General features: G+C 37.2%; 4 protein-coding genes across 5 annotated transcripts in view; 3 read left to right on the top strand and 1 right to left on the bottom strand.

The window, feature by feature from the left end:
* The first annotated feature begins 226 nt into the window (after positions 1-226).
* Positions 227-56,862, top strand: LOC121371595 (ribosomal protein S6 kinase alpha-5-like). Its single transcript, XM_041497600.1, has 16 exons — positions 227-361; positions 33,446-33,514; positions 34,200-34,418; positions 39,735-39,850; positions 41,291-41,401; positions 43,295-43,375; positions 44,361-44,464; positions 45,362-45,506; positions 46,480-46,641; positions 47,436-47,558; positions 48,944-49,020; positions 50,368-50,512; positions 52,026-52,196; positions 53,256-53,459; positions 53,952-54,102; positions 54,663-56,862. Exons 1-16 carry the CDS (start codon positions 295-297, stop codon positions 55,376-55,378), a joined length of 2,661 nt encoding a protein of 886 aa, XP_041353534.1. The 5' UTR covers positions 227-294; the 3' UTR covers positions 55,379-56,862.
* A 12,100-nt stretch (positions 56,863-68,962) lies between these two features.
* LOC121371593 (1,25-dihydroxyvitamin D(3) 24-hydroxylase, mitochondrial-like) lies at positions 68,963-90,631 on the bottom strand. Of its 2 annotated transcripts, XM_041497598.1 has the most exons (9): positions 89,450-90,627; positions 88,357-88,547; positions 86,771-86,974; positions 83,676-83,830; positions 74,536-74,702; positions 73,919-73,997; positions 70,913-71,075; positions 69,750-69,793; positions 68,963-69,126 (listed from the first exon to the last, which is right to left on the bottom strand). In XM_041497598.1, exons 1-9 carry the CDS (start codon positions 89,836-89,838, stop codon positions 69,013-69,015), a joined length of 1,506 nt encoding a protein of 501 aa, XP_041353532.1. In that variant the 5' UTR covers positions 89,839-90,627; the 3' UTR covers positions 68,963-69,012. The 2 variants fall into 2 exon arrangements, with proteins under 2 accessions (XP_041353532.1, XP_041353533.1); XM_041497599.1 differs by lacking the exon at positions 70,913-71,075 and having other exon boundaries at positions 89,450-90,631.
* Positions 90,632-96,189: 5,558 nt separating this feature from the next.
* LOC121371591 (1,25-dihydroxyvitamin D(3) 24-hydroxylase, mitochondrial-like) lies at positions 96,190-112,563 on the top strand. The gene is made up of 9 exons (XM_041497596.1): positions 96,190-96,900; positions 97,659-97,849; positions 103,123-103,326; positions 107,547-107,701; positions 109,086-109,252; positions 110,043-110,121; positions 110,809-110,974; positions 111,856-111,899; positions 112,151-112,563. Exons 1-9 carry the CDS (start codon positions 96,491-96,493, stop codon positions 112,265-112,267), a joined length of 1,533 nt encoding a protein of 510 aa, XP_041353530.1. The 5' UTR covers positions 96,190-96,490; the 3' UTR covers positions 112,268-112,563.
* An 809-nt stretch (positions 112,564-113,372) lies between these two features.
* The window catches only part of LOC121371592 (1,25-dihydroxyvitamin D(3) 24-hydroxylase, mitochondrial-like), a 12,980-nt gene continuing 4,456 nt past the window's right edge, over positions 113,373-121,896 (top strand). Inside the window, exons 1-4 of the mRNA XM_041497597.1 lie at positions 113,373-115,056; positions 118,602-118,792; positions 119,338-119,541; positions 120,917-121,068. Of these exons, the coding sequence (XP_041353531.1) occupies positions 114,647-115,056; positions 118,602-118,792; positions 119,338-119,541; positions 120,917-121,068 (957 nt within the window). The 5' untranslated portion in view covers positions 113,373-114,646. The remainder of the gene's footprint in view (positions 115,057-118,601; positions 118,793-119,337; positions 119,542-120,916; positions 121,069-121,896) is intronic.

Genomic DNA, 121,896 nt, shown 5'->3' with positions numbered 1-121,896 from the left:
CATTCCCGTTGTTGTCCTCTTTCCATTTGCTTTACTATATATACATGCATTCTTGCGTGTGCCTGTGCGTGCGAGTGTGTGTATGCACTATATGGTTCTCAAATAGCAGAGGGGAGAGAGAAATCCAGAATGTAAACACTTACACGTGTTTCGTAACTAAAAATAAATCCCCTCGGCACTTCCGTTAGCAGAGCAACCGTGTGCATCTTGGGAAGGGAGCAAAAGTGACTGCATTAAAGATTTTGGGATCTCAATTTTTGTGCAAAAAGCAGACAATTTGCAGCAGCATCCACGATGGACGCTGCAGTAGCATGCGCGTCGTCGACGGCGCCGGATATCGTCACCCTGGAACTCAAAGATGGTAAGGCAGCCATAGGTTTTTTTTTTAGAACGCTGCGAGGCTGTGTGTTGTTGCGTCCGTAATCAATCTCCGGGGAACTCTATTCAGTAAACAAGGCAGTGCGATTGTAACGTGTGTGTACTGTGATAGACCAAATCTACATGCAGGCCACCTTGTTTAGTTTAATGTCTTTTTGTTTGCGTTTGGATTGATTTACTAATTCTACCTTGCACTTAAAAAAGCGTTGATAAGTTAACACTTTTCGGCGATCTCAGTCAGCTGATTGTGAAACTGTGTCAGTCGTGACACTTGTTAGTGGAGGGAGGGACGGGGTGGGGGGCGCTGGCCTTTGAACTACTTTTTAGTGCATGACACCAAAAGAAATTTTAAACCTATACCAACTCAAGTAACATTTTTTGAAAAAAGAAATCCAGTATAAATAAAAATGTCTCTTTACAAATTACCGTTAAATCGTATGGAGATTAAATCTCGTTTTTAATACAGGAGTGAAGACAAAATGCTAGAACAGCCAAGATCTGCATCTTGACTTGCACTGTCTCTGAAGTAAAATAAATAATGCAGCACAGAGAGAATAAAGGTAGAACTGCTGGTGCTGTTGTATATAATTTATTGATAAAACTAGCCTGGGTGGCAGTCCTCTGTAGCAATGCAAGAGGGATGAAATAAACTTTGTGGCGTACATGGGGGGGGGGGGGGGGGGGGGGGGGGGTTCGACCCCCTGAAATCACTTTTTTTATAATTTAATATATCTGATATTGATATCTGACATTCAGTGTTCTCCATCTTTTATGCGACCAGGTTGGCAGAATTGTCCACAAATAAGTGGACGAAGTCCACGGGGGGGGGGGGGAGTTCGAGAGGGGTTCGCCCCCTCTCGCACCGGAAAATTTTGTAAATCTTAAGTCACAAAAGGTGCTTTTTTTCTGGCATTTAATAGTTGATTTAAATAAAGTTAACCATAATCTATCTCATAATCTGCCGCACCGGCACCGGTCACGCTGAAGTAGTAGGGCCTAGACAGGCGTGCGCTACAACAGCTTGTTCTGAATGTGCACGTAAAACCCTATGACCTGACCTGACCTGACCATATTTCTTGGAAGTTTTGTTTTAAAATTTATTTGCATTACAACTTCCATCAACAACAACCCAGGAGCCTACACTGCAGGAGACCGCATCATGGATCCACCAGTATGTGTGATCATGTGATTGTGGAACAAGGTCAGCCAGCAAATGTTTCGCTAATGTGAAGCGCATAAACCAGTGTAACATACGTTTTTCTGCTTAGTCTGGCTGAACTCGGCCCAATATAATTTTGCTTTATGTTAATTAGGTATCATAGTGCCTTTATAGTCTTCTTGTATTGACTTGCTTAAAATAGTCCGACATAGGCCTACTATCCAAACTGAAAAAAACTAACTGCAACTCAGATGAAAGAGCTGTTACCCCAAATGAAAATTTAATGTCAGATTATACTCCCGTTATATAGCAACAGTACTAACAAATCCTGCATGCATGTGCCATTCAGTTGCATATTTTGTTGTTTAACTTGATCATCAAAATGTCTTGGCAAGGAAAAAACCCAACAAAAAAACCAGGAGCTTAGCTCGACACCAACCAAATGTGTGACCAATACACGCACGCACACACGCACGTACACACACACACACACACACATCACCATACAGAACCCTTTATAGAATTAGATGCCCAATTCATGTTGATAAACGTATGATTACTCCTATTTACATGAACTTTCAATCATAATATCATTTCATGCGCATGTGCAGGGAGGTGGGGTGGGGATTCGGGAGGTGAAACCCCCTTCCCTAATCAAAGGGATTTTTTTTCAATATATTTCCCTTGAGAACATAACTCGACCCCACCCCCGCCACCCTACCCTACCCCTTGAAGATGTGAATAATTTTAATTTTAAAACAATTGGCGATATCGCTCACATACGTGCTCAGCCACGAGTGGGTGGGGTGGTATTTGTGTGTATGTGAATCAAAGGTACCAACTTTAAAAGCATTTGTTATGCTACACTAGACCCATTGTTAGTGGTTGTTGAAAAGTAACTTCCCTTTTAAAAAATATTATAATACAGTCCAACTTCGATCACTCCACCTTCAATCTCTCGAAGACTTCAATCTCTTGATCTGAGGCGACAGTCCCGGCCAAGTTGCTATCCAAACTAGTAATAACAACCTTCGAAAACTCAAACTTCATAAACTCGATCTCTCGACCTAATTTTTTGGTCCGGCCATAAAAATTTAATAAGAGTATGCAGCTCTAAAACTTGATGCTGATAGTATTTTAAAGACAAATCTATTTCAATCATGTCGGTCAAGCGAGGTGCGCCTGTCTTGGGTGACCTTGGCTGTCGAGGATTAAGGTGATAATTACAGAATAATAGATCGCCGACTAAGCGGAACGAAATGATCCTGTATTTGGTAGTCGGTGTTCATCCGTGGTGACGAGCCTTGCTACGTAATACTTAATTACAGACACAGTCTGGTGAACTTCAAAGAGCATTTGTAATAATTGTTAGCGCTGTTTGTTTTTGTTCTCAAAGGCTTGAATCGTGCCAGACTTTAGCTTTTCTATTTATATATCAGTTAATGTTTATTAATTACCAGTCATTTAGTTATGTTAAAAATTTATACATCACAGATCGAGCAATCTGGGGAGGGCCCCGATAACGTGGGGTTTGCCAGATCGGTTTTAAAAAGGTCTGCTTTTTTATCGTCCAAGCAATCTTGCGTTGGGCCCAGAAATGGGGGTTGGTGGCCAGATTGGAGAAAGAGTTACTAGTATTCGGCATTCATTGTTTTGTTTGTTAGTTACGTTCCGCCATGTTTTGACATCTGTAAAATACGTCAACATTACTTTCTGTTATTTATATATGTATGTAAATGCCTTCTTTTTTTCTGTGAATAAATACATGCAGCCTATATGCCTAAGTATATATTTGAAATTCATCTGGGTTATCTTTTTGTTTTATTAACTTACTTTTACAATATACGCATAATAAATGTACCACAGGCATCAAAGATGCCAACAGCTGGGGTGAGATGGGGTGGCGCGGGTTGAGGTGATTGATGTATTAATTAGCGTTTCAACTAGGGATGCATAGTATTTAGAGGTAGGCAGCGAAGTGCACGTTTCTTACAATATTTTAGCGAATTCAACCAGCTGTAATGCTGCAACCATCTGCAATGCAGTTTCAAATTTGAACTCTAATAGATATTAATTTCGAAAACTCGAACTCCCTAAAACTCAAACTATTTCCTCGTCTCCTTCGAGATCGAGTTATCGAAGTTTGACTGTATATAATAATATATTATATACTCTTCAAAAAAAGAAACGCAAAAGGGTACAAATGGGTTATAACTCCGATTTTATGTTTCCTACCGGTTCATGCTTTGTGAATATAAGGTCATTGCATGTCCCAAACACATTCCCACGGTTACATTCGATAAAACGCAGCTACTGTACAATAAAGTTCCAAAATGTGAATATTCGCAAAAACGCAGCCACGTGCAAACGTTGTCTGCACGTGCAACATGAACACCAACAGTATAAAAGTGCAAGGTGTTCGCTTGCCTGGCCTCTGTATCTGGCCGACAGTTGACAATCCAGGACATGCCACGTCTCAGTGAACCGCAGAGAAACAATGCCATCGGCCGACTAGACGCAGGCGAATCCAGAACGGCCGTTGCCAGGGCATTCCATGTGTCCCCAAGCACCATCTCCAGACTGTGGGACCGTTACCAGCAACATGGATCAACACGTGACCTCCCTAGATCCGGTCGACCGCGGGTCACTACCCCCGGGCAGGACCGCTACATCCGGGTACGCCACCTTCGGGAACGATTGACTACTGCCACCTCCACAGCCGCAGCAATACCAGGTTTGCGCAGGATATCCGACCAGACCGTACGGAACCGCCTACGTGAGGTAGGAATTCGTGCCAGACGTCCAGTTCGAGGTGTCATCTTAACACCACAACACCGTCGACTCCGACTGCAGTGGTGCCAGATTCATCGACAATGGCCTCAACTGCGATGGAGACAGGTGTGGTTCAGTGACGAGTCCCGATTTCTGCTCCGACGTCATGATGGAAGATGTCGCGTGTATAGGCGTCGTGGTGAACGTTATGCGGCAAACTGCGTGCAGGAAGTGGACAGATTCGGCGGGGGTAGTGGTCATGGTGTGGGCAGCCATCTCACACACTGGCAGAACTGACCTGGTCCATGTGCAGGGCAACCTGAATGCACAGGGCTACATTGACCAGATCCTCCGGCCACACATCGTTCCAGTTATGGCCAACGCCAACGCAGTGTTCCAACATGACAACGCCAGGCCTCACACAGCACGTCTCACAACGGCTTTCCTACAGAACAACAACATTAATGTCCTTCCTTGGCCATCAACATCACCGGATTTGAACCCAATTGAGCATCTATGGGACGAGTTGGACCGACGCCTCCGACAGCGACAACCACAGCCCCAGACCCTGCCCGAGCTGGCAGCAGCCTTGCAGGCCGAGTGGGCCACCATCCCCCGGGACGTCATCCGTACTCTGGTTGCTTCAATGGGCAGGCGGTGCCAGGCAGTTGTCAACACACGCGGAGGCCACACCCGGTATTGACTCCAGATGACCTTGACCTTGGTGGTGTGTCCTATCACTTACTCACAATGGACTAGAGTGAATTGTGAACAATCCTGCAACATTTGGTAATTATCGGACTCACCATTCAATAATTAAATCAATTCTCCAAATGTTACGACAATGTGGTTTTGCGTTTCTTCTTTTGAAGAGTATATATGGGATATCACGTGCTTGCATTTAATATGTCACGCTGGCATCAGGGGTAATGAAAAGGCAGATTTTGCTGCCAAGTCTGCTTTGGATTTGCCTCATGCCAGGGTTGGTGTACCGTATACTGATTTTAGATATTGTATCAACCAATTTATCTTTTCGACTTGGCAATGTGATTGGGACGGTGAGGTTGCGAACAAGCTTCATGCTATCAAGCTAGTCTTGGGAGAGTGGCAGTCCTCTTATAGACAGTGCAGGAAGGATGAAATAGTCTTGTGTCGTGTCCGCATCGGTCATACTTACTTGACCCATTCATTTATCTTAAAGAAAGATCCTCCACCTCAGTGTGAGCACTGTCAGTGTCTTCTGACTGTGCAACACATTTTGGTGGAGTGTAAGCATTTAACAGCAACTCACAAAGAAATGTGATGGAATCATTTCAATTCCATCCAGAACTTTTATTGCAGTTTTTATGTGATACTGAGTTTTATTCTAAATTTTAATATTATATATCTGTGATATTTGTATTTTTGCACAGTCCTTTACACTGTGTTTTAATTTAACTGTTGAATTTTTATATTGATGTTGATCATCACATTGTGTTTACATTTACCATAGTTTGACACCCAATTTCCGATGTATTTTTCGTGCTGGGGTGTCGTTAAACATTCATTCATTCATTAATTCATTGCATTTAACATTACATAGTTGGTATTATGTGACGTAATATTAATGTGAGATGGTGACGTGAAGTCATTACGGTCGATGGCAATCACTTTTCTGACCCGTTTTGGCTTCGTACACAATAAATATAGCTTTATTATCCATATGGTTCAACATAACCGAGTTAATAATAATCATATGAAGCACACATGTAATAACAAGTGTAATGGCATAATTTTGGGAAGCAACGTCATAACATGACATTGCTTCTCCAGTCCAAGTTCAGAGTGTGCATTTGAAATATGACGTCATTTCGTTGGCTCCTTCTAGTTGTGGCTGAACCATTTTGAGTTGGGTCTTGTTATTCATAAAGAAAACAACAATAATAATGTAGATAATAAAGAAATTATTACACCGCGTGTGAGTCATACTGATTTTACGAAACTCATGTCAGGATTCATGTATTACCCTTGCTCTTGCTCAGGCAATACAATAATCCTGACACTTGTTTCATAAAATCAGTATGACACACAAGCTTGTATAATAATCTCTGTTTATTACACACCAGTGTAAGATATTACTCATGTCATAACAATTACTCAATATCTAACTAGTGGAATATTGGCACGCGCAGACTGACAGGGTAATTTTTTTTTTTGAATGACGTCGATATTGGAATGACGTCACTTTATATCTCCCTGCAATAAGATAAACTGGGTGCATGACACATCTTTTTCCTGAACGCTAGAAAACATTTCAGTGCAAAACTGCTGTTGAAAATGTTTCGTTCAGATGTTATTAACGTATCTAACCGTGTTTGTACAAAATAATGTAGTTTAAAAGTGTACCATTACGAAATTGCGATAAGATAGGCCGTTATATTTAGACCCACTGTGTACCAAGCCAAAACGATGTTGTCGACATGCTACTTTTTTACGGCCCTATGTATAAAATGTCAGCGTCACATCTAGTCAATCCCATTCACTCAGCTCAATCTTTGCTGGTCTGATCTACAATTCAGTCATTATTGTGAATTTAAAAACATTAACTAACAATTATTAATGCAAGCTTCGCGCCAAAATCTAAACTGTACATTGATGACGTCGTGTTGCTCACTATGACGTCGTTTATGTTTATGTGTGACGTAGATCACTTGCTGACCCAATTCTTAGAAAAATAACCTGTAGCAGGTCTCAACATCTGTTTACTTCTGCGATGCGGCTTGTTTGCAGTTGGTTTGTAATAAATAAAATACTAAACTAGCTTGCCTGTCATACCATTTTTATGAAACTCGTGAACAGTGTTGGTATCTGACTCGCTTTTGCTCGTTAGATACCAAAACTGTTCACTCGTTTCATAAAAATGGTATGACAGGCAAGCTCGTTTAGTATTCTATATATATCCAGTGGTAAGTTTCTATATGATATATTTGACAAAAGATATCTTTTATTTCTTTCATCTTTTAAAACTTAAATATAATATTTTGTGCAGAATTATATATATATAAAAAATACCGACCTGTAAAATTAATTTGACAAAATTAATTACTCTTATCATTATTGTATGATTTTCTAAAGCCTAATCCTAAACCCATTTTCTTTGTAGTGCAGGTTCCCTGTTGACTGTGGTAGCATTCAGTTACATAGTACCATTCCCCAAAATTCCTTTTTTGCAGAAAAACCACAACCAAAATTTTTATCAGTTGTGTACTTTTAAAATATTAATTACACACACACACACACACACACACAGGTATCAATACAGTGAAAACAGTTAAATGAATAAGTAACAATGTATCAGCATATTTGTGAAAGGATGGTAATGAGAATTGTAAACTTGATATAAATGTGTCATAACCTATAGGTTATCAGGCTCGTACTGTGTGGTAACCTGTACAAAAGTTATCAGACACTGTGCATATTTTGATGCCTGTACTTGCCCAGTTGTCTAAGAGAATAACCAGAAATATGCTGAATAATAATCCTTGACTTATTTAAATGCAGTGGTAAACACTAACAAAAAGAGCCTATGAAAAAAAACCTACTTAAAATCTGTTTATCCTCGTCTTTCTAAAGCAATCTGGTGAAATAAATGTCTCTCTCAACAGTAAATTTCTATTTTAAAAAATATATATTTAATGAAAAATTCCTACATGTGTATCTCCTAAATTACATTGTGTTTTAATGTAACCTTTTCTCTTGTTTTTGAATGCATACATGTATGTGTATGTTGTATAAATTATATGTGAAATTTGTGTTTTTTCCACGGCTTTGGCAACAATATAACAGATCTGTTTATTATTAACGACAGTAATATACTGTATATTACACATTTATTACAGTTGTTTGTGCGTGTTTTGGTTTTTGTGCACAAAGGATACTAAGTTTAGTAAAGCCAAAACAGTTGTTTTTAAAACCACTTAGCACAGTTGAAAGTCAGTACCGAGATGGAAATGCAGGATGTAGTAAAAACTATCAGTTCTACCAACAAGTGACCGATTTCTCATTGGTTAATCATTCATGACGTCTTTGAACATCTGTAAATGTTGCGACAAGAATTGTGTAAACCAGACCACTTTTCCTTCAGTTCACCAATTTGCACAAATGTAAGTTATTTCATTGTCTGTCAAAGTTAAGCAGAGAATAACTGATAATATAAATGTTGTACATGCATCTGTATTTTGCTTAATTCTGTATGATAAACATGAGCTTTACATGTAAACAAAAAATGTATATGTTTGGAGCAAACTGAAAGACTTGAACTATATCGATCTTTTGTGAGATTAAAACTTATTTATGAGTGCATTGTATATTGATAATATATATATATATATATATATACATATACATATACATATACATATACATATACATATACATATACATATACATATACATATACATATACATATATACATACATACATACATATCGTGGTTAGTCTTGCAATTTGCAGGCGAATCGGTGCCACAGGTTCGAGTCCCAGCAACAGCATGGGACAATTTGTGAGGCCAGAAAGGATTTAATTATCCCGTGCATTAATATCTATGTATGTAATAGTCAACCTCAACATACATACAGTATATAGATATTCATACATCAATACATGCTATCCAGTGCCAGGTCTGCCCACTGTTTCATGCACGTAAGCGGGATTGACCGCGTAGATTGTAGGCCCCATGCATATGGTTGAGTTAAAGAACTTCCTTTTTATGGAAGCTTCGATAGCTCAGAGTGTATCGTGGTTAGTCTTGCAATTTGCGAATCAGTGCCACAGGTTCGAGTCCCAGCAAAGCCATGGGACAATTTGTGAGGCCAGAAAGGATTTAATTATCCCCTGCACCAGTGCGTTAATATCTATGTATGTAATAGTCAACCTCGACATAAATACAATATATAGATATTCATACATCAATACATACATACATACATACATACATACATACATACATACATACATACATACATACATACATACATACATACATACATACATATATATATATATGCATGCAAGTTGTACTTGCAGATGGTAGAACTTTTGGTTAAACTAGCCCTGATTTAAGTTCTGCCTTGGTGCTTTTAGAGTGTCTCCCGGAGAGAGCATATTCTCAAACATTTGTTGAACACTCCCTGGATGTGGCCATTTTTCTCTGCAGTATGCCACCAATGTTAAGTCAGTTACTAAAACACAGACATGTCAACCTTTAGTCAAGAGAAAGCAGGAGGTGTGTGTTATATAAGTTATATGAACACAACATAATGTATACTTGTCAACCTAAGCTCTTGGCATAATTTTTTTTAGATAAAAATTAATTAATTTAAAAAAAAAAAATATATATATATATATATATATATATATATATATATATATATATATATATATATATATATATATATATATATATATATATATATTTATTTATATTTTTTAAGGTTTAAATATTATTATGATTTAATACATATTTTAAATAATAACTGTTATCCAAAAATGTTAAGTACACATTCCAAGAAATTTAATAATTAATTTGTATATTTATGGTATTACACTTACAGGTCACGTTACATCATCATTTGTGGTTAATGCAGGGTGCACATTAAGTCAATACTTTCTTTCTATGTCTGTTCAGTTGTACAATTTTATAAACTCCATGTGCTTTTTTAACAATATAACCCACAATTCTCATTTTGGCAAACAATCAGAACAATTCAGCCTGTTACATTGTCAGAAACCGAAATTAGCTGAAGTTTTCTGAATAAAAAAAAAAGGCAGTTACATCCCTTATGTTATAGCGAAAGTAGATCAAATTACTGGCCTCGGAGTTGTCGTGGTTAAGCCATCAGGCTGGTAGGTACAGGGTTCGCAGCCCGGTACCACCTCCCACCCAGAGCGAGTTTTAACGACTCAGTGGGTAGTTATAAGACCGCTACACCTTCTTTTCCTCAGGTGTGTGCATAGGACACTGTGCTTGAACCTCAGCTGGAAAGAAGCATGGAAATAAGACGAAATGAAAAAAAAAAATCAATTTTTTTTTATGAGTGTGTACAAAAATGTTATTTACCGGGAGGATTTTTCTCCTGCGCAAGTTATAGGGAGGTTTGATCAAGTACTGAGAGACTCCCACGGAATCCAAGAGGGTTGACAGGTCTGAAAACATCCTACATGCAGGGTTTCTGCCAAAAGTTAGCAAGGGTAAAATTACAAACCCTAAAATCATGGAAATTAATGGATACATTTTTATAACTTTTAAAACATTTATAATAAGTTGCTGCTATTTAAAATTTGTCAAAGTATATAAAATGCAATGTACATTTTCAAAATATTTGTTGTGGTAATTATGATCTGTTTTGTTTTTATTATTATGTACCCTCAAATTATTTTCTGGCGGAAAGCCTGACATGCAATGCTGTTTTTGAGAACTGATTTCTTCCCTTTCTGTTTAAATAGAGCTGGGTAAATAGTTTTACACTCTTTTAGAGATGTTCTCTTGGTATAAATTCTGACACCAGCATTAATCATATTGGAAAGGAAAAGAAAATATTTTTTTTTAAATGACACCTGAGCTCATTTTAAAGTACAGTTATTTGATGAGAAAGAAAACCTGCTACATTGGCTACTTCTATTGAATATGCACTCTTTGTTTGACAGCTGATATATGCACCAGTATTTGAAATGAGACCCCCCAAGTTGATAAGGGTTGATCATTCCTACAAGCCATCCCACCTTGGAAACGTGTGGAGCAAACAGCTGGCACACTGAGATAACCCAAAATCAAGAGTTAAGATTTGCAGCTATCTGAAGGAAGGAAGGAAGGAACTGTTTTATTTAACGACGCACTGAACACATTTTATTTACGGATATATGGCATCAGACATATGGTTAAAGACTACACAGACATTGAGAGAGGAAACCCACTGTCGCCACTTCATGGACTACTCTTTTCGATTAACAGCAAGGGATCTTTTTATATGCACTATCCCACACACAGGATAGTACATACCACGGTCTTAGTTACACCAGTTGTGGAGAACTGGCTGGAATGAGAAATAGCCCAATGAGTCCACCGGCGGGTATCGATCCTAGACCGACCGCGCATCAAGCGAACACGTTACCACTGGGCTACGTCCAACCACCTGCAGCTATCTGAGCACATTTTAAAGTACAGTTATTTGATGAGAAAGTAAACCTGTTGCATGCCACATTGACTACTCCTAGTGTATATGTGCTTTTTGATCAACAGTTTCTGATACATGTACCAGTCACTGAAATAAGAATACCCCATCCCCAACTTGACCAGGGTCGATCAATATTCAACCCATCAAACCTCAGAAAAGTGTCAAGCAAGCAGCTGGCATTCCAAGTTAACCCAAAATAAAAAGTTAAGATCTGAGAGTTACAAACCAGAACTGAGAAAATTGTCTTTGAAGTTTGAATTGGTGAATTCATATATGCATGCCAAGCAAATTTCTTTCCAAAAGTCTTGTGCATTCTGAATTGTTTGGCATTAAATTGGTGCACATAGCATTTAGAAACTCTTTGAAGAGCAACATAATTTCGACTTTTAATATTAAAAAAATGAAGTGTTATTTTGTTCCATGATACCACTTGAGCACATTTAGTATTGGCTATTGAATGCGGTCAGTAATGCTGATGCATAGGGTTCAGAGGAAACCCCACTACAGTTTTCCATTAGCAGCAAAGTATCTTTTATGCACTTTCCAATGAACAGGACAGCACATACCACAGTCTTTGATATACCAGTCATAGGGCACTGGTTTGGACAGAAAAAACCCGGTTCGATCATGCAACCCAAGCACTCCGCTCTATCGACTGAGAGTCATATGTTGGATGTTAAATATTTGATAATTTTTACATAGAGACTTTGAGAAAACCCACTACTTTTTTCCATTATCGGCAAAGGATCGTTTATATGCACTTTCCCACAGATAGAACAGCACATATCATGGCCTTTGATATACCTGGCATGGGACACTATTTTCCCACTTAAATATAAATGCATGCACGTGTAATTGAATTAAACTATACTATTCTATTGTGTTTATTCAATGCTTTAGATCTCACTTTTTGAGAGCATAACAGGCTTCTGAGTAAAGCAAGATCTTTTTAGTACAGTAATATTAGTAACAGCTGCTGAAGACTTGTGGATGTTGAGAAATGCATTTCAAGTTATTTTAATCTAATTAAAGCTTAATATTTTAGTGGTTTTGAGATTAAATGTTTTTACGGTCTGCATGTTTGTACTTTATTTGGGTATAATTATACTCTGTCAAAAAAGAAACACATAGGTGATAGGGAAAGAAGAAAAGTGTTTGATTTTACAAAATATTGTTTTTTTTGTACAATGTTGCTGAATGACTATGTTTGTTAATGTTCTTGGAATGAGACAGCATGCCTAAATGCACCCTAAAACAAATTTAACGCACGTTGTGGCATGTTGTGCGACAATTGCAGGAAATCGGTGTGGAATGGTCAGATTTTGGCGAATGCACATGAAACTCGGGGAAAAGATTGGGGTAATATTTAAAGCTGCAATGCTCGCAATGATGCCTCATTTCCATTGCTACATAGACGAGTTACAAGATGCCAAGACTAAGCCTGCCGAATCGAAACATTGCAATAGGCTGCTTCCAGTTAGGTGAATCGCAGTCGGCAGTCGCACGCCACATGAACATCCATCAGAGCACCACTTCATGTGTCTGGGACAGGTACCAGCAGTTTCAATCAGCTGAAGACTGGCCCAGAAGTGGAGACCCTCGCATAACAACTGCAGCACAAGATCGCTACATCCGGGTTTTGCACTTGCGTCACCGAACTGCCATAGCAATGAACACTGCTGAACGCATACCTGGTTTGAGAAGGGTGTCTGCACAAACCATTCGGAACCGACTTCGAGATGCTGGTTTACAGGCTAGGAGACCGTATATTGGCCCTGTCCTGTGATGTCAACATCAACATTTATGTGTTCGCTGGTGCACGAATGTACAGGGGTAGAACTTGGGAAACTGGCAGTGAGTATGGTTCAGCAACGAGTCATTTCCTTCTACAGCGACGTGATGGACGACAACGTGTTTACAGATGCCGCAATGAACGTTTTGCCAACAAATGCGTCGCCCAAGTTGACAGATTCAGTGGAGGGAGTGTCATAATATGGGGAGCCATCTAATACACCGGCAGAAGTGAACTTGTGTTCGTACAAGACAATCTGACAGCTGTACACTACCGGGATGAAATTCTTCGCCATCAGATGCTTCCCATTTTGGATCGACAGAGAACTCTTTTAGCAGGACAATGCCAGGCCACATACAGCACGTGTAACAATGGATTTCCTACAGAATAAGTACATTAATGTGCTGTCATGGCCATCAAGATCATCAGATCTCAACCCCATTGAACATCTATGGGATGAACTGGACAGACGTGTACGCCAGGGTTACCCAGAGCCTGATGCTTTCGCAACTGTCACATGCACTGCAGGAAGAATGGGCTAGGATTCCACTTGCCTGGATTCAGAGACTCATTCAGTCTATGCCAAGGAAGTGTCGTGCAGTGATTGCTGCTGCTGGTGACCACACAAGGTACTGATTTCAGCGCCCTCGTGTGACGCTGTTTGGTGATGAAAACGCCTCCACTGCCATCAGTCCATAGCAAGAACATTGTCACATACTCATATCAAATTTTACTGTGATATGATCATAAATAACGATATTATGCCACTTTGTATTAAAGAGAGAATTCCATAAATATTTCGCCTATGCGTTTCATTTTTGACAGAGTATATATTGGGCACAACTTTCATTGCCTTAAATTCGGTGCAATCTAAAGTCCTGTTATTATAGTCAGTTTTTGTTTATTTGTTAGGTATTAAGGTGCTTATATCTTAAGGGTTCAAGCATGCTTACTGTGGGCACAGCCTGGGATTAAGTGTCTGGAATTGTTCCCATAGTCTGTAATGTTGTAAGGGCTTTATATTGCTGCCACCTGTTTGTATGTGAATGTACAGAGTGGTTTCGCTAACAACAGAGTAGACCAGTTTCAATTGCTAATTCAGCTAGTGACCTGTGTCTGGTGCTTCACCCAGTTTTATGCAGTTTCACTAGTTGTGATCCAGTTATGATCTCCTCACAGTGCACATTTCAGCCTTGTAACATATGGGACCATATCTGACCATTTCGGTAGGTGCGTGTCGGGACATACAATATTGATAAACATGTATCAAGGTATCAGATATTGATGAATATTCACCTATATAATAAAATATTCCTGGCAAATAGGTTTATTGATTTATGCAAGCAGGTATATCTCAGTTGTACTTTTATACCAGCTGATTTTTTTTGTCTCATCTGCAATGGTTAATAATATTAATTAGGTTTATGTAACATTCTTTGAACTGTTTCTCAGACAACAGCATGCAAATGCTAGGTCAGTTATACTATAGTTAAGCACACTAAGAATAGGGATATCTCACAATTTTCATGTATGTACATACATGTACTAGTACAACAAAAGTCTTGCTCATATCCAGTTTGGGGGTGGGGGTTGAAGGGTATTTTAACTTTTTTACTTGCATATATTAGTATATGTATTATCTTTGAAAATAGAAGGCAGCTATATCAACAGAAGGCAGAAGGTGTATAATAAGCATGGAAAGTAGGAGGTGGTGGCAGAAGCAGTTCAAGAACCGCAATTCACTTCTAATGAAAACATTGTATATTATGTTTGGTAACATTTAAAAACAAATTTATTCCATCAGTGATTAATATACAAAAAGTGTTGTATTTGCTAAAACATAAGATTAAAGCAAAATAGCATAAATGTAGTAACAGCAGGCACCACGGTCTGTGCTATCCCGTCTGTGGGATTGTGTATATAAAAGATCTGCTACTACTAATGGAAAAATGTACTAGGTTTTCTCTGAGACTGATGTACAGTTGATTCGGGAGACAAAAACAAAATAGCAGAAATGTAGTCCATGGTATGTGCTATCCTGTCTATGGAATAGTGCATATAAAAGATCCCTTGCTACTAAAGGAAAAATGTAGCAGGTTTCCTCTCTAAGACTATGTCAGATTATCAAATGTTTAACATCCAGTAGTCGATGATTAATAAATGAATATGCTCTGGTGGTGTCGTAAAAAAAAAAAAAAAAAACTTAACATTTTTCCTCATTATGACATCCCATTGTGCTATTTCTCATTCCAGCCAGTGCTCCACGACTGGTATATAAAAGATCCCTTGCAGCTAATCAAAAAGAGTAGCTCATGAAGTGGCAACAGTGGGTTTCCTCTCTCAATATCTGTGTGGTCCTTAACTATATGTGTGATGCCATATAACTAAATAAAATGTGTTGAGTGTGTCGTTAAATAAAACATTTCCTCCCTTCCTTCATTGTGTCATGGTACACTTAGGTACTGTTAATATAATCATGTCCATCACTGGATGATTAAAAGGAGGTCCGCCTGAAGTGCCCATTTTAATTACTGAAAAAATCATCCACAATATACAGCACTAAATTGTACTGAAAAACATCTGAGCATCTGTACTTGAAATTTTCCAGAGAGCACCCCATTCTCAAACTTTATAATTTTGTGACTCCACCCACCCTTACAAAATTCTGGATCCACGCCTGTCCATAGTGAATACATGCACTGTACATACTACACATAGTGAATACATGCACTGTACATACTACACATAGTGAATACATGCACTGTACATACTACACATAGTGAATACATGCACTGTACATATAGTGTATATGGATGTACTTATAAACCTACTATAATGAATATGTGTACTGGTTGAATCTGGTTGTGTCTAATAAGCATATGCTATATATAATACATTTAACTCTAAAACTGGACAGGATGTAGCTCGTTGGCAGTGTTTGCCTAAGGCACACCTGTGAAATGGTGTCCTACAGAAAGTGTGGTTTTCCAATATATTGTACGGTAATTTCCGAGAGGATGTCAAAGATGGTGAAGAGATATGTTTATACCACTAAGCTCTTACTGAAAGTTTGTATACATATCTAAATCATCATAGAATTACAACATGTATTTAATATATGTTACATGAGAGTTATATTGAAAACTACCTGTATTGTTTAAATCCGTGTGATATCGGTTCTAAAGTAAAACAAATGATAAAAGTACAGGCTTGCACTTAAATTATGAAATGCAATGGATATGCTAAATTGCATAAGACAATAACTATCTAGACAAGTAAAGTAGCCTGTGAAACAATTGGGGAGAGATTAAAAGCTCCATTGGTATGTCTATTTATGTATGAAATCATGTGTAGATTAACACACTAAAACCAAACGGCTGATTTTGACATTTCAACTGACAGTTAATTTGTTTTACTTAGTAAGATGATATTATGATGAACTTGTTACTCTATGCATGTTGCCATTGTTGATAATGAATTTATCATACTCCAAATAGCGTAGAATTATGTTCTTTCCATTAGTTAACATTATTTTGGAGTTTAAAATATTCCTATTTTTGTACGTATTTGCAAATGAATTCGTTGATGTCTGCCATATTAACTTCACTGGTGATGTTGCCAGAGGGGGTGAAAATACCACATGTTAAATATATGTTGATTTATTAACCGTAAACTGTTGCAAAATTACATTACATTTTCATAGCTATTTGTTCATAATGTGCATGGGACAGAATATAGTTCAGTTAATTGAGTGTTCGCTTGGAGTGCTTGCCTTGCAGAATCAAACCACCTCGGTGGATTCATTCAACTGATTGAGGGTTTTTCTCGTTCCAACCAGTGCACTACAACTGGTCAAAGGTCATGGTATGTGCTTTCCTGTCTGTGGGAAAGTGCATATGAAGGATCCCTTGCTGTATTAGGATTAATTTAGCAGGTTTTTTCTGACGTGTCAAAATTACCAAATGTTTGACATCCAATAGCCGATAATTAATCAATGTGGTCTAGTGGTGTTATTAAATTTTTAAAAACTCCACATTTAATTACTTTAACTTTATAATGTGCATATAATTTCTGTGGTATGTTGTATGAGGGTTTTTTGGTGATTTTAAAGGAAGGTGTTAGATTTTATTTCTACAAACAAAAATGGTCATAGTCTTATGACTTATATTGTGAAATGAATTATACATGAAATCATAGTATGTATGTTCAGTAAAATTTAGTACTGGTATTGCAAAAATATGCATTGCCATGAATACAAGCCTTTGGTCACTCTCAGATTTGTAAGAGTTTAGTTGCCTAAGCGAGTACAAACTTATCTCTTTGGATGCATGCACATTTTTTGACATCCTCTTGGAAATCACTGTACAACTGTATCATCAAATGAAACTTTGTAAAGCACAGTGTTTTACAGGTGTGTAAGAGATGTGTATAAAGAGAGATGCTAGGATCAGTTGTCCTCAGTCGACAGTGCCTTAAAGTTGGTACATCATGGGCAATTGTATGTGCTGTTCTGTCTGTGAGAAGGGGCATATACCGTAATTGCTAAGATTAACATATGAGGTGGCATCAGGTTTCTTTTCTGGCACTTTAGACAAAGCATTGAATAGTCATGGTAGCAGGGAACATTTTGTTTTTAAAATGTTGATTAACATTTGCTATCAGTTTGAAAATTGATTAGCAACTAGTATTTAATGTTAATTGTGTAGCAAATCCCTGAAACTTGTGCAGCAAATTGCAAAATGATATACTGAACAAAATGTTCCGTGGCTAGACACTATGGTATGCTGATGTGTCGATTATTCATTAAACATAATTATTCCTTTTCGCTCATATCACGTCTACATTTGATATTTTTATAAATCATTGTGAATATCATGCAGCTGAATGTTCTGGCATGCATGATTATATTTGATCATGAACATGGTGAATATATATAATTATAAACCATATGTAGTGATTGCACTGTACCATTCTTTGAGTGTTTTATTACTGGTCATTATTAGAAATGGGTAGGATATAGTTAAATGGTACATTTTTTGCTTGAGGTGAGGTACTTTGGTCATAGAATCAACCAGCCCATCAGAGAACACTGTTGTGTTTTTTTAACCTGTTCCAGCCAGTGGCCCATGCCTGGTATATTAAACAGTGTGGTGTGTGATATCTTGTCTGTGACTAATGCGAGAACCCCTGCGCGTGCTGTAACCTCACTGTGGTGCAGGGGTGTAACATTCTCTTTGAGAATGGCCAATACAGCACCAAATTAAAATTTTGAGTAAAATTCAGTATCTGTAAAATTCTGTGATATTTTGTGTTTTTGCACTGTTTTTGTTTAAATCTTGAATTTTTATATTGATGTTGATCATCACTTTATTTATTTGCATTACCATAGTTTGGCACCCAATAGCCGATGTATTTTTCGTGCTGGGGTGTCGTTAAACATTCATTCATTCATTCATTACACTGTTTTTATTTATATCTTGAATTTTTCTATTGATGTTGATCATCACCCTATTTGTTTCCATTACCATAGTTTGACACCCAATAGCCGATGTATTTTTCGTGCTGGGGTGTCGTTAAACATTTATTCATTCATTCTAATGCGAGAATGTAGTGGTTGTCCTCTGAAAACTATGTGTCAGAGGTATCAGATATTTGACATCCAAAAGCCGATGATGAATTAATACCGCCTCACTACTCTGACCTATCAGCCTTAAGCTGATGGCTAAACCATTACACCATCAAAGCCGGTGTGGCCATTTTACATTGATACTTTGAGGTGTATCACCACAGTATGGACAAATTAAAGTGTCAGTAATGATCTTGATTCATTCATTTCAACTTAGGTTCCGTGCTTTTGCTTGCAGCCGATAAAGGTTAAAGCATGCTGCCCAAGGCACAAGCATAAGCTCACTGTCCAGGTTAATTGTTAGTGAAAGAGAAGAAGTTTGTTTTGTTTAACAACATCACTAGAGCACATTGATTTATTAATCATCGGCTATTGGATGTCAAACGTGGTAATTTTGACATATAGTCTTAGAGAAGAAAACTGCTACATTTTTTAATTAGTAGCAAGGGATCTTTTATATGCACCATCCCACAGACAGGACAGCACATACTATGGCCTTTGATATAGCAGTCATGGTGCACTGGCTGAAACGAGAAATAGCTCTTGTGCCCACCAAAGGGGTATTGAAAGAGAAGTCTGTGGGGAAAGCTGGATGGGGAAAAACCTAGTGTGTCTGCCACCTTTGCAATGACACTGGGTGAGAACTGGTACTGGGATGTGAACCAAGTACCTACTGACCTTAAGTCTAATGGATTAACTATGTTTGAAAACATTTTATTGTACAAAGAACAAACAAATCGGGTACAAGTGTGACAACTTATCCTCCAAGGCTAGTCTTGTTTTGAGTTATGGTTGTAGTTTATTTTTAAATTTAAAATTGGTTTTTAAAACAATTATTATCATTATTATTACGAGTCTGCAAATTTAGGATTCCGTTCTTCTGCATATTCAAAATTTTGGGTCCCAAAATATCTTAATTACCGGTACCTAATTTTTATAATTTGATACAACCTAAAATGTTTTTCCAAATTCAGTGCTTGATGATGATGATGATAATGATGACGACGACGACGATCATCATCATCATCATTATTATTACTGTCTCATTCTTAAATGTTATTTATTATTTTTCTCTTTTTTCTTTTTTGGAGTAAATAATTAAAAAACATGATGCTAAAGGTGAGCAGGTATATCACTGCTTATGTCATTCCATGCAATTCCCTGTGTTTGTGCTGCATGAATGTATGCACAAGTTTGTTACATGTACTGATCTGTGTGCATATTTCCCCCATACTGCACATAGTGACACCATATTGTTGATACATTGAGCACATATTTTTTTCAGACTCTTACGTTTATTATGCTCCAGCATTTTCGCACACTGGAGACATAGCTTAAATCTTAGCATGGATCACCGACTTTGTAATGTGAGGAAATAACACACCAGTAGCAGTGTTGACTCCAGTCAAGCTTACAGTGTGTCTCAACTAGCTGATACAGCAGTGCAAGTTTATCAAGTGTTTTCCTGATGACAGCGTTCATGAGGTGTTGTCCCAACCAGACCTGTACACACACAGTGTGACCACAGTGATAGGATTCCCCAAATAACACCACAACCACTACTGGCTGTAGTTTTGACACCTGTCTGCTAGCTGATCATATTCACATTGATTCTAGTTGAGAAACTAAAAAATTTTGTCATGGTCTAATTATAGCCATGGTGTGTATAGGTTATTAAGTTGTATATTCCAGGTCTATTTTTAGCTGCATGTAGTTAAATGCTTTGTGAATGTACTTGTAAAATTCACATTAATTTTTGTTGTACACTATGTAGTCTATACAGTACACAATATATTTCATATATATGTAGCTGCATGTGGAGACGGTTCGTGTTAGCAATACTATGACAGTTTTAATTGTAAATACATGTATTGTTTATTTACTTGAAATGTATACACTCTGTAGTTAATAGAACTTGCTACAAAGAGAAATGTCATTGTTGCAATGTAGTGTTAATAATATACAGAACATCATATTTACATTGTTTTTGGTTATTGAAAATGTGTTAATAGTATACAGAACATCATATTTACATTGTTTTGGGTTATTGAAAAATATAATTTCCTTTTTAATTGTATAAATATACTCGAAGTGCTTAAGTCATTGGATCGAATCCTCTTAGTGAACCCATTCTCTGGGGGTTTTACCTGGGCCAGCAAGTGCCCCATGTCTGGGTTTTTTTTAAATAAAAAGCCATGGTATGTTATGTCCTGTCTGCAAAAGTGCACATAAACTATCTCTTGCAGCTAATAGAAAAATGTATTGCTCAGGTTCCCTCTGATAGTCCATGGACCAGAGCCTAAATTGGTATCACCTGGGAGGGCAAAGTCTCTTGGTGTGTTTTGAATATCCTGTAGTTAATAAATTAGTATTATAGACTTTTGTAAGGAGTTGCTTTTTGGTGGATATCACCCAATAAACATATGTACAATAAACAGTGTAATATTAGGTCATCGGAGGTCAAAAGGTCATGACATTTTATTGATTTTAAAAATCTGACACCTTGTCCTTGGCATTAATGGTACTACTGCTTCATGTATGAGGGATATATTACGGGTCTTTCAAACTTTTATGTTAGTTTTGTTTTTCTGTCATTTGTTGTAAAGGCACCTTTTTTCAAAACAATTTAACAAAGACCCCTTTAATTACTCACAGGTTGTCTATCCTTCACATTCTAGGCAATTAAGTTGAAATATATCCCTGATACATGAAGCAATAGTACCTACCATTAATGCTACGGTGTTGGATTTTTTAAATCAACAAAATGTCATGACTATTTGACTTCTGATGACCTAATTATTACAGCAATTTGTATATATAACAGTGATAGAAATAAGCCAAATTTTTCACTAGTCCACCGGACAAGTACATCTAGAAATCCACCATTATTTTTACTTGTCCAAATAAGTTGTTAGTTTTATTCAAGAACAAGGACAATGTTTTTGATTGCTCAAAATGAAACAGCATTATAAATTTTTACTTGTATACTGGACAACCATTAACATACATTTTGCTTGTCCCAGCAGATTATCACTTGTCAGGACAAACGGATAAGTGCTTATTTCGAACACTGTATAATATATCAGAGTGTAGAAGGGTTTAATATAAACATGAGTGCTAATTTGTGTGGCTATGTCCATTGGTTGCAAAGTTATTATACATTTTGTTATCCCTACCCAAAAATATTGTACAAGAATTTGTTCTCTCCTTACTATGTTTATGGGATGAAATCCACCAAAAAGCTACTCCTTACAAAAGTCTATCATACTAATTTATTAACTACAGCATAGGGCTATTAAAAAAAACACCACAAGACTTTGTCCGCCCAGGTGATACCAATTTGTTAAATTTCAGGGTCTGGGTATTTGAAGACTATGTATCAGAATTAACAAATGTTTGACATTCAATAAGCTGTAGTAAAGCGATGTGCTCTAGTGGTGCTGTTAAACAAAAAACAAATCTTATGTTATTGTTTGAGAATCATTTTATAAATTCCACTTAGATACATGTATTATAGATGTCTGAAGTGGAGAGGCAGGGGGCACTAGTGTGCCCCCCCCCCCCCCCCCAACTCTGAAGATAATATATAACCCAAAGTTCAATTAATACATAGTACAGCTGACTCCCCCAGTCCCTGTCTTCACATGAGGTGTCATGCCTCTGAGTATACCTGATCATACTTACAAACACAGTTTTACAGATGTAATGCCACAGTGTTGCTCACACCTAAAGCAATATTTGTTTTTATTGCATATAGTGAAAAGTTCAAACTGAGTATGTCACTAACATAACTGTGTACAAGGACAGTGTAGGTGAAGTGTCATTGTACTGAAGTTCAAGTCTGTGTCTGTGTAACTATATTTCAGAAATACCATAGGGATCAGAAGAACAGTGTTTCTGCAAGAAATAAATTTTTGGGTATGGTGCTATGGAACTGAATACTACAGTCAACGGGGGGGGGGGGGGGGTGTTTGGGGTAAGAAAATCACACAGTAATTGTATATATATTTAGCTGGTTTATCTACATGTAATTAGTTTGCATGTTGAATGTTTAGCATCATTTTAATTTTTGGTTTTTTTTCTTAAATACCAAAAAATATACAGTTTTTGAAACAAAAAATCAAAGGCATTTTGTTATTTTAACACAAAAATTAACTAATTAAGTATGAAAATTGTTGTTGTGAAAATAACATGAAACAAAACAGCCTGCCCTTGGAGTGGCATATAGAGTACTTCAGTGTTTTAATTTCAACTGTCTGAACAAAAATCCTGGGGGAAAACACTGTTAAGCTTGGTTAGTGTTTGATTTAAGTATGGTTACAGTTTGGTTAAAGTTTCTTTAATTGCTTTTAACTCTTGGACTGTCGAATGGATGACTCTTATATGTGGCATCCATTAGACGGCTGTTCATCAAGTGATAGTCTTTCAACTGCATAGTCCCACCCATGTTAATTCAGTTCAAGGTCAAAATCATTTAGAATTTGGTCAAAGTACATTTTTTTTATTGTATCTAATAATTATTTAGTGGATGACTTTCATATTTAGTATAAATGATTACCAAATAACAATACAGACATCCATCCCAATAAAAGTGTCCCCATGGGAAGGTCAAGGTCATTTGAAACGATTTAATACAGATTAATTAATTTCTCTAATTGTCTTTAAAGGTAGAGTAAACTCAAACAAGAGATTTATGTGTTGGAAAGAGGCATACCCGGACCACCAATACATACTGACACTTTAACAAATGAAAAACGTGTAATTTTAGAGTTAATAAAAAAAACACGATTATTCCTGCTAACTGGGGGCAGCCATTTTGTTTAATTTTTGTGATGTCCGGTGGTATAGCTTGGGGCGAAGTGACATCAGCTCCGTCCATCTGCTCTCTGCACAGTGTAAACAAACGCATTAATTTATGACACGGCACTTTGCTTCGCTTTCATTAACCTGACTTGTAAAACAACATAAATGACTTGATAGTATAATAAATTAGCTATCTGAATATATAGTTATAGTATAGTAGGAGTTTAGTATTTTTCTTTTTTTTTAAATCCAAAGAAAAAAATACATATTATTAGACCTATTGGTATGCTACGTTTGAGCAAAAAACTACCACTCACGATACCCAAGTGATAATTTTCTTTTCTTTGGGACTACGTAATTGGTCAGTTTTGTGATTTTAGATGGGAAAGTCTACTTAATCAAGGGTTTTACAGAATTTCTTACAGTAATAAAGCAGACAGCTGATCGATTACGATTAGAGGGGTGTCCGTACAGTTAACACACAATACCCATGGATCTTAATAAAAGAGGCACGTCTTTTTAGCATGTCTAGACACAGTGTCTGGGGACCGTCTAAATATACACCTGCCAATCAGGAACAACAGAAAGAAAAGACCAATTAACTAAGAAAACACTCCGATTATTATTTCAGTACATGGGTTAATTTATGTACAAACCATAATACAGTTATTTCAACACTTTGACAATGGTGGTTTATTTTGTATTAAACATAAATATATAATTGTTGCTGGCTTACTGGGATGATTATTATTACAGAATATTGCGATGCATCCGCAAAAATCAGGTATGTTTTATTTCTTCAGTTCGAAGACTAATTCCTGACGTAACACGTTAGGTATTACGTAACCACCAGCACGCCAGAGGGCATATTCACTGGGATGATACAAAATGGCTGCGCCCGTTATATATAATAGCCGTCACATTTAACCGTTTTATTAATTAACTATACGATTGTACTTGATATTAAGCAATAATGTGTATTATATATCGTTGAATATGCATACCAGGTCAAATGCCTTGATTGTCCCTTCCTTTAACATTTGAGGGTGTGGGAAATAGTCCAGTGGTAAAGCACCCCCTTATTAGTCAAACCTCAAGTTATAAAATAATCTTTTGAGGAAAAATATTTGACTTACAGGCATAGGTATTTTTTAATGGATGCTTGGAAAAATTACAATGTTACTTAGAAATACTGTGATAATCATAGACTAATATAGTGGTATACATGTAAAATATAATCTACCTATAGTCACTATAGTATAGTGATCAAGTGGTATAACCTCGGTAATATAGTGGTATACATGTAAAATATAATCTACCTATAGTCACTATAGTATAGTGATCAAGTGGTATAACCTCGATAATATAGTGGTATTATAACCTTGGTAAACCCTTGCCTAATGTTATAACATAACTAAATAAAAAAATAAAAAAAACAAATTAAATTAATTAATTAAAATAAATAAATTTTAAAAATCACCTGTCTATAATAACATAGTATCATAACACATAGAAGTTAAATTTTCACCTAGTGACATGTATAATAAACTAAGTATCATAATCTAGGTAAAATCTCTCCTAAGAATATAGTGGTAAACGTTCACCTAGTTAGACAATAGTATTACGTCCTACATGTGTATAAAATGCCACCTACACAGTGCTAATATGGTGGCACCGTAACCTAAAGGTAATCTTGGGGCTAAAAAAATGTCCTCATTGATCTTTATGATATTTCCTTGTTGTTCATGAGTTAACCTTTACAGTGTGTTGACTATCTGTTTCACTTACTGTATGCTTTATAACAATGTCGTCACAAGCTGTTGCAGATTGTGGGAAGCAAGTGTGAGACCAGACTAATATTATAGATTAGGGTATTTGTACAAACAAAGCACCCCAAGTGAGACTTGTGTAATGTGTCCTGTACCTTGAAAAAGTTACCGGGTACACATGTTGCGTGTGCATGCCGCTACCACCATAATATGTTTAGGGATTTTTCACAAATGATCACATGGTCCATGAATCAGGCAGGTATTTTGATTTTGGTTTTTATACCGGATTGGTCTTCTGAAATGTTTTTATTATGCTTGGATGGTATACACACCAGTATAATATACATATATGACTTGTAGTAGTATTAGGTTAAAGTGAAAATAGGGGTATTGATAGATTGTGTTTCCATGAGGTTTTTTGTGTTTGTGGTGTGGGTGTTTTATGCATGGTGGATGCTCATTCAGTTGATGTATATATTTTTTATTGTTGGTTACAAATTGCATTGGCCTTGTCTATAAAATACCATAGCCAACATTAGAGTACAAACTTGAGAATGTTAGAAAATAAATACTTTGTAACACATCAGGATTATTTTCTCATTTTATTTATCTCAAGGCAGTGGACAATTTTTAAATTCATTTGTCACTTTTCACGTCTTAAATTTTAAAAGTTACGTAAAACCACATGCATTCATCATCATTCAACTAAACTGACCTATTTTTCTTCTGTCTTACTTTATACAGGAGGAAAGCACACTAGTGTCTAATGTTATAAACAAGATGAAAACTGTTATACATTGCAGATCATGCATGCAGTATGTATTTGTTCCGTTCTTTTGTTGATCTTAAGAAAATGTAAAAATGTCATAACAAAGATGCTTGTAATGCTAGGCTTGAACTGTCAACTGTTCAAACGAAGTTGGTCAACTCAATGGTTATGTTGTAATTTCCCAAACTCCCGACTTAAGACGGGTGCCCTGAAATTAACAACTAATGGGTTATACGATGAGAATCTAGTTGTAAGAGTGCTCAGAAAGTTGGCCCACTTTTTACTGACAGTTGGTAGTCTGAGCCTAGCATAATATGGAAGGAAGAAAACTAGTCAGTATTAGTAAAATAAGTCACATACAAATTTTGTAAGTTGGGTCCCTGCTTAAACTAATATTCATGCACATGTATAATTAATGGAAATGGGAAAAAAAGAACTCGACATCAATTTAGTGTCAACATAAGTCATGAACTAATATTACTTTTCAGCTGTTTTGAGTGCCATGGTGAAATAACTAAAACATTTAGTGACATACTGACCCATTTACACGAGACAAGAAGTGAGCAATGATCATGGGAAATTTGTAGGGAAAAGTTAAATGTTAAGTGGAGCATTTAAATACAGACATGGTCACAGTATTTGATCATCTTGCCTTGACAAAGTAAAAATACAGGATATAGATATTACCTTCCTGACAGCAGTGGTGACTGTGTCAACTTTACACTTACATGTAGTTCAACATAAGTTTCAAGTTTAACTCAATTTTTAAAAAATATTTTAAGTCCTACAGGTGTGGGATTTAGCTCAGTCGGTTGGTGGATTGATTCAACTGATTGTGTTTTTTCTCATTCCAACCAGTACACCACAACTGGTCAACTATTTATTTTGAATTATTTATGGTCCATAAACCAGCAAAAACAAATCGTGTTGCTGAGTGCTCTATCATCTATGTTGTGTACTTGAGCACTATTGTGGCACTGGCTGACCGACTTGCCACCATATGTGGTGTTATTATTAACTTCATTGCTGCTGGAAGTCTGCGTGGATGTAAAGATTGATCAGATAGACTTCCTGGCTGGCTGTCGGGGCTGAATTAGTGTCATCAGAAGATCATTAACAGTCGGTCGCGGCTTTGTGTGTCCGTTTACATAGTCATGTTTGTAAACCACTTATTGTTTCAGTTGCTGTTATAAATTCATTTGTACATTTACAACTATATTCTCAGTGTTCTCCAACCCCAGTAAGCAGCTTGTACACCCGCCAAGCTGAGAATTTGCGCCGCCAAGCTGAAGATTTTTGCAGACGGGTCCGCCAAGCTGATAAAAAATGCCGCCAAGTCGAAAATCAATCCGCTCTGACGAAAAAAACTTCCGTCAGTTCTATTCACCTATCGCTATATTTAGCCTGTACTTGGACTTGGAGTATATAATAATAATATTCTAATTCAACACATTTGTAAGAACGGTTGATTGGATCCCTGCTAAACATTTCAGGTGGTAAAATCACCAATATACCGGTCGCAAATTTTCTGGCAGAAATACGTCATAGGTTAAGCGAGGAACAGGGTTGTTTTGTAATGACGTCATAAAGACAATTTCTGTAGCGTTCATATTACGTACAGAAGTCGTTAAATACTGAGAAGTTTTTATGTCAGAAATGAACATATTATTCTTTATTAGTCGTTATCTAATCATGAGAGCAGATTAAATATGTCAAATTACACATCTATGTTCGAGCCGCTAACTGTCCGACCACCCATCGTCTGTTAATATCACCAGCTGGTGACGTTTATAGGCTTATTCTTATAGGCCTATTTAAAATCAACCAGCAAACATTTTAATTAGAATAGGGATAACCCTACTGTGTTTTCCGATTTGCTAACGCGTCGCCAATAAAACTAAATTTGCGACAGTAAAACCACCGATATATGTCCGCAAATCGGAAAACACATTAGGGATATCCCCTAAATAACGTTAGAAAATTTATTGCATGAAGTTAGACATCAAAGGACCTATTGAAGAAACCAAAGGACCTACTGAAGAAAGCTCGGGCTTCATGTCTGAATGCTCGTAGTGTATTGTTTGTACTGCGATTAGCGTCGTGCACCCTCCTCTAATTACTCCAAGGCCTATACGATCCCTGGTTTGTTTCGTCAGCATGCAGTTTACCGCGATATGACGTCACGACCACTCCCTATAAAATCCTGCACAGGCTAGCGCATTGTGTCCTGGTCGTTTATACCGACGTAATATTTAATCATGGCAGGGAAGAAAGATTTGTCCGCTTTCGGATTTATCCGTAGGCCTACATGTACCAACGATAACGCTTCAAGGCCCCTCCCTAATACCGGCACTAAACGACCTTCGTCAGAAGACCCCACAGTCGGCAAACATCGGACAACATTTTCAGATGTCTACCGTAAGAAGTACCCCTGGATAGATTATAAAGGCTGTGATGAAGCCTAGGCCCTATTTAAAATATTTTTATTTCGAATTCGATACCAAACGTAATTTATTGATTTTATAACATAGATATTAATCGCCGATTTAACCGATTTCTGTGATGGTTCTACCCTGCGTGTGAAATTTGACGTAGGTCTAGTTTAATAAAGCCCAGCCCACAAAGTACCACGTGCAGCATGAGCATTTTGGCGCATAGCCACTGACCTGCCGACCTTTCTCGCTGCATCCAATCTGATGCTGTTGTCAATGGAGGCGGTGCCACACTGAATTTAAAAATGAGTTCCGTATAATGGTGAATTGTGGGCATGTACATAAAAAATTACATTCATCCTCATTTCTTTTATTTTGACATCGGCCGATAGATGCACTTTCATCACGGAAACACTGGCGGGCATGGCGGATGGTTGAACCGCTGCTAAAATTAACTTTATAAGCCAGAGGTCAGGTTATCTTTTACCAAAGTAAGCTCCACTTGGATATTTTGTTGATAAATTAACTGAGTCGCGCTCAAATGCCATTCATCATTGGGTTTTCTTGATTGATGTTTAGATTTTTAAAGCCTCCAGAACTGTTATCAAAATCATTGTAATTGGTAATTAACAAGTTTCATTAGTGTCACGGTGCTCAACAATTGTTAATTACCCCCTGCTAAAGTTTATTTGCATCAGGTTGCTGGCTGGCCAATCTCGCCGGACAGGTCATTGCATACTATGATTTTTAGTAAATCTTAGTCCTTGCGAGTAATTGACAAGGGTCCGGGCAAATTTCATGCAGGGGAATTGTCTATTGCTGGCTGTTGGCATGTTGAAAACCATAAATCGAGAATAATATTTTATGCAATGAAAGACTTCAAAATAACTATCCCCAGATGCCAGGAAATCGCATCTATATGAGCTTTTATTTTCAAAAATGTTCAGGTGAGATTAGCCCACTGGCTGCACACATTTAGGCCTATGATCATCTAGGCCATACTACTTCAGCGTGACCGGTGCCGGTGTGGCAGATTATGAGATAGATTATGGTTAACTTTATTTAAATCAACTATTAAATGCCAGAAAAAAAGCACCATTTGTGACTTAAGATTTACAAAATTTTCCGGTGCGAGAGGGCTCATTACTCCCCCCTCCCCCCTTGTGGACTTCGTCCACTCGTTTGTCCGCCAACCTGGTCGCATAAAAGTTGGAGAACACTGATTCTGATATGATAGTAATTCATATTAGGTCCTGTATGTTTTCACAGGGTTAAATTAATGACCCCCCCCCCCCCCCCCCCCCCCCCCAAAAAAAAAAAACCCCACAAAAAACAAAACAAACCCCAAACAAACCCCCACCTAACACACAAACACACACACACACACACACACACACACACACACACCCATACACACACAAAAACAACAACTCCCAAAGCCTATGTGATTTAAGATACTTGCTTTTTATTATATATTAATAATGACATCAGTTGTAATACATGACTGAGCAGAAATTACTTGTGCACACAAAGAATGTTAGTGAGTGCTATGGGGTTATTAAGTTGTTTTCAATATGGAAAGGGGCAGGACGTAGCCTAGTGGTAAGTTGCTCATTCGATGCACGGTTGGTCTGGGATCAATCCCCGTCATTGGGCCCATTGGGCTATTTCTCGTTCCAGCCAGTGCGCCAAAACTGGTAGATCAAAGGCTGTAGTATGTACTAACCTGTTTGTGGGATGGTGCATATAAAATATCCCTTGCTGCTAATCGAAAAAAATAGTAGCCCATGAAGTGGCAACAGTGGGTTTTCTCTCTCAATATCTGTGTGGTCCTTAACCATATGTCTGACGCCATATAACCATAAATAAAATGCGTTGAGTGCGTCGTTAAATAAAACATTTCTTCAATTTGGAACTTTATGAGTTCACATTGTGAAGTAAGTCTGTGTTGGATGCAATGCATATAGCCTCAGATCTTGTCCAATACGGACTGTCACCATATGATATAATGTGAACTTGAACACTAGCATTTTATGTTATGCCATTTACAGTGACTATTTACAAATAGTATTAGAATTACACTGTGAATGCACTTAATACCTTTCCACATGGTGGAATTCTGACATACAGAATACAATAATGGTGAAGCGTACACGTGACAGTTAAATGTGTACATCATGTTAGCTGCTTCTCACATGAAGGCTAAAGTCTAGTGACCACTATATATCAATCTGTACAGTACTTTATTACCGGTAGTAGTCTTGAGGTAGACAGATAATGTTTGACGGATCTTGTCATGTTCGACAGACGAGTTCTTCAAGGTTTTAAGGTAGTCGTTTTTCTTCTTTTAAAGTGGGTATTAGGTTATGTTTGGTGTGTGTGTTTGAATTTATTTTTTTCAAGCATATTTCATTTGAATAAATTGTGAGTATTTAGCCAGTTACATTTTAAGCCAATCCTTAAAAGTTCAATGAACTATCAATTGGAGATACATGGTATTATTGGTATACCAATATATTATGATTCAAGAATCACTAGTAAATCATCTGCATAACATAACTGTAATAATACACTTGGTAATTTCCATATTTTAAGTTCGTTGTTAGTCGGAAATCCCAATCACTTAGATTCAACTGGTTTTCTTAATTGTGTTTATGGATGTGAAAAAAAAAGGAAGAGCTTGACAGTATTGAATATGTTTTAGTTCTCTAAATGGATCCACATACTTAATTTTTTAAATAATAAACTTGTATCAAGTATTTTGTTAAAATTGGTTGATGTCACTGTTAATAACATGATACAAATCGTAATACGGGGGACCCATATACAATATACTTGTATCTCAATACAAAAATTATCATCTCTACTTAGCAATTAACTGATTTGTTTACCACTGTAATAGAGTTATGAATGGGACGTATAGTTTAACAACACAATAAGCAATAAACAATAAACAATAAGTGTTATCAGAGTGAGAACAGGCAGTGAGGAAATGAAAGAAATGCTATATTTTGTCTATACTATAAAGTATTTTATCGTATGACATAGCCATAATATCTGTCATAAACCCATTTGATATTTACCAGTATTAACCCAGTTTAATATTTGTTTGCTTTCAATGGGTCATTTGTGATTTACAAAATATCGAATTAAAATGTTATTTTATAAGTGTTATATAGAATTCGCTACTCATGTTTTTTAATATGTAAAATATCAACCTCATCTAGTTGATTGGTATTGGTCTCGGCAGAGCCTCAGCAAATACCCGTGAACATGGACTTGGTTGATATTTTCTTTATTAAACAAGCATTTTGAGAGTACCTACCCATCGGGCCCAACAATTTTTTATAGTTCTTAAATTCAAGGGCCATAACTTTTTGAAAAGTGGGTAAATCACCATGAAAGTTAAACTTGATCTGTAATGGTATATGATAAAGTTATAAAAAAACCAATTCAGGCATTGCAAGTCTGAATTTTTTTTTTTTTTCATATCTCCTAAGTTCAAGGGCTATAACTCAGTCAAAAATGTGTAAATTGCTATAAAAGTCACAGTAACATTACATGACAGAGTTATACACAAAATTTTAGCTCAGTATCTAAAGGTTCCCTTTAAAAAAAAGTCTGAAAACACCTTTTCTCTTCTCCTAATTTCAAGGGCCATAATTCTGTTAAAAATGGGTAAATCACCATGAAAGTCAAACTTTATCTGTAACAGTACATGATAAAGCTATAAAACAAAATTTCAGGTCAATATCTCAAAGCCTTTTGAAAAAAAAAAACATCTGCAAAACTATATGTGGGACAGACAGACAGACAGAGGGATGGTATTGGAACCTGTAGTCCCCTCCGGTTAGACCAGTAGGGGAATAAAAACACTTGTGACAAATCCTCTATGAAGATTTTTAGTTTAACCTCCCATTCACTTTCTCTCTTACTCTCATACTCTTTCTCTGTCGCATATCTTTCTCTCACTCTTTTGAATATGAGGGTTATTTTAATCTGTTACATACAGTTTAAACAGTATTTATAAATACATGTAATACAGTTATCTAACAAAGACATCACAATGGTTGGTTTTAATGTTTTTGTTGTGACATCAGTCTAGTTTATTTATCTGCCGTCTGCTTGACATCAGCTTGGCTGAATCCAAAAATACACTGTACTGTGATCTTAATTTACCTGGATATATATCATGTGGTTATTTACATGAATGTATAACTTGTTAGAATAGAGGTGTGTGTGTGTGTGTGTGTGTGTGTGTGTGTGTGTGTGTGTGTGTGTGTGTGTGTGTGTGTGTGTGTGTGTGTGTGTGTGTGTGTGTGTGTGTGTATGGCTGTGTTCAGATTTGCATACAAATATAATATACAACTGAACAACATTTCACAAATAAACATTTTTTAAGTTACTTAAATTACATTTGGATGTAAGTCAAGACATACCTTTTGCCAACACTGGTGATGAGTGTAATGTCTGCTTTGTACTGATGTAACTATTAATCATGAAAGTATCAAAACTGAATTCACTCTAGATGAAGATATTTTATATTGGCTACTTAGGCAGACTTATAACAATTGTTACGGTACTGGGTTCATTTAATGTGGATGTTATTTACTGTTGCAGTTTCAGTGGTATTTTCATGTAGAACCTTTTAAATGTTTTATCTGAGTTCATATGACTAATACAGGGTAATTATTTATTTCGGTATAAACTAATGATATCACTTTCCATTTCAGTGAACATGACAGGGAAGGACAGGGTTGGAGTCAAAGATTTTGAACTATTAAAAGTGCTAGGAACTGGAGGTAAGGGAATTATTAATTAAGCAGTTGTTATATTTTTAAGTTTTGTTGTTGAATGTTTTTTAATAACATAATAAACCATAGAATTTGTAGGTAAACTGGTTATAAATAACACTAAACAGTCTCAAGTATGCTAGTGATAAGAAAATAATTTTATAGTTTTTAAGTGGAAGAAAAATGTTTTTACGTTAAAGATTTCTCAGTTATTGTCATATCTTTAGTATACATGTATGTATTTAGTATGTGTATTTTGTATTTTGTAATTTTACTTTCCAAAAGTATTTCAAAAGAGAATTGAAAAAAAAAGTAGTTTTAAAAACATATTACTGAAGTTAGTATCTAGATGATGTTTTTCTAGTAGAAGTTCTACTTAAATATATTTATGATATTCTGCAGCAGTCAAGTGCAGTTTTAATTTGTTAAACGAAAATGCTTGCAGCAAAGTTTGAAGTACCGGTATGCCAATTAGTGAAACTGTCTAGCCTTTTTCCCAAGTGACAGGATTGTGACCTGTGCCATCCTGATAAAGTAACTTTACTATTGACTGGAAATAGCATTGGTTATTATTAGAAAGATTCTTAGCTTTGTTTACTGTCTGTGACTTCAGGCTCTGTACGGTGTATTTTCTTAACAAATACAGATTCAAAATTGCTTTACTTCAGTAAGATGTGTGTGTATGTTATTTCAGCTTATGGAAAAGTCTTCCTTGTGAGGAAAATTGGTGGATCAGACCATAAGAAGTTGTATGCTATGAAAGTATTGAAAAAGGCCAGCATTGTCCAGAAGACAAAGACAACAGAACACACGAAGACAGAGCGACAGGTTTTGGAGTCAATTCGACAATCACCGTTTCTTGTTAAGCTTCATTATGCTTTCCAAACAGATGCCAAGCTGCATCTTATTCTTGGTAAGTTGATTTTTTATTGATTTTTTTTCACATTTTTATTTTTTAAATTATAATACATGCCATACAAGGGACCTATGAAATATGGCCTTTATGAGCAGAGGTAAAGATGAATAGACAAAGTGACCTTTATATGAGGTTATTATTAATCATAAACAGGGGTGTGACATCAAAATGAGAATACTTTTCACCATGCAAACTGAATTTCTGTACTAGACATCCCAGTATATTTTGGTAAAGCAATGACTTGGCAATAATATCAAATATAAACAGCACTTCATTTCACAAGGCAAAGGCCCATCCATCCATCCATCCATCCATCCATCCATCCTTTGTTACATCCATTCATTCTTCCATCGACCCATGATCCATCCAAGTGATTATAAGTTAATATATACATTTTATTGTATTCTGATCAGTTGAACAGTGCTGGATTTTTTTGTGTTCATATCTCAATGAAAGAATTTTTTTTAAATAACACCTCCCTCCCACCCCACTTGCCTTACTTTTCTGCAAGTAGCAGTATTACTCAGACAACTATGTTTAGACTGGTTAACAAGAGTCAATTCTGGCACCATTATTTTGGCTTCATATACTTCATAAATTTTCGTCGCAGGATCGAACCACCTCGGTGGATCCATTCAGCTGATTGGGTTTTTTCTCGTTCAAACCAGTGCACCACAACTGGACAAAGGCTGTGGTATATGCTTTCCTGTCTGTAGGAAAGTGCATATAAAATTATTTTTTGAAAAGGAAACACTTCTTGCGGAGGCTGGGATGGGCTATATATAAACTGTTTCCATTCCTGACAAACTTGTTCAGTAACATTGATGTTTTACATTTGTTTTAATATTTTCAAATTATTAATAAGCCAAGTAATATCTTTATATATTAAATGTTGGTTCATGTTTACATATTTTTATTTATCTAACATTTATTTGAAGTCAAATACAAGTTAATTACTTACTTTTGTTGGTTGTGATTTTAATAAACTAATTGAAGTCATGATAGTGTTAACTGGCCTCGGTGGTGTCGTGGTTAGGCCATCGGACATAAGGCTTGTAGGTATAGGGTTTGCAGCCCGGTACCGGCTCCCACCCAGAGCGAGTTTTAACAACTCAATAGGTAGGTATAAGACCACTACACCCTCTTATCTCTCACTAACCACTAACAACTAACCCTCTGTCCTGGACAGATCGCTCAGATAGTTGAGGTGCGTGCCCAGGACAGCATGCTTGAACCTTAATTGGATATAAGCATGACAATAAGTTGAAATGAAATGAATGTTATACTTAAGATTACGACATCATGACATCGCTAATTGGAAACGTACCAAATACACAAACTTATCAATGAATCTTTGTATTTTGACACAAGTATCAATGAAGTTATGCAAACAATACTATTGATATATTTAATGCTAAAAAAATATATTCAAATACATCCCAATCCTAAAATATGTAATAAAATTTAATTATAAGAATTGACCTCAATAATGTTTTGGTTCATGCAAGTACGGTATTAACTGGAAAAAATGATGTGCACACTTTTGAATGATTATGTTATGCATTGATAGTGTTGGGTTTTTTCGACAGAGATGAAAAATCTCAAGACTTTTTCTGGAATTTTATTTAACAACACCACTAGAGCACATTGATTAATAAATCATTGGTTATTGGATATCAAACATTTGGTAATTCTGACACGTAGTCATCAGAGGAAACCCACTACATTTGTCCTAATGCAGAAAGGGATCTTTTATATGCACTTTATCACAGATAAGAAAGCACATACCACGGCCTTTGTCCAGTTGTGGTGCACTGGTTGGAATGAGAAAACCCCCAATCAATTAAATGGAGATGGTTCGATCCTGAAACGCAAACACCTCAAGCGAGCACTCAACCGACTGAGCTAAATTCCGCCTCTCATTTTATTTTAAACAATCAAATAATGTTACTTTCTACTTAACCCAATATGTATTGTAGACTATACAGCGCACCCTTAAATAATTTGCACCCCTGTATTTTAACACATTTTACAGGTACGGTTCACATACATGACACATTACTTGAAATATATACATTACTAAACACACATGATTGTACTGCCGTTGATATTTATCTTTAAAGACAGTGGCTTAGCCTTGTATATGACTCTTTAAGTAAAATAAAAGTTGATAACTGCACTTAACATTTCTTTATTATTGATCGTGATTTAAGCCAGAAATAGACATTGACTGAGAAAACAAATGTAGATAATTCACTGATTCTTGATAGCTTTGAATATTGACTTGTTGGTAATAAATTATACCGTACCCATAAATATGTAGTTTTCAATCAAGAATACTGGTGCATTTAAAAAAAAAAACGTATGCATTTCTTGTGCACTAACATATTTTATGTAAACATGTTCATGCAACCTCTGATGCATGCACAATATTTTGTGACCATAACAAAAAAAATTGAGAGTCGAGAGAATATTGTTTTGAAGCTGCATTTATTATGAAAGAACACTAAGCATCACTTCTTGCAGACCCAACTCATCAAAATGACAATGATTGTGTATATATGTAGTCAGCAGCATATAATGTTTTCAGACACTTTGTTTTGTTTAACAATACCACTGGAGCACATTGATTTATTAATCATCGGCTATTGGATGTCAAACATTTGGTAATTATCAGTAATATCACATATAGTCTTAAAGAGGAAACCTGCTACATTTTATTCATTAGTAGCAAGGGATCTTTTATATGTACCATCCCACAGACAGGATAGCACATAATATGGCATTTGATATTCAAGTCGTGGTGCACTGACTAGAATAAGAAATGGCCCAATGGGCCCACCAACGGGGATCATTCCTAAACCAACCGTGCATCAAGCGGGTGCTTTACCACTGGGCTACATCCCACCCTATCAATATTGTCGAAGATGTCATACGTTTGTTATCACATAGTTGTACTTTACATCTCATGTACACATTGGTGAAAATAACTGATTAGTGTGCACATAACTGATTTCATATATCAAAACTCTCATACTAACATAAGTGGATTAAACATGTGAAACTGAAAGTAAAATTCTCATAAAAGTGCACCATTATATAAATGCTCTTTCTGATTTGGAAAAAAAGTAACAAGTTACATTCTGCAAGATACGGTACTCCCTGACTGGTACCTATGAAAGTCCATTGTATTGTGAGAAAGTGTGAATGAAAGATGCCTTGCTTCTGATTTAAAAGAATAGTCGTTGCGGTGGTAGTAAATTATGTTCAGTGATGACCCAGATGAAGTGTTACAAGTATTGTGTATGTTTGACACGGGTCTAATAACCAGGGGTTAAACTGTGTGCTAGGGCTGATTCCTTTCTTTTTATTAGCTTTTCTATTGATTGGCCTGTCTAGCCTAATCGGATTATGGTCATTCTTACCACTACCAGCAGTTGCTATTAATAATTCGTGTTTCCAGTCCTGTACCTAGTGTCAGCAAGCATATGATACACTGGTCTTGTTTTAAGCCAATCTAGTAATACTAAAGTTACACTATTTTACACTTTGTACTATTACTGTTGTTGTGTTAATTTATTTTCCTATTTATATCCATCTGAGATTAAGCATGCTGTCCTGGGCATGCTCCTAAGCTATATGGGAGTAAGAGCCAGCTCAATTGGTAGAACACCTGCCTGTGGTACTTAAGTCACAGGATCAATCCTCCTCATTGGACCCATTCTGTGACTAGTTCGCCCCCCCCCCCATCCCACCCATGCCCCACAACTGTATATCAAAGGCTGTGGTATGTGCTGTTCTGTCTTAAAAAGTGCACATAATATCCCATGCTGCTAATAGAAAAATGTAGCTGGTTCCTCTGAAGGCTAATCAAAATTACCAAATGTTTGACATCCAATAGCCGATGATTGATAAATCAATGTGCTCTAGTAGTGTCGTTAAAAAACTCCCATGAAAAACATTAAAAACCCAAACAAACACAGCTATATGGGTTGTCTGTCTAGGACAGGGGTTAGTGGTTAGGTGGGGAGAGGTCAGTATAACACTAACCCAATAAGTCTTGTACATACAGAATGCTCTTGGATTCGAATATGTTTTTGTAATTTATTAAGAATACTGGTAATTAATTTCATGAAAGTATAAAATGTCAAATTAATTGTATATCAAAGTTAGAGAAAAAAAGTTTAGTTAATAATAGCTATAGCCTGTTGTTTACCTCTATACAAGCAGGGAAAGAGTGATATGTAACTGTCACTCCAGCCAGTGTACCATGACTGGTATATCAAAGGACGTGGTACGTACTGTCCTGTCTGTGGGATAGTGCATATAAAAGATCCTTGCTACTAATGGAAAAATGTAGCAGGTTTCCTCTAAGACTATATATGTCAAAATTACCAGATGTTTGACATCCAATAGACAATGATTAATAAATCAATGTGCTACAGTGGTGTCATGAAACAAAACAAAATATGTGTGTGAAAAACCCCCACCTATGATATAGTTATATATTAAATATTTCAAAACCCAGGGCCCATATTTTCGAAGCTCTCTTAGTGCTACGAAATAGTAAAACCATCGTAGTGTGTGACGTCACTACAGCACACGCCATAGTGACGTCATAGCTTACGATAATTGTACGATTTCGTAGGCTAAGATTGCTTCGAAAATATGGGCCCAGAGTACTACAGAAATATTTTGTAACATTTAGTAATTTATTTTAAATACTTGAACATTTATTTTAGCTCTTATTATTAAAATAAATAAATTTTACTTTAGTATACAAGTGTTTAAGCTGTAGCTTAAAGTATTGTAAAATTATCTTGGTTTGATATTGTTAAGATGATACTAAAAATATTGCACATTCAACCTTAATAACCATCTTTTTTTCTTTTTTTTAAAAAGTATTTTTCTTTTTGTGACAAGAATAATGTTGTTATCAAATTTTTTCAAACTGCAGGCCTATTGGTAATATTAATGTTGTGTGAAGACAGAGTTGTATGTATATGAACTGCAATGCATTGGTATCACTAGTTATAATTGTACTAATATACTGCACTCCAATGAAAAGGCATCATCCAATTTTCAGTCAGTATTGCTATTGTATATGTGATATTGTTATACAATACACAATAACCCTAACCCATGAATACAATTTGTAAGTTATTTATTGACTACAAAAATGCATCCACTTACACAAAATCAGATAGGTGTATTACTCTTTATCCCCCTATAATTTTTTTACAATTATAAATCAAGATACAATTGTAGGTGTGTTTTCAGTGAGGTTCAGTGTATTACTGTTTATTTCCTCAGACTATGTGAGTGGAGGGGAGATGTTTACACACCTGTTTCAGAGAGACAACTTCAAAGAGTCCGAAGTCAGGATATACATCGGAGAGATTCTGTTAGCTCTTGAGACTCTACACAAGGTAGGAACATCACATCTATTTGACATAAAAAGCAACCTTTGTATAAAAAGGCATTCTCACATTGTGATTTTATAGTAATGAGTTGTAGTAGACTTGGATTTGTTTGAGATATGTTGCATTACAAATCAATTGCCCTTGATGGACATCTTTTTTGTTCTGTCCCACCCAGTGCCCCATGACAGATATGGTGGTATGTACTGTCCTGTCTATAGGAAGGTACATATAAAAGATCTTATTTTGCTTTTCAAAAAGGAGTAGCCAGTGTAGCGACAGTAGGTTTCCTCTTTCATGAGCAAATGTCAAAATAATCAAATACATGTATGTTAGACACCAAATAACCGTAATTGAAAAAACAATGTTATGGTGTACTTAAACTAATATTCATTTCCTTTCATAATCTTGTGAATCATATTAACTTTACCTGTATTAAGCAGTCATCTAAGTTAAGGTGATTGCTTGCAGGTCAGTTCATGGAGTTTAACGTGCACATTCAGAACAAGCTGTTGTAGCGCACGCCTGTCATGGGCGCAGGTGCAGTTTCATTGACTGTATATATAGACTTCTCTAGTTAGCACATGTATACTTTGCTGAAAGAGGCCATTTTGAACGTGAGTCATTTGATTGTCATCTCCTGAAATTAAGTTTTGTTTTATGATCACAATAAAATGGGCACTAGTCCTTTGTCCATTAATTGAAATGTCAGTTTTTATGATGGTGCTATAATTGAATATTCTGTTGTTTTCATGATCAGAATTGTTTAAGCAGTAATCAAATATGGTCAGATTAATGATCCAAATTCACAGTTGTAAAAACAGGTTTGGTGTTTGCATTCGTAGGCATGATAGAAGTGGAATATAGGTCAGTCTGCAAATGTACAGTGGGTCTCAGAATTAATTGATTGGTTTATTTTCTGTTCCAACTGGTATGTGCTGTCTGATCTATGGTAAATGATCCCTTGTGGCTAATCTAAAGGATTAAAATCTAATATATGCTAGCAGGTTTCTTCTCTTATTTTTCAAACTGAGATATCAGTAATCAGTTTGATGGATATGGCTTTGAACTAGTACAGGAAAATAATGGATATAATTTTATTTAATGACACCTCAGCATATTTGCGGTTATTCAGTGTCTGAGATTTAGTTATTTTGACATTTGATGGATAGAGAGAAAGAGTAGAAACCCACTGCAGCCACATACATTGTAGGCTGCTCCTAATGATAAAGCAGGGAGGGATATTTAATATGCATTTTTCCATAGACACGACAGTGTATACCATGACATACAAGTAATGGGGTATTGGCTGGGACGTGGGGGGGGGGGGGGGGAATTGATCCTGTGACCCATCATTTCTGATAAGAGTGCTCTACCAGTACAGATTAGAGCCGTTTGGGGATTTTATCATATGAACAAAACTGTGATATGAGACCATCTTTGTTTCAGCTTGGAATAATATATCGTGATATCAAGCTAGAAAACATTCTGCTTGATTCATCTGGACATGTTATTCTCACAGACTTCGGCCTCAGCAAAGAGTTTCTATCAACAGATGAAGTAAGATATTGTTTATGATGTTCAGAAGAAAAAACAGTTGTTTTTAAAAATTGTATTGCGGTGTGTGTGTTTTGGTGATATACTCTTCAAAAAAAGAAATGCAAAAGGGTACAAATGGGTTATAACTCCGATTTTATGTTTCCTACCGGTTCATGCTTTGTGAATATAAGGTCATTGCATGTCCCAAACACATTCCCACGGTTACATTCGATAAAACGCAGCTACTGTACAATAAAGTTCCAAAATGTGAATATTCGCAAAAACGCAGCCACGTGCAAACCATGTCACCACTGCACGTGCGTTGTCTGCACGTGCAACATGAACACCGACAGTATAAAAGTGCAGGGTGTTCGCTTGCCTGGCCTCTGTATCTGGCCGACAGTTGACAATCCAGGACATGCCACGTCTCAGTGAACCGCAGAGAAACAATGCCATCGGCCGACTAGACGCAGGCGAATCCAGAACGGCCGTTGCCAGGGCATTCCATGTGTCCCCAAGCACCATCTCCAGACTGGGGGACTGTTACCAGCAACATGGATCAACACGTGACCTCCCTAGATGCGTTCGACTACGGGTCACTACCCCCGGGCAGGACCGCTACATCCGGGTACGCCACCTTCGGAAACGATTGACTACTGCCACCTCCACAGCCGCAGCAATACCAGGTTTGCGCAGGATATCCGACCAGACCGTACGGAACCGCCTACGTGAGGTAGGAATTCGTGCCAGACATCCAGTTCGAGGTGTCATCTTAACACCACAACACCGTCGACTCCGACTGCAGTGGTGCCAGATTCATCGACAATGGCCTCAACTGCGATGGAGACAGGTGTGGTTCAGTGACGAGTCCCGATTTCTGCTCCGACGTCATGATGGAAGATGTCGCGTGTATAGGCGTCGTGGTGAACGTTATGCGGCAAACTGCGTGCAGGAAGTGGACAGATTCGGCGGGGGTAGTGTCATGGTGTGGGCAGCCATCTCACACACTGGCAGAACTGACCTGGTCCACGTGCAGGGCAACCTGAATGCACAGGGCTACATTGACCAGATCCTCCGGCCACACATCGTTCCAGTTATGGCCAACGCCAACGCAGTGTTCCAACATGACAACGCCAGGCCTCACACAGCACGTCTCACAACGGCTTTCCTACAGAACAACAACATTAATGTCCTTCCTTGGCAATCGATATCACCGGATTTGAACCCAATTGAGCATCTATGGGACGAGTTGGACCGACGCCTCCGACAGCGACAACCACAGCCCCAGACCCTGCCCGAGCTGGCAGCAGCCTTGCAGGCCGAGTGGGCCACCATCCCCCGGGACGTCATCCGTACTCTGGTTGCTTCAATGGGCAGGCGGTGCCAGGCAGTTGTCAACACACGCAGAGGCCACACCCGGTATTGACTCCAGATGACCTTGACCTTGGTGGTGTGTCCTATCACTTACTCACAATGGACTAGAGTGAACTGTGAACAATCCTGCAACATTTGGTAATTATCGGACTCACCATTCAATAATTAAATCAATTCTCCAAATGTTACGACAATGTGGTTTTGCGTTTCTTCTTTTGAAGAGTATATATTAAAAACCTGTAACTTTTATGAAGCTTCAGATTTTTTTTTTCTTTCTTTTTTTTTTTTTTTTTTTTTTTTTTTAACATTTTATGTGCTATTTGTGATTGTGGTGGCTTTTGATGTATTTGTTATGTCTGGAGTGTTACAAGAAATTAATTTATCATCCATTTGCAATTGAAAGATGACATAAATTACAAATCCCACAAGTCACAAATGCATTGCTTGTCATTTATGTATTCTCTAGATATACACATAACAAAAACAGTTGATAACTTGAAAAAATTATTTTTTATATGTATATATATTTTCTGTTTTCAGACACACAGGGCATATTCGTTCTGTGGGACAATTGAATACATGGCACCTGAAGTAGTTAAAGGTGGTTCAGGACATGACTTTGTAAGTATGTGGTGTGGTGTGTACAATTTTACTCACTGTTCATTTATCACTATATTCAAATGTTAGAAAGAATCGGAAAAGCAGTTAAAAATTTTGTTTTGGATAAACAAAACATTAATAATGATAAAATCTTACTGATTACATATTCTGATTGCATGTCATACTGACACATTTCCTCTTTAGAATTTACAATCATCCATAAAAGCCAATTGAGGAGTGGTAGGGGAGGATGGTATGAGGCCATTCAAAATACATGTTAAAAGTGTTAATTTCTGTCCTGGTGGAATTGCCCAAAATATACCCCCGCCAAACTATACCCGGGGTTAAAGTGGGCTAGGCTGTTTATACCCCTAACCCTAACCCTAACCCTCCTTTTTTATTACTAACCTGTATACAAAATAAATAAATAAATAATAATAATAAAACACTTTAAAAGAAAAGCAACTATTGCTTTCATAAAAATAAAACTATCACATATTAGTCATTTTAGAAGATATTTCGATATTCTCAAGCCCAAAATATATAAATTATGATGAAAAAAAAATCCTCTGTGGGTATATTTTGGGCTATTACACCGGGTCCAGTCCCTGGTTGTCCAGAGACCAAACCCTTGACGGACATGGTGAGTGTTACATAATTGCTGAATGGCCTCTAGCTGAATGTTTACAGGTTTCTTTCTTAGCAAATGGCTTATTTATCGAGGTGGAATCATAGCTGCTAGTTGTTATACAATGTGGCCTTTTTGGACTACATTTCTAAATGATTAATTTAAACAGGATAAATCAAACAGCTGGTTACTTCCTAAATGAGTGTTTTATTTTGCTCATGTTGTATTTAAATCAGTCTTCAAAGTTGAGTGTTGAAATATGTTTAACTTGATCAAAGACCTGTACACATAACTGAAAAGTCCATCAATCATTGGAAATGAATTTTATTATTAAAGATATACTTTCATTTACATTTGTCTTTTTGTTTTTGGTATTAGGCAGTAGATTGGTGGTCACTTGGAGTTTTGACTTACGAGCTTTTAACAGGCGCATCACCTTTCACTGTTGATGGAGAAAAGAACTCACAAGCAGAAATTTCGAGGTTTGTTATTAACCGAATATTGTGTTCAGATGAAAAATGTTCAAAGCCACATTTCACAGTTTTAAGAAATATTGATTTTAAAGGTTGACTGCCCGAATCCATTCATATTCACTGCACATAAAGGACATTCCTTACCTTTTTTCTTTCTTTTAACAAACCCCTTCCTCCCCCCCCCCCCCCCCCCAAAACCCCTCCAAGCATTTAACACAAAGACATTTGTTGTTTTGGGGCATTACGGGGCGGGATTTAGCTCAGTTGGTTGACCTCTCAGCTGAGGTACTTGCGTCGCAGTATCAAAACACCTAGGTAGATCCATTCAACACTTCTGTACCAAAGGTTGTGGTATGTACTATCCTGTCTGTGGTATGGTAATAATCTAAAAGAGTAGCCAGTGGTATGGCAGCAGCAGGTTTCTCTCATCTTTGTGATCCTTAACATTATGTCCATCACCATATAACTATAATTAAAATGTGTTGAGTGGATCGTTAAATACAACCTTCCTGTCTTTCTTATTTTGGGTGGGATGTAGAGTGCGGTCGGTCTAGGATCGATCCCCTTTGGTGGCCCATTGGGCTATTTCTTGTTCCAGCCAGTCTACTACGACTGATACATCAACGGTCATGGTATGTATTATCCTGTCTGTGGGATGGCGCATATAAAAGATCCCTTGCTACTAATGGAAATTTTTAACAGGCATCCTCTCCAAGACTATATTTCTGAATTGATATCCAGTAGCTGATGATTAATAAATCAACGTGCTCTAGTCGTGTCATTAAACAAAACAAACTTCTTCTTTTTCATTTTGTCCAAAAATGGGTGGGAGTAATATTTTAGTGCATGTATTGATGTTCTGCATTTGTTTTGATCAGTAAACTAAATTTCATGTGTTATTTGCAGAAGGATATTAAAATGCAACCCTCCAATACCCAAAAGCTTTTCTCCTCAAGTGAAAGACTTCATTCAGAAGTTGTTGATCAAAGATCCGGCACGCAGACTAGGATCAAGAGGAGCTGAGGAAGTTAAGAAACATCCATTCTTTAAAGTGAGTCCACTTGGAATTCTGTTTTACTTTCAGGAAAGAAAATTAATATTTGACACTTAGTATATTGTTTAGTGGCTGTTAGGTTCAAAATACATGAAAACATTGACACTTTGGTTAAAAACAAAACTTGCCGAACATAGCCACATAGTTGGCAGTAAATGATCTTTATATATCATATTTTTCATAGGGAAAACAAGCATTCTGAGAATACTATTAAAGCAATACATGCCCACTGCTGTACCCAACAGTTCAAGGGCCCTAACTCTGTCAGAAATATGTAAATTCCTCTAATAGTCAAACTTGATCTGTAACGTTCATGATAAAGCTATGCACAAAATTTCAGCTTATATTCGAGGCATTGTAGAAAAAAAGTCTGGAAAGCTAGATGTGGGACAGATGGACAGACAGAGACAAACCCTATATGTTCCTCCAAATGGCATGGGATATAATCCATATAATATAATATTGGTTGGAGCCCGAGGAAGCTGTGTCAGACATTAACCCCCTGTGTAAATTACCCAAAAGACCTCGTATGACAGAGTAAAACAAAATTACAAATTAATAAACAATTTAACAATTTGACAAAATTTTACTACAGAACTCAAACACGACTGCAATGGAGGACTGCAGAATCAAAAAACAAGGATATAGTCTACCCATGCGCGGGTGTAGGTTATACATCCGGCAAGGGGAGATAATTCTGCAGTGGAGGTTATAACTCAGGGTCGTATAACATTGTTGTTGTAGCATTGTTGTTGTGCTAGTACTAGGTAAGTATGAATAATAATGAAAATTAGAAACAAATTTTCTAAATATCCTGAAGAAACTCAATCCTACAGCCCTCTGCCTTATGTATGAGATTTTGGATTATTTGGGTGCTGTTAAATTGATATTCCTCAAAAGATGACCTTTTCTTAAAGACTAATTAAAAATATTGACATACCTAATTCCTCATGCCTCGATTTACTTTCAGGGTTTAGACTGGGACTTGCTGGCAAAAAACAAAATTCCAGCTCCATTTGTGCCTCAGATTGGACACGAGCTGGATGTGAGCAATTTCTCAGAAGAGTTCACCAGAATGGAACCTGCCGATTCCCCTGCTGTGATACCGCTTAATGGAGCGAAACTGTTTAAGGTGGGTCCAATAAACACATTTTCTTTTAATTACAGAGGGACGGGACGTAGCCCAGTGGTAAAGTACTCGCTTGATGCATGGTCAGTTTCAGATCGATCCACATCAGTGGGCCGATTAGGCTATTTCTCATTCAAGCCAGTGAACCACGACTGGTATATTAAAGGCTGTGGGATGTGCTATCCTGTCTGTGGGAAGATGCATATAAAAGATCCCTTCCTACTGATGAAAAAATATAGTGGGTTTCCTCTCTAAGACTATATGTCAAAATTACCAAATGTCTGACATTCAATAACCGACGATTAGTATATCAATGTGCTCTAGTGGTGTTGTAAAACAAAACAAACTTCAACTCTTTTCTTTTTTTTAATTACAGGGACTAAAGTCTAAGTATTAGAGATGTTCCAGAAATTAGCACTAGTTGTGGAATCATTTTTTAAAGCCCTATCATTCACAGAATGAAAAACTGACAGCTCGTATTTATAATTGTATGGTTATTAGAAAGATCTGCTTATAGAGTCCAAGCATTGGTATTATTTTTAAAGAAAATATTTAGAAAATTGTGAATTATATCTACGGTCTTGTGAATGAATGTATAATATTTTTGTCATAAAAAGTAAATTGTTATCCCACAAGATGCTTTCTGGAATTAACCTTGGAGATTATTGTATTTCTATTTCTAAAATTCCTTCCTTTTCTTTTCTGATTGCTTGTAAATGTAGCATTCATCCATTCATTCATTCATCCATTCATCCATTCATTCATTCATGGTAGATTTGTTCTTTCTTTTCGTGCAGGGCTACTCGTACATAGCACCCTCCATTATCTTCACAGAAAACACAATTACCTCAAACATGTTGAAGAAAACGGGAGACCAGCAGCCTGATGAGAAAAACTTCCTTAACGCCACCAGTTTGAAGGTATTTAAGAGCAGCCATTCTCAATTGAAAATATACTGAACAACAAAAGATATTCAAATATTAATTTAGATTTTAAAAATGTATTTAAGCTGATCTAGTTTGAATCCTTTTAGTATTAGTGCCTATTAAAATTATCAGTGTCTGTCAATGTGAACATTTTAGACCCATTTTGATAGTCTATTTAGCAAATTAATTTTATCATGAAAAAAATAAAAACATTTTGTATTCCAATTTCTTTTGTTGTTACAGAGCATTTATTTCACTTGAGATTATGTTAATTAACCTTTAGACTACTGGATTAATTTTTGACAAAAACCACATTGAGTGGGTACAAGTTTATAATTTTTACTCACATATAATTCCCTTAAATGTTTTATAAATACATAAAATAAAGTTCATATTTGAATCGGTAAGTATTATTTCCACTGGTTATTCTAATTTTTATGATATTTTAGATCAATAAATGTTCATTATAATTAGGCAAAAAATATAAAAAGTTGCGTTTACTTATGTGCATTTGTGGCCAACTGTCCAGTATTTATGTCTATTTTTCCCGATAACTGGTTTCCCGACCAGAATTGTTTTTAAAAAACGAACTACGATTCATATCCGAATATTTGGTCATTTTCATTGTTGGTAAAACGGTCAAATTTATTATCAAATTAGCTGTCACAATCAGCTATTGATCGCTGAAAATGACTGCGACGTGCCGCCATTGTGGTCAAGCGAATTCCGAAAACCATGTTTTGAACTCAAAATTCCACAGTACAGTGTTCGAGATTACATTTTTTGGCCAGTATCCCAGTTGGATACTAACATTTCAAAATCTGGTATCCCACCTGAGAATTTAGTATTATATGGCATCCCGGTGGGATACTGGGTTCTTGAAGTCGGGTATCCAAAATTAAATTCTGGTATCCCCGGGATATCGGGATACCGTTAATCTCGAACACTGCAGTATTTTCAATTGAAAAAACTAAACAAAAGACACTATCTTGTTAAGAAATCAAGTTTTCTGTATTATACATCCGTTTCTGGTGAGTGCTGTATGCATGCAAAATGGCAGGAAATATGAATTGGGAAATGCACTGTATACAGTGTACAGTATATCAACTGGCGTGATGTCAGGCAAGATATCCTGCCTGCAGTAGTCAGAAGATTAATTAATAATTTAACTGTACTTTGTGCAGTATTTGCAAGGCTATAGATATTTTTTGGACAAAGGCCATGATTATGGTTCATCTGAATGTAAAATTAACTGCACAATTTAGTCCAAATAAATGTATAATTATATATAAAATGCATTTAAGAAAATATTTTGTACTTGATTTAAAGTAGGACCATAGAGGAAAGATTTACTATGTAGTTGTGTATTTTATTTTCAGAGTTCACCTTTCTTCCATCAGTACGACATTGACCTGAAGGAACCTCCTCTGGGTGATGGTAGTTTCTCTATTTGCAGGTACCTAACTCACCACACAATAGTACTAAATGTGTTGCTTCAACACATACTGTATAATATTTTAAATAAGCATATTCATATATAATTGGTACAAGTACAAAAGGTTGTAGGGTTTGTTACAGGTACAAGAGTTCATTGGGTTTGGTTGTGGTACAAGAGGTCATAGGGTTTGGTACAGGTACAAGAGGTCATAGGGTTTGGTACAGGTACAAGAGGTCATAGGGTTTGGTACAAATACAAGAGTTCATTGGGTTTGGTTGTGGTACAAGAGGTCATAGGGTTTGGTACAGGTACAAGAGGTCATAGGGTTTGGTACAGGTACAAGAGGTCATAGGGTTTGGTACAAATACAAGAGTTCATTGGGTTTGGTTGTGGTACAAGAGGTCATAGGGTTTGGTACAGGTACAAGAGGTCATAGGGTTTGGTACAAATACAAGAGTTCATTGGGTTTGGTTGTGGTACAAGAGGTCATAGGGTTTGGTACAGGTACAAGAGGTCATAGGGTTTGGTACAAATACAAGAGGTCATAGGGTTTGGTGCAGGTACAAGAGGTCATAGGGTTTGGTACAAATACAAGAGGTCATAGGGTTTGGTACAAATACAAGAGGTCATAGGGTTTGGTACAAATACAAGAGTTCATTGGGTTTGGTTGTGGTACAAGAGGTCATAGGGTTTGGTACAGGTACAAGAGGTCATAGGGTTTGGTACAAATACAAGAGGTCATAGGGTTTGGTGCAGGTACAAGAGGTCATAGGGTTTGGTACAAATACAAGAGGTCATAGGGTTTGGTACAAATACAAGAGGTCATAGGGTTTGGTACAAATACAAGAGGTCATAGGGTTTGGTACAAATACAAGAGGTCATAGGGTTTGGTACAAGTACAAGAGGTCATAGGGTTTGGTACAAGTACAAGAGGTCATAGGGTTTGGTGCAGGTACAAGAGGTCATAGGGTTTGGTACAAATACAAGAGGTCATAGGGTTTGGTACAAGTACAAGAGGTCATTGGGTTTGGTGCAGGTACAAGAGGTCATAGGGTTTGGTACAAATACAAGAGGTCATAGGGTTTGGTGCACGTACAAGAATTTTAGTTTCCATGTTAAATCTTTTGGTCCATCACTGGTATATCAAATGAATGGTATTCTGTCTGTGAGTAATTGCTAATTGCAGTCCTGTCCAACGAATAAAAGGGATTTGTTATGGTAGTAGTACTTCTATTGTTGGTAAACAGATGTGATTGCTTCCATTCTTTAAGCATGTGTTATTTGTATTTATAATGTATTTACTGAATTTCTAATATTTAGTTTTTGACAGATAACAATTTCATTGACTTATTGTATATCTTTTAGGAAATGCCGTAACAAATTAACAAATATTCAGTATGCTGTGAAGATAGTGAGCCGACGGATTGACTGTACCAGGGAAGTGTCTCTTCTACGGTTATGTCAAGGTCATCCAAATATCGTGACTATGTTTGAAGTTTTTCATGATGAGGTAATAATACTATGAGATATTGATATAGGTATTAATTAGTATAACAGCACTCTGCGTTCACTTTCTCTTTAGGAGTTAGCTGGTTAGAGGCCAGAGGCTATATTTTCATGATGAGGTAGTACTACTATGAGATATTGATATAGGTATTAATTAGTATAACAGCACTCTGCGTTCACTTTCTCTTTAGGAGTTAGCTGGTTAGAGGCCAGAGGCTATATTTTCAAAGCTATCTTAGTGCTATGAAATCATAAAACCATTGTAAGCTATAAAGGAAGGAAATGTTTTATTTAACGACACATACAACACATTTTTTTATTTACGGTTATATGACGTCAGACATATGGTTAAGGACTACACAGATATTGAGAGGAAACCTGCTGTCGCTACTTCATGGGCTGTTTTCTTCTATATGCACCATCCCACTGACAGAATAGAACATACCACAGTCTTTGTTACACCAGTTGTGGAGCACTGGCTGGAACAAGAAATAGCCCAATGGGCCCACTGATGGGAATTGATCCTAGATTGATCACGCATCAGGCGTGTGCTGTAGTGACGTCATAGCCTTCAATGATTTTATGATTTTAAGAAAGCTTCGAAAATCCCTAGCCAGGGACCTAATTGACAAAACTCTTTTAAATAACATAGCATCATCCTTGCAGTCTTTTTGCATTGCACTGTGATATCACAAAGTTGAACAGTTTAGTGAAATAGGCCCGATAACTATGTAAACAGCAGTAATGCTTGACAATAAATAAGAATTTAATGTTATAAAATATAGATTGATTACCATGCACAACAATGATTATAGGGTGTGTACTACCAAATCAAATCCCATAGAGGACAATAGTAACATATGTGACTAAAACTTCTGCCTGCAGCGTATCAATCGACATAAATGCCACGGATATAACCACCCCTCACCCTTACAGTGAATCAGAAAAAATTGGGGATCAAGCTGCTCATTTCTGAGATAACGGGTAGCATCTATGACTACTTTAGTTCCACACAAAATTCAAGTACTTTTTTTTTTACAGGTACCCCATACATGTTTCAAGCACAACGCTACTTGATACAGTGGTACCAGATGAAGTAAAATTGCATACATTTTTTTGCCCAGATGAAACTAATTTTTTTTACAACCAACACACTCACATTTATTACCAATCACAGGACTTGTGGTGTTCACTTCTCTATCAAAAGTTAGTTGCCATCAGCCCCAAGTTAAGCCAGCTGTTTCTCGCTGTTTGTAAACTATTTTGACTGGTTCCCGAAGTGGTAAATCGGTTGACTGAACTTATCCCAGGTGTTCATCACCAAAAAGAAAAACACAGCTGCAGTTTCAACCAAGTTGTTCTACATTTTGGGATTTTATAAATTTGTTATAAATGTACTTTTATGTTGTACATTGCAAAGATACTTAATTGATTCCTAATCTTTGCAGTAATATTTATGATCTGGCTAAAATAATTGACTTGCCCAAGTTTCAATTACAGATATATTTTAATTCCAGTTTCACACATATATAGTAATGGAGTACCTGAAAGGTGGTGAATTATTTGAACGTATCAAGAAGAAGAACAGTTTTACGGAGACGGAAGCGCGAGAGATAATGTTGAAGTTGGTGAAAGCTATCGAGTTCATGCACAGTAAAGGAGTGGTTCATCGAGATCTAAAGCCAGAGGTATGATTCACGCCCTACATTCATACCAAATTTGATTTGATGTAACCCACCATTTTAGTAGTGGGTTGATCAGGTGATGTTTCAGTATTTAGTTTTAACATTTTTATGTTAAGAATGTAAGGAAAGACAACAGTTGGTTTTGGTGATTTTTACCAAATAGATGACTTCCATATCTGATTTAGATGTTCAGCAGGTGAGAATGCACCCCCCACCCCCCACCCCCAACCCTATGAATGTGTATCTAAGGCAATATCAAGACTATTTACAACTTTGTTAGCATTTAGTTAATCTTTTGTCTTCAACTTACTAATTACTGCTTTTAAGTGGTTCACTTCCTCCTTTCTTAGAACTTGCCCTGTGATATAGTGTGACTGTTCTTAATTAAATTATTAATTGATTTATAACCTATTTATGTATTTCAACTATTTTGTGTTTATGTTTGTGAGTGTATTGGCTGTTTTGTATACTTTTCTTGTGTGTATGATGTGCTGTATTGATGTAACACAATTGTTTTTTAGGTAGTAAGTATTGTATTGGATAGCTTTTCTATTCCTTATAGTTTCTCTAATTCACTCAGGGCTTCTAGAATATTTTAAAAATACACTGGCCATGGGATAGTAGTTTTTAAAATTTACTAACCACAATTAAAAATTAACTAGCCCTACGTTACATTAAGTTAATATAATTTTATTAAATAATAGTTATAATCAGATATGTCACCTAAAGAGGGAGATAGAGATTAAAAACAATAACATTGGGGGTTGGGGTGGGGTCAAGATATTCATATTTACAAAATAGACTTAACTGCAGCATTTGACTCTTCTTCTTTTTTTCACTAGCCATCGGGCATGGCAATAGTAGTTATTTACTAGCCTAACACTAAATATTATTAGCCATGGGAGTGGGGCTACCATAATCTAGAAGCCCTGTTGTCTTTAACTTTTGAATTTTGTGATGGATAGCTTTTCTATTTAAATGGGTGTCTATCAAGTTAGTATTGATTCATATGTAGAACCATTGCTATTTAATTTATTTGAATTGTTTTTGTTTTTTATACAGAATTTAATATTTGAAGATGATTCTGACGAAGCTGAAATCAAAATAGTTGATTTTGGATTTGCACGATTCAATCCGGAGAACCAGACCTTGAACACACCATGTTTTACTCTCCCGTATGCTGCTCCTGAAGTTTTACATCAAACGACAAACCGAGATCATGGTTATGATGAGTCGTGTGATCTGTGGAGTTTGGGAGTTATACTGGTAAGAACACAGTGGGGGCTGGACATAGCCCAGTGGTAAAGTGTCAGTTTGGGGTCGATCCCCTTTGGACTATTTCTTGTTCCAGTCAGTGCACCATGACTGGTATATCAAAAGTGGTATGTGCTGTCCTGTCTGTGGGATGATGCATTTAAAAGATCCCTTGCTACTAATGGGAAAAATGTAGTGGGTTCCTCTCTAAGACTATATGTCAAAATTACCAAATGTTTGATATCCAATAGTTAATATTTAACAAATCGATGTGCTGTAGTGGTGTTTTTAAACAAAACAAACCTTTTTAGAATAGTGGATTTTAACAATTGTTACCTCTGTACAATATATTAGAAACTCGGGATTAACAAAATTACCTTTCTTCTCTATGATTTATGTCACAGCAGGCCAGAAATTACTAAATGATCATGCCAGTGTGAATGATGTTTTTGGCTTGTACGCAATGTATATTTGTAAGTTAAGACATGTGTTTATTTTATCTAGTACACCATGCTGTCCGGCAGGGCTCCATTCCAGGCCCAGTCTCAAGAGGATACAGCAGAAAGTATCATGCAACGAATCAAGGGAGGTGAATTTGACCTGTCTGGACGAGAATGGACTTCTGTCTCAGAACCAGCTAAAAAACTCATTAAAGGTATTCACACAACTACAATACATGGCATACGTATTGTATTGCCTGTTACCATTCATATTTTTACCAGAATCATGGTATATGCTTTCGTTTCTGTGAAATATGTAATAGATCTCTTGCTGATAATGAAAAAGAGTAACTCTCTTGGTGGGAGTGGATTTATTCTTACGTATCACAATTACCAGATGTTTGACATCTAATAGCTGCTAATTACTAAGATATTTAAGTTTTGTTTTTGTCAATTTTCAAAGTTTGTTTTTAGTAGTTTGAATAGAAATATTTGAAGTTTGGAATATTGTATTGGAATCATGTTAATTTATAAAGCCTTGTGTATTTTGATTTATCTGGTTATGATACTTTGTTTGTGTTTCGTTTACAAGTTGAGACATGTAAAAATATTACTCATTCTGTAGCTTTATGTCAATATCCTTGATTTTTTGTCTTGTTCAAGTCTTAAAGTTCACATATATTAGAAACCTCGAGCCACTGATTCAATAGTAGTTTTGAGGGGTGAGTAAACATACTGTTTATACATTGCTAATGGTTTTGATTGAATGTTACAGGTTTGCTGTGTGTAGAACCAAAAATGAGGTTGACGGGGCCCGATCTCCTTCAGAACGCATGGCTCAAAGACAACAACAATCAAGTGTGTTCCCAGATGCCGCTCCACACGCCAGGTATTTTGAACAACTCAACTCACTTTCTTGTTGGTGCGACTATGAATGCCTTTCACATGGCCACTAAGGAAGGCTTCAGGCTTCAGGATGTTGCCACCGCACCACTTGCCAAAAGGAGAAGAGCAAAAAAGAGTTCCACAGACAATCGTAGCAGTTCCACAGACAGTAATAACTCGGGCTCCACTGTGTCTAGCATTACTCAGTCTCCCGTGCGACAGTCGCCTGTGAGAACATTCTCAAATACATCCAGCACATCAAACACTTCCCAGGGTTCATTGTGCAGTACAGGTTTTGTACCTAACCGCAGCGTCACTCCAGTGTCGGATAATTCCACTAATTCAGTGTCTAAGGACCGTTTTATCATACCAGTAAATTCCAAACATGGTGACGATCTGAACAATTCTCTGCAAATATCGAGTGCAATTAAGCGAAAGCTGGACATGGAAAGTGAGAACTTGGATGAGGATGATGATGATGATTGTGTGATTGTTGAAAATACATTCCCATCTTACAGTGACTCTCACAGCGTAACCAAGGTCGACAAGTCAAATGGGAAGGTTGTGAAAAAGAAAAGAACTGACACTATAGTGATTGATGATTAGGTTTAGGTTTTTAATGACGCAAGTACCAGTACCAAGTTTTAGCTGTAGTGAGTTTGTGTCTGATTAAATGTAAATGGCAAGAAAGGTTGAATCATACACTTTTAAAGGAATTTGTGAACCTAACTAGTGTTGAGTATTTTTGTAATAAGAGGAGTAAAGTTGCAGGAAGAGTAAAATATAGACTAGAACTCTTGTGTCATAGGGCTGTTTCGAAAATACATTATGTGAGCAACAGTTGAATCAGATTTCCTGTACGTCACATAAAACTTCAATTCAAGTGCCTTCCAGTCTTCCCGTAGATGTACTTCTGGAAGAGAACAAAAGTGTAAATGGCAAATCCTCGTTAGTAAATCATCACCTTGTGTTATGTGAAATTCACTTTCAAATGTCACCTTTTGAAAATTATTTTTTATTGACTCTAAATGGACTGATTGTTTTGGAGTGTTAAATTGTATGTCAAAGTGCTTATTACTTAACCGTGTTGTGTTTTAGAGAGACAGTGTTGATAGGATTAATACACTAAAATTTCATATTATATTTTAACACACAAAATGGAACCAGTATGTGCACAAAGTGACAAGAAAATTCCAGTTATTGTTACCTTCATTAGCCATTGCCCAACATTCCAACAGTATTCTATAACCTTTTCAACTATTCTTAAACTTCTTTTAGAAAGTGTCTTCACTCTTGAACATACCTTTAATTAGTCTTTCAGAGCTAAAACATTGTTTATGTGAATTTTCTTGTGGAAAACAGTGTCAGGGAGATAATGAGATCTCACATCCACATGTGGTGATACACATATTCTTAAGATCTGTGTGCAACTTCCAAATACTGTGAATATTCCAAATACTGTTAATATTAACAATAATTAATTGTTGCATAAAATTGTCTTATTCGTTACTAGATGAAATTTGATTGCGACAATCAAAGATAATTTTGAATAAAACAAAACATTAATTACTTGATGCTCAACCTATTAATCAACACTGATTCTTAGAAGTATATATAATATTTCCTCATCCCTCATTCTCCACTGATGTTGCCATTTTAAAAGCACCAGTGCCTATTTTACATAAATAAGTAAAAGTAAATGGAAAAGGCATCTATTCATATTCATGTTAATTGTGTGATGTTGCATGTGAATGTTCATGTTAGTATTTTGAAATAGGGGAAACTCCCACCATTTATCATTCACAAGACTTAATTAAAGTGGTGGATTATGTACTAGCTCACCTTATGTTATAAGGATGGCTCACATGTTCCTTGGCTTTATCATCATGTAATAATAATAATTAAGAATTGACCGCAATTATTTTTTGGTTCATGCAAGTATGAACCGAAAAAATGATGTGCACATTGTATGAGCACGCGTAGAAGGTCATACAAAAGTGTGCACATCGTTTTTTCGGTTCATACTTGCATGAACCAAAACATAATTGCTGTCAAATCTTATAATTAAATTTATATGCATACTTTAACAATACATAACTGAATTTATTTTGTTTAGCTTTAAATATGCCTGTAGTATTGTTTGTGTAAACTTCATTGATACTTACGTAAGAATGCGAACGTTCATTCATTATCATTTGAATCGGGTGTTTTTTTTGTAAATGACATCATTTCCTCTAGCTGTGCATTTTTACGGATAGTTTAGTTATATTGGAAGGAATTGTCCTATTCATGTTTAGTTTATATTTTATGAAAGTGAACGAAGAGAACGTGTCTAACATTTATGCTGTTGGTGGAACCGTTTAATTTTCGCCAACAGCTGTAGAACATCGCTTACAAGTAAGTTACAGAAGTGAAGTTTCCTACACGATTTCTTTGGCCACCGACTGAGTCTCATGTCATGATTAGTGAAGAGGTTGGGATTTTTGGGTGTTTTTTTTTTTTTAAATCAATGCGTATATATCTACATATCTACTCTGCTGTAGCATTTTCCATTAATTTATCGTATACATTTTTTGTAGCTTTCATGTGTGTTTTCTTCAAAATATCTAAATATGATTGCCAGAATAATCTGGCTTGTTGCACAAAAGTAGTGCGAGTCATTGGGGTGTGGGGGGGGTGGGGGGTGGGGTGGGGGGGTAGTAGGCGTGGCTTAACTTTTTTCGGTTCATCGAGATATGAACGAAAAAAAGTAAGCACCTCTGGACCAATCAGATTGCCGTAAAGTGTATAGACGCAAAGAAAATTTAATTATTAAGATTTAACATTGAAATAAATAGTTATTTATATCAGTGAAAACTAGCAACACTGAATTACAGTAACAATAAAGTTGATTATTTTTAAAAAAAACATCTTAACAACTATTTTGTCAAAATACCTTTTTACCCTTTATATTATAAATAACAAGTATCAAATAACTTTTGGGGTTGGTGGGGGGTTTGGGGGGTGGGGTGGTGGGTGAAAGGAAACATAATAATTGTTTTTATTTAGTGTTTTTACGAAGTCAGAATATTGTAAAACTATCAGTAAAATTATAGGTACCGGTACTAAAAGAAATTATTCAGTGTATGTGTAGGTTTTTGTTAAAATTATTTAGTGTGGATTGAATGTATGTAAATGCTTATTTATTGATTTATAATGTTTGTTACTTATTATATCTTATATATAGTATTGTATATAACACAAATGAAATATCACAGCACTTGTGAATACTGTAAATCCTGAAATTAATGTGTCCCTAAATTAACTGACGTGTCGGCGGGCAGACTAAAATGCAATATGACAATAATGTGAGTGACCTCCCTTTCAAATATTACTATCCTAAGAATCTGTGTACTTTTCGGTTAACTCCCGAGTTGCAGGCGTCTTCAGTGACATCAACTCACTAACATGTCATGTACATATCAGTTAATCTGTTTAGTCCCTAGTGTTTTTGGTGAAATCAATTAAAAGCAGATGTTTGCAGCAATCATTTACATAACGTGTTTAGTTACCTAAATCTGGCTAAACATAAGCATATACATGTACTATTACAACTGTATTTTCCTTATCTGTGAATGGTGATTTCAAAGTCGTAATAAAAGAACAATTCACCCATTGGTATGCCGACAAAATTGCAGTTAACTTGAACAGTAAAAAGTAGTCCTGAGGTACACCGTTTCATGCATGATGGATCGTGTCAGCTTTTGACAGGGTGGCCAAAGACCCTGCAATGGTCACGTGGCTGACATCTTGCTGGGCTATTGAACAATTAGGCTGTCTTGCCTAAAATTAATTGTTTTTCAGTTTTGTTTTCAAATATATTAGAATTTTAATTTTTTGTTTTGTTTTAATAACGTGGAACACATGGACAAAACAGAGAAATAAATGTGTTATAATATTAATGCAAATAATGCGAACTTGCATTTTTTGCATTAATATTATGATTGCGTTAATTTTAGGATCTACAGTATATCAGTGATGTAATGACAGTACTTGCACAGTTTGGTAGTTTATACACACAGGAATGTACTGAACACATATACATGTATTTATATTTCCTTTCTTTCTTTTTTCCTCATTCATGTGTTAATGGGCAATTATTTGTCGGTAATATAAGATAGTTAAGTATGCTATTTTAAATTTCACTTATTATACCAGATAACATAATTAAAAAAATATAAATACTGCAAATTCTGTAGACTTAGATCCCTGAAAAACATGACATTAATAGTCAACTATCAGTGAACATTTCATTGTTTTCTTATTCGGTCCACTTCAGTACATGTTAACAAGCTTATAGTGGATATATATAATATATTTACCTGGAACATTAGGGAGATGTTCTTGAAACTATAGTTAAACTACAAGCAGTTTAAACATGCTGATAGACATTTGTTTTCTTCTTTTTTTTTCTTTTTTAAAACCATAAGACCAGTGAACTGTGCCTGTAATGAAGTTGTTATTAAGAGAATATAAGACTAAATTTATTTTGTATTTGTAATTTATGCATCATATAGGTTTATTAAATGGATATTGTAGTGAGCTGATTTTATTCTGCAGAGGACAATGTTGTTAATTATCATTTCTATTAATCTGTCTGTTATATGATAAAAGTGTTTTGCTCAAATATGGAAGTAAAATAAATTAATTCCTTATGTTTAATACAACATCTAGTGCAATATCTTTGATATATACTTGTGTTTTTTGTTAATATTACACAAATAATTCTGCAATATGAATTCTAGAATCAAATATTCCTAAGAACGTTTGCTACAGCTGTGTTAATAAACATTATAAAAATTAATTTGTTTATTTAATCACATTCAGGTTTGTCATTGAACAGTTATTTTCTAACAACATTGACGATTAGATGAATTTCAAAATGATTACTGGTAACTGAATGTCTCACTATTTTTGTAAATTGTAAACTTTTGGACATAGAAAATTAACTGATGGAGCATAGGAATGGAAGGGAACTCTATTTAAATACAGGGTTTGGCTGAAGCCCATAAAATATTAGCTATTTGGCAAATTTGCTGAGAAAATCTGTCATCAAATTCAAGTTCATTTAGCCAAACAGCAAAAATGGCCATACATCTGTGAACGACAGACGATTTTGGAATTACTAATTAAATACATTCACCAAATTCCAACTTTAAATTCACATTTGGCCATTTTGCGAGAAACGGCTTAAACCTTAAAATACCTATATTCACCAAAGATTGAGGCAGAATCCCTACCCAAGACAGATGGAGAATAAGAGATTAATGATGCCTTTTTGAGGAGCATGGTGTTAGGCTTGCATTTCAAGTTCTTTCCATCTTTGTCCTATTTTTGTCATCTTCTCTTGACCTCATATGCATCAGGCCCTGTGATTGTAAAATGTTTAGAGTCTAGACTCAAGAGTGAGACTTTAAGGTCATGGTAACACATACAAATTGCATGCATGTGATGTCATTAGAGATTGAGTCTAGACCCTTAAAAGATTTATAAGCATTGGCCTAAGTGTTTCTTAGGCCAGTTTTCCATGAATGCAGAACAGACTAATTTTAATTTTAATCATGTGGCTACCATGAACAGTGATACACGTAGATAAACTGCTACCGATAGCCATAGAATTTATATTTTTTTATGTTTCTGCATACCATGATCCGCGCCCTTGCCATAAACATGGGGAAACTGACCTTGGCCTTCTTATCTTTTGTCCTGATGGTTCCGTTAAGTGCCTGTTTTGTGACATGATTGTCATGTTTCTCTCACTCTTTTGTGACATGATGTCATGTTTCTGTCACTAATTTAAATTAAACTGGTTCTTGACATAAATCTTTCCCATAAAATATTGTTATATTGCTATTTGTTACAGGCTAACAACCACAGAATAAAATTAAATCATTTTGTTTTATTTGCATTTTGAAAACAAAAAGAGAGAAAGCGTGCATAACTTTTTTCTTTTATGTAATTTTTATATTAAATTCGATGAACAATCGCCTACTATATATTTATATTATTATTTTTATCAAAGATCATCTACTATATATGACAAGCTTCTGAGGACTTCTTTCCTTCTGTTGACACAGTGAAAATTTTCTTTTTAAAATCTGTCTAATTGATTAAAAATTGATTAGCAACTACTGTTTAATGGTTTATAATTGTGTCGCGATCTCTGAAACTTGCATAGCATTTTGCGACACAATGGTAAACAAAATGTTCCTTTTGACAGATTTTACTGCAGCACAGAGATGCTTTATGTCACTGTTGTTCATATTTCTATCTATCCGTCCATCACTCTGTGCATGACTGGTGTTTTATTTTCTTGTGAATTTCTTTCTTTCTTTCTTTCTTTCTTTCTTTCTTTTTAAAGTGACTGTGTGATCTGTTTTTTAATTAATTTTTTTGCTTGCCCCGTATTATATATTCTAACATATTTGTAAGAATGAACCTACTAAAATTCCATGGTGGCAAAACCTGCGATATACCGGCTGCAAATTTTCAAGTCAAAATATGTCACATGTTAAGTGTATGTTTTGCATTCATATGCATACATTTGTTTATTATTAACGTGTGCCAGATGTTGGTGAAACATACAGTGATATTGACGTAGATTGTAATAGGTATTATAACTTTCAGTAATCTTTATAGCACTTCAGCAGATTTATCTAAACAATTATATTAATGTAAAATATGTATATATTGTAAATATACTCTTGCTGAAGTGCTCCGCAGTAATGATTGTTTTGAGTTCCCATGTTGCAAACACAGGTCACCACCTGCAGGGAACATAAATTAAAGTGTTATTCTATCCAGTTCACGGTTAGCAAAACTAAATGTCTCTTACCAGGCACAGTTTGAAGTTTACAATCCAACAATCTACGTAAACAATTACAGCATACACTTTCAATAATGGTAAATAAATTTATAAGATTCAGATATTTAAAAAAAAAGTACTTTAACAATGTCAAGATCGTTCATCATTCCTGAGTAAGTGTTCTATATTATTACTTACCACTGTTGTTATTGTTAGTTAATATTTAGACAAAACACAATTTAGTTTACACTACGAAGAAATGAAATTTTTAATTAAATCATTATGGAATTAGAAAACAATGTTGCATAGGGATTATTTGTTGTTGTGTAAGTTGGTTACATTACTGAGTGATTCTTAAGAAAATCTGTTTGTTTCAGAAAAGTTAGAATAGGAAAAACCTCTACAATATTTTCTTATTTGCAAATGTATATCAGTGGTTTTACTGTTGCAAATTTCCTGTTTTATTTGCGTCGTTAAAGCACCATCAATAAAACTGAGCTTGCTATATTAAAACAACCATTGTATATGCACAAATCAAGGAAAATGGTGGAGTTAAATAACTAATCATAAAATCCACAGAATGAGAACTATTACACTGTGTTAGCATTATGATAATATGTTAAAAGCACCGGGCATAATCAATAGCTGAAAAATATTCATTTTATTAATATATTGCATCCAAACACAGGTAATCAGAAACAGACAACATTAAATGAAAACCATTTTGTGTGAAACTTGTCTACATGATAAGGTCATTATGGTGGATAATTTCCAAATTTTGCTATTTGTGAAGGATTTGTTATCTCTCTATTCTTGTTGTTTTGTTTTGTTTTTTTGTTTTTTTTATTATTAATGAGTTTATTGCCCCCAGATCAGTTGACAGTGTCACGGTTGGGGAGTCTTGAATCATTGCCTTACAAAAATACATGTATATATTCATACCTTCTAGTTACATACATTTGAATATATCTCTCTATTGTTGATTGTTGAGTTTTTTGGTTGAGTGTCAAGTATAATATTCTCTGCACAAAATATCACTTGTGCATTTCAATTCAAGAAAAGAAAAAATTATTGTTTTGAATTATATCACAGCAACTAATGGTTGTGATTTTTTATAACTTCTGAAACAAACATCAAGATGCACAGTGGCACATTTTAGAACCCACCTTACATGCATGTTTACAAGTGTCAGGATACTCTTCAGAAAGAATAATTATTTCAGACAATCTGGTATTAAACTAGATACTGTATGCAAACACTGGGCTGAATTTATGAAGCCTGCTTTTCTTAAAAGTGTTTAAGCATTGTCAATATATGTAGTGACATGCATGTAAATCAACAATAATTTGTATAAATTCAACCCTATGTGTTTGAAAATAATGTATTTCGGATTTGTTCGGAGTGCTTTTGAAGAAGTTGCTACCAGTTTGTGAGGGCGATCTTCTTTTTAAGGTACTTCACCATCAAAATAATATGACCATATTTCTGTAAAATACTTAAAGACCCTTGCTTAAAATATTAGTTTTGCACATTAATGTTTATGGAAGCTGTCGAAAAGTGCATGCCATAAAAAAGTGGCAGTCCTCTGATAGGTTGAGTTGGTATCCTGTATGATGGTCATGTTCATCTTTCCTCTGTAGTTAAAGCACCTGGCAGTAAGTCATGGCTGCATACCCTCATGGCTCTATTTTAATTTCTTTTGGAATCAATCTTGTGTAGAGATATGGTCCTGAATATGATAATAGCAGATTTATAATTTTCATGTTTGTTACGGCTTCTGGTGTACACTATTAAAAAATGTTTTGAGCTATTATCAGTGAATACATGTAGATCAACACATATTATTGTTAGTTTTCTCACAAAAAATGCCTTTGTTTTGATGGTGAAGAACCTTTAATACTGTGCATAATTTTTCATTTTCATAATACAAATGAGTAAATTTCTGACTATATACAGTGATATACACATTAATAGTGCCTCTTTGTTATTACTTGTTATTTATATTTGTGTGCTGTCATATATATATATATATATATATACGTGTATATATACTAGTATGTATATATTCATATATCAATCTAATGTTAGGCTTGCTCTCTTGTGAGTGGGTCAAGAGACATATTGAATTGGAAACATAATATTGTGATCTATTGTGAACAGTGATAATGGAGTTACTGTAATTTCAAAGAAATTGTTGGGGGGGGGGGGGGGGGGGGGTGTAGACATTTTAATCAGGGATTTATCCAGGTGTTCTGTGGGTCCGAACATTGGCCCTTTCATAGAAGAAAGTGGCACTGAAAATTCCCAATTCCTGTAAAACAAATTCACTATATATATGTCTGTTTTAATCAGTTAATTTAACAGAGGTGTACTGCATTATTCAGTGGACTGAAAACTTACCCCAATAATGCTTTACTTGCTCCAAGTTTCCAAATCCCATCAGTACCCTGGCGAAATACACTGGATAAGTCCCTGCTTTAATGTTGATTAAAGTTATAAAAAAAATGTTTTTTAATATAACAGAAAAATCGTTATATATTATAAAGCATTAAAAATTTTAACCAAATTTTGATTTGAGTACCAGAACCAAAGAGGCCACATTATACCAGTAATATTTATTATTTTGTTTGTTTATACATAATGATTTATTTTGTAATTATTCTAAATAATATGCATTATTCACAATGTATTATTCTCAATTCAAATTTTAAAAGGGTATGATCATAGTTCAAGTCATAATCAAATTGTCAGCGACATAAAACAATTACAACTTGGTGGGTTGGGGAAGATTTGTTTGTAAAAACCATGAAATATTCTCTTCCATTTCAATTTTGTTTTTTATCCTTTATTTTATTGATTTTTAATATATATATATATATATATATATATATATATATATATATATATGAATGAATGTTATAACCAAGTCTTAATGCACCACTTTTTTATTGTATAATGTGGTTTCTTATGTATGTTTTTGGTAGTCTTACTTGCTTTTTAATGAGTGTCACGAAATGAATACGTACAAATGTGTATCCATAGTCTTTCATACTGTGTGAAGTTAAAATGCTCTGGTCAACGCAATAAGTATACCCATTTATTATTGTTACATTAATATATTAATATATTGCTCATTGTATATAAAACAAATTTGATTATTGGATTGCCATTATGTTGACTTCTGTTAAGTATTTTATATATTACTAGTATAGTTATATGCTTTTAAACATGTATTTATCATTTTGCAAATACTACTTTTATCATGTTTTAGACTACCTATTACACTGTTAATGGTTTAGTAAGAATTATACAAGGAAATTTTAATGTAACATAATGTATTATATTTAGTGAACTAATTGTTTTGAAGATTTTTATGCTCTATCCCGAGTTTGTAGGCATTTTGAAAGCTTTTCGGCAAATAAGCGTTATTATTATATTAAAATAACATTCTACTTAATTTTTTTGCTTAAAATATTAATATCTATATTAACCAATGCATTTCTGGACATATTAATGTTTTGTACTATCTCAATATCGATTTTTACCTGAAATACAAATTTATTATTTCTTTCTACGGCCAAACAAAATTTTAAATAATTTGTATTTATCCATATAATACTTTACATTTTAAACATGTTACAATACGATAGTGTTTTTAAAAAATAATAAAAAGTAGGATGTGTTTATTTTGTTGGGAGAAACAAACGGAAGTCTTACTAGACCAGAAAACTCTAGATGTTCCCTTTAAATTCTAAAAGTTACCAATTAGCTTGTGGTCTTTTACATTTTTTGTTTGTCTTTATGTGTCTATGTAGGGAAAGTACTTTATTCCTGTTTTAAATGGACAAACCGACCTGAATGTTATAGTGGTTTCTATAATAAGCTATTGGCTAGATAGATAACTAGTTTAACATGCTCATGTACCACTAGGGTTTCGAACACGCCCGTTCCAGAGTCCGACCTCCGATAAGATCATAAGATCGGTGGCTTTAAGGCTGAAAGGTGTATATCCCATTAATGTCTTAGAGGAGACAAGATAAGAGGGTGTAAGACCACTACTCCAACTGCTCTCTCGCTAATCCACAACTAGGCATGAGTTTGACCTAACTAATAAACATGTTCTTGGACAGACAATCCTGACAGCTGAACTGTTAGTCCAGGTCCCCATTCCATGATGCGATTGTAGCTCTAAAATTACTGTAAGTGTTTACAGTACTTATTCAGGGCAACATGCTTCAACCTTAAGTGTCTTTCATCTCAAACATAAATTAAAATGAATGAATGAGAGGAAGATGATCTGTGTTGAAAAATTCAACACATTTGTATAGTTAAATAATCTTTACTAAAAACTGCACATAGCTGTTACTTATTTTTAGATATTGGTTAATTATGATTGTAAATCTCACTCTGTTAAAAGATGTATATTTATCAAGATATTTGCACTTAATGCTATATTGTTTGTGGTTGGTTTCAGTCACTGAATGTGGGTGTTTGTTTTTAGATTATAACATTTTGTGATACCGGTATGTGTTGTAAAAACATGAATGTCTTTAGTAAATGATCTGTGTTGAACCACAAGTCTGTTTTGTAAATATAAACTTGTTTAATGTCACAGAAATTTACTTTTTATTATTATTTGTTTACAGCAAGGAGCATGGGTTGCCAAGGTTAAGCCTCTGTCCAATGTGATAATAGAAACTAATTCAAGGGTTGGTGGTTGGGTGCTTCCATCTGTGTCATGAAATTGTTTGATGGATATATATATATATATATATATATATATATATATATATATATATATATCCATCAAACAATTATTACACATATGATCTACCATAAACGGTTACATAAATCTCGTATTTTCCCCCACGTAATTTTTATTGCCTTGGTCATAACAATACCTTGAAACCTGTTATTGCACACTACTGACGTCACGGTTTCGGAAATTGACATTAGTTCACGTCACTATTTGACATCGCTGGATGTTATTAAGGTCAATTGTGAACTGATTACAATCATATGTAATGTTTGTTCAAAATCATAGTTTGTGGATAATAAATAAATTATAACATTCGCAGGAGTGCCATTCGAAATTTATGAAACTTGTTTGGGAATTGTTTACCACCACTCGCTTTCGCTTTGGGAATAAATTACATGTAATTTCCAAACTTGTTTCATAAAATCTGTATAGCATTCCCGCTCATGTAGTACACACACACACACACACACACACACACACACACACACAGCGAGAGAGAGAGAGACAGAGAGCAGAGAGAGAGACAGAGACAGACAGACAGACAGACAGACAGAGAGAGACTGACCGACAGAGAGAGATATTCAGTTTATGGGATTTGTTGGGTGTGTGTGAAGAGGTTGTCTTTGTCAGCTGGATTATTGGGAAGATTGTCAGATGCATGTTAGTTTACTCTGGAATACAGTCCACGTCCTTGGAGAAAACATTGGCACCTCTCCTTGGAAGAAGAAAACTATTTCCGATAATATTTAAGTAAATAAGGCATACATAGTTTCATTTGCCAAACAATTACTCTGTATTAGTATCAGAACTTCCAGGTTTGTTTTTCTTCATTTCTTCTTCTCCCACCCCCTCCAGCCGTGAAAATCCAGATGTTATGGCTACCCAAAAAACCTGTCTGCCCAGTTTGTTTTCTGTTGGAAAAACTCGCTACATGTATAACTGGTTTTCAAAACCTTGCAAGTTCCTTTGCACTAAATAAATGTATATAGAACTGCATTTACTTGAAATTTGGTAATGAACATTTCTGAGAATGATCGTATTACCATTTCGTTCAATATTCCAGAGGTGACCTGTCATTTGCACATGCTATTCACGCTTTTGTGCATAGCTTGCCGTACTCAAATTCCGGGTCACATGCTTCTTTTTGACATTTTTCTTATAACTGGACCGCAAAATTATTGTTTGGATTCCCATCGCATAGAAAAACACCTTTGCAGGTCCGTACCCCCCCCCCCCCCCCCCCCCCCCCCCCCCCTTACTGATGACTTTGTTTTGTTCAATATGCCCCCGGACTTCCCTAAGCAACTCGTGACTCACCATACGCCTAAACGACCGACCCCTCCTCCCTCAAATTCCTGGCTACGGGCCTGCAGTGTGATGTCATATTTCTCAGAAAATTAATTAACTTTTTCGATGGCATAGAACGTAATGACGTTTTCAGTGTTCATCAGAACAGAATAGCGTGTCTGCGGAGATTTAGGAGTACTAGAGACCTTCCATATTTAGGGAGCCTAGGTGTGACGTCACATTAACAAAACGTCTGTTAGGCTTGTACAGCTATATAATCATTTGGAAATGATAAGTCTGACATCCCAAAATATCCCTGAGTTAAGATCATTTAGTGGAAGAACTGTACACAACCGGTTATGTGATCATAAAACATGACCACGACCACGATCGTCTAGCAATACATAGTTGTGTAAAACAGGTCCGTAGCCAGGATTTTGAGAGGGGGGTCGTTTAGGCACAAAGTGACTCATACAGTTGCTAAGAGGGGTCCAAGGGCATATTGAAAAAAAACCCACTGGTGTGGGGGGGGGGGGGGGGGGGTGTTGACCGACCCATTTGGCTACGGGCCTGTAAAACAGCACCAAGGATGCACCAAACATGATACAGACCACACTTAATGTTCAGAAGACCGAACTGGACCACTCTACTTTTAACAGATAAATAATACATGTATTACAAACAATTTTTTTATTATTATTCATTTAAAATACCATAGAGGTTTTAATAATGCACTGGAACCATTTTTCAGTCATGCATTGAGGTGAATATTGTTATAAGGATACACTATGAGCCAACATTGGTTATGTTTATCATGATTACCACAATATTTGACATCCAACAGCGGATAATCTATCAGTGGGTTCTGGTGTTAAACAAAACAATTTTTGACCACATTGTATATAGCGAATAGTTTTCTGATTGAATATTGGCAGAAAACAGATTTGTAGTCATCAATATGCTAGATTCTATAATTTCAACTCACCTTTTTAATTAATCTTTGATATATACTGATGGAAACAAATAAGGGAACACATCAATGTGTAGACCAAATTTAATTCGCTACTAGCGTAGTAATGTCTACATTTCATACCGAGTTCTAATGTGGGATTGAATGTCTGTAGTATTGACTGTGCTGCCGATTTGATTTTTGATGCAGTCATTATTTCTTGTTGCTATCTGTGTGATCCTTTAGTTCTTTCCATCAGTATATGTACTGATGATTGATTGGCATTGACAAGCAATTCAGCTATTTAGTGGAGCAATAAATTTTATCGAAGTCACTGATTTCAATGAAAAATTAAGTGTTCTGTACTTTTATTTATAATACTTTGGCTTTTAAGACCAGAATCATTTTCTGTCAATGAGCCTGATGTTTATTGGTTCAGATGGTATAAGTGTGAGTTCCGTTTTCAAAACCACAGGGTCCATTGTGACTGGTTCAATTTTATATCTGCTAACCATCTGCAAAATAGAAAGGTGCACATGGAACAAATTCCTGTTCGGTGGTGAAAGAGTTGATTAGGTTGTATGAACACAACAATTGTACCGTTCAAAAAGCTTAATAATGGGAGATGTAGCCACAGATTTCTCCCCCACCCCCAGGACACAAAAAACATACAATCACTGGCTTATATATTTAAAAACTGCCTTTACATGATTCTGTAGAAGTGTGATGCATTAGATGTACTGCGGATATGCAGGGGTGGGTTCCTTCGGGAGTTTATCTCCTCTCTCCCCCCCCCCCCCCCCCCCCACCCCCGCACAACACGAACCTCTTATAAACTTCGATCGCCAATCTAAACTTCTCCCATGTTGCTAAAATTGTTCCGTGTGTGTGGGCATGGGGGGGGGGGGGTTCGATGGGTTCGACCGAACCCCCCTTGAAATCGCTTTTTTATAATTTAATATATCTGACATTGATATATGACATTATTATATTTACTCAACATAGAAATATATGCCCAATATCTCTGCAATCTATTTTGGAACCCCCCTTTTCAAAATCCTATGTACGCCCATGGTGGGTGGGTGTGAATAAATAGCCTACTGCATTCTAAACGTGGATAAAGAGATCCGTTTAATACCTGTGCGATTAACACCTGTATTTTTAGCTCCGCCACTCGACGTCCTGTAAATAAACAAATTTATATTACGAACATTATAACCTGGATTAGCGGAGAATAAGACTATTTTGAGTTGTATAAATTTAGTAAACATAAACTGGATATTTATGCAAAAAGACCGCTAACACACACACACCCCAACCCTACAAAAAAAAAACCCCACAAAAAACAAACATAACCACACGCACACAAAACCCACACAATACTACACGCAATAAAGATGAATAATGGCTAGATAAATGGGCCATCAAACAGATGAATATAGGCTACACTCGTTATCAAGTCCAGGTTCAGTGCATGTATTCGGAACTGTTCTCCAACCGATGAAAATAGGAGAACCCGTTCCCAAGATTAAAATAAAACTGAAGAGTTTTCAATATCAGTGTTTGGTAATCGGTCTAAAAATGGTATTTGATGGAAATGACGAACAAATATTCGAATACTAACTATAGTAAGTTAGGACAGAAAACAAATGAAAATCATAATGCAGAAGTGACTGGTAGCTAGCCTAGCTATATATATTGACTTCCCGTCTAGTATGACTGAATTATCAATATGATTATGAAAAATACTAAAACAGTGGAGGGTTTTCTTTTTTCTACTTTTTTTTCTTTCTTTTTTTTGCCAGCTTTGAACGATTTCGAGAGGATTCAGATGGATTTATTTATTTAACAACTCTCCGACACATAATCTGTCACTAGAGGACACTAACATACATAACAAGAACACACATCAAAATATAATACCTATAGTTAACAATGAGCATCGGGTACGTAATCAAAATAGTTAAAAAGTGCGATGTACGTTGATGTATTCTTTGAGTCGTGGATATTATTATAACAACTTTCAACTACCACCTCTATTAGCTTTTTATATCTACACTACAATCACTATTAGCGTTTTTATGTACTCCCATCCACACCATCCACTGTTGATATATATTTTTTGAGTCGTGAATATTATTATAACAATATTCAACTACCACCTCGATTAGCTTTTTATATACTCCCCATATTGATGTGTGATGTATTCTTTGAGTCGTGGATATTATTATAACAATATTCAACTACCACCTCTATTAGCTTTTTACATCTACACTATCCCTCGAATTGATGTACACATACCTATACACATCCGAGTACCAAACCCAAAAGCCAGGTAAGGTTTTCGACTCTCTTTGTCTTGGTTAATAGTACCACGTAACCATCGCTCAGGACGAAATGTCTCGGGGTCGTCAAACAAAGACAGCTGACGACCAAACACGAAGAGCGGGACAACTACAGTTGTCTGGAAAATAGAAGGAATCCTATCGAATACCGTGAATTAGAAAATACTTAAATTTGTTGAGGGGCGGGACGTAGCCCAGTGGTAAAGCATTCGCTTGATGTGCGGTCGGTCTAGGATCGATCCCCGTCGGTGGACCAGTTGGGCTATTTCTCGTTCCAGAACTGGTGTAACAAAAGCCGTGGTATGTACTATGATGGTGCATATCGAAAAGAGTAGCCCATGAAGTGGCGACAGTGGGTTTCCTCTCAATATCTGTGGTCCTTAACCATATGTCTGACGCCATATAACCGTAAATAAAATGTGTCGAGTGCGTCGTTAAATAAAACATTTCCTTCTTTGTGCGTTTGATAGCATTCAAGTCCATATCAGATGTTCAGAATTGATTTTTAACGATGACACTGTGACACGTGAACGAAATAAGACCTTCATATACTGACACACAATGAAAACGCAAAAACAACTTTTCATTGCAAATAACGACAAACTATTAATGAATTGATGGATAATGTAATATAACATTAATGACTGGTATTCATGATATACATTCACATGGAAACATGGCCAGTTATCATCAGTAATCGAGTTGCATTCGTAATCGAAAAGTTCAACACCCCCCCCCCCCCATATCAAGGTCAATATCTGGTGTGTCCACCATTGGCCCGTCCGTGAGCATGCGTGAAGACGACGGGGAAAGGATTGGCACAAACATCTCAAATAAGCCGCAGGAATGTTCTTCCACTCCTCCTGCAACGCCTGTGCAAGCTCAGCGACGTTACGCGGTGATGGCTGGCGGTGACGTACACGACGTCCTAACTCATCCCACGTGTTCAATTGGGTTCAAATCCGGTGAAACGGCGGGCCAGTTCATAACGGTGATACCGGCTTGTTGCAGGAATTCCTGGGATAATTCTTGCAGTATGTGGACGGGCATTGTCTTGTTGAAACAGAAGGGGACCTCCTGGACCCATATTCACAAAATATCGTAAGCCTAGTTTTACACGTAAACGTAAATCTACGACTGAAGAGCTATTCACGAAACAACGAAAACGTAAGTTACGTGTATAGTTGGACGTAAATATAAGAGTGCCGTTATTTACTATTATTTACGGAAACTAGCAATATTTCCAATAAATGAAGCAGTTTGCGATGGCGAACGCCCACGGATTGAACATATTTTTGTTCGTGATCGAACAGATGTTTTCGACTCGGCCAATTTCTCCTGAGTTATCTTTTCCTTTTTAAGAAATGTCCTCAAGTTCGTACCAAAACGCGGATCCCCACCAATACCAAAATGCCATGGTTCACTGTTCGCAATGTTATTGTTAGCAAACGACAAACAAAATTGCGTTTTGCGCATTTGTTATTTACCCGGTAGCCATCGTTTCTAATGTGTTTTTATTAATTACTCCAGTGAGAGTGTTAAATCGTAGATTTACGTCCAACTAAGTTACGTTTACATTTACGACCATCTTTGAGAATAAGGTGCTTCTTGCACGTAAACGTAAATCTACGGCAGACGTAAGTGCTAGTCGTAGACGTAAATTTACACTTTTTTGTGAATATGGGTCCAGGTCTTTGGTGACGGCGCAAAAGTGCCGATCTTGGCGTGGGGTCGTAACGGGACGTTGACCAGGTCGAGATCGATCACGGACACTCTCGGTTTGTTGATGACGTTCAACAAGTCGTCCAATAGTTGAGGGATGGACTCTGAAGGTCCTGGCAACTTGGCTTTGCGAAGTCCCCCCCCCCCCCCTCCCCGAACCATGCCCAACGCTCGCTTCCTTTGTTCTTCTCCGAGTCGTGGCATTCTTAATGTGACGAGGTATATGACACCGTTACGTGACTTTTATGTGTCCACATACTGGCATTTCACGTGCATTGCATGCAGCATGATTGAGCATGTAGTGAACGCATTTCACACCATTTTGTGTGTTTCTGCTATTGTATGTGTAACGAGAACAAAACCAGGATTAAAACCCAGACAAAAGTACCAATCAATGGCTTCCTCTCATAAATTGTTATTTTAAGTCCAATAAATATATTTTTGAAAAAATTGAAAAATATCTGTTTTGCGTTTTCATTGTATGTCAGTAGGCCCTATACATTAAATGTTCAAAAATGGTTAAATTTTTCTTTTTTTAGCTTAATTCTGCGTCATATACATCTATCCATTTCACTGGGTGTGAGTTTGAACAGGACGCACCGACACAGCAGTCTATCGATTAAGCCATCAGACTTAAGGTTCGCATCTTGGTACCGACTCCCACCCAGAGCGAGTTTAATGACTCCATGATCACTACGTCGATTTCTGTCTCACCAACCACTAACCCACTGTCCTCCTGGATAACTGAAATGTGTTCCCAGGTCAGCATGGTTGAACTTTAATTGGCTATAATCACTAAAATAACAATAAATGAAATGAAAAGATAACGAGACAGTTAGGAGATAACCATATGGAGTTTTTAGATTTGCGGGTGTTATTGTCTATTTGATCCCGCAAATGAAACATTTGCGGGCATCAAATAGACAATAACACCCGCAAATCTAAAAACTCCATATGGTTATGTCCATTGTAAACTGAATCGTTTTTCTACAGAACTAACTGTATATTTGGCATTTTTTGAAAAAAATACCTGTCTACAATTTAACTGTAGACCCTTGAATCGTCAACTTTGCCTGTTCCAATTGCTAATGACGTCACTTTCTAATGACGTCATTAGCTTTCCGGGTGTTATTGTCTATTTGATCCCGATCCCGGAAAAAAAATGTAATTAACCAATCAAAATACAGAACACACCCTAGTCAGTTTACAATTCTGTTTAACCGTTACTGATTTATATTACCTTTGCTGGAACGTGATAGCCCAAAATTATCATGTCTTTTTCAAGATCTCTCACAACATGGTGCACAATTGGGGTCAGTCTGTAGTAAAAAAAGAAACAAACAAACAATCCAACAAAAAGCTCAATCGTGGTACAGTTAGCATACATTTCAGTGTTATCAAACATCGTGTTAATTCAAGTTGAATGGCAAGTTACTATTTTTAATACACTCCGCTACCCATCCCCGGCTAGGTAAATTATATTGGATAATGTGGAAGCAATTTAGGATTGCTGATTAATCGAGGTTAGGTACATTGTGGGCCAAAGTCACAAAGCCTGTTTATGTGTTACACGCATGTAACTACATACATTTTCAATGCTTAAACACCTGTTTATGTGTTACACGCATGTAACTACATACATTTTCAATGCTTAAACATCTGGGTTTAAGAACATTATTTTTGCATTTACCCTAGTTTGACACTCAATAGCCGATGTATTTTTCGTACTTGGGTGTCGTTAAACATCTATTCTGTTCTATTCTGGGTTTAAGAAAAACAGGCTTCGTAAATTCGGCCTATTATGTTTTTATTTATTTTGTTTTTAACCATCTACTAAATATCTCTATTTGGTATCACCTGAGCGTCTCTTTAATGACGGCCTTCAAGTATGGCATGTTCTGTAGCTGGGCAGCACTGGGGAATTCTCCTTCCGGTACGACGCCGGTCACCTCGTCGTACAGTTTCTGCTGGACGCGTGGATTTCTCGATAGTTCATACAGGATCATCTGCACGACGTTTGCCGTCTGCAACACAACACATATATTAGGCATTTATGGCCATCGTCATTTCAAGGATATAGGAAGGAAATGTTTTATTTAACGACGAACTCCACACATTTCTATTTACAGTTATATGGCGTCAGACATATAGTTAAGGACCACACAGATATATAGAGAGAAAACTCGCTGTCGCCACTTCATGGGCTACTCATTTTCGATTAGCAGCAAGAGTTCTTTTATATGCACATCCAACAGCGAGGGTAGACATACCACGGCCTTTGTTATACCAGTTGTGGAGCACTGGCTGAAAAGAGAAATAGCCCAATGGAGCCACCGATGACAATCGATCCTAAACCGACCGCGCATCAAGCGAGCGCTTTACCACTGGGCTAGGTCCCGCCCGTTCAATGATATAGTGCCGTATCTAGCGGCTTTTAGTTTAAATGTGCCCTCGTGAAACTCGATAAGACTATATTACTGTTCCCAGGTTATTATTTGTATGGAATGATATAGTGCCGTATCTAGCGGCTTTTAGTTTAAATGTGCCCTCGTGAAACTCGATAAGACTATATTACTGTTCCCAGGTTATTATTTGTATGGAATGATATAGTGCCGTATCTAGCGGCTTTTAGTTTAAATGTGCCCTCGTGAAACTCGATAAGACTATATTACTGTTCCCAGGTTATTATTTGTATGGAATGATATAGTGCCGTATCTAGCGGCTTTTAGTTTAAATGTGCCCTCGTGAAACTCGATGAGACTCTATATTACTGTTCCCAGGTTATTATTTGTATGGAATGATATAGTGCCGTATCTAGCGGCTTTTAGTTTAAATGTGCCCTCGTGAAACTCGATGAGACTCTATATTACTGTTCCCAGGTTATTATTTGTATGGAATGATATAGTGCCGTATCTAGCGGCTTTTAGTTTAAATGTGCCCTCGTGAAACTCGATGAGACTCTATATTACTGTTCCCAGGTTATTATTTGTATGGAATGATATAGTGCCGTATCTAGCGGCTTTTAGTTTAAATGTGCCCTCGTGAAACTCGATAAGACTCTATATTACTGTTCCCAGGTTATTATTTGTATGGAATGATATAGTGCCGTATCTAGCGGCTTTTAGTTTAAATGTGCCCTCGTGAAACTCGATAAGACCCTATATTACTGTTCCCAGGTTATTATTTGTATGGAATGATATAGTGCCGTATCTAGCGGCTTTTAGTTTAAATGTGCCCTCGTGAAACTCGATAAGACTATATTACTGTTCCCAGGTTATTATTTGTATGGAATGATATAGTGCCGTATCTAGCGGCTTTTAGTTTAAATGTGCCCTCGTGAAACTCGATAAGACTATATTACTGTTCCCAGGTTATTATTTGTATGGAATGATATAGTGCCGTATCTAGCGGCTTTTAGTTTAAATGTGCCCTTGTGAAACTCGATAAGACCCTATATTACTGTTCCCAGGTTATTATTTGTATGGAATGATATAGTGCCGTATCTAGCGGCTTTTAGTTTAAATGTGCCCTCGTGAAACTCGATAAGACCCTATATTACTGTTCCCAGGTTATTATTTGTATGGAATGATATAGTGCCGTATCTAGCGGCTTTTAGTTTAAATGTGCCCTCGTGAAACTCGATAAGACTCTATATTACTGTTCCCAGGTTATTATTTGTATGGAATGATATAGTGCCGTATCTAGCGGCTTTTAGTTTAAATGTGCCCTCGTGAAACTCGATAAGACCCTATATTACTGTTCCCAGGTTATTATTTGTATGGAATGATATAGTGCCGTATCTAGCGGCTTTTAGTTTAAATGTGCCCTCGTGAAACTCGATAAGACTATATTACTGTTCCCAGGTTATTATTTGTATGGAATGATATAGTGCCGTATCTAGCGGCTTTTAGTTTAAATGTGCCCTCGTGAAACTCGATAAGACTATATTACTGTTCCCAGGTTATTATTTGTATGGAATGATATAGTGCCGTATCTAGCGGCTTTTAGTTTAAATGTGCCCTCGTGAAACTCGATAAGACTATATTACTGTTCCCAGGTTATTATTTGTATGGAATGATATAGTGCCGTATCTAGCGGCTTTTAGTTTAAATGTGCCCTCGTGAAACTCGATAAGACTATATTACTGTTCCCAGGTTATTATTTGTATGGAATGATATAGTGCCGTATCTAGCGGCTTTTAGTTTAAATGTGCCCTCGTGAAACTCGATAAGACTATATTACTGTTCCCAGGTTATTATTTGTATGGAATGATATAGTGCCGTATCTAGCGGCTTTTAGTTTAAATGTGCCCTCGTGAAACTCGATAAGACTATATTACTGTTCCCAGGTTATTATTTGTATGGAATGATATAGTGCCGTATCTAGCGGCTTTTAGTTTAAATGTGCCCTCGTGAAACTCGATAAGACTCTATATTACTGTTCCCAGGTTATTATTTGTATGGAATGATATAGTGCCGTATCTAGCGGCTTTTAGTTTAAATGTGCCCTCGTGAAACTCGATGAGACTATATTACTGTTCCCAGGTTATTATTTGTATGGAATGATATAGTGCCGTATCTAGCGGCTTTTAGTTTAAATGTGCCCTCGTGAAACTCGATAAGACCCTATATTACTGTTCCCAGGTTATTATTTGTATGGAATGATATAGTGCCGTATCTAGCGGCTTTTAGTTTAAATGTGCCCTCGTGAAACTCGATAAGACTATATTACTGTTCCCAGGTTATTATTTGTATGGAATGATATAGTGCCGTATCTAGCGGCTTTTAGTTTAAATGTGCCCTCGTGAAACTCGATAAGACTATATTACTGTTCCCAGGTTATTATTTGTATGGAATGATATAGTGCCGTATCTAGCGGCTTTTAGTTTAAATGTGCCCTTGTGAAACTCGATAAGACCCTATATTACTGTTCCCAGGTTATTATTTGTATGGAATGATATAGTGCCGTATCTAGCGGCTTTTAGTTTAAATGTGCCCTCGTGAAACTCGATAAGACCCTATATTACTGTTCCCAGGTTATTATTTGTATGGAATGATATAGTGCCGTATCTAGCGGCTTTTAGTTTAAATGTGCCCTCGTGAAACTCGATAAAGACTCTATATTACTGTTCCCAGGTTATTATTTGTATGGAATGATATAGTGCCGTATCTAGCGGCTTTTAGTTTAAATGTGCCCTCGTGAAACTGGATAAGACCCTATATTACTGTTCCCAGGTTATTATTTGTATGGAATGATATAGTGCCGTATCTAGCGGCTTTTAGTTTAAATGTGCCCTCGTGAAACTCGATAAGACTATATTACTGTTCCCAGGTTATTATTTGTATGGAATGATATAGTGCCGTATCTAGCGGCTTTTAGTTTAAATGTGCCCTCGTGAAACTCGATAAGACTATATTACTGTTCCCAGGTTATTATTTGTATGGAATGATATAGTGCCGTATCTAGCGGCTTTTAGTTTAAATGTGCCCTCGTGAAACTCGATAAGACTATATTACTGTTCCCAGGTTATTATTTGTATGGAATGATATAGTGCCGTATCTAGCGGCTTTTAGTTTAAATGTGCCCTCGTGAAACTCGATAAGACTATATTACTGTTCCCAGGTTATTATTTGTATGGAATGATATAGTGCCGTATCTAGCGGCTTTTAGTTTAAATGTGCCCTCGTGAAACTCGATAAGACTATATTACTGTTCCCAGGTTATTATTTGTATGGAATGATATAGTGCCGTATCTAGCGGCTTTTAGTTTAAATGTGCCCTCGTGAAACTCGATAAGACTCTATATTGCTGTTCCCAGGTTATTATTTGTATGGAATGATATAGTGCCGTATCTAGCGGCTTTTAGTTTAAATGTGCCCTCGTGAAACTCGATAAGACTATATTACTGTTCCCAGGTTATTATTTGTATGGAATGATATAGTGCCGTATCTAGCGGCTTTTAGTTTAAATGTGCCCTCGTGAAACTCGATAAGACTATATTACTGTTCCCAGGTTATTATTTGTATGGAATGATATAGTGCCGTATCTAGCGGCTTTTAGTTTAAATGTGCCCTCGTGAAACTCGATAAGACTATATTACTGTTCCCAGGTTATTATTTGTATGGAATGATATAGTGCCGTATCTAGCGGCTTTTAGTTTAAATGTGCCCTCGTGAAACTCGATAAGACTCTATATTGCTGTTCCCAGGTTATTATTTGTATGGAATGATATAGTGCCGTATCTAGCGGCTTTTAGTTTAAATGTGCCCTCGTGAAACTCGATAAGACCCTATATTACTGTTCCCAGGTTATTATTTGTATGGAATGATATAGTGCCGTATCTAGCGGCTTTTAGTTTAAATGTGCCCTCGTGAAACTCGATAAGACTATATTACTGTTCCCAGGTTATTATTTGTATGGAATGATATAGTGCCGTATCTAGCGGCTTTTAGTTTAAATGTGCCCTCGTGAAACTCGATAAGACTCTATATTGCTGTTCCCAGGTTATTATTTGTATGGAATGATATAGTGCCGTATCTAGCGGCTTTTAGTTTAAATGTGCCCTCGTGAAACTCGATAAGACTATATTACTGTTCCCAGGTTATTATTTGTATGGAATGATATAGTGCCGTATCTAGCGGCTTTTAGTTTAAATGTGCCCTCGTGAAACTCGATAAGACTCTATATTGCTGTTCCCAGGTTATTATTTGTATGGAATGATATAGTGCCGTATCTAGCGGCTTTTAGTTTAAATGTGCCCTCGTGAAACTCGATAAGACTATATTACTGTTCCCAGGTTATTATTTGTATGGAATGATATAGTGCCGTATCTAGCGGCTTTTAGTTTAAATGTGCCCTCGTGAAACTCGATAAGACTATATTACTGTTCCCAGGTTATTATTTGTATGGAATGATATAGTGCCGTATCTAGCGGCTTTTAGTTTAAATGTGCCCTCGTGAAACTCGATAAGACTCTATATTGCTGTTCCCAGGTTATTATTTGTATGGAATGATATAGTGCCGTATCTAGCGGCTTTTAGTTTAAATGTGCCCTCGTGAAACTCGATAAGACTATATTACTGTTCCCAGGTTATTATTTGTATGGAATGATATAGTGCCGTATCTAGCGGCTTTTAGTTTAAATGTGCCCTCGTGAAACTCGATAAGACTATATTATTGTTCTGTTCCCAGGTTATTATTTGTATGGAATGATATAGTGCCGTATCTAGCGGCTTTTAGTTTAAATGTGCCCTCGTGAAACTCGATAAGACTCTATATTGCTGTTCCCAGGTTATTATTTGTATGGAATGATATAGTGCCGTATCTAGCGGCTTTTAGTTTAAATGTGCCCTCGTGAAACTCGATAAGACTATATTACTGTTCCCAGGTTATTATTTGTATGGAATGATATAGTGCCGTATCTAGCGGCTTTTAGTTTAAATGTGCCCTCGTGAAACTCGATAAGACTATATTACTGTTCCCAGGTTATTATTTGTATGGAATGATATAGTGCCGTATCTAGCGGCTTTTAGTTTAAATGTGCCCTCGTGAAACTCGATAAGACTCTATATTGCTGTTCCCAGGTTATTATTTGTATGGAATGATATAGTGCCGTATCTAGCGGCTTTTAGTTTAAATGTGCCCTCGTGAAACTGGATAAGACTCTATATTGCTGTTCCCAGGTTATTATTTGTATGGAATGATATAGTGCCGTATCTAGCGGCTTTTAGTTTAAATGTGCCCTCGTGAAACTGGATAAGACTCTATATTGCTGTTCCCAGGTTATTATTTGTATGGAATGATATAGTGCCGTATCTAGCGGCTTTTAGTTTAAATGTGCCCTCGTGAAACTCGATAAGACTCTATATTACTGTTCCCAGGTTATTATTTGTATGGAATGATATAGTGCCGTATCTAGCGGCTTTTAGTTTAAATGTGCCCTCGTGAAACTCGATGAGACCCTATATTACTGTTCCCAGGTTATTATTTGTATGGAATGATATAGTGCCGTATCTAGCGGCTTTTAGTTTAAATGTGCCCTCGTGAAACTCGATAAGACCCTATATTACTGTTCCCAGGTTATTATTTGTATGGAATGATATAGTGCCGTATCTAGCGGCTTTTAGTTTAAATGTGCCCTCGTGAAACTGGATAAGACTCTATATTACTGTTCCCAGGTTATTATTTGTATGGAATGATATAGTGCCGTATCTAGCGGCTTTTAGTTTAAATGTGCCCTCGTGAAACTGGATAAGACCCTATATTGCTGTTCCCAGGTTATTATTTGTATGGAATGATATAGTGCCGTATCTAGCGGCTTTTAGTTTAAATGTGCCCTCGTGAAACTGGATAAGACCCTATATTGCTGTTCCCAGGTTATTATTTGTATGGAATGATATAGTGCCGTATCTAGCGGCTTTTAGTTTAAATGTGCCCTCGTGAAACTCGATAAGACTCTATATTGCTGTTCCGAGGTTATTATTTGTATGGAATGATATAGTGCCGTATCTAGCGGCTTTTAGTTTAAATGTGCCCTCGTGAAACTCGATAAGACTCTATATTGCTGTTCCCAGGTTATTATTTGTATGGAATGATATAGTGCCGTATCTAGCGGCTTTTAGTTTAAATGTGCCCTCGTGAAACTCGATAAGACTATATTACTGTTCCCAGGTTATTATTTGTATGGAATGATATAGTGCCGTATCTAGCGGCTTTTAGTTTAAATGTGCCCTCGTGAAACTCGATAAGACTCTATATTGCTGTTCCCAGGTTATTATTTGTATGGAATGATATAGTGCCGTATCTAGCGGCTTTTAGTTTAAATGTGCCCTCGTGAAACTCGATAAGACTATATTACTGTTCCCAGGTTATTATTTGTATGGAATGATATAGTGCCGTATCTAGCGGCTTTTAGTTTAAATGTGCCCTCGTGAAACTCGATAAGACTATATTACTGTTCCCAGGTTATTATTTGTATGGAATGATATAGTGCCGTATCTAGCGGCTTTTAGTTTAAATGTGCCCTCGTGAAACTCGATAAGACTCTATATTGCTGTTCCCAGGTTATTATTTGTATGGAATGATATAGTGCCGTATCTAGCGGCTTTTAGTTTAAATGTGCCCTCGTGAAACTCGATAAGACTATATTACTGTTCCCAGGTTATTATTTGTATGGAATGATATAGTGCCGTATCTAGCGGCTTTTAGTTTAAATGTGCCCTCGTGAAACTCGATAAGACTATATTACTGTTCCCAGGTTATTATTTGTATGGAATGATATAGTGCCGTATCTAGCGGCTTTTAGTTTAAATGTGCCCTCGTGAAACTCGATAAGACTCTATATTGCTGTTCCCAGGTTATTATTTGTATGGAATGATATAGTGCCGTATCTAGCGGCTTTTAGTTTAAATGTGCCCTCGTGAAACTGGATAAGACTCTATATTGCTGTTCCCAGGTTATTATTTGTATGGAATGATATAGTGCCGTATCTAGCGGCTTTTAGTTTAAATGTGCCCTCGTGAAACTGGATAAGACTCTATATTGCTGTTCCCAGGTTATTATTTGTATGGAATGATATAGTGCCGTATCTAGCGGCTTTTAGTTTAAATGTGCCCTCGTGAAACTCGATGAGACTCTATATTACTGTTCCCAGGTTATTATTTGTATGGAATGATATAGTGCCGTATCTAGCGGCTTTTAGTTTAAATGTGCCCTCGTGAAACTCGATGAGACCCTATATTACTGTTCCCAGGTTATTATTTGTATGGAATGATATAGTACCGTATCTAGCGGCTTTTAGTTTAAATGTGCCCTCGTGAAACTCGATGAGACCCTATATTACTGATCCCAGGTTATTATTTGTATGGAATGATATAGTGCCGTATCTAGCGGCTTTTAGTTTAAATGTGCCCTCGTGAAACTAGATAAGACTCTATATTACTGTTCCCAGGTTATTATTTGTATGGAATGATATAGTGCCGTATCTAGCGGCTTTTAGTTTAAATGTGCCCTCGTGAAACTAGATAAGACTCTATATTACTGTTCCCAGGTTATTATTTGTATGGAATGATATAGTGCCGTATCTAGCGGCTTTTAGTTTAAATGTGCCCTCGTGAAACTCGATAAGACTATATTACTGTTCCCAGGTTATTATTTGTATGGAATGATATAGTGCCGTATCTAGCGGCTTTTAGTTTAAATGTGCCCTCGTGAAACTCGATAAGACTCTATATTACTGTTCCCCAGGTTATTATTTGTATGGAATGATATAGTGCCGTATCTAGCGGCTTTTAGTTTAAATGTGCCCTCGTGAAACTGGATAAGACCCTATATTACTGTTCCCAGGTTATTATTTGTATGGAATAATAAACAAAAATATGTTTTGTTTAATGACACCACTAGAGTTTATTGATTTATTATTAATTATTGCTTATTGAATTTCAAACATTTGGTAATTAAAAAAAACAAACACCGCTGCATTTTTCCATCAGCCTCTGATATCCCAATCGTGGGCACTAGCTTGGACGGGGAAACACAATTTAAAGAATGGCTCCACTGAGGTGGTTCGATCACACAAAAAAAGAACCGTAGGTTAGCGTCCTACCGACTGAGCTAGATCACAAAAATGTGTGTTTTGTTTAACGACACCACTAATGCACACTGATTTATTAATCGTCGGCTATCGGATGTCAAACATTTGATAATTTTGACATATAGTCTTAGAAGGGAACCCGCTACATTTTCCCATTAGTTGAACAGGATCTTTTATATGCACCATCCCACAGACAGTATAGCACATACCACGGCCTTTAAAATACTAGTCGGAGTGCACTGACGAGAACGACAAATAGCCAATGGGTCCACCTACGGGGGTCGATGCTAGACCGACCGCACATCAAGCGAGTGCTTTACCACTGGGCTACGTCCCGCCCCGATCACCTCTGGAATGTTTGTATACATGTAAACTTTGTTCTTCCTAAATGTAACTCGAGTCCTACCGTGTCGACCGCTCCAGCCATCAGTTCCACTAGAGTGGCATAAACTTCTAGCCTGGTCATCCTGTCATCAGACAAAAGGTGGTCTAGGAACCCTGGCTCTTCGTTCGTAACATTGGTCATCCTTTCTTCAACTTTCTCGTCCACGTATTTTCTAGCTGAAAACCAAATTATTAGAAAATAAATAAAGTTAAAGTTTGTGTTCTTTAACGACACCACTAAAGCACATTGATTTATTAATCTTCGGGTAATGGATGCCAAACATTTGGTAATTTTGACATATAGTCTTAGAGAGGAAATCCGCTACATTTTTTTCCATTAGTAGCAAGAGATTTTTTTAATGCATCATCCCCACAGACATGATAGCACATACCACGGCCTATGATATAGCAACCGTGGTGCACTGGCACAAAATAAATAGGTCGTGTCAGGATTGTTTTACTGGGCCTGAACCTCGTTTGGATATAGGCACGTAAATAAAGTAACAGTAACGGTAACTGTGATTGTGATATGCATGTTAAACTTAAAGCATTGGTCAAAATAAGATTTTCAAACAAAATGGACATGTTTTCTGAATTAAGCTTATCACGTTCGTGGTACAGGGGGACGGGACGTAGCCCAGTGGTAAAGCGTTCGCTTGATGCGCAGTCGATCTGGGATCGATCCGCGTCGGTGGGCCCATTGGCTATTTCTCGTTCCAGCCAGTGCACCACGGCTGGTATATCAAAGGCCGTTAGGAAATCTTATTTTGACCAATGCTTTAAGTTTAACATGCATATTTACAATTTATATTTATTATGTCATACAATAATGGTGACATTGAAATTCTTAACCATGTATTAACATTTATTGACGACTGTATTTCTAAACGTAAAGTTCTTGCTCCAGCTATCAGTGGGGCAGTAATTTAATTTAATTATTTCCCAGTACTTTAACCATTTATTTTTATAATATACTTTATTTCTACAAATATAATACAAACTTTGTTTCTCCGTCTGGAATGTACATTAATACTGTTATTATTATTATTAATTGTTGTTGTTATAGATGTTGTATGTTTTTTTTTTTATCTGTTTGCTGACACCAGCTTGTTTGGTAATTTGCAATAAATTGAATATCAAAAGCCGTGGTATGTGTGATGGTGCATATAAAAGATCCCTTGCTGCTAATCAAAAAGAGTAGCCCATGAAGTGGCGACAACGGGTTTCCTATCTCAATACTTGGGTGGTCCTTAACCATATGTCCGACGCCATATATCCGTAAATAAATGTGTTGAGTGCATCGTTAAATAAAATATGTCCTTTCTTCGTGGTACAGGAGACAAAAATGGTCTTATGAACTCAAATGATTATTGGGTCATGAAAATAGAATATACGTTGATGTGGCAAATGTTTCAAGCAGTGTCGAATCCAGGATTTTTAAAAAAGGGTCACACAATTCTAAAAATAATAATTTCAGTTTGTTGAAGGTAAATGAGCCGATCTCCCAAAGGAAGCAAAATATGATGATGGGGAGGGGGGGGGGGGGTAGGAGGCATGCTCCCGGATAATTTTGAGATGCGCTTTCAGGGGGAGGGTCCTCTGTATCCGTCAATGGTGTGTTTGCAGTGACAGTATCATCGAGTAACCCCAAAATTATGTCGTAAAAATGAAAGGTGGAGAAGTTTGATACCTAAAGTTGCCATACTGTCGGGCACTGGGTAATTGCAAGCTGACAAAAGACTTGACGGGTATTTGTAAATAATGCTAAAATGTTCGAATAAAACACTCCCAACCCTGTATTCTGCCCCGGATTGGGCCCCTGGCCTCCAGAGGCCGAACCCGAGGTAGACATGCTCGAAACCTTAGTGGTATATGAGCATGTTAAAAACATTACCTACCTACCAACCTTGTAACTGCACCTGCAATAAAGCCATTCCGAGGGCGAGACGTAGCCCACAGGTTAAGCGTTGTTGGTTTAGGATCGATCCCCGTCGGTGGGTCCATTGGGCTATTTCTCAATGCAGCCAGTGCACCATGATTGGTACACCAAATACCGTGGTATGTGTTATCCTATTTGTGGGATGGTGCATATACAAGATCCCTTATTATACTAATGGAAAAATGTAGCGAATTTCCTCTGTAAGACAATGTCAAAATCACCAACTGTTTCACATCTAATAGCCAATGATCAGCAAATCAATGTGCAGCCATTCCACCTCTAGACAACAGATATGGCTGAGCTGTTATGTACAATATAGACAATGACAGTGGACATGACGACATGGTTGTATTGCGCTCCAGTGTAGTGATGTTCGGGAATTCATTGTCCAGACATTTGTAGGGATTTATGATTGAGATTTGTCCAACCAGTCAAAGACAAAAAAAGGACATGTTTTATTTAACGACGCACTGAACACATTTTATTTACGGTTATATAGTTAAGGACCACACAGATATTGAGAGGGGAAAACCGCTGTCGCCACTTCAGGGGCTACTCTTTTTTGAATTAGCAGCAAGGGATCGTTTATATGCACCATCCCACAGACAGAGTAGTACATACCACGGCCTTTGATATACCAGTCGTGGTGCACTGGCTGAAACAAGAAATAGCCTAACGGGCCCACAGACGGGGATCGATCCCAGATTGACCACGCATCAAGCGAAAGCTATACGACTGGGCTACGTCCCGCCTCAATGAAAGACAAAGTAGGAAGTGTGTATATCGTCCTCTATGACGAAGCACATGGTAGTAATTTATGAAATGTACGTTGGAACATGTTAATGGTGTTGTTTTCTAAAAGGAAGACAAAGTAGGAAGTGTGTATATCGTCCTCTATGACGAAGCACATGGTAGTAATTTATGAAATGTACGTTGGAACATGTTAATGGTGTTGTTTTCTAAAAGGAAGACAAAGTAGGAAGTGTGTATATCGTCCTCTATGACGAAGCACATGGTAGTAATTCATGAAATGTACGTTGGAACATGTTTAAGAAATAAAAATGTATATAGTACACGCGTGTATGCAAAAAAACAAACACGCAAACAAACCCAAAAAACAAAAACAAAATCCCACCTAGGGTTTGTAAATTAGGCCCAGTATTTAATAGTATACGAACCAATACGAAATATCGTGTCAAACGCAGATTTGAACTCATTCCATTTGCTGGGTAGGAAAGTCTTGGTGAACCACGGCGGGTAGTAGAGGACTTTACCAGTCGCACGGAACATGCCAAACACTGCGTCGATAAACTGCTCCAGTTCGGGGTCCGGTTTGTCGGACAGACAACCAAGACGTCTGCTTAACAACAGCGAACATACGGCTGAAATCCATATAACCGATCATAATATAGTCGGTAAATGTGGTCTAACGACACCCCAGCACAGTGTTTAATCAGTAGTTTTTATATTTTATAAGTGCTATACTGACGTCTAAAAAACCCTTTACATACATAAACTATTTAATAAATATTGCTTCTAATCGAAAATGAACCAATTTAGAAACCACCTTACAAACACTTTGCATGTAACACGAAATGTACTGTGACATTTAGATGTTGAAGTTCATGATACTTTTATTTATCATGCAACCATGCTTCCTATTGACCCGATAACCTCTACCTGATAATTCGAAATGTTATCATGTCATTAGGAAATGAGTTGTGCGCATGACGGATGTTTTCTCAATTTTCAGGTAGATTGTTTTCTCATTTTTCAAACATCCATTTACAGCAATAATTGTTGAACTGCATAAATAAATATAACATTTACACTTCCTGTAATGTCAAATTACCTCTCTTTTTTTTCAATTCTCCATTATTCGCTCCCATTCGGAACTAGCCAGCGTTTTGAAGTAAACATTTTGAAACAAAAAAGCAAGTAGCATCTTGCAAAGAATGTTTACATTGGAACAGTGTCTGACGTCACAGTGACTAGCAGCCAGTGATGTAGATCTTCTTCAGGTCACACAATAAAACAATACCAGGTTACTACGTTATGATATCGTGGTTATTTGGCTCGATTCGATAACGGTGTAAGAGGCTTGCTGAATCTCGCCTTTTACACCGTTATCTAAACCTCGCCAAATAACCACGATATCATAACGCAGTAGCCTGATATTCTATTTGTCCAACCATATAGGTGTTTTTTTAATAATACAATTTTAAGCCATGTAAAGGTTTTTTTCGTCGTCAGTATAGTATAGCGAAGAAACATACTGCCATTATGTACATACGTTATTAAGCCTCTTCGATCGTCGTCAAATACTGTTGTTTTTAAATACAGACGTAACAATATTTGTTAAAATAATGCCATTTATATAAATGTTTTATGCCGTGTATTTATTTTCTATTTGTCCATGAATACAGTATTAACATAATTTATTGATTGTACCTCTGAGAAGATTATATTTTGCTAACTGTGTTACCCTCATTAAATAAATAATTTACCACCGCAGCCGACGTCACCACTACTACTACTACTACTACTACTACTACTACAAGAGAAGAATCTTAGCATTGGTTTGTGAATAATTGATTGATTGAATGAATGAATATATGAATGAATGAATACATGAATGAATGAATGAATTAATTATATATGAAATTAAAACAAAGTTAAATATCGACTTTAATATTAAATAAATAAACACACTATGTTATAAATAAAAAATTGTAAACACAAATTTGTTGCTCGCAAAGCTCACATTCTAGCGCCCAGTGGAAGAGTTCTGTGTCTAATCCGGTGATACGGTTGTCCTCTGTCCGTACGTGTTCCAGTCTGTCCAAGAAGTCACGTGACACCTCGTTGAAGTCTGACGTATACTTGTGTATAAAATTAAAGTTCAGCACGAGTCGTTTCACCACACGTCGTATCCGGTACCAGTCCTCGTGGTTACTAAAACAATGGAACATCCAAAACGACCAATATACTTCATACTCATATGCTTCTCACTTAGTTTTTGTGCATAATTTCAACTTGAGTAAACATAAGGTCTGTTGAGTATAATTCTCACAGAAGGGCCAATATGATATAAAAACAAAACAAAACCAAAACAAAACAATAAACACCCCCCCCCCCTCTCAAAACAACGCAATAAAATAAAATAATAATAATAAAACATGATGGATGTATGGCACAAAAAGACAAGGACAGGGGTATGGAGTTGGACTAGAAATCAACTGAAAGACAAATGGTTCTTCAGACCGAGAAGAAAATAATGAAGCTAAAACCAGAAAAGGAGAGAGTCGCAAAAAGAAAAATGTCCTAGAGCACAAATGTGTGTGTGTGTGTGTGCGTGTGTGTGTGCGTGTCTGTGTGTGTGTCTGTGTGTGTGTGTGTGTGATATTAACATTTGATGGTAATTATTTTGTATAGTATTTAAAAGCACAAAGTGTCAACTGGCAGGATTCGAACCTACTGAACCGACACGTTAGGCATTTGACAGCCAACAACTGTAAACCTCTCGACCAACCAGTGTTCGCAATGATGACAAATGATTATACTTTCGAAATACAACACAGGAAATTCCCAATCAACTTGAATTTTAATGTCTTTTTACTATTTCAAACAACTAAAGTTAAAGTTTGTTGTCTGTTGAATGGTGCATATAAATGATTCCTTGTTACTAATGGAGCAATGTAGCGGGTTTTCTCTCTAAGACTATATGTCGAAATTACCAAATGTTGTCATCCAATTCCCGATGATTAATAAATCAATGTGTTCTAGTGGTATCGTTAAACAAAACACAACTTTAAACTTTCTTTTTATCGTTACTATAGTTATATGAAAATACTCACGCTAATGATACACCGAAGGCCTCGCCTGCGTCTATTACGTACTGGGTCCAAGGCACGAGACAAGTCCTCTGTGGGTATTTGGATTCCTGCCTCAACAGCTGCTCGACCGCCATTTCGGACCCAATATAAACCATATCAAAAGAGACCGTCTTTTCCCGGAAGATGGGCCCCAGGGTTTTATATCGATTCCATATGAACGTGTGGATACTATCTATATTTTGCACAGTCTCAATTGAAGTACCAATTAACGGATAGCCTTTTTTGTGCGGAATTTCATCAAATGGACGAGCATTTCTCTGTTCTGTTGATGCACAATGAAAAAAGGCTAAATCACCGATTCGTCGATGCAATATTTTTAACAAATGTCTTTGCGTCGAAGCAGCTGCCATAGCTTTAGTCACTTAAAAAACAATTGCTACATTCACTTCAATTTAACTTAATTTTTATCCTTAAATTAAATTACGGTTGAAGCACGTTGTCCTGGGCTCACAGTTAAGCTACAAGGGTCGACTCTCTAGAACAGGAACTATTCAATAATTATTATAAAGTGGTTGGTGAAGAAGTCGATGTAGAGGCTTTGTATCCACACAAAAGGTCGTTAAAACTCACTCTGGATATGATCCAGTACTGGGTTACGTATCCGTTAATACAACTACGCTATCAACCTAAGTTACAAAAATCACCCAAACACTGTTTTAAGTCTATTTTGTACGACATCTGACAATCTACTCCAGTGACAACCCACAAGACATAGGATCACAATGATCCAGTGTTTTCATTGGCAGAAAATAAATAAATGTGTTAGTTCGTCATAGAAAAAAAAAAGAAACCAAAAAAAAAAAAAAGAAAAAAAAAGAGAGAAAAAAGTGAGGAAAAAAAAAGAAGAAAAAAAAAGAGAAGATATCAATGAATGCCTGAATTATGAATATTATACAGATTTTGGAAATTACCTTGAGATAGTTCAACGCGGTCATTATTATCAGTAGGTCTACATGCTTTCGATGGTAATAGCGTCTTGTGTTAACAGTACTTCGTTTTCTTGACACTGATTTTTGCATTTACCATAGTGTGACACCCAATATATTTCGTGATGGGGTGTCATTAAACATTCATTCATTCATTCATTCATTCATTCTTTCTTTCTTTCATTCAGTCGTTTTCTTGTAGTGGTGTCGAATATATCTGGTTAAAACTTGCCTTCCTCTTTGAAATATTACTTTCTTAACTTTGTTGCTGTTATTGTTTTGCTTGCTTTGTTTGCTTTTTAAAATGTTTGTGTGTTTGTTTGTTTTTATATTATTTTTCTCGTATCTGTGTGTATCATCAGGACATGATATCATCGAATGCTTTAATTTGCAATACATTATTCAACAGCAGATGGTGTTTATGATTATATCTAAAACGATGACACACGACAACACTATTATGCATAACAAACAAATGTTAATGGCATGTTCATAAATATGAATGCTTTACGTCATTTGATAATTTCTTTAACTGATCGTTGGTAACAGATGCTAATTTTGACGCGCTGATGTCTGAACCTTTTGAAACTGTCACCGTTTGGCAACCCAAATGGTATCCCGACCATCCCGTAACAACTTTTAATAATAAACTGCCATCATAAAACCGAAGCCTAGATACAAATAATATACCCAGCCATCTAATAGCATTAATTCTTCTACATTACTGTTCAATATAGAACAAAACAAATTAGATAATACTGTTCATGTACCAAATATGCTCAGTTCACAGGTGAGCAATTAAACAGAATCAGTGAACAGTGCATTTCCCAAGAGGTGATTAAATTCAGGGGCGGATTATGTGGGGTTTCCCAGCTGCACGGACACCCCGCCCCCCCCCCCCCCCCCCCCCGGTTAAAAAAACCCTGTATTAAGTAGCGTTGGTGTACGCATCAGCTTGAAACAGTTCACAATAAACACACTCTCTCTCTCTCTCTCTCTCTCTCTCTCTCTCTCTCTCTCTCTCTCTCTCTCTCTCTCTCTCTCTCTCTCTGAGGTACCCTGTAAAATTTATAATTTCAAATTATAAACATTTACATATTGTTTCGGACCCCCCCCCCCCCCCCCCCCGCCTTACCTAAAGCATAATCCGCCCCTGTAAACATACATTATTAGTACATGTAGTACAATTATATGTGTGTGTCAAAATAACTATGCTTAAAAAAAAGTAGGGGAATGAAGGAAATAACAGCCAATTAAAGAAATATCAAGAGGTATCACTCTGGGAATAGATGCATGATAATAACGAAGGAATGGGGTGGGGGGAGGGGGTGGAAGCAACAGTTCATATTGGCAGTAGATTGTATGGCGGCAAACGACCTTGAAACAAGATATGGATGACATATGAAAATTTAACGTTCACGTTTGTTTTTTTATCAATAATGTGTAATACCCCCATGGTTCGTAAAACATTCGTTTATTCGACGTGGCATGCTACGTACCAATCTCCCAATGACGATTTGAGGAATCCTATCCCACTCCTCATGCAGCACCTGGCCAAGTTAAACTAAAGTAGCCGGCGGTCGTTGACGTCGACGTACACGTCTCCCGATCATGTCCCAGACGTGCTCTATGGGGGGAAAGGTCAGGGCTCATTGCTGACCATGGCATTGTGAAAACGTTTTGCTGCTGAAGGTAGATATATATATGGTACGATATGTGCACGGTGGGCCTGAGCATTGTCATCTTGAAATACAAACCATCGATCAGCATGGCGAGCAAACAGGACAGCAATCGGTGCCAGTATGTTATCCCGGTAGTACCGACCAGTGACCATCCCTTGAACAATATGGAGTGGTGTTCTGTATGTTATCCCGGTAGTACTGACCAGTGACCCTCCCTTGAACAATATGGAGTGGTGTTCAGTATGTTATCCCGGTAGTACTGACCAGTGACCCTCCCTTGAACAATATGGAGTGGTGTTCAGTATGTTATCCCGGTAGTACTGACCAGTGACCCTTTCTTGAACAATATGGAGTGGTGTTCTGTATGTTATCCCGGTAGTACTGACCAGTGACCCTTTCTTGAACAATATGGAGTGGTGTTCAGTATGTTATCCCGGTAGTACTGACCAGTGACCACCCCTTGAACAATATGGAGTGGTGTTCAGTATGTTATCCCGGTAGTACTGACCAGTGACCCTCCCTTGAACAATATGGAGTGGTGTTCTGTATGTTATCCCGGTAGTACTGACCAGTGACCCTCCCTTGAACAATATGGAGTGGTGTTCTGTATGTTATCCTGGTAGTACTGACCAGTGACCCTTTCTTGAACAATATGGAGTGGTGTTCTGTATGTTATCCCGGTAGTACTGACCAGTGACCCTCCCTTGAACAATACGGAGTGGTGTTCAGTATGTTATCCCGGTAGTACTGACCAGTGACCCTCCCTTGAACAACATGGAGTGTTGCTCTGTATGTTATCCCGGTAATACTGACCAGTGATCCTTTCTTGAACAATATGGAGTGGTGTTCAGTATGTTATCCCGGTAGTACTGACCAGTGACCCTCCCTTGAACAATATGGAGTGGTGTTCTGTCAGTCAGTCGGACCGCAGTAGCCTGGTGTAACTGTTCAGCGATTTGAGTAGCTCTTTGAGCGCGATTTCGTAAAACCTGGATGAATCAACTCGTGTGGTTTACCTGGGACGCCGTGAACGAGGTCGATCATCAACATTCTTCTGGTATCTGTTCCGTAGTCTGCAGATCACAGGCGGCGAAAAATTGAATATATTGGTTACATCACGCTATTCTACCAGTTTATGCATGCCAATGTGCTTAAGACGTTCTTCACTTCGTAGCCATGAATGTTCTTTCCTAGGCAGTCATTTTTAAAAACTGATCTGTTCGAATCATTGGTAATGACATTTGCATTTTAAATTCCCTTACTTTTTTTTGAAGAGTATATATAAATATTGAAATGATTGTCCTTTTATATTATTTATCGTATTTGTGTGCTTAGTGTATGTATAGTATTGTATGCTTAAACAAATGTAATTTTTATAGTTATTAAAATGTGTATTATTGTAACAGAGGCTTTTTTTTCAATAAGAATGTATTTATAAAATTGTGATCAAAGTGCAAATTCTTGATCCCTCTGTAAACCAGATAATTTTTGAGGTCCCAAGGTGATCCGGTTTAGATAGGTTCCATAGTAGTATATCCTACTTATTGTATACCATAAGCATCCTTGACGTTTTGTATTATGCATTGGTCATGCCGATATTCTAATACAAACGGTTTATGATCAAGTACCAAGAGGTGAGACTAAAGTCAAAATTGTTACTGTAAGTCTTGCTGGTTTGTATAGTATAGCGAATGCCACACGTGTTCGTTGGATAGGCCTATTATTTATTTTGCGAGTTGTTTATTTAGGAGATAACCCATATGGTGTTTTTAGATATTATATGTGTCTATTTGATGCCCGCAAAAGTAATTTTTTACTTTAGGTGTTAGCCTGAGGTCAAAAATTTGCGGGCATCAAATAGACAATAACACCTACAAATCTTCTTCTTCTTTAACGTATTTTCGTGCTTATCTCCAAGCACGCTGTCTTGGGCACACACCTCAGCTACCTGGGCTGTCTGTCTGGGTTAGTTGTTAGAGGTTAGTGAGAGAGAAGAGGGTGTAGTGGTCTTATACCTACCCACTGAGTCGTTAAAACTCGCTCTGGGTGGGAGCCGATACCGGACTACGAACCCTGTACCTACCAGCTGTATGTCCGGTGGCTTAACCACGACACTACCGAGGGCCGGTTTAAAATCTAAAAAAACCCCACCTCCATATGGTTATTTTTACTGTAAACTGAAATGTTTTCCCACGAAACTGACTAGATGTCTCGTTTAAAAACAGAAAAAAAAGAAAAAAAGAAAGTTAAGTTGGCCTGTCCCAAAAAAAAGGAATAGCTGGCTACAATCTGGCTAGTCCTTTGAACAGTTAAGTTGGCCTGTCCCACTTCTTAACAGTAGACCTTTGAACGAAACGTGTCGTATACCCTCAGGATAATTCGGAATATTTTCAAATTATTTTCAAATCACTGGCATGATTCTGCAAGTAAGGTTTTGATTGGTGGACATGAACTTCAACTGGCTGCTGTTAGATCCACATGTAATAGTGGAGCTAATTTTAATTAATAAAAGAGGCACGTTTTTTTAGTGTGTCTAGACACGGTGTCTGGGGACCGTCTAAATATACACCTGCCAATCAGGAACCACGCGTACAGGCCACGGAAAGAAAATACCAAGTAACCAAGAAAACACTCCGATTATTATTTCAGTACATGGGTTAATTTGTGTACAAAACATAATACAGTTATTTCAACACTTTGACATGGTGGTTTATTTTGTATTGAAAAATAATATATAATTGTTGCTGGTTTACTGGGATGGCTACTATTACAGAACACTGCGATGTATCCGCAAAAATCAGGTATGTTTTGTTTATTCATTTCGAAGATTAATTCCTGACGTGACACGTTAGGTATTACGTAACCACCAGCTCGCCAGAGGGCGTATTCACTGGGATGGTACAAAATGGCTGCCCCCGTTATATATAATAGCTGTCACATTTAACCGTTTTATTAATTAACTATACGATTATACTTGTTGATATTAAGCAATAATGTGCATTATGTTGAATATGCATACCAGGCCAAATGCCTTAATTGTCCGGGTGATTTGAGCAATTTAGACGGGCTGCCAAAATAAAGAGCGTCGGACTGTTTACAAATAAAATAAAATAAAATAAAATTTTGAATGCCGGCCAAAATTTTAAAGTCCGACTAAGTCCTTGGAACAGTTGGCGCCAGTTTCCTCCACCGGTGGCCTAGCAAGCTCTTGGCTAGCTCGACGTAATGGGCGCTGGCGATGATCTTCACTGCTCTGTGAACGGTGTAGTTGTCCATGTCTTCGAAGAGTATTCCCTGTCTGTAGAGATCATCCCGGCGCGACGTCACCACAAGTCCAAACTTCCCGTCTTGTAGTTCCATGGCGTGGATGGCACACTCAACTCCGTCAGGAAACTTCTTAAAGTTGCCCTCAAGAATGCCTCCCGGCAGTGAATTGGTGTCCGAGGTGTCCCCGACCAAGTATCGAGCGTACTGGCCCTTGATCTTGGAGATTGCGAGGCTCCAGGTGGCGTCCCTTCCCCGGGCGGTCGCGGAAGACTGGGCCTTGGCTGGCTGGTCACTACTCGGTGGGGTGACGGCCTTCCGCTTCGCAGCAACAACATCCATAGGGGTCTTGGCGGAGCCCCCCGGGGATAGGGAACTCGACGCCGACCGCCTCGAAGGGGTTGGAACGGGAGACGCACGCCGTGGAGTCTCGCAGATCGCTGTGTCCAACTGCGGCGTCGACTGGACCATTGGCTCAGTCTGTTCAGACAAATCTGCGTCGGCTGGCACTGGTTCGTCGGCCCCGGGGATGGACGCAGACGGGACCGCCATCGGCGGTTGAGCCGCCAGTTTAGGTCCCACCTGAGCCGCCCCTGGTGCAGGTTTCCTCATCCTCCTTCCTCTTCCCTTCCTCTTCGTCGTCTTCGTTACCGCGTCGCCATACACCAAAGTCACGGTTTCCCGTGACCCAGTTTAAGCGACGCGTACTCCAACAAAGAGCCGTAGCTTGCAATAAGTCCCCCCCCCCCCCCCCCAGGTGGGGGAGAGGGATGCAACTCAAGATCGCAGAGCGACACGTCTTTTCTCATCGAAGGCATAGCTCGGGAGTGTATGGGACAGACTGGTTTTAAAGGGGTGCTTTCTCCAACATGGTGAAAGATACTACTAAAACGACTGTGAATAGTCTATCAGCATATCAAAGGAATGAAATACTAGTATATAGCTGTATTCTGACTGTTGGTTGTTTGTGAAATGTTGATATCCAGTGTTGTATACTGTGAATTGTCGCCATCAGAAGTAATCATAAACTGCTGCTAGAACTAGCCTTTACGACGTGCCCCTCCGAGAAGTTTTCTCTAGGTTACTAATTACCACAGCTGACCTACATAAAACTGACCCGAGGATTCACTATGGCAGCTGGTTTGAGACATAATGTCTTTTCCAGTATATTATATCGACGAACCGTTTGCTTAGTCGGTTTTCGTTGCGCTTCTACTCAGCAAGAATCTACAACACTGGACGCAAAAGACCCAATACCATTCAATGAACTTCCACACAAAAAAGGGTATCCTTTAGTAGGCAATTTTTTTGAGGTTGTCCAAAGTATTCACACACTTCATATTTTGATACGGGATCGACATGAAATGCTCGGCCCGATCTTCAGGGAAAAGACGGGTCCTTTCGACATGGTCTGCATAAACGACGTGGTTGCGCTCGAGCAATTGCTGCGACAAGACGGACAGTACCCCAACAGGAACGACATCCCGGCCTGGATGCAGTACAGAATAGACGCTGGGGAAGCTTATGGTGTATTAATAGCGTAAGTAATATACCACATGATATTAGCTCGAGTGAAACAAGACTGGGATAGGGATATTCCAGTTATAAGTTATAGCTAGTTCGAGTTTCTTGCATTAAGTATATAATCGACGCTGAAGGGAGGTTATTAATAGCGTCAGTATTGTACAATATAATATTGATATAACATATAGTTTGAGTAAAACAGGACTGGGACCGTCCGGCTAGTTATAAGTTATAGCTAGTTCGAGGTTCCCAGATTCAGTATAGAATCGACGCTGAAGGGAGGTTATGGTGTATCAATAGCGTGGGGTATTAGTTCTGTAATATATAGTTCGAGTGACACAAGACTGAGATAGGAATGAATGAATGAATGAATGTTCAACGACACCCCAGCAAAAAATACACATCGGCTATTGGGTGTCACAAATGGTAAATACATGAAAATATTATAGGGAGACACTCGAGCTTGCTATGTATGATACATAGCTCGACTGAAACAAGAAAGGAATAGATGACACTCACCCTCTAGAAAATGTTCAGCAATTTATTTTGTTTTCCCTCATCCTATCAGTGAGGAAGCAAATGTCAAATTTTAAAGATATATCTAGATGTTTACGAAGTGGCTAATCATTTCATTCTTCTAATTTGTATTAAGAGTAACGTATGTCTTGGGCATCCTAACTACGTCTAGCGGGTTGGGGACAACAATAACAAAATAAATACATAATTATATAATTAAGAAATAATGAAATAAATAATATTGTTTTATTATCTTAGTAAAGACGAGGACTGGGCTCGTATGCGACGTGTGCTCAATCGACGAATGCTCAATATCAAACATGTTGAGAAGTACGTTCCAGACTTCAACGAGGTGTCACGTGACTTCTTGGACAGACTGGAACACGTACGGACAGAGGACAACCGTATCACCGGATTAGACACAGAACTCTTCCACTGGGCGCTAGAATGTGAGTCTTGCAATGATTATTATCTGAATGACAGAACCGTAATGATCAGGGCCGTATCTCTGCACAATGCAGAGACGAAAGGGCATTTGTCAAAATAGTGGTTGATTCCAGGAATCGCTATCTAGTGCCTCGTCTATAGGAGGATAGCCACTCCCGAAGAGATCCGTTAGGTCTACTGGAGATTTCACCCCTCTTGCACCGCCACAAAGAGGACTGCCAATCCCAACTAGTTTACTAAATCAAAACCAGCACTTGACAGAGCTCATTATAATAAGTAATGCTGTGATGACATGTATATATACTATGTAAATTACTGGAATAGTTATTGTAGTATGGAACTCTGAAAACGACTGGCATATTACGTATATCTGTAAATGACTGGACGATAGAGAACTAGTTAGAGAACTAGTTATATTAGGTATATCGGTAAATGACTGGAACGTTTTGGAGTAGTTATAATAGTACGTATAATCTTCAAATAACTAGAATATTGAGTTCTTGTTACATTATGTATGACTGTAAATGAATGGACCGTATATATTTATCATCTTACGTATATGATATACAAGCTGAAATCAACAAGCATTTAACACGACGCTGAAATCAACGACAGCAACAACATGGTGCGAATTACGAAATTGTTGTTGATTGGAAATTGATGGGTTACTTTAAAAAAAAAAAAAATCAAATAAAAAAAAGGAAGAAGAAAGGAAAGAAAACAACACCCTCCATAAACAGAAAAAAAGAAAGAAGTATTTTATTTAACGACGCACTCAACACATTTTATTTACGGTTATATGGCGTCAGACATATGGTTAAGGACCACACATATTTTGAGAGGAAACCCGCTGTCGCCACTACATGGGCTACTCTTCCGATTGGCAGCAAGGGATCTTTTATTTGTGCTTCCCACAGGCAGGATAGCACAAACCATGGCATTTGTTGAACCAGTTATGGATCACTGGTCGGTGCAAGTGGTTTACACCTACCCATTGAGCCTTGCGGAGCACTCACTCAGGGTTTGGAGTCGGTATCTGGATTAAAACTCCCATGCCTCGACTGGGATCCGAACCCAGTACCTACCAGCCTGTAGACCGATGGCCTGCCATGACGCCACCGAGGCCGGTACCCCCTCCATAAACATGCACCCACCCCCATATTTCGGTACCTGTGTTCATTTAATAGGCTATAGAAACAGGGTTGGGTGGTTGCAGGAGGCTCTGGCCTCCAACTGAAGATAGTGCACCCCCACCCCCACTGACACATCAAAGTAACTGCCCCTACCCACACTGCTGTCTTTGATTTTAAAGATGGAACACGGTTTAGTTATTCAGATTTATTCCAACTTGTACATAATAAGTTGAAGAAGATGCATTTTCATATTCATATATAAATACTTTATACAGTGTTTACTGCGTCAAACAATTTTGGCTAAAACATTTTTGTTATGGCCAATAAAAACCCAATTTGGCAAATGTTTCGAATTTAGAGTTTTTGCTACATGTATTTTGTTTTTATCCAGGTTGAGCCCTGTATATCTGTAAATGAATGGTCCGTATATATTTATCATCTTACGTATATCTGTAAATGAATGGTCCGTATATATATATATATATATATATATATATATATATATATCATCTTACATATATCTGTAAATGAATGGTCCGTATATATTTATCATCTTACGTATATCTGTAAATGAATGGTCCGTATATATATATATATCATCTTACATATATCTGTAAATGAATGGACAATATATATTGATCGTCTTACGTATATCTGTAAATGAATGGTCCGTATATATTTATCATCTTACGTTTTTCTGTAAATGAATGGTCCGTATATATTTATCATCTTACGTATATCCGTTAATGAATGGTCCGTATATATTTATCATCTTACGTATATCTGTTAATGAATGGTCCGTATATATTTATCATCCTACGTATATCTGTAAATGAATGGTCCTTATATATTTATCATCCTACGTATATCCGTTAATGAATGGTTCGTATATATTGATCATCTTACGTATATCTGTAAATGAATGGACCATATCTATTTATTGTCTTAAGTGTACTCTTCAAATCAGTGGACCGTCAAGATATATTTTATATATTATATATATCTGAAGACTAGGTCGGGTGTCTTCTAGCCATATTTCATTAATATGTGTCAATATTCTCGAGTTGAGGACCAGTTCTTACATTATGCATCGTCTTCAAATCTTAGCTTAGTAACTAGTTTAACGTGTCCATATACCACTAGGGTTTCGAACACGCCTATTCCGCGTCCGGCCTCCGATAGGATCGGGGGTCTGACTCGGGATAGGATAACTTATCCAATACGGTCAATTTTGAAATGTTGAATATTAAAGGGACACACTCTAGTTACGTTTATTTGTTAACCATTACGGCGTTGTTTTTCGCTATTAAACCCCATTTTCCACAAATAAAATTGCACTTTACTTACATTTTATTATTTAGAATACACATTTCCATTCACCTGAAGTGCTTTTTGGTAATCCTGATGTTTGTAAAACCACGAAATGCATTTTTTCACAAGACGTGGTGTCGAGAAAAAACCGTTAAGCAAGCGAGGTCCAATCTATTTTTGGAGGGGATATTTCCATTTCAATGTCACAGACGTTGGTATATCACGTGACCGTTATCATTTTGGTTCGGTTTGTTTTCTCGTGCACGGTTCGCGCAATCAACATCCGATTTGTTGTTGTTCATTTGTGAGATTTTTCTAAACAGTTCGTGAACATTTTCAGTAACAATAAAGTTCAGACAAGTAAGTGTCTCAATACAAAACGTTACAAACCCTTAAAACCAATAATTTTGCTAAGTCTTACAATATCTGGAGAGGGGATACAACCAGGACAGAACAGTTGGAACATGTCCAGGAGAGGTGAAACGAACGCACCCCAAGTCTGTGAAATTTGTCGTGACGTAGGCATTGTTGTGCTTCGAGCGACATCTACCGGTGACATCAGAATACTAACTTTCAAAATTATTTCAAGCAATTGGGACATGGGGATTCCCATGGTATTTATCGATATAAAACCTGCTTTTTCACTCCATTTGATAAAAACGTGATCTAAGTGTGTTACAGCTTTGTAGATTAACCAAATTATAATTTATTTTCGCTGGATGGAACTAGGGTATGCGGCTTTAACACCAAAAGTATAAAAGTGGGGGAAATTGGGGGTTAATAAATTTTGACTGTGTCCATAAATATTGAATACTATACGAGTTTTCGCTAGATATCATTTTTACGAAACGAGTGAACTTCCCAAGGTATCTGACCTCACTTTCGTTCGGTCAAATACCTTGGGAAGTTCACGAGTTTCGTAAAAATGATGTCTAGCGAAAACGAGTGTGGTATTTTATTTATTACCTACCTTCAAACAATTGAATATTTGTCATAAAAAATAGAAATTCCTGCATTTCAAATATGTAAACATTTTACACTGTGGCGGAATGATATCACAAGACTGTGCACTACGGTTTGTCCCAAAGGTCGCCGCTTAACAAAATAGTTTGTTCTACTTCCGTTTTTTTTTTTTCTACATCCATATTTCGTCCCCAAAATAGTTCGCTACCTGTCTGGTCGTCCCAGTTTTACATATATACATGTATATTTTTATTACAGAAAAAAATTAATGAAATATATAGTAAAAGTTGTGGAATGTTGACAACGTAATTTTTCATGAATGAAAAAAAATGTCCCGGTAGACTTACTGTCCAACCAATGAAAAGACGTACATCCGGTACGACCCTCGTGGTGCGTACCGTATTTGTACGACACCGCTATACGTTCACCAGGTGGGTGATAAAGTTCTATATTAACATTTCTAGCCTATATTAATTATTAATATAATATAATCTTGGCGCGAATTTAGATGGGCTGGTCTAAAATTAATAATAATTATTAAACAGTATTCATTAAGCCCATGGGAGGTTAGGAGGAAAGGCTATAGAGTTGGCACGAGTATATATATATATATATATATATATATATATATATATATATATTAATTTTGGAAAAGGGGCTGCCAGTCATATTCTAAACATTAGTGTGACCAGGTGAGCGTCGGGAGGGAGGGGAGTCCGGCCCTACACAAAACCTAAGGCCAAACCGCCTACGCCTATGGCCTCACATAATGCCCTAACTCCCGGCATCCCATCCCCCCAACCCTACCGTGTCCATTCGCAGTTCAGTCCAATCCTGGCAACCTAGTGGTTGTTTAGGAAGTTAGTAGAACTTCCCAAACCGGGTTATCAGTTTATCTTCAAATGACAGGACCATCATGGAATAGTGCCTTAGTTATAGTAATATTCAAATGCAGTCCAGATAATCGAGATCTAGTATAATCTTCAAATGACTGGACCATCGTGGATTAGTACCTATATTGTAGTAATATTCAAATGCAGTCCAGATAATCGAGGTCTAGTATACTCTTCAAATGACTGGACCATCAAAATTTAAATATAATATTACATAAATGTATTTATTACCCCAGCGGTCACCCATAACAGGGAAAATAAAAATCATAATTTCTCACTGAGAAATTATGATGCATTGGTCTAACGAACAATACTATTGGACAATTTGACGCTTACAAACCAATGACTTTGTCGGTACTAAATATGACGTCATCACGATGTGACAAACACACAAAATGACGTCATGTAGTTTAAAGAGTTTGCCTTTACGGGTCTCTGTTTTTGGTGTTAAATTAATAACAAAATATCATTTTAATGCAATTCATTATAAATTTGGAAGCAGAATAAAGAGAACTTGTGTTTTTAAAAATTATCTATGAACGTGATTAAATTACAACGTTATAGTAATTCTCAGAACAGTGCGTAAAATGGTTTACATCGTTCCTATACAGGTTAGCCTTCGTGCATGTGCGTCGAAATTAAAGGCTTTTAGAGAACAATAGCTGAGATAATAAATAGAATAACAAACTCGGTACCAGTTATTATCAAATTTATGTCCCTCGTGAAATAATTTTCATTTGTCACTCGCTAAAGCTCGTGACAACTGAAAATTATTTCACTCGGGACATAAATTTGATAATAACTGGTAACTCGTTTATTATCCTCTATGTATTAGCGTACTATATCAATCAGAACTAGTTAAACTGCTCTGGATAATGAATGAATGAATGATTGTTTAACGACACCCCAGCACGAAAAATACATCGGCTATTGGGTGGCAAAATGCCGTAATCGTGAAGGTTATCTCTGTTTCAGCTGTATCGACATTGCTGTATAGCAGACGTATGGGATGTCTATCTGAAAATCCTGATCCAGAACTGAAAAGCTTTATCGAGGCAGTGCATCACATGTTCCACACGACGGCTAATGTCATGTTCTTCCCGCCATGGTTCGTAAAGATCTTTCTCCCGAGGAGGTGGAACGACTTCAAATCTACATTTGACACACTATTCCGTGTTGGTAGGTACAAGTACGCACCGACTATACACCGAAATTGAATCAAACTTTACCAGACTATACACCGAAATTGAATCAAACTTTACCAGACTATACACCGAAACTGAATCAAACTTTACTAGACTTTACACCGAAACTGAATCAAACTTTACCAGACTATACACCGAAATTGAATCAAACTTTACCAGACTATACACCGAAATTGAATCAAACTTTACCAGACTATACACCGAAATTGAATCAAACTTTACCAGACTTTACACCGAAATTGAATCAAACTTTACACCGAAACTGAATCAAACTTTACCAGACTATACACCGAAATTGAATCAAACTTTACCAGACTATACACCAAAATTGAATCAAACTTTACCACTTTACACCGAAATTGAATCAAACTTTACCAGACTTTACACCGAAACTGAATCAAACTTTACCAGACTATACACCGAAATTGAATCAAACTTTACCAGACTTTACACCGAAACTGAATCAAACTTTACCAGACTGTACACCGAAATTGAATCAAACTTTACCAGACTATACCAGACTTTCGTTTTTGACGGGCGCGAGCGCTATCACGCCCGTAAACCCCCATCAACTCAATCTGACGGGCGCGAAATAACGCGCCCCTAAATTGAACAAATCACGCTTGTGTTTGTTTTTTTAACTCCGCCATTTTAATTGTTTATTGAATCCAATCCACAACGCCACAAATATTTCCATTCTGTTCACAATGAACTTCCTAGAATACTTTTTACATATTGAAACACGATTGGTTGGTTATCTTTGCACTGAGCCATTCAGCTATGAGATCACTTCTTATTCAATTCTAATTAAAATTAGCTCCACTATTACATGTGGATCTAAAGACAGCCAGTTGGAGCTCATGTCCACCAATCAAAACCTTACTTGCAGAATCCTGCCAGTGATTTAAAAATAATTTGAAAACATTCCGAATTATCCTGAGGGTATACGACATGTTTCGTGTGAATTACAAATGCCTTAAAACATGTTTTATTTTATAAAATAAATAATTTGTAATGTAAAACTGAAGACTGATTTAGTTTTTTTAAATTTTATAAATAAATAAATACTTTTTAATGTAAAATTGAAGACTGATAACCCACCCCATACGTATTGGTATGGTTCGCTGTACTGCGGTCACTAAAATAGACTCGCCCGATATTTTTAGAATTTGTATGCTCCCAAATAACGTTATAAAAGGCGAAGTGTGATTGGTCAATATTTAAATTATTATTTACAGACGAAATGTTACCTGGACATTGGGGACTACGCAGTGTTGTTTTAAATCACTGGCAGTATTCTGCAAGTAAGGTTTTGATTGGTGGACATGAGCTCCAACTGGCTGTCTTTAGATCCACATGTAATAGTGGAGCTAATTTTAATTAGATTGCTTCTTATTAAGATCTCGTCGGTTTTGTTTGTTTAATTTCGTACGATGCACGTAATGATCGCGAAACAAACATACACCGATTTAATTTCAAGTCAGTAATTCGAATTTACCGAGTGTAAAGCATGTATATTTTAAAATTAAATTTACATTAGGGTGGTTATGTTGGGGTTTTTTTTTTTTTTTTTTTTTTTTTTTTTTTTATGGGTTGCTATGATTCGAGTTAGTGGTATAATAAATGACGTGTTAATTACAGTACACCGATAATTAAAGTTAATCCTGTTTGTAAAAATATATATTTATAAAAATTAAGATATATTTGGGTAGAAAACAATAGATGTTGACATTATCTCTGTTATGACATTATTATTATTATCATTTTTAAATAGAGAATTTGAAGGTACATGACATGTATATTATGATATAATGATAAATGTGATAACCCTGTGTCATGTGGTTGTTACACTTTTAATTTCTTTTTAGTTTAAATCATTTACAAATAGGCCTACTGACATTATTTTTTGTGAGTGTTTTATTAGATATTTTACAGTTAGAATTCTTAATAACAATACCTTAGTTGTTACAATGCCAATTCACATTCAGTTCACAGGTTTGTGTCCATGGAGAAATCATATCATTCTGCGATGAAGATTAAAATTATTGTACTTGTTTTAAATAAAACAGAATAAACACAAACAAATCAGTTTCAATTCTTTATTCATAAATAGTCAACAGATTATTATGATTCAGAATTTTAATGCAACATAATATGCATATAATACATAAGAAATCGATAAATGTTGTGTTCATGGTGTTTCTTTTTCTTGTGAAAGACTGCAATGGCCATTCCTTCATCTTTGAGAACAACTATCATATTAGTTAAATTAGGATATTTATTTTGAAAACACAAAACATTAACTCTTAAGATATTTAATTTAGAAATCATTACTCCTCAAACTTAATAATGTTCATGGGTGCAATTCCTGTCGGTCTCTTGCCTCTAATTCTGATTATTTTGAGGGGTGCACTTTTTCTCTTCTCTGCATTTTAAGGAGTGTCATTTCCACTCCCCTCGTAAGCATTTTGAGGAGCGCGATTTTTAGCACTCCTGGGTTTTTCAAAAACGAAGGTCTGCTATACACCGAAATTGAATCAAACTTTACCAGACTTTACACCGAAATTGAATCAAACTTTACCAGACTTTACACCGAAATTGAATCAAACTTTACCAGACTTTACACCGAAACTGAATCAAACTTTACCAGACTTTACACCGAAACTGAATCAAACTTTACCAGACTTTACACCGAAACTGAATCAAACTTTACCAGACTGAATCAAACTTTACTTTACCGAAATTGAATCAAACTTTACCAGACTTTACACCGAAACTGAATCAAACTTTTACCGAAAGAATCAAACTTTTACACCGAAACTGAATCTTTACCAGACTTTACACCGAAACTGAATCAAACTTTACCAGACTTTACACCGAAACTGAATCAAACTTTACCAGACTATACACCGAAATTGAATCAAACTTTACCAGACTTTACACCGAAATTGAATCAAACTTTACCAAACTTTACACCGAACCAGAAACTTTATACAAACTTTAAACTTTTGAATCAAACTTTACCAGACTTTACACCGAAATTGAATCAAACTTTACCAGACTTTACATCGAACTGAATCAAACTTTACCAGACTTTACACCGAAATTGAATCAAACTTTACTAGACTTTTACATCAAACTTTACCAGATTGAATCATAAAACTTTACCAGACTTTACACCGAAACTGAATCAAACTTTACCAGACTTTACACCGAAACTGAATCAAACTTTACCAGACTTTACACCGAAACTGAATCAAACTTTACCAGACTATACACCGAAAATTAATCAAACTTTACTAGACTATACATCGAAAATGAATCAAACTTTACCAGACTATACACCGAAAATGACCCGAAATTAAACAACTGAATACTAATCCGATCTTCATGAACAGTGACCAATTAAATTGTTATAAATACAGTTGAACCTGTTCAAACAAGATCCTGATAAAACCAGATACCAGTAAATGAGATTCACGTGGAAACTTTGACTTTTTAGTTCGTGCTAGCTGTATATTATACTTATAGAGACCTCCCTACTTGTATCCGTTGGATTTACCTTGCCAGTTGTTAATGGATAATAATATTACCGGAAAAGCAAAGCCCCCGTAGCTGCTCGTTGTTTCGAACTATTTAACTTCGGGTTTCTATACATTACTAGATGAAGAAAATCTTTTATTTAACGACGCAATCAACACATTTTATTTACGGTTATGTGGCGTCAGACATATGGTTAAGGATCACACATATTAAGAGAGGAAGCCCGCTGTCACCACTTAATGGGCTACTCTTTTCGATTAGCAGCAAGGATCTTTTATATGCACCATCTCACAGACAGGATAGTACATACCACGGCCTTTGTTACACCAGTTGTGGAGCATTGGCTGGAATGAGAAATAGCCCAATGGGTCCACCGACGGGGATCGATCCTAGACCGACCGCGCATCGAGTGAGCGCTGTACCACTGGTCTACGTCCCGCCCTACATTACTAGATGTACATTGGACTAACTGTAAAATATATCATTGCCTGGTACTTAGACATGCTAGAACATACGACAATATTAGGTGTGTATATTGTGTGTGTGTGTGTGTGTGTGTGTGTGTGTGTAGAACGTATGTATATATATAGAACGTATAACTAACCCCTGCAATGATTGGCATCACAATCGTTTTAATGACTTTACTTTCAGCCAGAAAATGTGTTGACGAGAAAGTCGAAATGCTGAAAGAAGAAGAAGGAGACAAAGAAGCTGGGTTTCTGGAATATATTTTATCTCAATCCACGTTGACCCCACTGGAGATTTACGCCAATGTCGCGGAATTAATGGCCGGGAGCGTTGATACGGTATGGCTCAAGTTAGAAAGGCTGACGTATAATCTGAACTACAAAACCATACACATGTTAAAAATCGTATATCTGCACAAGGCAGAGTCAAAAGGATGTTTTGACAATATGACTGCTCCTACAAGTTGCTGTTAGGTGTTTTGCCATTAAGAGGACTGCCACTTTCCAGAACGATATATCCTTCTTACGTCACCTGTAGGAAGAGCCTTGGGCCCGGTTGTTCAAAGCATAGGATAAATTAACCATAATATTTTTCGTTCAATTATTTTTACACAAATACAAAATAAACTTCAGATTTGATTAAGTGTGGATAGCTTTGGCTGTTCTAAATCAAGTTTCAACATCATGTCTTCAAATGTTAATATTTATATCAATCCAGTCCTTGTTTTTGAAAGTTTCTGTTACAGTTAGCCCCTGGTTAAAGGGACATTCCTGAGTTTGCTGCACTGTAAGATGTTTCCGACTAATAAAATATTTCTACGATTAAACTTGCATATTAAATATATGTTCTTGTTTAGAATATCAGTGTCTGTATATTCAGTGTATTTCTGGTCGTCTTAATATTTGTAAGAAGCCCAAAATGGATTTTGTCTTCAAATAATTTCGTACGAAAAAAAATATTTTAGGAAATAAGATCAAATTTAACCTAGTACAAATATTAGAACGGTCAGAAACACGTTTAATATACAACCAGTAATATTTTATGCAGCAAACTATATTTGATATGTAATTACAATCGTTGAAAGGTCTCTGTTAATCAATAACATCTTAACAAGTGCAACTCAGGAACGTCCCTTTAAGCTAACATAACTTTTGAACAACCGTCCTGGTATGTGCTGTCCTGTCTGTTTGAACGTGTTTATAAACAATACCTTGCTACTAAATGAAAAATATAGCGGGTTTCGAATATTTGACATGCAGTAGCCTGTGATTAATAAACCAGTGTTGTCTAGTGTCGTCGTCAAACAAAACAAGTGTTTACTGCTCTCCTAACATTGGTTAGACAAATCTAAACCTGCACATTATAAAGTAATAATACTGGGCAGTGTAACGACTAGATGATGAATAAGCCTGGACATGACTAGAATTAAACGAAATACTAGTATACATGAATCAGTGACTTACTTTTAAACGTACTTTACATTAATTTTATTTTAGATGAAACGTTTAATATAACACATAGAGATTTTATTCCTACCGTTAAATAGTGCATCTAAATACAGATTAATTTGTTTCAAACGTATGTTGATTCTTTTTTAAAGGTTTAGTTTACTGCTAATAGAACTTGCATTAAAATAATGAAAGCTACTCTGAAGTGACTTTTCATAACTGCATCCTAAGTCTTATGATACATGTAAATCTTATTTTATTTGTTGTGTGGCAGACGTCGAACGTCGTGCAGATGATCCTGTATGAACTGTCGAGAAATCCACACGTCCAGCAGAAACTGTACGACGAGGTGACTGGCGTCGTACCGGAAGGAGAATTCCCCTGCGCTGCCCAGCTACAAAACATGCCATACTTGAAGGCCGTCATTAAAGAGACGCTCAGGTGATACTTAATATCTAGATATTATTATTATATATATATTTCACCTAGTGACAGTTTAATATAATAAATGGGTATTAGTAATGAGAAACAAAATGTAAAGAACTGAAAGAATCGTAATCCGCCAATCGCCTTTCTGGGCATCTAGTTTTCAGAATTTTACGATGGAGCACACCCCCGAACACCCTAGAAACTTTGTTTTGCACCCTCGATCTCAGTCAGACCCCCCCCCCCCCCCCCCCCCCCACACACACACCAATGACTACTTGCTTCCGTCGTGTCTGTACCAGTTATTATAATTTTTTGTCTCGGGTGAAATCATTTTCACTTGTCACGAGCATTATCTAGTGACAAATGAAAATTAGTTCACGAGGGACATACATTGTTATTACGCTCTTTATAAATGTTTGATCAGTATTGGTACCAATATGCACTTATGTCCATGGGACGGGATGTGGCACAGCGCTCGCCTGATGCGCGATCGACCTAGGATCGATTCCCGTCGGTGGGCCATTTCTCGTTCCAGCAAGTGCTCCACAACTGGTGTAACAAAGGCCGTTGTATGTAATATTCTATCTGTGCGATGGTGCATATAAAAGATCCCTTGCTGCTAATCGAAAAGAGTATCCCATGAAATGGCGACAGCGGGTTTCCTCTCTTAATTTATGTGTGGTCCTTAACAATATGTCCGACGCCATATAACCGTAAATAAAATGTGTTGAGTGCGTCGTTAAATAAAACATTTCCTTCCTTTCCATGGATTCTTTAAAACCAAGAATTCTTCTCACCACAGGCTTTACCCAATTGGAAACAGTATCAACCGACTTCTCCAAAAGGACATGACCATTTTGGGGTATCACATTCCAGCAAAGGTAAAGTACTAAGTGATTATCATGTGTAGAATTTTCAAAGTTATGATAAAATAAATTACCATTACTGCTAATCGAAAAGAGTAGCCCAGTTAAATGGCCAGGTAACGGCAGCAACAAGTTTCCTCTCTCATTACCTTTCTGTTCATTAACCATATGTCCAACGATATATAACTGAAAATGTGTTGAATGCATCGTTACATAAAACATTCATTTCCTTCCTAAACAGACTGCCGCAAATCAATAACAATGCTTATAGGAACATAGTTGATGACGGATCGAGACCGATGACATATATGGGAACATATCTGTGACAATCTGCGATGGACAGAGGTGTGGGACAGATTTCATGGAAGCCAGCTAGAGTGTATGGTGGTTATGAACAGTCTGTAAAGACCAGGCCCCCGTTTTACGAAGCGATCTTAGCCATAAGGTAGCTATGCACTTAAGGTGATCTTAGCACTTAGGTCGCTTCATAAAACATGGCCCAGATCACATTAAGCGATTGGAGACCTGTATGCCCCATTTTGCCGGCCTGACAATTTCACCTGTCACTAATTGTGTGATATCTAATGAACAAAATAATGATACGTGTTAGTCAAAAGCAGGCTTTACTAATGAATATGAAAACACTGAAATAGAACTAATAGTTAAAATGATAACTTTGAGAGATTCGCATTTATGTTTCAGAAAACCGTAACTGCCTCACTATACGTGCTTGGTCGTCTGCCATCTTTGTATGATGACCCCGAGTCATTTCATCCTGAACGATGGTTACGTGGTAATCTCAAAGAGCAAGATAAAATGAATCGCTTTGCATTTCTGCCCTTTGGACACGGTCTCAGAATGTGTATAGGTTTGTACTCCAATTGGATAACAAGTGGATACGAAAGAAATCAATAAAACTCGTATTGCCAGTGCTGGCGTCTTCAGTGAAAGGGAGCATTTACATTCCCATTAAAATTATAAATACCAGTAACTAAATACATGTATATATAATAATTAAATTTATTTTAAATAAATAGAGGTAGCTTATATATATGACGTTCCCTCTCTCTCTCTCTCTCTCTCTCTCTCTCTCTCTCTCTCTCTCTCTCTCTCTCTCTCTCTCTCTCTCTCTCTCTCTCTCTCTCTCTCTCTCTCTCCCTCTCCCTCTCTCCCTCTCCCACTCACTCTCACTCTGTGTGTGTATATGTGTGTCTCCATGGTATGTGCTTTCCGGTCTGTGGGAAAGTGCATATAAAAGATCCCTTACTGCATTACAACTGGTGACTACTAGTCAGAAATACCAAATGTTTGACATCCAATAGCCGATTATTACTTAATCAATGTGCTCTAGTGGTGTCGTTAAACAAAACAAACTTTTAACTCTCTCTCTATTTCTCTCTCTCTCTCTCTCTCTCTCTCTCTCTCTTCTCTCTCTCTCTCTCTCTCTCTCTCTCTCTCTCTCTCTCTCTCTCTCTGTATTTGTGTTTCTCTGGAATTACATAAAAATGGTTTAGCTAAGTAAGGTCTTCCAACTATAGTTTAAACACGCTGTTCTAGAAATGGACGCCATAGCAAAACCATTTCTCATACAAAAAAGGTGAAAGGAGATAAAATATATTACTTTGGACTTTAATAGGTAATAGTTTGGCTTTATATTTATTTTATATTTTATTATCATTAGCTAATCCCGATGATAGAATTTAATTAAATATGATCTGATGTTCGTAATGTAGATTCGTTTATTTACAGGACGTCGAGTGGCGGAGCTAGAAATGCAGGTGTTAATAGCACAGGTAATAGATTTATAAAATTTAACCTGTAAATAACAGTTAGTTTTGTGTATCAAAAAGCTATATTAAGCTATTTTGTTTGGGGTTTTTTCAATGTAAATTAATAAAAATGTGGTCAAAGAAAGACATCAAATGGTAATCAACAGGAAGTAACAGTTCTGTGTACGTGAGTATGTGTATTTTTATTTCTTGATGGGTAAGGTTTTCACTTTAGAGGGATGTATTTTAATACAAATTGATTATTGCTTTTGCAGATGGTTGCTCGATATTGCATTGAACCCGTCACGATGGACCCTGTGGTTTTGAAAACGGCACTTCTTCTTCTACCCTCAGAACCAATGAACGTTCGCCTCATTGATCGAAAATCATAATATCGTTGTGTGAGGGGACTGATGTTACCATAGACCGAACCTAACGTTTGAGGAGGTGCAGGATCATTGCCCATGACCCACGTTTAGCCTAACATAACGGGCGCTTGTAAACTGAAAAGGCATCTTTGCGTATGTATCTGGACTCTACTTAGGTTAGGTACGGGTCTATTGAAATAATTACTTCATTTATTTTTTGTGCATTTGTATATTATTAAATACTATGTAAATTGATATCTTACCTTTTTAAGTTAACATTTACAATTTTTATTCACGGAAATAAAGGTATTGTAATTGCGGACTGACTGACTGAATGAATGAATGAATGTTTAACGACACCCCAGCACGAAAAATACATCGGCTATTGGGTTCCTATGGTAATGCAAACAAATAAAGTGATGATCAACTTCAATATAAAAATTCAAGATTTAAATAAAAACTGTGTAAAGAACTGTGCAAAAATACAAATATCACAGATAGATACTGACTTTTACTCAAAATTTCAATTGTATCTCGAAGAAAACAAGAGGATGTGTGCTGTATTGGCCATTCTCAAAGAGAATGTTACACCCCTGCACCACGGTTAGGTTACAGCACGCGCAGGGGTTGCGGACTGAGTTCTGTTCGGTATGTACAGAGAACAACACTTCAAATAGATTATTATTTATTTATTTTATTATTATTTATTTATTTACTTAATACATCGTCTCTTTTTCTTTATCACGTTTGAGATTCATCTTTCACTTGCCATGCTAACAGCGCCCATTATTTTTAATACTTGCCTATATCTGCTAAAAACAAAGCCACAATTCGAAATACAATATTATATATAAATATATAATTGTGGAAATGTTTCTGTGCACTAGTGTCAAACCGACTGTGTATTTTGTAAATGGCTGAAATGTGTAATAAAAAAATGATTAATTGGCATTTCGATCCCCATCGGTGGGCCCATTGGGCTATTTCTTGTTCCAGCCAGTGCACCACGACTGGTATATCAAAGGCCGTGGTATGTGCTATCCTGTCTGTGGGATGGTGCATATAAATGCACTAATGGAAAGATGTAGCGGGTTTCCTCTCTATGACTGTGTCAAAATGACCATATATGTTTGACATCCAATAGCCGATGTGTTCTAGTGGTGTCGTTAAACAAAGCAAACTTTTTGACATACATATATTTGACACTTGGTCTAGAAAATGAGATAGGAAACCTGCTGCTGCCACATAGGATACAATGGTGTAGCAGCAAATGATCATCTATATATGCAGTTTCCCATAAACAGTTCAGCACATACCAATACTTTTGATAAACACGCAGCTGGGAAAGGTGTTAGGTTGGGGGATAACTCTACAATTTAAATATTAAAAATGTACTCAGGCGTGTGCTCAAACATATTATTCAGGGGAACATGACTTAACCTGCAGAGGCGGATCTAGGGGGCTCTCCAGGGGCCTGGGCCCCCTAAATTTTGTGGTAGTTATAATTTTATTATATATTAATTTTCTTCTTTTTTTACGATCCCCATCCGAAGTTCCCTTGGCATTCCACCTCATGTCACTGCCCCCCCCCCCCCCAAATGGATTTTCTGGAGCTACCACTGAACACCCCCCCCCCCCCATAAACTTCGCTCGCTACAGTCTAGACCCACCCCCTCCCCTGCTAAAATGCCTGAACACCCGCCTGGTAATGTGAGCCACTTCGAAGTGAATGTATTGAGAGTTTTCCGCTCCAGAACTGTTCAGGTGTATCTCAAATTATAATAAACTAAAAAGACGACGACGATGATAATCATCGTTATAATGATGATCATCATAATGGTTGTGATGATGATCATGATAAAAAAAAAGGAAAGATAAAAAAAAAAAAGGACAGGCGATATATAAATGGTACCAGTATATTAATAATACATATATACTAGTATGTTGATAACGAAAAAAAAAAAAATGTTTTATTTAACGACGCACTCAACACATTTTATTTACGGTTATATGACGTCAGAGTTGGTAACGAAAACATGAGTATTAAAAATGTGATTGTGAAACTTGTGTTTTGCATTAATAAACACTATTATGGGACAGTGGCGAAATTACAACTTTAAAAAGGTGCTTTTTTCAATATGGTGAAAAATACTGATAACACGACCTCTTCGATAATAAATAGATCGGCGATATCAAAGGAATAAAGGGTACATGTATTGTCATTGTTGGTCTTTTGTGAAACGTTGATATCCATGGCTGAATACTGAATTATCGTTAACACGGAAGTAATCAAAGACTTCTGCTAGACCTTGCCTACATTACGTGCACCTCAGACTTTTCTCTAGGTTACGACTAGTATCTACCGGCGTGGCTGACCTGGAAAAACTGACCCGAGCAATAACTATGGCAGCTGGTTTGAGACATAATATTTTCCACAGCATATTGTATCAGCAAACCGTTTGCTTAGGCTGTTTTCGTTACGCTTCGACTGAGCCAGCATCTACTGCATTAGATGCAAAATATCCACGACCGTTTAATGAAATTCCACACAAAAAAGGCTATCCTTTCATTGGCAATTTTCTGGAGGCTGTCCAAAGTATTAACAAACTTCATATTCTCATGCGGGATCGACATGAAATGCTCGGCCCGATCTTCAGGGAAAAGACGGGTTCTTTCGACATGGTCTGCATCACCGACGTAGATGCGCTCGAGCAGTTGCTGCGACAAGACGGAAAGTACCCCAACAGGACCGACATCCCGGCCTTTATTCAACATAGAATCGACTCTGGAGAAGCTTCTGGTATATTAATTGCGTGAGTATTGTACAGCATGATATTAATTATTATGACATATAGCTTTAGTGAAACATGACTGGGAGGGTGACACTCGAGCTAGGTTAAGTGAAACAGTATAGGCATGGGGGGCCTCGAGCTAGCTATGACGTACAGTTCAAGTGAGACAGGATAGGGATGGGGCATCTCGAGCTAGCTATGACATACAGTTCAAGTGAGACAGGATGGAGATGGGGGACCTCGAGCTAGCTATGACATACAGTTCAAGTGAAACAGGATAGAGATGGGGGACATCGAGCTAGCTATGACATACAGTTCAAGTGAGACAGGATAGGGATGGCGGATCTCGAGCTAGCTATGACATACAGTTCAAGTGAGACAGGATGGAGATGGGGGACATCGAGCTAGCTATGACATACAGTTCGAGTGAGACAGGATAGGGATGGCGGATCTCGAGCTAGCTATGACATACAGTTCAAGTGAGACAGGATGGAGATGGGGGACATCGAGCTAGCTATGACATACAGTTCAAATAAGACAGGATAGGGATGGGGGACCTCGAGCTAGCTATGACATACAGTTCAAGTGAGACAGGATAGAGATGGGGCACCTCGAGCTAGCTATGACATACAGTTCAAGTGAAACAGGATAGGGATGGGGGACCTCGAGCTAGCTATGACATACAGTTCAAGTGAGACAGGATGGAGATGGGGGACATCGAGCTAGCTATGACATACAGTTCAAATAAGACAGGATAGGGATGGGGGACCTCGAGCTAGCTATGACATACAGTTCAAGTGAGACAGGATAGAGATGGGGGACCTCGAGCTAGCTATGACATACAGTTCAAGTGAAACAGGATAGAGATGGGGGACCTCGAGCTAGCTATGACATACAGTTCAAGTGAGACAGGATAGAGATGGGGGACCTCGAGCTAGCTATGACATACAGTTCAAGTGAGACAGGATAGAGATGGGGCACCTCGAGCTAGCTATGACATACAGTTCAAGTGAAACAGGATAGAGATGGGGGACCTCGAGCTAGCTATGACATACAGTTCAAGTGAAACAGGATAGAGATGGGGGACCTCGAGCTAGCTATGACATACAGTTCAAGTGAAACAGGATAGAGATGGGGGACCTCGAGCTAGCTATGACATACAGTACAAGTGAAACAGGATAGAGATGGGGGACCCCGAGCTAGCTATGACATACAGTTCAAGTGAAACAGGATAGGGATGGGGGACCTCGAGCTAGCTATGACATACAGTACAAGTGAGACAGGATAGGGATGGGGGACCTCGAGCTAGCTATGACATACAGTACAAGTGAGACAGGATAGGGATGGGGGACCTCGAGCTAGCTATGACATACAGTACAAGTGAGACAGGATAGGGATGGGGGACCTCGAGCTAGCTATGACATACAGTACAAGTGAGACAGGATAGGGATGGGGGACATCGACCTAGCTATGGCATACAGTTCAAGTGAGACAGGATGGAGATGGAGTACATCGAGCTAACTATGCTATAGTTTAAGTGAAACAGGATAGGGATGGAGGACATCGAGCTAGCTATAACATACAGTTTAAGTGAAACAGGATAGGGATGGAGGACATCGAGCTAGCTAAAGTGAGACATAACAGGGATGGGGGACCTCGAGCTGGCTATGACATACAATTTAAGTGAAACAGGATGGTGATGGGAGGACCTCGAGCTGGCTATGACATACAGTTCAAGTGATGGAGGATGGTGATGGGGGTGGAGGGGGGGGACCTCGAGCTAGCTATGACATACAGTTCAAGTGAAACAGGATGGGATGGTGGACCTCGAGCTAGCTAAAGTGAGACAGGATAGGGATGGGGACCTCGAGCTAGCTATGACATATAGTTCAAGTGAAACAGGATAGGGATGGGGGACCTCGAGCTAGCTATGGCATATAGTTGAAGTAAAACAGGATGGGATGGTGGACCTCGAGCTAGCTAAAGTGAGACAGGATAGGGATGGGGACCTCGAGCTAGCTATGGCATATAGTTGAAGTGAAACAGGATAGGGATGGGGGACCTCGAGCTAGCTATGGCATATAGTTGAAGTAAAACAGGATGGGATGGTGGACCTCGAGCTAGCTAAAGTGAGACAGGATAGGGATGGGGACCTCGAGCTAGCTATGGCATATAGTTGAAGTAAAACAGGATAGGGATGAGGGACCTCGAGCTAGCTATGACACACAGTTCAAGTGAAACAGAATAGAGATGGGGCACCTCGAGCTAGCTATGACATACAGTTCAAGTGAAACAGAATAGAGATGGGGCACCTCGAGCTAGCTATGACATACAGTTCAAGTGAAACAGAATAGAGATGGGGCACCTCGAGCTAGCTATGACATACAGTTCAAGTGAAACAGAATAGAGATGGGGCATCTCGAGCTAGCTATGACATACAGTTCAAGTGAAACAGGATAGGGATGAGGGACCTCGAGCTAGCTATGACATACAGTTCAAGTGAAACAGAATAGAGATGGGGGACCTCGAGCTAGCTATGACATACAGTTCAAGTGAAACAGAATAGAGATGGGGCACCTCGAGCTAGCTATGACATACAGTTCAAGTGAAACAGAATAGAGATGGGGCATCTCGAGCTAGCTATGACATACAGTTCAAGTGAAACAGGATAGGGATGAGGGACCTCGAGCTAGCTAAAGTGAGACAGGATAGGGATGGGGGACCTCGAGCTAGCTATGACATATAGTTCAGTTGAGACAGGATAGGGATGGGGGGCCTCGAGCTAGCTATGACATATAGTTCAGTTGAGACAGGATAGGGATGGGGGACCTCGAGCTAGCTATGGCATATAGTTCAGGTGAAACAGGAACGGAATGGGGGGGGGGGGGGGCTCGAACTGGCTATGACATACAGTTCAAGTGAAATAGGATGGGGATGGGGGGACCTCGAGCTAGCTAAATTGATACATTATAGGGATGGGGGACATCGAGCTAGCTATGACATACAGTTCAAGTGAGACAGGATAGCGGTGGGGGACTTCCAACTAGCTATGCCATAGTTTAAATGAAACAGGATAGGAATGGGGGACCTCGAACTAGCTATGACATACAACTTGAGTGAAACATGACTGGGATAAGACAAACATTTATTTATTTACAATCCATCCATGTGTGTTTAGACTGGACTGTGTCCCCAGGGTAGCATGCTTGAACCGTAATTGTATATAGGCACGTCAAATACTTAATAAGTAAGTGTCAGATGAATATACTAACAGTAACATACTGTGCGAGTTGGGTTTTTTTTCATCCACTCCAAAATTCACTAATCTCACGTTCATTTGTATTGCTCTATGGAGGGAGGGGTGTTTGTCTCAGTGTTACTTAACATTATCAACACATATAAGTGATGTTTATTTATAAAGTAAATACATGTAGTTACAAAACGTTACAAGGGGGAAAGATGGGATATAAAAATGTCAAATTTGCTCACGTAAATTTAATTACAATATAAGTAATGAGATAACTAACATGTGGTATGTGTTCTTGTTTTTGTTTTTCTTACCTTAGTAAAGACGAGGACTGGGCTCGTATGCGACGTGTGCTCAATCGACGAATGCTCAACATCAAACACGTTGAGAAGTACGTTCCAGACTTCAACGAAGTGTCACGTGACTTCTTGGATAGACTGGAACACGTACGGACAGAGGACAACCGTATCACCGGATTAAACACAGAACTCTTCCACTGGGCGCTAGAATGTGAGGCTTGCAATGATTATTTTTCATCTATTAGCCAACTGGCTAGTAAATATAAAGTACTGCTTTGCACCCAACATTGGGGACCAGCTATTATATTACGTTTATACGACACCACTAGAGCACATTGATTAATTAATCATCGGCTATTGGATGTCAAACATTGGTAATTCTGACTCGTAGTCATCAGAGGATGCAGCAAGGTATCTTTTATATGCACCATCCCACAGACAGGATAGTACATACCAAAGCCTTTGATATACCAGTCGTAGAGCGTTGGCTGGAACGAGAAATACCTCAATGGGCCATCGACGGGGATCGATCCTAGAAGCAATACGAAGCAATCTTAGCGCTAACATCACCTTAAGTGCATGAGGTAGTTAACTACTAAAAGTGATCTTAGTGCTAAGATCGCTTCGTGGAACGGGACACAGGACCATCGATGACTAGATACCATATTACGTATATATGTCAATGACTAGTCCATTAAGAACTAGTAATATTACTGTGCAATGATGCTGTAATCGTGAAGGTTGTCTCTGTTTCAGCCGTGTCCACGTTGCTCTATGGCAGACGTATGGGGTGCCTGTCTGAAAATCCTGATCCAGAACTGAAAAGCTTCATCGAAGCAGCGCATCACATGTTCCACGCAACTGCTAATGTTCTCTTCTTCCCGCCATGGTTCGCAAAGGTCTTTCTCCCGAAGAGGTGGAACGACTTCAAATCTACAATGGACACACTATTCCGTGTTGGTAGGTATAGATACTAACCAGCCATATACAAACATTTATTAGACTATACACGGGCTCTGGATGGACAGTGACAATTGAAATACTAAAGCAATCCTTAAATGTGAGGGTGGGACGTAGACCAGTGGTAAAGTGCTACACGATTGGTATATCAAAGGTCGTGGTATGTACTACCCATTGGGATGGTGCATATAAAAGATCCCTTGCTGCTAATCGAAGAGTAGCCCATGAAGTGACGACAGCGGGTTTCCTCTCTCAATATCCGTGTTTTCCGTAACCATATGTCTGACGCCATATAACCGTAAATAAAATGTGTTGAGTGCGTCGTTAAATAAAATATTTCCTTCCTTAAATGTGATTTGTCATAAACTGTTTTCACAGATGTAATATGTTATAAATAGTATATCCTTCTTATAAATTGTTATTAGCTAAAATGAGCGTATGGGATACAAAAGCGTCTTTCACATGTACATACCACGGCTTTCGATACACCGATTTATACCAAGGACTTCAACGCATGGGCATCCGTGACGTTTAATATTCTGTATTTGTCATATCGATATTTTAATACATACAGTCCATGAACAACTACCAGTAGACAAATTTCAAGTAAAAACGTCTACTCACTATTTAGTCCAGTGTGTGTGCGTTATCGAGAACATGACACTTGGTCTTGCGAGTTGTTAATGAATAAATCCCGAGCAACATAAAAATGACCAGGAACATGCACTCCGTGACAACTCGTTGTTTCTGAGCTATTTCAATTAGTTTTCATGCAATACTGGATGTAAGCTGGACTGGCTGTAAAATATATCACTGCTCGATATTTGTATGCAAACATGCCAGTACATACTACGACCTTTGATATACTTGTCGTCTTGCTCTGCTAGAAATGCAAACAAATTAATTATGTATATCTGTTCACTAACAGCGATCGATCCTATAACCTACCATACTACAGGCTTGGGCTACATATGTTTTTATTACATAACAAATCCATGTAATAATTATATGATATTAGACGAGCTTCCATTTCGTATTATGTTTATGTCCTGAGTGAAACAATTTTCATTTGTCACGAGCTTTAAGTTTAACGAGTGACAATGAAAATTATTTCACGAGGGACATAAACATGATACGAAATGGTAGCGAGTTTAATATCCTATTTATTACCCATAATCGATCTTAATTCATATCACTCATCTCGTTTCGTTGATGTTCCCGTGAGGTTGTAGTGCGCCAATCGATGACGTCATCGTGTGATGTCAAAAGTGTTACTTCCCTCTTGGCATTTTAATGGGACGTATCACTTTGATATGTATCAAGATATTTTTAACCATATGGGCAATAATATCCAAGACAAACTATTTACTTTCAGCCAGGAAATGTGTCGATGAGAAACTTGAAATGCTGAAAGAAGAAGAAAACGAAGAGCTTGGCTTCTTGGAATATATTTTATCTGAACACACGTTGACCCCTCAAGAGATTTACGCCAATGTCACGGAATTAATGATCGGGAGTGTTGATACGGTATGGTTCAAGTTATGATGCCTTTCTATAATTTCAAAAAGAAAACATAAATATTTTTCAAAATCGTTTCTCTGTACAAGAAGAGTAAAAACAAAGTTCTGATAATATGGCTACTTCCACGTACTAGCAACTATGAAGAACAACATAATTCAGGATATAAACAATAATTTTAATTTACTATAATCTCATAAATATTCACAAATATAACACACCATACCCTTTCATACCACCCATCGATTTCATATTTAACACAATCATTCATTCCCGCATACCATTCACACCCAATTCACAACAATAGTTTACAATATTATGTCGTCACATAATATTGCATAATAGTCCACCAACAAACTATCAATGAATCACACAAGTTGCAAAGTCATGTTATTACACAAGTAACCAGTTCTCAGTCCACGGAGCACCTAGTATCTACTTAGATACACCAAACACCGAATTCACCACCTCTGTCAGCTCTCCATCCAGTTTTCCATTGCATCATCTCTTACGAACTAAGAGACCCCTCAACATCACGAAAGACAGCCCTGACTCCGTGACGCACCTCTTGTTATAACTTCCACCGCACCTGGGGCACATCTCACGTAGCATAAAAACTACAACAAAAGATTATTGAAATCACTACATTGTACCACATCCATATTTAACCACATACCCAGTACTAGTTCACATACATACATACATGTATTACACGCTCATAAACTAGTTCAGTTATTAATACATTCAATTAATAATCCATTCCTTTCTTGTTTACACAAACTCATAATATGCATACAATGTTTAAATACATAAAGATCCACAAACCAACATTTATCT

Source organism: Gigantopelta aegis, chromosome 4 (assembly GCF_016097555.1).
Source record: "Gigantopelta aegis isolate Gae_Host chromosome 4, Gae_host_genome, whole genome shotgun sequence".
NCBI classification, from domain to species: domain Eukaryota; kingdom Metazoa; phylum Mollusca; class Gastropoda; order Neomphalida; family Peltospiridae; genus Gigantopelta; species Gigantopelta aegis.
This window is presented reverse-complemented; position numbering and strand designations above follow the sequence as displayed.

Bases quoted from the DNA above. Each gene is read 5' to 3' on its own strand.
- LOC121371591 (XM_041497596.1), top strand. From the start codon at position 96,491: ATGGCAGCTGGTTTGAGACATAATGTCTTTTCCAGTATATTATATCGA. The intron at 103,327-107,546 runs GTAGGTACAAGT...CTTTACTTTCAG, and splicing joins TGACACACTATTCCGTGTTG to CCAGAAAATGTGTTGACGAG. The intron at 109,253-110,042 runs GTGATACTTAAT...TTCTCACCACAG, and splicing joins GTCATTAAAGAGACGCTCAG to GCTTTACCCAATTGGAAACA.
- LOC121371595 (XM_041497600.1), top strand. From the start codon at position 295: ATGGACGCTGCAGTAGCATGCGCGTCGTCGACGGCGCCGGATATCGTC. The intron at 33,515-34,199 runs GTAAGGGAATTA...ATGTTATTTCAG, and splicing joins AAAAGTGCTAGGAACTGGAG to CTTATGGAAAAGTCTTCCTT. The intron at 43,376-44,360 runs GTAAGTATGTGG...TTTTGGTATTAG, and splicing joins GTGGTTCAGGACATGACTTT to GCAGTAGATTGGTGGTCACT.
- LOC121371593 (XM_041497598.1), bottom strand. From the start codon at position 89,838: ATGGCAGCTGCTTCGACGCAAAGACATTTGTTAAAAATATTGCATCGA. The intron at 71,076-73,918 runs GTAATATAAATC...TCTATTTTCCAG, and splicing joins GCTATCACGTTCCAGCAAAG to ACAACTGTAGTTGTCCCGCT. The intron at 69,127-69,749 runs GTATTAAACGGA...TCTATTTTGCAG, and splicing joins TACAGGTGTTAATCGCACAG to ATGGTTAGCAGATATAAAAT.